Source organism: Carassius carassius, chromosome 12 (genome assembly GCF_963082965.1).
Source record: "Carassius carassius chromosome 12, fCarCar2.1, whole genome shotgun sequence".
NCBI lineage: Eukaryota > Metazoa > Chordata > Actinopteri > Cypriniformes > Cyprinidae > Carassius > Carassius carassius.
The window spans coordinates 20980361-21102256 of NC_081766.1; the positions used below are offsets into that span (position 1 = coordinate 20980361).

General features: G+C 38.8%; 4 protein-coding genes across 9 annotated transcripts; 2 read left to right on the top strand and 2 right to left on the bottom strand.

Annotated features, from left to right (window-relative positions):
• The first annotated feature begins 9846 nt into the window (after positions 1-9846).
• LOC132154239 (crystallin J1C-like) lies at positions 9847-13484 on the top strand. Its single transcript, XM_059562814.1, has 9 exons — positions 9847-9943; positions 10734-10910; positions 11057-11155; positions 11462-11554; positions 11773-11929; positions 12090-12205; positions 12526-12603; positions 12696-12835; positions 12969-13484. Exons 1-9 carry the CDS (start codon positions 9877-9879, stop codon positions 13068-13070), a joined length of 1029 nt encoding a protein of 342 aa, XP_059418797.1. The 5' UTR covers positions 9847-9876; the 3' UTR covers positions 13071-13484.
• Positions 13485-29618: 16134 nt separating this feature from the next.
• On the top strand, positions 29619-36671 carry LOC132155083 (endophilin-B1-like). Of its 2 annotated transcripts, XM_059563863.1 has the most exons (11): positions 29619-29841; positions 30720-30861; positions 31360-31488; positions 32400-32533; positions 32632-32724; positions 33050-33136; positions 34460-34483; positions 34801-34890; positions 35639-35739; positions 35949-36171; positions 36251-36671. In XM_059563863.1, the coding sequence occupies exons 1-11, from the start codon at positions 29779-29781 to the stop codon at positions 36356-36358; spliced, it is 1194 nt and encodes a 397-aa protein (XP_059419846.1). In that variant the 5' UTR covers positions 29619-29778; the 3' UTR covers positions 36359-36671. The 2 variants fall into 2 exon arrangements, with proteins under 2 accessions (XP_059419846.1, XP_059419847.1); XM_059563864.1 differs by lacking the exons at positions 33050-33136; positions 34460-34483.
• Positions 36672-37429: 758 nt separating this feature from the next.
• LOC132155084 (rho guanine nucleotide exchange factor 4-like) lies at positions 37430-82842 on the bottom strand. Of its 5 annotated transcripts, none has more exons than XM_059563866.1 (14): positions 80095-82842; positions 78241-78411; positions 77078-77207; positions 75843-75890; positions 50703-50848; positions 45459-45635; positions 44597-44791; positions 44203-44382; positions 43885-44117; positions 40972-41101; positions 40751-40882; positions 40400-40643; positions 39583-39660; positions 37430-38451 (listed from the first exon to the last, which is right to left on the bottom strand). In XM_059563866.1, exons 1-14 carry the CDS (start codon positions 82288-82290, stop codon positions 38294-38296), a joined length of 4218 nt encoding a protein of 1405 aa, XP_059419849.1. In that variant the 5' UTR covers positions 82291-82842; the 3' UTR covers positions 37430-38293. The 5 variants fall into 5 exon arrangements, with proteins under 5 accessions (XP_059419849.1, XP_059419848.1, XP_059419850.1 ...); XM_059563865.1 differs by having other exon boundaries at positions 78241-78561; XM_059563867.1 differs by lacking the exon at positions 78241-78411.
• Positions 82508-120489, bottom strand: LOC132154348 (uncharacterized). The gene is made up of 4 exons (XM_059562886.1): positions 119901-120489; positions 118536-118565; positions 83175-84840; positions 82508-82518 (listed from the first exon to the last, which is right to left on the bottom strand). Exons 1-4 carry the CDS (start codon positions 120078-120080, stop codon positions 82508-82510), a joined length of 1887 nt encoding a protein of 628 aa, XP_059418869.1. The 5' UTR covers positions 120081-120489.
• Between the last annotated feature and the right edge of the window lie 1407 nt (positions 120490-121896).

Consider the following 121896-nt stretch of genomic DNA (forward strand, 5'->3'; position numbering starts at 1 on the left):
TCTAATAGTAAATGGGCGAGCCCGATATTTTTAGTTCCGAAAACGGACGGCTCAGTCCGATTCTGTGTAGATTACCGCAAGGTGAATGCTGTGTCGAAATTCGACGCGTATCCAATGCCGCGGGATGACGAGTTGCTTGATCGGCTAGGCACGGCTCGCTTTTATTCAACATTGGACTTAACAAAGGGCTATTGGCAGATCCCCTTGTCTCCATTGTCCAGAGAAAAGACAGCTTTCACAACGCCGTTTGGATTACACCAATTTGTTACCCTTCCGTTTGGCTTGTTCGGGGCCCCAGCTACCTTTCAGCGCCTCATGGATAGGATTCTGCGGCCCCATGCTGCGTATGCGGCTGCCTACCTAGATGATATCATTATATTTAGTAATGATTGGCAGCGGCATATGCAGCATCTGAGGGCTGTCCTGAGGTCGCTGAGGGGAGCGGGGCTCACGGCCAACCCAAAGAAGTGTGTGTTTGGGCATGTGGAAGTAAGGTATATGGGCTTCCACTTGGGGCATGGGCAGGTGCGTCCCCAAATTGATAAGACAGCCGCTATTGCGACCTGCCCTCGTCCCAAGACCAAAAAGGAGGTAAGGCAGTTCTTGGGGCTGGCGGGATATTATAGACGGTTTATTCCTAATTATTCGGACCTCACCAGCCCTTTGACTGACCTTACTAAAAAGGAGGTGCCAGATACGGTCCAGTGGACGGAGCCATGTCAGCAGGCCTTTACTCAGGTCAAGGCTGCTCTGTGTGACGGGCCGTTGTTACACTCTCCTGATTTTTCTCTCCCTTTTCTGTTGCAGACAGACGCTTCGGACAGGGGGCTGGGGAAAGTCCTGTCCCAGGAGATAGAGGGGGAGGAATGGCCGGTGCTGTACATTAGCCGGAAGCTCTCGAAGAGAGAGGCTAAGTACAGCACCATCGAGAAAGAGTGCCTTGCCATCAGATGGGCCGTCCTCACCCTCCGCTATTATCTCCTGGGACGGGAGTTCACCCTCTGTTCGGACCACGCTCCGCTGCAGTGGCTCCACCGCATGAAGGATACCAACGCGCGGATCACTCATTGGTAACTAGCTCTTTAGCCTTTTAAGTTCAAGGTGATCCACAGGCCGGGTGTTCAGATGGCGGTGGCCGACTTCCTCTCCAGAAATGGGGGGGGGGGGAGTGGGGGCTGCAGGGGGGGCATGGTTTAGCGAAGTCTGCAGCGGGAGAGAGAATCAGGAGACGAGCGGTAAGTGAGTGGTTTGGGCAAAAATTATCGTCACCTGTTTCTTGTTCTAGTAATTGGCATGGAGAGAGTGTAAAACGCCAGGAGAGTCGGAAGCAAGTGAGAGAGAGACGGACTGCTGACCCAAGCCGGAAATGGAAACCGGAAGGAGTAAAACGAAACTAGTGTTGACGTGTCAGAATAAGAGTCACCGTTTGGGTGTTTGTAATTTTTTAGTTCTTTTTGTTTATAATAAACCGGTCAGCAGTCCAGCCGACCCCTTTGTCCTCTTCCTTCCATCCCACGAACTTTGCTACATATACTTTTTACATTTAACCTTTACTCACCTTCGTTGCTCATCGTGCTCAATGTATTGCAAAAATAATGGATTTTCTATTGCATGTCATAAATACATGTCAGGGTTTGGGTAGAGGGATGAGGCGAGGACTCAATGATGCAGAGAGAAGGGCTCTTTAATAGTAGTAATAATAAAATAAACAAACAAAAACTACCCCGTAGGGGAAAACAGACAAAACTTGACAGGCAAGGTAAGGCACGATAAGCAAAGACAAATATTCGACGACGAACTAGCAACCAGACTGCAAACACAAAGACAATAAATAGGGAGCTAATGATGAGGGTAACGAGGGAACACATGTGGGGAAAATTACATCAATAACCAGGTAACAAGATGGGTGGGGTCAAGACAATTGACGAGAGCACATGGCACATAGGAACTAAGACAAAAGCCATGTGCTCACACAAAACAAAAACACAAGCACATGGCCAGCAAACCAATCGCAAGCCATGTGCTTGAATTAGACAAACACGCAGCTAATGAGCAAGCTCCTAAACCACGTGTTCATACAAGACAGCATGCAGCCAGCAAAAACTAAGCTGCGTGCGACAGCACAAGACAAAATAGAACAAGAAAGCACATAGCCGATAACTCGAGCTGTGTGCAACAATACAAGACAACACTTTGAGACCGCACGTTACCACAATAAAACAGAACATGGAGCGCGAGTGTCCGGTCCCCAACACGAAACCGAAACTCAGCAAAACATGAGTGCCGGGATCCGAACACCACACTCCAACAAGAAACAGGACACGCAGACAAGAGTGAAAACAATGACATGAGCAGAGTATCAGGGCTCTGTCACAAAACCATGAATAACACTAGACTGAAGTGACAGAACCCTGACACTAGCCCCCCTCAAAAGGGACGCCACCTGAACAAAACAGGAACATGACAGCACAGGCATGGCAACACAAGCACGGTACAAAACAGAACACAAGACATGGAAATCAAAAAACAGACAAAATAGGGGAGGGAGGGAGGGAAGGGAGCCCAGTCAACCAGCTGGAAAACCCAAACAGTTATTAAAAGGGACCAGGGAGGGGCGGCAGGGCTGAGCCAAGGAGGCTCAGGCAGTCCAGGAGTCCCAGCAGTGGGCCAGGGTGGAGCCGGAGAGATGAGCCAGCGAGGATCTGGCCTAACAGGAACCCAGGCAGACCACCAGGGCGGAGCCAGAGGAACGAGCCAGCGATGATCTGGCCTAACAGGAACCCGGGCAGACCAGCAGGGCAGAACCAGTGGGAGAAACCAAGAGGACTCCGGCTTAACAGAAACCCTGACAGACCACCAGGGCGGTGCCGGAGGGACAGACCAGCGAGGCTCCGGCCTAACAGGAACCCCGGCAGACCACCAGGGCAGTGCCGGAGGGACAGACCAGTGAGGCTCCGGTCTAACAGGAACCCAGACAGACCACCAGTGCAGAGCCGGAGGGACGAACCAGCGGGGATCTGGCCTAACAGGAACCCCGGCAGACCACCAGGGCGGAGCCGGAGGGACGAACCAGCAAGGATCCAGCCTAACAGGAACCCCGGCAGATATGAAGGGCAAAACCGGCAAGGCACTCATCAAGGGCAGAGCCGGCATCAGAGCAGGGAGCATAGACAGAGCTGGCATCAGGGCAAGGAGCTTGGGCGGCGCCGGCAGGGCAAGGAGCTTGGGCATGACTGGAATGGCCTCCAGGCCAGCAGTGGGCTCCTGAATGGCCTCCGGGCCATGTGGGATGGAGGAAGCCTTTCTCCTCCTCCGTCTCTGAGACTGGGGCAGTGTAATGTCGTCGGCCACTACTGGGGGCGCTGCAGCCTCATCAGGCACCTCTGGGGGCGCTGCAGCCTCATCAGGCACCTCTGGGGGCGCTGCAGCCTCATCAGGCTCCTCTGGCATTGGCGGGGCAGAGCCATTCCTCTTCTTTCCCCTCCTCCGTCTACGAGAGTGAGGTGCTGCAGTCTCTTTGGCCACCTCTAGGGGTTCTGCAGTGTCACAAGTCACCTCTGGGGGTACTGCAGCTCCTTCATCCACCATAGGGGGAACTGCAGCTTTGACGGGCACCACAGGCAGCACTGCAGCCTCCTTAGCTGGGGAACGTGCCACGAACTCCACAAATTCCCCAAACGACAGGTGGTCCAGCCCCCTCATTCTCCACCAGCTGAGAGGCTCATCAAGGGCGTAATTGAAGAGGTCCTTGAGGGCCGCATCATTAAACTCCAATCCCTCTGCAGTACCACTGAACTCCAGGGCAAAATCCCTCACACCAGTCCCTTGTTGATGGAGAGAGATCTAGGTCTTAAACTGGAGCATGCGCTGGTAGTGGGGGCTGGAGAGAGTGGAGGCTGGTGGACGGTGCAAACCCTTCTTCCGCTGAGTCCTCATACTGGCTAGTGCGTACTGTCAGGGTTTGGGTAGAGGGATGAGGCGAGGACTCAATGATGCAGAGAGAAGGGCTCTTTAATAGTAGTAATAATAAAATAAACAAACAAAAACTACCCCGTAGGGGAAAACAGACAAAACTTGACAGACAAGGCATGATAAGCAAAGACAAATATTCGACGACGAACAAGCAACCAGACTGCAAACACAAGGACAATAAATAGGGAGCTATTGATGAGGGTAACGAGGGAACACATGTGGGGAAAATTACATCAATAACCAGGTAACAAGATGGGTGGGGTCAAGACAATTGACGAGAGCACATGGCACATAGGAACTAAGACAAAAGCCATGTGCTCACACAAAACAAAAACACAAGCACATGGCCAGCAAACCAATCGCAAGCCATGTGCTTGAATTAGACAAACACGTATCTAATGAGCAAGCTCATAAACCGCGTGTTCACACAAGACAGCACACAGCCAGCAAAAACTAAGCTGCGTGCGACAGCACAAGACAAAATAGAACAAGAAAGCACATAGCCGATAACTCGAGCTGTGTGCAACAATACAAGACAACACTTTGAGACTGCACGTTACCACAATAAAACAGAACATGGAGCGCGAGTGTCCGATCCCCGACACGAAACCGAAACTCAGCAAAAGTATCAGGTATCAGGGCTCTGTCACAAAACCATGAATAACACTAGACTGAAGTGACAAAACCCTGACACCGCAGCCGATGTCGAACACACCTGAAGTCTGCACTAACCAGGGCAGACACAACGCAATAAGCACTCAAGCATTAGAGTTAAACAGAGTCGATGGCGTTTGCGGTGACAACTGCATAAACCATATAATCCATAACACAGAGTTAGCAGCCATGGTAACTACTGTATAGCTGGTTATAACAGAATGAATAAAACTTAACTCACCAAAAGTACATGTGACGCTACAGAGGGTACATCCAGCTTGTAAAACCTGGCGATTGTGTTCTGGGAAGACCAGCCAGCAGCAAAACATAAATACTAGATAGACATACCTCTAGACCAGGCCCATGAGGAAGCATTTATATTGTCCTCGCAAAATGAGCTCTGATGTTGAGTGGATAATTCTTCCCCTGGCTTTCGATAGCGTCCACGATCCAGTGAGAAAGTCTCTGTTTAACAGAACAGCACGTCCCTTATTACATCCACCAAGCACACGAACAGCTGGTCCGACTGACGAAAGGCGGCCGAGCGATCCATATACATCCGTAAAACTCTAACAGGGTCCCGGCGCTCTGAGCATCAGCGTCACGCGAAACCCGGTTTCGGCTGGAGAGTGACATTACAGTCGCCAGGTCCGAAACCGATGCAATATCGTTCACCAAAAACTCATGAAAGTCTCCGAGGCGAGAGCAAGAAGCAAGCAGACTTCAGGGAAGCTCCTTAACCGCAATCGAAGCTAAGGGCTCGAACGGTAGTAAGAGATAGAGCCCTCAAAACTAGAGCTAAATCCCACGGCGGCACGGAGGGCAGCCATGAAGAACACAATCTCCTTGCTCCCCTGAGAAAACTGATTAACTTACCAGAGCGTGCTTACCGATCGTTTGCCCGTCAACCGGGGAACGAAAAGCGGCAATAGCAGTCACATACACCTTCAGCGTGGATGGCAAACTCCCGCTATCCATACTGTGCTGTAGCAAGCTCAAAACATCTGACACAGAACATGTACCCGGGTCAATATAAATGCCCTCGCACCATTTTGTGAAAACTCCCTACTTCAGCGCGTAGCAGCAACTGTTTGATGGTGCACGCGTCTCTGTAAGTGTGTTCAGCACTCGTGAGTGCAGAGCGTCCCGCTTATTAGGGTCCCCGCAGCGGCCACACATGAAGGTTCCACAGCTCGGGGCTGGGGTGCCATATTGTGCCGTTCGCCTGAGACAGCAGGTCCTGCCTGAGGGGGATTCACCATGGGGGAGCCATCACTAACTCGTTATACTATATGAGTATAACTGACGCTCTCTCCTCCCTGATTTTGCACAACACAGGCAGAATCTTCATCGGAGGGAACATGTAAGCCTGGCTTCCGGCCAACGTGATGTCAGAGCATCTCCCGGCAGGGGGGAGTGAGATAGCGAGAAGAACGTCTTACAGTGCGTGTTCTCGCTTGTGGCAAACAAATCCACTTCCTCTGTCCCAAATCATTAGATCTGATCCTGGGTGAAGCCTCCATCTCCTTGAGGAATCCCGTTCTTCGAAAGCATGCTCACTCCACGGTTCAGAGTACCGGGGATGTGCGACACTCTTATGGAGATTAAGTGTCCGTCCACCCACAACAGGACACTCGCTGCCTGTTTGAATAGAGCTCTGGAGCGCACGCCGCCCCGGCGATTTATGTACGAGACCACAGACGTGTTGTCGGTTTGAATCAGTACATGTTGCCGCTCCAACTTCGACCGAAAGGCTTGCAGGGCTAAGGACACCGCTTCCAATTCCAAACGGTTTATGTGCCACCTTCTCTGTGACTCCGACCACAGGCCTGAGGCAGGTACGCAAAGACGCACTGCTCCCCAGCCTGAAGTAGACGCGTTCGTAGAGAAAAGAACTCCTAGGCTGAACATATCCGGGCTGTTCCACGGTCTCAGGGTGCTGACGCAACTGTGAATGACGGTTATGTGCTTGTGGACCGAAGACCATGCCCTCGGCAGACCTCGAGTTTCAGCCAAAACTGTAGCGGCCGCAATGTAGCAGACCCAGATGGCACACTGAAGAAGCCGCCACCATCAGTCCCAGAAGCCTCTGAAATTCCCTCAGTGAAAACGACCTGCCCGGTCTGAAACAGCGCAGAGTCGATGAAATGCTCTAGAGAGAGATGGGCTCGCATCGCCATCGAGTCCAAACATATTCCCAGATATGTTACAGTCCAACTCGTAAAAACACGCTCTTCTGCATATTTACACGCAGTCCCAGTGTATCCAAACGGCGAAGCATTGTTTCCACGTGACTGATAGCGCATCTCTTGAGTGGGCTAAAATCAGCCAATCGTCCAGATAATTCAACATGCGCATTCCGCTCGATCATAGGGGAAATTTCGCTCTATCGCTCCCTCTCGAGCAGACTGAGAACTTCCTGTCGCAGGACAGGACGTTTTTGGGGAAAAGTCATTGATGGGACCACGCCATTGTAGCGGGGAGGTCTGCGTTTGAATTGGAGAGAATATCCGTCGTGAATTATTCCCAGTATCTACGGTGAAACGCCTGGGACGAGTTAGGTCTACAGCCACTGATGGCTTGTTTTAACCAGGGCCCCACCCCCTCGAGGCAAGAAGCACTGGCAGGAGGGCGGTTCGCATTGGCTATATAATGGTGTGGCACTCTTGCGCCCTCGAGAGGCCATTATAATCATGGGTAGTGGCTCTGCTCTGTTTGAGAAAGGGCGAGTGACAAAGTGTTGGGTGCAAGAATTTGGATGCATGCTTCTATTGTAAAATTTTACTCACACAAACAGCATTTAAACAGATATAGCAATCGTCACCCATAGTGACATGGGGGACATGATGCATGTGTTTTTGTGGTGTTGGCATTCTCGCGCCCTCGCGAGGCCATTATAATCATGGGTTGTGGCTCTGCACTGTTCTGAGACAGGGCGAGTGACACAGTGTTGAGTGTAAGAGGAAGTAAAGCTCTTTTGTTGATTGTATACATGCTTTTATTGTGGAACTCACACAAACAGCATTTAAACAGACATAGCAATCGTCGCCCGTAGTAACATGGGGGACATGATGCATCTGAACAGGGAGAGTGACACCGTGTTTATGTGGTGTTGGCACTCTCGCGCCCTCGCGAGGCCATTATAATCATGGGTTGTGGCTCAGCGCTGCTATGAGACAGGGCGAGTGACACAGTGTTGGGTGTAAGAGAAAGAGAAAGCTCTTTTGTTGATTGTGTACATGCTTCTATTGTGGAACTCACACAAACAGCATTTAGACACACATAGCAATCATCGCCCGAAGGAACATTGGGGACATGATGCATTTGAACATGCGCTTGGGGGCGGGGCCTCCCGCGCACTCACTCTTTCACTTTATGGCGCGCTGGCTCTCTCGCGGCGCGGGGTCCTCAACTGACCCTGACGTTTCCTCCCAGGCTCTTACCACTGCTGGTTTCGGCCGAAACAAGCGTCCGGTTCAGAGCAGGGTGCCATGGCGGGCTGTTTTAGCTGGTCTTACAGCCTGACGAGGTGCAGACGAGCGGAACCTCGCAGATGATGACTGGAGTGAGCCTGAAACACTTTGAGTATTGCCCTGGCATGAAGAGCAGAAGCTGCCTTCCCTCAGAAGGATAGGCTTTGTCCGTCTATGGGCCATGAACCGCACGGCTTGGAAGGCAGGCTGTGGTCCGAACCCAATGCAGAGGGAGACGGACACAGGTGCGAGGTAACAGTCTCCTTGACGGGGGGGAGGGTTTCCGCCCCGTCCACATGCGTGAACATGGCCTGCGTGGCAGAGTGGGTGCGCGCCGATTGGGGTACAGCCCACGACTTCACCACGAGCTCTTGCATGCCTCAATGCCGTCTGGCAGCAGCTTGACTGGAGGAGCCACGAGTCCAGCTACCTTTCACAGGTTCGTCAGGTGCGTTGCAAGCGAGACCCAGCTCCGTGACGGCCTTTCCGAAGACCCTGACGAGCTCCTCCTGGAGGTCTGCAGCGCCCTCTCGGTCGGGGCGGTCCCATTGAGACGCCCAAACCTTTTCCGACGTCGAAAGCGACATGGAGTCGTTTTCCTCGCCAGCTCCGAAGAGGACGAAGTTCGCGGGCAGGGGAGGGCCCACCAGCGGCTCGCTGGCGGCAGTGGGCCTCATTCCCGCTGTTTTCCGGGCTACTCTGGCTCTGAGGGCGCACACTGGCAGCTCGGCACAGTGGGCGCACGTGTGGTCCATGTGAGGCTCCCCGGCAGGTCACACAGAACTGGTGAATGTCCGAATCTAGCAGTAGCAGCCATCGGATGCAGAGAGGAAAAAGTAGGGTAAGTAGTCCTCTATTGCAACTTCCACGATGACTTAGATAAGACTTCTAGCGTGAAGAAAGAGATTCTGATGTAATTTTCGCACCCATGCATTTTATACTGCCCGCTGACCTGTCAGTATTTGCATGCTTCGCGTCAATTGGCCAGCTGTCCCCAGCTGGCGTTAGCCAATAAGATTTCAGCAAAAGTGGAGAAGGGAGGAGTTCCCATATACGTCTTTGCTGACGTAATGTTGAGTTACTGCCTCGAGAGGGAACTACCCACTCAGAATCATTACTATAGAACACTAGGCTGGGCTAGGCTGACTTTAAAAGCATTTGTATTACTCTATAAAAACTGTATTTGTCAGATTTATTTATTTATTTGGAGATTTATTTGTCAATTGTAGGATTAATAGTCTACAACAACGCAATTATAATATAGAATAATAAGTTTAATGCAATGATTTAAAAAAAATGTATAGGTGAAAGAAGCCCTTTCGGCAGGAATAGAGGACATCCCAGATGGCTTAAACACGGTTTTCCAGAGCTGATCATTCAATGAAGAAGGATATATATATATATATATATATATATATATATATATATAATTATTATTATATAAACCATACAACCAGTCGATTTGACAAATGAACAAATAACATTGCACGTGCACTGTGACGTTCTGCTGTCACGTGCTTAATTCCAACCAATCAGCAGCACGGTAATCCAGTTTATAACAAGCGCTTTCACGTGAAATTGTGTTACTTGTGAACTTCAGACTCTGCTTAAAGAATATAAAATTAAAAGGTGAGAAACACTTTCGTTTAAAACTATATTCACCATTAGTATGATGTAATGGCTAATCAGTTGTGCATGTTGCCTACATTCTAGGCTTGGCTTATATATGAACACGATAGTTTCTATCTTACTTGGTTTGTTTATCTTGTTGTTACAGATGGCTCTCGCCCTTGCTGACAGGGCTATCGGAGCAATCATTGGATCAGCTGTTGCCGATGCTGCAGGTTTGCATTACTTGCGAATACTAGTAACAAAATATACCCCCCCAAAAATGTGTGTGTGTGTGTGTGTGTGTGTATATATATATATATATATCTCAAAACATATTTATAGTCCCCAAATGTAATATCACAATTAAATTGGCTTCCCAGACAGCGTTACAGTACATATTATTGTGTATTTACAGAAGCATTGACAACAACATGCGCATGTTTAACCTGACATTATTCTGTGGAGATGCAGTGTAATCGCATACTATTTATCATTCAATTATAGTAGCAGCAATTATAGTATAGTAGCAGGCAAGGCAAGTTTATTAATATAGCGCATTTCGTACACAATGGTAATTCAAAGTGCTTTACATAAAAGAAAGTAAAATAGTAATGAAGAAAAATAATAACAAGAATAAAACAAGCAATTTTAAAACTTTTAAAATTATTTATAAAATTACTTATTTAAATGAATTTAAAACAGTGAAAATATAGTGCAGTCAGTTCGGACATTGCACAGTGCTCATTCAATAAATGCACCGCTAAACAGATGAGTTTTAAGTCTAGATTTAAATGTGACTAGTGTTTTAGCACATCTGATCTCTTCTGGAAGCTGATTCCAGCTGCGGGCGGCATAGTAACTAAAGGCTGACTCCCCTTGTTTTGTGTGAACCCTTGGTATTTCTAACTGACTGAGTGGTCTGTTAGGTTCATATTCAGTGAACCTATCTGCAATATTGTAGGATTACCCTATAATCAGATGTTGACAAATGCAGATTTTTGGTTGATAATGTATGCTCTGCAGCACAACCGCTCCATTGGGTCTATGACCCGCAGAAGCTGAGCATGTTACTCTCTCAAAGTCTTGAGCCTGAGTTCCGGCCTGAGTCTGCAAACCCATTCTACAGGAGGAACACTGGACAGCAGAGCTGCTATGGAGATCAAGCTTTCGTCCACCTGGAGTCCCTGTCTGAGTGTGGAGGTACAAAATATGAGACCTGATGCATTCCAGTATGTAAGAATATGATGGTATAAATATCACAGTATTATTTGACCATGTTGTGACTTTTTGATTTGACATGTTGTGGGATTTTGATTATTCAGATATTTGTTTGTATTTTCAAACAGATCTGAATGTGGAAGATTTGAAGCGGCGTACCTACAAATTCTTTGGACCTGGATCTGAATATGACACACCAGTCAATGATCCTTACAGAGACAAAGGAGGTAAATTCAAACCACTGCAGCAGGAAATTTTCATCTTTGTTTACGTTTTTTTTATTAGTTTTTACAAATATACATACAAGCTTTTATTCCGTTAGTTGACAAAGGAATATTTCGAACTCCCGTTTAGTTATTTATTTTTGTGTGTGTGTAATATGTGTATTTTATTTGTTATATTTATTTACTTTAACAGTATAACCATTTGCATGTGTCTTTCATTTTGACTCCTAGACAGATGGTGAAGTTTGTATTGTTGCAAATATGACTTTTCCTGAATTATTCATGATTTATTTTAATTTATTTATCAAGCTCCCAGGCCTCAACTACCTATTGAAGGACCCTGGAGACACGCAAGCCTTAAGAGCTTTATTAAAAATGTGGATTCAGGCAAAGCAGAGACCGGTACTGTCAGTTCTGTTGCTGAGAATGACTCAGTCAGATAACCATCCTCCTAAATATTGAGTAGCCACATTATTGTAAAAAAAAAAATACTAATTCATTTGATGGTTTTTCAAAGACTTAATTATTATATTTTATGTAATTTGGAAGGAGATAATAAAGCAGTATATTATATTAAAATGTATCATAACAAAATAAATATTTATTGCAACACTTTTCAGGTTGTGAAACTGATAACCAAATAGATGGCGTGGCAAAGTTGGCTCCTGTTGTAGCATGCTATGCTGGAAAGCCAGAGATGTTGGAGAGGGTTGAGGAAGCCACCCGTGTCACGCAAAACAATGACATGTGTGTGGCAGTAACTCTTGCTGCTGCTAGGTTGGTAATATATAATTGAAAACACAAGATGTGAACATACAACTTAGCACAGTATGCCTCAGAAACAGGTCAATTTATTTTTAGAATGGGGACACATCACATATTACAATGTGCATGGAAATGGTGTATGAACTGAATTTTTTTTTTTTTTTTTTTTCAGGTTCTTGGAGCATTTCATCCTGAATGGTCCTGATCCCAAGGCCTTGGATGCAGTGCTGGAACAGCTCAGTGACCCAAACAGGAAAAATCCTCAAGAGTTGGACAAAGCTATAATTGGTACAGTATAAGCAGCTTTAAATTATTATTGTTGAGCTGGATTCTTGTGTATTCGTGTTTACATTTGCCAGCCTTGGTTTGAGTAAAACGAACTTTGACAGTGTGAACGCTAAGTGAGTAAATGTATAATAATCTAAAAGAGAACCAAACTACAAGTTTAAATGCACCCACACAGTCACGGATGAAGCAGGATACTGTATCTAACTTTTGGCTAATACATCATGTTTATCAGGGGTTCATATCAAACTTGCATACTGTATATCACAAAGACAATTAATACCAGAAATCTAACTCATTTTTGTTTTAATTTTCTAATTTAGGACAAATTCATCAAGTAAAGGACAATTTGAGCAAAAAACCCAAAGAGCTCATTCCCACTGTGTTTCCAAATACTTGAGGTTAGCTGATAACCTATTATTCTCTTATATCTATCCTATGAACACAATACAGTTAGTCTCAGGCATTTCAGCAGCTTTCTCACATCCTTCAGGTTTGCCAGGTGCATTCCAGGCAGCGCTGCATGGGGTTCTGACAGCCAGTGGCTATGAGCAGGCTATCCGGGACACCATGAGCTGCGGTGGATGCACCTGTAGCAGGAGCTCCTTTATCGGTGCCTGCATTGGCGCTCAGGTACTGCAATGAACAGTCTTCCTATCTTTCATCAGATGATTATGTCATATATACATGACAAAATGACTGTTCAGTTATTTTTGCAGTTTTGTAATGGTTTTCAATATCTAATACAGTGGCACTTGTTTTTTAGGTTGGACTTGAAGGAATGCCAAGTTCCTGGAAAAGCAAGACTTTGCGATCCAACTCTTTGTTGGATCTCGCAAAGAAAGTTGTTACTCTCCAACAGCTTTAAACCTTTTAGTATGCAAAGTAAATGAGTGGATAATAACTGGATATGGATCTGAAATCACAGATGTTCTTCTGAATTTAGCCTACAGATCAATTTTCATGGCTGTTGTGATTTTTGATGAGACAATTAATGAAAGTTTTAGCTTGAAATGTTATGAAGTTAAAACGTGATGCCTTTTGTTTTATTAAATCACAACTTGGCTTGTAAAAAAAAATATCACTGTGGCATTAAACTTATGTTCACTGGAAAGCACTTTGTATTTGTTTATCACTATTAAAAGGTAAAATAAGATCAACTACTCAAATAAGAGACCGCCTGTTTTGTCTGATATCGCAATCTAGTGGACATTATGAAAACCTCAGCGGTTTATTGTTTTAATTTAACACTCAAAATTAAAATATTCAGCAAGTTCTTGAATTATTGTACATTTTTCCATTTTGCAAGCACCAATAGAAAAGGCTATAACAAATTGTTCTTGGGGCTTTTTATTTTTAAAAGACTTAACAGATTAAAAATAAACTTTTTGAAAATGATCAGAATTAGGTTTTGAGTTACTCCATTTGTGTGTGTGTGTATATATAGGTGCTTCTCAATGAATTAGAATGTCGTGAAAAAGTTCATTTATTTCAGTAACTCCACTCAAATTGTGAAACTCGTGTATTAAATAAATTCAATGAACACAGACTGAAGTAGTTTAAGTCTTTGATTCTTGAAGTTGAGATGATTTTGGCTCACATTTAATCAAAACCCACCAGTTCACTATATCAACAAATTAGAATGCTTCATAAGGCCAATTAATAAAAAAACATGTTTAGTGAATTGTTGGCCTTCTGGAAAGTATGTTCATTTACTATACATGTAATCAATACTTGGTAGGGGCTCCTTTTGCTTTTATTTCTGCCTCAATTCGGTGCGGCACTGCTGAGGTGGTGTGGAAGCCCAGGTTTCTTTGACAGTGGCCTTCAGCTCATCTGCATTTTTTGGTCTCTTGTTTCTCATTTTCCTGTTGACAATACCCCATAAATTATCTATGGGGTTTAGGTCTGGTGAGTTTACTGGCCAGTCAAGCACACCAACACCATGGTCATTAACCAACTTTTGGTGCTTTTGGCAGTGTGGGCAGGTGCCAAATCCTGCTGGAATATTAAATCAGCATCCACAAATGCTGGTCAGCAGAAGAAAGCATGAAATGGTCCAAAATTTTTGGTAAATGGGTGCAGTGACCTTGGTTTCCAAATGAAATTCAAAACTTGCTCTCATCTGAAAAGAGGACTTTGGACCACTGGACAACAGTGCAGTTCTTCTTCTCTTTAGCCCAGGTAAGACGCCCTAGAAGTGGCTTAACAAGAGGAATACGACAACTGTATCCAAATTCCTTGACACGTCTGTGTGTGATGACTCTTGATGCCTTGACCCCAGCCTCAGTCCATTCCTTGTAAAGTTCACTCAAATTCTTGAATCAATTTCGCTTGACAATCCTCATAAGGCTGCGGTTCCCTTGGTTGGTTGTGCATCTTTTTTTTCTCCACACTTTTTTTTCCACTCAACTTTCTGTTAACATGCTTGGATGCAGCACTCTGTGAACAGCCAGCTTCTTTGGCAAGGAATGTTTGTGGCTCCTTGTCAACGATTGTCTTCTGGACAACTGTCAGATCAGCAGTCTTCCCCATGATTGTGTAACCTGGTGAACCAAACTGAGAGACAATTTTGAAGCCTCAGGAAACCTTTGCAGGTGTTTTGAGTGAATTAGTTGATTGGCATGTCACCATATTCAAATTTGTTGAGTGAAATGGTGGGTTTGTGTTAAATGTGAGCCAAATCATCACAATTAAAAGAATCCAAGACTTAGACTACTTCAGTGTGTGTGCACTGAATTTATACCGAGTTTTACAATTTTAGTTAAATATATGAAATATACTTTTTCACGACATTCTAATTTATTGAGAAGCACCTGTATATAATCTTTTTATTTAAACTTGTTTTTTATATGTATACAGTATATGTGTATGTGTGTGTGTGTATGTATATATATATATATATATATATATATATATATATATATATATTTGTGCTTTTTTCAGTTTCTGATAAATATCTAAATGGGTAAAGTCTAATCTCACTGTAATCAGCACAAACTGGGCTATAATAATATGTGAAATGCATGCATGTACATGATTGTATTTTTGAGAAAAAAAATGTTATGCGTGGTTAGTGAAAAACTAAAAATGTTAAATCACTTGAATAAGGCCATAAAACACATAAAGAACAATGGTTCCCGGGATTTTTGAGAACTGGAGCTTGTAGCCTAGAATTTTTCTTTCTAAATTATATGAAAATCATCTTGTTTACTCACTTACAGAAAACAATATATTGTTTTAAATTTTCTAAGACACTTTTTGTTGGTAAAAGTCATATGCGAGTAGGCGTCAACTAACATAGTTAGGCTGACAGAGAGAATTTCCAAATTAGAGACACACATCCAAACTTTAATTGAGGACAGTAAGAATGTTAGGGCTCTAGATACGGCTTTGGATGCGTCTAGCTCTGGGATTCCTGTACATTGTTCGGTTCCGGCAACAGAGCCCATGCAGCAGGGCAACTGGGTGACGGTGAGGCAGCGTAGTCGTGGGTCAAAACACCGCTCTTCTGTTCCAATCAAAACATTAAACAGGTTCTCCCCACTCAGTGATGCACCCACTGAGAAACCTGATGAAAGTGCTCTAGTTATTGGTGATTCTATTGTACGGAACGTGAATATAGAGACACCAGCCACCATAGTCAAATGTTTACCGAGAGCCAGAGCGCCTGACATCTTGGCAAATTTAAAAGTGCTGGCTAATGCTTAACGTAAATACAGTAAGATTGTTATTCATGCCGGCGCTAATGATGTTCGACTTCGCCAGTCGGAGATCACTAAAAATAACATTAAAGAGGTGTGTGAACTTGCAAGCACGATGTCAGACACTTGTAAGGGAAACAGGTCAATTTAGCTCAAAGGGAATCATTTAAGATTTTAAAGGGAACTAGAACAGAATCACTGTTTCACGGCTGATCACTGAGACGCCCTGAGATTCACTGAACGAGCCGTTTAACATCAAATCTGCGCTGGATATTAATATCCAAAGTATAGTGAAAACACTATCAATTAGCACAGTAACAAGATCGGCAGTTTAAGACATTAACTTGTAAGCACAAAACACAAGATACTTCTCTTTTCAATATGAATAAGGCTTTATTAGATAAATCTAAGACATATAAACTAATCTAACACATGAACGCACGCACTCACACATTCACACAAGTTGCAGGAAGATCGAAAGTTAGGGAAAGATGAGTTTAAGAGAATGGAAATGTGGAATCCCAAGTTTACAGCAATACGTTAAATTTCCTAGACATGAACAGCCATCAATCACTTAATTAACCCTCGCATTGAGTTCCTCAATGAGGTAAAAATTATATTAGATACACCAGTACAAATGTCTGAAGGTACATTGCCTGTGTAAAGGTGTCCCTTTGATGTCGTTGAAACGGGGTTTCCGATGTCGCTGATTGGCTGGAAGTTCAGTAGTCGCTGAAGTGACGTCTTGGGAAGCCTGTGGTTGGGCGTTGGCTGAAGATGCAGAGTTGTGTGGCTGGTTGAAGTTGAACTCGACATTTCAAAACTTAACTCAGAACACGAAACTCTCAAACGGAAAAGAAAAGAAGTAAAGTTTGACGAGATTAGGTGGTGTTTCTTCTCATCATGGCTAAGTAGCAGCAGGCGTGCAGGCTGAAGCACGCTGGAACCGCGCTCAAAGAACAGTGATGACAAACAGCATGGCTAAAAGCTAAAGCTAAGAGCAGACATGACTGATAGCAAAAGCAGAGCTAAAACTAAAAGCAAAGATTTTATGGTGTCCTAAGTATTTAAACTGGCCTGTTGGCCACACCTCAAATGTTGTCTTGACCAATCAGATATTGTCTTGGCTCGGGGGTATCATAAATCATATGTTATCTTATCAAGCACATGGTCCGAATTTTCCCACTCTTGCATGGTCTAATTTTGGACATGATTCCTATAACAAGAGGTTCAAAGCCCCCCCCCCCCCCCCTTTAGGAATTTCAGTCTGGTTCTGCTAGGTGGGGGAAGTGTTTAAGGATATTGTGTATAACTCTCATGGGTTTACATGTGATGTCCGACGTTGCATCTCACTTTGTCCCAAATTTGACAATCTCTTTTTCGAAGTGAAATTGTCAATCATTGTTCTAGTGGTGTTAATGTTGAAAGCTGTTCTGTGAAAGTTGGTTGGTTGGTAATCTTGCTTGGGACTTGTGGCACAGAATGCTTTATGACTTCCTGAGGAATTCGGCTCGTGTTTCAACCACAGTCCTGATCGACTCTTTAATTTGTCTGATTCGAGTCAGATCGGCTACAACTGTAATATGCTCTGGTCCCCTCCCTGCTTACCATGGTGACGAGATGCATAGCAGATTGTCATCACTCAATGGCTGGATGTCTAAGTGGTGCCCACAGAATAACATAGGTTTCATAGACAATTGGACGAGCTTTTGGGGCAGACCTGAGCTGTTGAAAAGAGATGGTCTTCATCCCTCCTGGGCTGGCGCCACTCTTCTCTCTAGAAATATGGCAAATAGTCTTAGAGTTTAGACTTGACTAACTGGGGCCCAGGTCAGGAAGCAGACAGACTGGCTAAACCGACCGTCTGCTAGCTGCCTCCCGTCACATAGGTCAGTTAATTCTCAGCACATAGAGACTCTTTCACCTAGATATCACACTATAGAGACTGTGTCTGTTCCCCGAACTAGAAAATACAAAAAATGTCCAAACCAAGTTAAGATTAACAATTTAATTGAGGTTCAACAAATAAAAAACAGATGCAATATGGATAAACAAATGATAAAGCTATATATAAATAATATGATCACTGATCATAATATAGATGTACTCTGTTTGACAGAAACCTGGCTAAAACCTGATGATTACATTATTTTAAATGAGTCCACCCCCCCCCCCCCAAGATTACTGTTATAAACATGAGCCGCGTCTAAAAGGCAAAGGGGGAGGTGTTGCTTCAATTTATAACAACGTTTTCAGGATTTCTCAGAGGGCAGGCTTCAAGTATAACTCGTTTGAAGTAATGGTGCTTCATATAACATTATCCAGAGAAACAAATGTTAATGATAAATCCCCTGTTATGTTTATACTGGCTACTGTATACAGGCCACCAGGGCACCATACAGACTTTATTAAAGAGTTTGGTGATATTACATCCGAGTTAGTTCTGGCTGCAGATAAAGTTTTAATAGTTGGTGATTTTAATATCCATGTTGATAATGAAAAAGATGCATTGGGATCAGCATTTATAGACATTCTGAACTCTATTGGGGTTAGACAACACGTTTCAGGACCTACTCATTGTCGAAATCATACTCTAGATTTAATAACTGTCACATGGAATTGATGTTGATAGTGTTAAAATTATTCAGCCAAGTGATGATATCTCAGATCATTATTTAGTTCTGTGCAAACTTCATATAGCCAAAAATGTAAATTCTACTTCTTGTTACAAGTATGGAAGAACCATCAGTTCTACCACAAAAGACTGCTTTTTAAGTTATCTTCCTGATGTATCCAAATTCCTTAGCATATCCAAAACCTCAGAACAACTTGATGATGTAACAGAAACTATGGACTCTCTCTTTTCTAGCACTTTAAATACAGTTGCTCCTTTATGCTTAAGGAAGGTTAAGGAAAATAGTTTGACACCATGGTATAATGAGCATACTCGCACCCTAAAGAGAGCAGCCCGAAAAATGGAGCGCAGCTGTAGGAAAACAAAACTAGAGGTATTTCGTATTGCTTGGCGGGAAAGTAACCTATCCTACAGAAAAGCATTAAAAACTGCTAGATCCGATTACTTTTCTTCTCTTTTAGAAGAAAACAAACATAACCCCAGGTATTTATTCAATACAGTGGCTAAATTAACGTGTGTTGACCTTTCCCAACACCACAGCAGTAATGACTTTATGAACTACTTTACTTCTAAAATCGATACTATTAGAGATAAAATTGCAACCATTCAGCCATCAGCTACAGTATCACATCAGACAGTGCACTATAGACCCCCTGAAGAACAGTTCCACTCATTCTCTACTATAGGAGAGGAAGAATTGTATAAACTTGTTAAATCATCTAAACCAACAACATGTATGTTAGACCCTATACCATCTAAGCTCCTAAAAGAGGTGCTTCCAGAAGTCATAGATCCTCTTCTGACTATTATTAATTCCTCATTGTCATTAGGATATGTCCCCAAAACCTTCAAACTGGCTGTTATTAAGCCTCTCATCAAAAAACCACAACTTGACCCCAAAGAACTAGTTAATTATAGACCAATCTCGAATCTCCCTTTTCTGTCCAAGATACTAGAAAAGGTGGTATCCTCACAATTATATTCCTTCTTTGAGAAAAATGGTATATGTGAGGATTTCCAGTCAGGATTTAGACCGTATCATAGTACTGAGACTGCTCTCCTTAGAGTTACAAATGATCTGCTCTTATAATCTGATCGTGGGTGTATCTCTCTAGTGAAAAAGTGAAAGTGAAAGTGAAAGTGAAGTGACATTCAGCCAAGTATGGTGACCCATACTCAGAATTTGTGCTCTGCATTTAACCCATCCGAAATGTACACACACAGAGCAGTGAACACACACACACACTGTGAGCACACACCCAGAGCAGTGGGCAGCCATTTATGCTGCGGCGCCCGGGGAGCAGTTGGGGGTTCGATGCCTTGCTCAAGGGCACCTAAGTCGTGGTATTGAAGGTGGAGAGAGAACTGTACATGCACTCCCCCCACCCACAATTCCTGCTGGCCCAGGACTCGAACTCACAACCTTTCGATTGGGAGTCCGACTCTCTAACCATTAGGCCACGACTTCCCTATTAGTTTTATTGGATCTTAGTGCTGCGTTTGACACAATTGGCCACAACATTCTTTTGCATAGACTTGAACACTTTGTTGGCATCAATGGAAGTGCATTGGCATCGTTTAAATCGTACTTATATGACCGCCATCAGTTCGTAGCAGTGAATGAAGATGTATCATATCGATCACAAGTGCAGTATGGAGTACCTCAAGGCTCAGTACTAGGGCCGCTACTCTTCACGCTTTATATGTTACCCTTGGGAGATATCATCAGGAAACATGGTGTTAGCTTTCACTGTTATGCTGATGATACTCAGCTCTATATTTCTTCGCGGCCCGGTGAAACACACCAATTTGCAAAAACTAATGGAATGCATAGTCAATATAAAATACTGGATGACAAATAATTTCTTACTGCTAAATTGTGAAAAAACAGAGGTGTTAATTATAGCACCTAAAAACTCTGCTTGTAATAACCTAGAACACTGTCTAAGACTTGATGGTTGCTCTGTCAATTCTTCATCATCAGTTAGGAACCTAGGTGTGCTATTTGATCGCAATCTTTCCTTAGAAAGCCACGTTTCTAGCATTTGTAAAACTGCATTTTTGCATCTCAAAAATATATCTTAATTACGGCCTATGCTCTCAATGTCAAATGCAGAAATGTTAATCCATGCATTTATGACCTCAAGGTTAGATTATTGTAATGCTTTATTGGGTGGTTGTTCTGCACGCTTAGTAAATAAACTACAGCTAGTCCAAAATGCAGCAGCAAGAGTTCTTACTAGAACCAGGAAGTATGACCATATTAGCCCGGTCCTGTCAACACTGCACTGGCTCCCTATCAAACATCGTATAGATTTTAAAATATTGCTCATTACTTATAAAGCCCTGAATGGTTTTGCACCTCAGTATTTGAATGAGCTCCTTTTACATTATAATCCTCTACGTCCGCTATGTTCTCAAAACTCTTTTTGATAATACCTAGAATATCAAAACCAACTGCGGGCGGCAGATCCTTTTCCTATTTGGCGCCTAAACTCTGGAATAACCTACCTAACATTGTTCGGGAGGCAGACACACTCTTGCAGTTTAAATCTAGATTAAAGACCCATCTCTTTAACCTGGCTTACACATAACATACTAATATTCTTTTAATATCCAAATCCGTTAAAGGATTTTTAGGTTGCATTAATTAGGTAAACCGGAACCGGAAACACTTCCCATAACACCCTATGTACTTGCTACATCATTAGAAGAATGGCATCTACGCTAATATTTGTCTGTTTCTCTCTTATTCCGAGGTCACCGTAGCCACCAGGTCCAGTCTGTATCCAGATCAGAGGGTCACTGCAGTCACCCGGATCCAGTACGTATCCAGACCAGATGGTGGATCAGCACCTAGAAAGGACCTCTACTGCCCTGAAAGACAGCCGAGACCAGGACAACTAGAGCCCCAGATACAGATCCCCTGTAAAGACCTTGTCTCAGAGGACCACCAGGACAAGACCACAGGAGACAGATGATTCTTCTGCACAATCTGACTTTGCTGCAGCCTGGAATTGAACTACTGGTTTCGTCTGGTCAGAGGAGAACTGGCCCCCCAACTGAGCCTGGTTTCTCTCAAGGTTTTTTTCTCCATTCTGTCACAGATGGAGTTTCGGTTCCTTGCCGCTGTCGCCTCTGGCTTGCTTAGTTGGGGTCACTTCATCTACAGCGATATCATTGACTTGATTGCAAATAAATGCACAGAAACTATTTAACCGAAAAAAGATGACATCACTGAATTCAATGATGAACTGCCTTTAACTGTCATTTTGCATTATTGACACACTGTTTTCCTAACAAATGTTGTTCAGTTGCTTTGATGCAATGTATTTTGTTTAAAGCGCTATATAAATAAAGGAGACTTGACTATACAGTGCCGAAGCTATGACGTCACTTTGTAGGCCAAAAATGCGGTAGTGAGTTAGCGTTTTAGCATTTCGGGTTCCCTCGCCCTAAAGTCTATGGGTTTTTTGAATGGGTTTTTGCTAAATCGCCTGAAATAAGGTCTGTGGTTAACAAAGCCTCTAAATATTTTGATCTATGACATAAAACACACCAGTTATAACCTGCATGTGATTTTTTTTTTATTGTATCTTAAAAACGGTGGTTCCTAACAAGTTGCTAAAAGGAACTAAATCCTTTGGCGGGGACTTTAGACATCATCATGACAAACATGAAATCTCTCACTAGCCCGCGTTTCAGCCTCACGATTTTAGAAGTTTACCTTTCAGTTAATATACATAATGTTACATATTTAGTCTTTTCAAATTGTAGTTTTTCCAAATATTATTGTACACAGAATTCTGTGATACTAAGGTAACCAATTACCAGTTCTTTATTTCTGTTTTGTTTTGTTTTGTCCCAAGATGCAACCACAAGTCGTCAAATGAAAGATGCTCGTTTTACCGTTTTCCGTCCGAAGTTACCCAGCGGAGACTCTGGGTTCATGCCATAAGGTAAGGTCACACAACGATGATTTCCATGTGAACACCGTATTTACGGCCTTAATGTGGCCACTAGTGTTGTGCGATATGGTCCTTTTTGCAAATCGTCATATCGTCAGCCCGTGAGATCGACGATACACAATATTATCGAGCATGGGTGGAGCAAGAGAGAGACTCTTTGTTCTTGTCATAGCATAACTATTGGGTGTTTTAAACCGCGCAGGTGCGAGAGAGAGAGCCTATGGAGTCACCAATAATCAAAAAAAAAATTACTTTCAAACATACTGACTGATTTAACTAACGTTAAATATAAAAATACTGTATTTAAAACCGCTAGTTCATACATAGTCGGACGCAACTGTCATATCGCACGTCAGCATCTGCGCAGGCAAGTTATCAGTCTAAATGTTCTGCAAAATCAGTCAACGATGAAAACCAATAGTAGATTTAATTTAAAGTCCAACAGTTTAACACTAATATTGGGCATAAACGAACATTTAAATATAAAGTATTTAAAACAGGTAAGTTGATATATTTGTAGTAAAGTTGAATTGAACTGATGCATCAGTCATACAGCGCTCCGGACCGCGCGCAGTATTGGGAAGGTTACTATGGAAATGTAATAGGTTACAGATTACAAGTTACCCTATTTAAAATGTAATAGTAGTGTAACTTTTTCAATTACTTTATTAAAGTAATGTAACTAATTACTTTTGAGTACTTTTTGATTACTTTTCTAAATTTGTGAAAATTAAAGAATAATAAATAAAAGCATAATGCATCAACTTAAATACAGTTATCTAATAAGCATGTGACGTATTCTGTGTAATAAACTCCTGAAAAATTGGTGTTTTTTTGAAACGGCTGTCTCTGTATATGATGATAGTTTTCTCAAAATAAGTAAAATGCACATGAAGTGACACAGAGCAGTTCTAGAAATTATGTTTATGTGCTCGTGTACTCCTATATTGAGGCAGCAGAGGTTGAAAACACTGCGAACTTCAGTATGCCTATGTGTAATAAATGAAACCATGTCTTTGCCATTAATTTACAGGAGGGGCGGACTGGGGAAAAAATTCAGACTGGAATATTCAAACTCATACAAACAAATTCATGGACAAAACTATTTTTTGTATGGACCTGACATAAAAAAGGTTTAAATCTTTAATTTGGGGACATGCAAAATAATTAAAAGTTCTCTCCTGAACTGCACCTTCACTTCCATTTTTCTATTCAGTCTCTTTATTTTGCCCTGTTATCCATCTCTCTCATGACTTTAATACTCAAGATAAAAGACAGCTACTATACTAAAAGACAAAACTATACTTTACAATACAATACTCTACAATATTACAATTTCTTTATAGAAAAATCCTAATACTGTACATGAGTCATGTTTTTCCCTTACAAAAAATTACCATGCTTTTATAAGCCTATATAAAAGTAAAATAACCTTGTTTTTTTTGCAAATGGATTTGTATTTATTTTTAAATAAATACTATTGTAAAATAATTTTAAATTTTTGGTTATCACAGTTAAACAATAGTAACCATTTCCTCTGGATTTATAGTTAAATATTAAAATGTTAATTTTCGTAAGGGTTGTGTTGTTGTCTGTCGTAGCTCCCCCTAAACCTAATTACTACTGTAACATTACAACAGATAATAATGATGTCCTTTATATAGTATTTTGAGTGATGACTGATGAGCAAGTGCTGCTGCTTGATTAAATAAATAAAAAAACAAAGACAAAAAAGCATCTTTACAGATAAAACTGACCTGAAACCCTGAACAGGAGTTCTGCTTCTCTGCTCCAGCAGTCCACTCTATTCTCTCTCTCTCTCTCTCTCTCTCTCTCTCGCTCTCGCATTGATTACTCTGAGTCTGATCCAAACCGTTTGGTGGAGGCGCAGAGAGCGCGCGAGTCATGACTTATTAGAGATTTAATTATCAAATGGCGGATTCGCAAATGATCGCTTTAGTACCTTCGGCAGGCAATTATACAATAATGATATTAAATAGCGGGCAAAATCGGCTGCCAGGCCACCGGGAATTGTCCCGGTTCTTCCGGTGTCCAGTCCGCGCCTGATTTCCACAGACACGCAGAATATGCAAGTCATATATTGCATTTTTGGGGCTTTATATTCACAGACACTAGTCGATGTCATGTTTTGATTCAAGTGTACTGACCTACTTTTGATTTAGTCATCCAAAATGTGGCATATTCCGTCCGCGTTAGGCATTTCGTTTTTATGACTGGATTCTACGAACCAGACTGTATTTCCGCATCCCGGAAATTATTAGGGCGGTATGTCTCAGAATAGTCATTGCAATTTGGGAAAGAAATCAGTTAAATCTGTATGTGGATGTGTGTAAATATTAAAATGTAATCTCCTTTGTAATCGTAAAAAAATTCATAAGTAACTGTAATTTAATTACTCATTTTTTCTTAGTAACTGTAACTAATTACAGTTACAATAATTTTGTAATTAAATTACGTAACGCCGTTACATGTAACTAGTTACTCCCCAACACTGACCGCGCGCCTCATGAGTCTGACGCACCGCCACAGAAACAAGAATGAGATGCATTCTAACATAACTGTGGCATTAAACTCAGTTAGTGAGGGCTCGTTTAATATATTGCACATACAGTATATAGGCCGTTTAGATTACTTGTTAAAGTGCAATGAAATACCTTATATCTGCAGACGATGTACGTCTGTTCGTGGATGGAGACTTTGTAACGGCCAAAACTATGTATTTTGCATGCATCACATTATAGTGCGGTGTGCATGAAAATAATAACAAGGCGGCAGATTGAACTTATTGTCCATAGTGGTTCTCACGTAGTCTTTCTACGTCATCACCACATAGTGAGTGTTATAAGTTAAGTGATCAGTCTTTAAGAAAAGGACTACGTGAGAACCATGCACTATGGATGACAAATTCGCTCTGCCGCCTTGTTAATTATTTTGTCTTTACTTTATTTGTGACACCAAGAAAGAGTTAATCTCTCATGTATGAGAAGAGCGCGTTGCCGTTTACCAGCCATTAAATGTGTGGGACACCAACTCGTCGTTTTCTATCTCTTTCATTTCATGGATTTAACAAATTATCCGAGTCAAAGCGTTACAACTTCACCGACTACATGCTGTAATCCTCCTGCGCGTGCGAGGTGTGTGTGTGAAATGCGGGCAGTGAAATTAAGTGAAATAGCTGGGCAGTTTAAAAGCCGAATTATAATAAGCAGCCTAATAAAAATAAAAATAATAGTTATTATTACTATAATCGAATACATTAATAGGAAAATGAGCCTAATATCGTCTTGATTATCGACAGAGAATTCTGCTTATGTCGATATCTCTGACGATCGTCGATACATGATACTATCGTCTATCGGCACAACCCTAGTGGCCACAACGAAACTTGGTGCATATTGCTTAACACGCTAATTTTACTTTGACGGTCAAATGGAGTTAAAAAGGCTAGCAAGAATAAACGTTTTTCATAACCAAATCAACAGCTAAAATACCTTTGAATTTCTGTTAAAATATCTAAATGCTTGTTTACTTTGCCACTGTTCAATAGATTAGATCCGCTGCAGTTTTATTAAAGGCTAACGTTACGTTGAGAAATGTGTTTAATTATAAATATTCAAAATAATACCTGGTTTATTGACTTATTGTAACTTGTTTGGATATAATTATAGAAAGGGTTGGTCCTGCACCCTGATATTTGTGAACTTGGCTTTTACCCACTTATAATAATATGATTGTATTTGTAAACAGCATTAGTTAAGGCATTAGGTAACAATTATATTAATCTTTGTTATTTTAGTAGTAAATGTTAACTATATTAAATGTGCTATATAAACGTTGACAGATCAATGAAGAAGATTAATGTAAATGCTGAAAAACTCCATTCTAATATAATACAAATATTTTATTGTAATTTTAATCTGTAAAGGTGTAACTTCAATAAAACTAACATTGTTTATTTTGAATTTATCCTTAGATGAGCTGACCGGAAGCCCAGTGTCCATTCTCCCATCTGCAGCTGTCATCAATGTTCCCACTGGACAAATTATGGAAGATAATTCATACTCCCTGAGACAGGATAGCACTGATGTGCCTAAAAATGTTCAACCACCCATTTTATTTTCAATATTTATTAATTTTTTTAAATGTTTTTATTTCTATGCATATCATATGGCATATATTGATTAAATACAACATTTTCTAAAATACTTATAGTGTTTTTATTATTTTTCAATCAGTTAATATAACCATCTTATATATTAAGGATGTTATAGGACATAATAACGTTATAGAACATAAAAAATAACATCACAGTTACTTTGCTGAGTAACTAATTACTTTTACAATGTGGTAACTGAGTTACTAACTCAATTACATTTTGGGAGAAGTAATTTGTAACTGTAACTAATTACTTTTTTAAAGTAAGATGACCAACACTGTGTGTGTGTATATATATATATATATATATATATATATATATATATATACAGCACAGACCAAAAGTTTGGACACCTTCTCATTCAAAGAGTTTTCTTTATTTTCATGACTATGAAAATTGAAAATTGAAGAAGGAGAGTGATGGGGTGCTGCGCCAGATGACCTGGCCTCCACAGTCACCGGACCTGAACCCAATCGAGATGGTTTAGGGGTGAGCTGGACCGCAGACAGAAGGCAAAAGGGCCAACAAGTGCTAAGCATCTCTCTGGGAACTCCTTCAAGACTGTTGGAAGACCATTTCAGGTGACTACCTCTTGAAGCTCATCAAGAGAATGTCAAGAGTGTGTAAAGCAGTAATCAAAGCAAAAGGTGGCTACTTTGAAGAACCTAGAATATGACATATTTTCAGTTGTTTCACACTTTTTTGTTATGTAATTCCATATATAATTCCACATGTGTTAATTCATAGTTTTGATGCCTTCAGTGTGTCTCTATAATTTTCATAGTCAAGAAAATAAAGAAAACTCTTTGAATGAGAAGGTGTGTCCAAACTTTTGGTCTGTACTGTATATACAGTCGTGGCCAAAAGTTTTGAGAATTACATAAATATTGGAAATTGGAAAAGTTGCTGCTTAAGTTTTTATAATAGCAATTTGCATATACTCCAGAATGTTATGAAGAGTGATCAGATGAATTGCATAGTCCTTCTTTGCCATGAAAATTTATTTAATCTCAAATAAACCTTTCCACTGCATTTCATTGCTGTCATTAAAGGACCCGCTGAGATCATTTCAGTAATCATCGTGTTAACTCAGGTGAGAATGTTGACGAGCACAAGGCTGGAGATCATTATGTCAGGCTGATTGGGTTAGAATGGCAGACTTGACATGTTAAAAGGAGGGTGATGCTTGAAATCATTGTTCTTCCATTGTTAACCATGGTGACCTGCAAAGAAACGCGTGCAGCCATCATTGCGTTGCATAAAAATGGCTTCACAGGCAAGGATATTGTGGCTACTAAGATTGCACCTAAATTAACAATTTATAGGATCATCAAGAACTTCAAGGAAAGAGGTTCAATTCTTGTAAAGAAGGCTTCAGGGCGTCCAAGAAAGTCCAGCAAGCGCCAGGATTGTCTCCTAAAGAGGATTCAGCTGCAGGATCGGAGTGCCACCAGTGCAGAGCTTGCTCAGGAATGGCAACAAGCAGGTGTGAGCGCATCTGCACGCACAGTGAGGCCAAGACTTTTGGAAGATGGCCTGGTGTCAAGAAGGGCAACAAAGAAGCCACTTCTCTCCAAAAAAAAAACATCAGGGACAGATTGATCTTCTGCAGAAAGTATAGTGAATGGACTGCTGAGGACTGGGGCAAAGTCATATTCTCTGATGAAGCCCCTTTCTGATTGTTTGGGGCATCTGGAAAAAGGCTTGTCTGGAGAAGAAAAGGTGAGCCATTCATGTGTGGGGTTGCTTCTCATACAAGGGAGTGGGCTCACTCACAATTCTGCCCAAAAACACAGCCATGAATAAAGAATGGTACCAAAACACCCTCCAACAGCAACTTCTTCCAACAATCCAACAGTTTGGTGGAGAACAATGCATTTTCCAGCACGATGGAGCACCGTGCCATAAGGCAAAAGTGATAACTAAGTGGCTCGAGGACCAAAATGTTGAAATTTTGGGTCCATGGCCTGGAAACTCCCCAGATCTTAATCCCATTGAGAACTTGTGGTCAATCCTCAAGAGGCGGGTGGACAAACAAAAACCCACCAATTCTGACAAACTCCAAGAAGTGATTATGAAAGAATGGGTTGCTATCAGTCAGGATTTGGCCCAGAAGTTGATTGAGAGCATGCCCAGTCGAATTGCAGAGGTCCTGAAAAAGAAGTCCACTGCAAATACTGACTCTTTGTATAAATGTCATGCAATTGTCGATAAAAGCCTTTGAAACGTATGAAGTGCTTGTAATTATATTTCAGTACATCACAGAAACAACAGAAACAAAGATCTAAAAGCAGTTTAGCAGCAAACTTTTTGAAAACTAATATTTATGTAATTCTCAAAACTTTTGGCCACGACTGTATATATATACTTTTGATATGTATTTCATTCACATGTTTCATGAACATAGTCCTTTATGGATTACAATTCGCCATCAAAATGATAAATTGAATTATTCCAGCTGCTGTGAGAAAAACGATCCGCCACCTGCAGGGTCCTCACATGCGATAACCGAGTAGCAGGGACTTGACGTAATGACGCAGCAGCATGCTCAAATTTCCCGCAAAAAGCTACTCATACTACTCAAATTAGAAAACGTTATTATAAGATAACCGCTGTGAATCAGGCTAAAGTAAGGCGATAGTTTTGGACACTGGCTGGTTATGTTCTTGCTCAAATATTGACTTTTTAACCAAAAAAGTTACGGACTACAGCTTTAAATGTAATGGCCAAACTACTGTCTAAGCAGGCAGCACACTGGGGTTTGAGACACATCCGCTGGCTATCCAGGATTAGTCCTTCCTCTTCACACTCCCTCACTCACTCCTAACAGCTGCTGCTTTGAGTTAGCAGCTACACTACTGACAGATACGCCATAATACATACCCCAGACAGCCTTATCACATATTTACGCATTTATTTTATTATCTTAGTCGCTTTTTTAAATGGACCCGGCGTTTATTACGACAAAGCGAGTTAATTTCATTTGTGTTTTTGCCAGGCGGATAGAGGCTATAGAAGGCTAATCTGTGTTTGCTAACAGGCTTCAGTTCATGTTGAAGGTTTGAAATATCAGTATATTCATAAACACGAACATGGAGTTCAACGTTAGACGACTAGCAGCGGACGCGGGAACTTTCCTCAGTCGTGCTGTACAGGTAACGTAATGTCTTGAAATGACTTGAAAGGTGTTTAGTATACTGACTTGCGTTTGTTTTTAACTAGGTTTTATTTTCTTTACTTAACGGGACAGTTCAGACGAATTGATTGCTATGTCATAATTTACTCACCCTCGTCTGTCTGTATGACTGTGGAGCACCAAGATATATTGTTATAAACCGACAGCGCTTTGCATTTTTTCCGTAAAATAAAAGTGAATGGTGACCCAGACTTTAATTCGGTATAAAAAGTCATACTCGTTCAAAATTTTTCGTTTAAAACATGAGAGGGTGGAGACAGCATTTTCATTTTTAAAATGTAGTTCGCTATAAGAAGTAATAAATAATGTTAAGTTATTTGTAGCAATGAAAGTTTGTCCTATGTCCATCCAAATAGTATTTTTAAATCTCATCTTTTCAGAATTTACGTAAGGATAGCTTTTACGTTACTTTGTTGTTGTTTTTTTTATTACCATTATCGTTTATATTTATACATTTCATATTTATTTGTTTTATTTATTCTTTTATTTTACTTATTGTTTACTCTTTTATTTGTTTAGATTGCTTTATTCTTTTCTGCTGTTTTGGTTTTATTATTAATTGCTTTGAGAAACGTTTAAAACGTTCCTCTACAAAATAAAATAAAATATATTATTGTCACTACTATAAATGTAAACTGTGGGGGGGGGGAGTCAAATGTTGCCCAGAAATGCAGTCTAGGACAGTAACTCACTAGGTTCTGGTTTTAACTAAGATCACAGCTGTATGTGTGGACATGAATGGGTCAACTGTAAAATGTCAAATGTTATTAAACTTTAATATATAAACTGATATTGCTGAAATAGCATCAGGTAACAATCTGTTTGCAATCCATGTAGTTCACAGAGGAGAAGTTTGGGCAGGCAGAGAAGACTGAGCTGGATGCCCATCTAGAGACCCTTTTGAGTCGGGTAGAATCCACCAAGCACTGGACGGAGAAGATCATGAAACAGACAGAGGTTTTGCTGCAGCCGAACCCTAGTAAGAAGAAATGCATGATTAAACAAGCCTGTAGATCAGCAATACTGCAAGTCACCCTAAAAATACATGCTCATTGGTATTACCAGCACAGAGGAAGTGAAATCATCTCACTATTGTAGTAAACCTAATTGCAAGAGAAGAAAGTTCAGTTCCGCAAATGTTCCTTGGAATGGGATTAAGACCCGGCCCTAATGATGAGTATATTTAGCTGTTTAGCCAGGAAAACAGTGTGGGTTCTATCTTACATGTATGATCGTAGATTGTCTTACTGTAAGAAAGAAACATATCTCTATCTTGGTTACCACACTATATAAGCATAACGTTGAAGGCTTAAGGTTTTCTTTGACAGTCACACCGATCCACAGTAACCGTCTGTAAGATTTTTTTTTATATGCAGCAGTAATGTGTGCCTACGGTTAAAGAGGCCTTGCTTAAGAGGATGCATGTGGTCTCATCTTACTCTCGCTGGTCTTAATTGAATTTGTCTGATGTTTGTAGATGTCCGGATGGAGGAGTTCTTATACGAGATGCTGGACAAAAAAGTCCCAATGCGTGCCAACAACCACGAGTTACTGGGGGAGTGCATGATCGACTCAGGACACGAGTTTGGACCTGGAACAGCATACGGTAAATTCATTACATAATCTGGTCCCTCTCACACTGGACTCTGACAGTGTCAGCTAGTATTTGGAGCAATAAACATACAGAAATTATTGTGACGTCACAAAAAGCATCCATGCTTCTTCAGACAAGCATCATTTTGTGATGATTTTGAGCAGCACTCCAGTTGTTAAACGTGTACTGTATGTAATGTTTGTTAATGTGATACCTTTTGTTTATAGTAAAGAAATATATTTTGAAATTACACCAAGCATATGCTTACACATACAACTTGAGTTTGGATAAACACTGGCATTAGCAAATACGTTTACATGTCTACATGTTTTTGTTTGTTTGCTTGCTTGTTTGTTTTTGTTAACCTATAAGCTTTATTATTACCTTTTAATATTATTTATTATTATAATTTGTAAAAATGTTTTTGAAAGGTTTCTTGTGCTCACCAGGGATGCATTTATTTGATCGAAATGCAGGGGAAAATATTAATATTGTTCAATATTATTAGTTAAAAAAAAAAAACGTTATGAATATATTTTGAAGTGTAATTTATTCCTGTGCTGGCAAAGCTACATTTTCAGCAGCCATTACTCAAGTCAGATTTTCTGGTGCTTAAGAAATATTTCTTATCAGTGTTGAGAACTGCTTAATATTTTTTGTGAAAACCATGATACATTTTCTTATTAAGAATTCTTTGACATATGGAAAGAGCAGCAGCATTTATTTCAAATAGAAATCTTTTTAACATGTTAAATGTCTTTTTATATAAGCAAGTGTAATTTATATAGTTTGCAAGAGCTGAGAAGTGTGGCTGTTAAACTCTTTGTAAGCTCCATATTCTGTCAATGTCATTTCAAGCTGATAAATGTTCCCAGTGTGTGTGGGTTGAGATGAATGTCCTCTCGTCCTCTGATGTGCTGCAGGTAGTGCTCTCATTAAATGTGGGGAGACTGAGAAGATGTTAGGCAGCGCAGAAAAAGAGTTAATTCAGAGCTCCGCCATGAATTTCCTCACTCCCTTTAGGAACTTCATTGAGGGAGATTTTAAAACCATATTGGTGAGCATCAGCATACCACTGAACACACTCTTTTTGTTATATTATTTTATACATTTCAAACTGTTTCATTTCCCTGTTGTTGTGTTCTGTCTTCACAGAAAGAACGGAAACTGCTTCAGAATAAGCGTCTAGATCTGGATGCAGCCAAAAACAGACTGAAGAAGGCCAGAGTGGCTGATGCTCGCTCTGCAGTTAGTATCTCACACACACACACACAGACATGCAAAATGTAAGAATCAGCCGTTTTATTTTAACCAAACATTCAGTTTTAGAGCTTGTTCAGATGAGATGTGAATTTAGGGAAGAGAAGAGAAGCCTGACGTGTGAAAGCTGTCTTTCATCCTTCCCCAAGCTAGCCGCTGGCTGTCTAATGCTCATGTAACTAACAGAGATGATGCTTGTGTTAAATGCCCTTTTGTGTGTGTGCTGCTGTCTTTGGATCTCTAACCTCTCTTATTTTCCCCAGTTCTCTCTCATTATGTCTCTCTCTGTCTGCTTGCCTGCCTCCGTCTGAAGGAGTTGAACTCAAGCCCTCCGCTGGGAGAGGAGTATGTGGCTCACTTTTCTTACATGCTCAGCTTCTTGCATGTCAGGTGGTTAAAGGTTTGTCTGCTGTCGTAATAAAACATCAGCTCTCTTTTGCCCTTTACAAATCTTAGGAGAGATGTCAAAAATTGTTCTGTGAGTGGAACATTTTATGTTCAAAACCACATTTTGATAAACACATGCTTGTATTTCTGACCAGCTGAACAGAAGTAGAGGTATTAATTCAGCATGTGTTTTTGTCCTCGTTGATATCCTCAGATTTGGTAAATGTGCATCTTAGTTTGAGAGATGAGCTTGGCATGCTATTTATTTAACTTTGAGGGCAACAGAATGCAATTACTGTGTTTGGCGTTATTGTGTTTGTCCTCTGTCTATTGATAATGTATGAATATCTGTGCCTGTGTGGTCTCAACTAACAGGAGGATTTGTATTAAAGATGCACAATATTATTTATATCATCCAATATTAGATTTTTTATTGTATTATGATGTTCAATTCTCCCTATTTTACATTTAGTTTATTACCTTTGACATCATCCAGCCTTCACTTATATAATTTTATAACACTGTAAAAGTCATTTTTAGCAAAAAAATAAAATAATTGTATGTATATGTTCATTATTATGCCTAAATTCACTTGTAGCATTTAAAAGGTTTGATTTTAGTGTTTTGTTCTTTTTTTAAACAAAGTAGTTTAGATTTTATATTAATAATTTTTTTATATTATTATCCTTATTTTATAATGCTATAAATTTGTCATATTGATGAAGTATATCAATGTGCATTAGAATACATTTGGTGAATACATACAAAATGGTGCAATATTCAATACTTTAGCTAAAGACTCATCTTTTTCGCCTGCACTTAACCAACTAACACTAGCACTTTTCCTTTTCTTGTCTTTTAATTTAAAAAAAAAAAAACCCTACCTATGCGTTCTATACTAGACTAACTGAGACTTGTCATGGCACTTGTATACTGTTGTTGTTCTCTTGTTGACCTGACTGCTTCTATTGTTTTCATTTGTAAGTCGCTTTGGATAAAAGTGTCTGCTAAATGATTAAATGTAAATGTACTTTAGTAAACTTTGGTGATGAGGGTGTTTTGAATGTGCTTGGCTCATGTTTCAGTGTGGAATGTGCTCACTCCTGTTGTGACGGTGGATGATTCAAGTCTATTCCTTGTAGACAGTGAACCGCTGTCTGTTTTGGTTCCTCCCAGTGAATGTGTCTGTGCATGAATGGTGACGCCATTCAACTTGCATAACGGCTCTAGACGGTTATGAAAGCTGTTGATTGTGAGCAGTGATTGGTTTGTGTGGTTCAAGTTGAAGTTTTTGCTTGACCTGACCAGTTTGTTACTGTTTCTGAATGCTGGCCAGCTGGGGGCTGAGGAGGTGCAGCAGGTGAGTGTGCTTGAGTCGTTCACTCAAAAACACATCTTTTATCAGGAAAACACCTGCCATGCTATGATAGTGCCGTCTGATATGAACTCGCTCTGCCACGTGAAAGAGGAGCTGCTCTTATATACAACTTCAACACATTCTTGTGTCCAGCAGAGGGAGCTACTAAGTTGTTTATATCCCAGCCTGCCTGTGTATCGCATTAACTTTGCACAGATACCAGCTGTGCAATATGTCCATGATTCTGAGCTTGTTGATGGGGATATATATGCATGTCAACCACTGTGACTTTTGTATGTATATGTTTGTGTTTCCCTTAGGCAGAGACTGAACTGAGGATAGCACAGAGTGAGTTTGACCGGCAGGCCGAGATCACCAGACTTCTGCTGGAGGGTATCAGCAGCACTCATGTATGCTCACACATCCTTTGTGTCCATCAGTGTTTCCTCCTGCAGCACCACAGCAAAACAAATCATGCTTTACCCAATTATTTCATCATTTACTTCCTCATGTTGTTCCAAACCTGTTTGACCTTTTTTGATCACCAAGACAGTTTGTTACCAACAGTTTGTTTGTTTTAAAGATATTCTTTAAAATATCTTCTTTTGTGTTCAGCAGAAAAAAAAGAAAGTCATACAGGTTTAGAATGAAATGAGGGTGAGATAATGATGACAAAACTATTCCCTTAAGCTTTTACAGTTTAAGGTGGGTGTTGCAAAGTAACATCAGAGACTCATCAACAAGCAAATAGCATGCCTAGTATAAACTAATGACTTTTATGAGCCAGTTCTTTTAATGAATCACTCATTTAATGATTTAGTCAAAAGACTGAATGGTTCTTATGAGCCTGTTCTTTTAATAAATTATTCAAAAGGCTTATTTTTTTATCACTCTTGACTTCTAACGGCCTGTCATTTAATGAATCAATCAAAAGTCTCATTCTTTAAATCAGCCTTAAATTATTCTAATGGGCCTGTTACAGTAAATGAATTACTCAATGAATTTGTCAGACTGATTTTAAATACAAACATTTAAAAGCCCTTTAAATAAGTTAGGATTACTATGCATTACTGACTAATTATAGAATCTGGGAAACATTGGTGTATATGTTAATGTATGTAATATGCGCTGATGGCTGTGCTCTCCTCTTTTGTTCAGGCTCATCACTTGCGCTGTCTGAATGATTTTGTGGACGCTCAAGCTGCATATTACGCCCAGTGTTACCAGTACATGGTGAATCTGCAGAAACAGCTGGGAAGGTTGGCTCACTTTTATATCTCTTTGCATTTGTGTGTAACATTTATGCATTTTTACACCAAATCCTCTGTTTTATACTAAATGCATCCATAATGGAATCATCTGTTCTCTCAAACAGTCAAAATGCAATGTAAGCAATGTTTTTATTTATTGATAAATGTATATACATATGTACATTTCTATATTTGAACTTTTTCCATATTTCCTCCAGCTTTCCATCCACATTCTCTAATAACAATCAGCCGTCTGGCAGCTCCTCCGCCAGCATCTCAGTTCCCACGGCACAGCCGGCCGCCTCGCTCCCCGCTCCACCGCCCAGCCAGGCCTCACCCGCACTCAACGAGCTTCGCAGCACCTCAGGCACCCGCAAGGCTCGTGTGCTCTATGACTATGATGCTGCCAGCAGCAGTGAGCTCTCTCTACTCGCTGATGAGGTGGGACTTCGTCACGTCATTTCAGATCATCATAAAATGAATCATTTTGTGTCTTAATGGTCAAATATTTCACTGTCAGGTGATCACCGTGAACAGTGTGCCGGGGATGGACACTGATTGGCTGATGGGGCAAAGGGGGAATCAGAAAGGCAAAGTGCCAATTACCTACTTGGAGCTGCTCAATTAAGGTCAGCGAGAACTGCAAAAAAAAATCACATTATAGATGTGATTTGATGAGAGTAACACTCCAAATGTGATCAGAGAAAGAGATGAGTTTAATGTAGCGCAAAGTAATATAAAAGTCTTTTACACTGCCATGTCCTGTTGTGTAAACGTCATCTCTGCCATTTGAGGGGTGTCATAGTAGCCTTACTGTAACGAAAAGCAGTCCAAGAGTGCCAACTATTCAGATTTATGTGCCAACTGAAATTTTTACTGCTAAACCAATTGATTTTGCTATAATGTGCTATGATGCTCTAATAAATGTCATATAAACCTGACCAGTGCAGTTTATTGGGATCTTTCTTTTTTTTTTTTTTTTAAATAGCACTTTTTTTGATTGTCTAGTTTCAAGTTCACAGACCAAGCTGCACACACTGGATGCGAATTTTTAAAAACACCATCATAACAGTGAACTAATACGCTGGCATGAATCTTGACCACTGGGTGGCAGTATTTTCAAGTTGCGAAGATGAAAATGTAAACTTTAAAAGTAAATGTTGGCTTAGCAGCAACTAACTGACACACACACACACACACACACATATATATATATATATATATATATATATATATAAAATGGATAGTTCACCCTAAAATGAAAATGGTGTCATTTACTCGCCTCAAGTTGTATGATTTTCTTTCAGCTGTTGAACACAAAATAAGTTTTTGTTTAGTTTTTCTTTAAGAATTTTAGTAACCAAAAAGGATGACACTGTTTTCATTTTTGGGTAAACTATACCTTTAAATATAAAACTGAAAGTATAAAATAAAAGCTTATTCAAAATATAAAAAGAATATACTATAATATTATATAAATAATGCTAAAATAGCACTGGTTGGCTTGCTCTTAGTGAAGTGACATAATTAGTGATAATAATTAATAATTAGTGAAGTGACATTCGGCCAAGTATGGTGACCCATACTCAGAATACAACCTGCAGTATTTATAGTTTTCATTGCACATTAAGCTGGAATAGAAAGTATTTCAACAATAAAAATAAACATCAGTTTTATGTTCACCAGATGTCAGATTCAGAACACATACAAATGCTTTTTATTAACAGAATTTGTTTTGTGGTCAAAGATTATTATACATAGTTGACACCTGTCAAACATAGTCTTTAATATAATAGTACCATTATCAGAATCAAAGAATATTGAGAATTTGGTTGAAAATATCGAGTTTCACTGCAAATTCATGCATCCCCCATCACAATGTCTGGTTTATGTTTGGAATGACTTCCAGTGAAGTTTGTTACAGAGGAGTCATTAGGGAGCAGAATCAGTTACATACATGAAACACTCATCGGAAACAGGATGTCATCTAAGATTCATTTTGGAGGCTTCAATGAAGAGAAAGTTGGGAGAAGTTGATAGCTGCATACACCGACAGACATGATATCGACGGACTTCGAGTGCCAGCCCTCAGGAAGTTAATACAGTAATAAATCTCAACATGGTCTAGTTTTATCTTGTGCAGAACCCTTTGAAACTTGAAATGTCATCACGGGTTACACAAAAGTATCAAATTACATACAAAGCTAGTAGTTGGGCACTGTGGATAGCTGGCATACATTGAAAACGTGAAAATAAATTAACCAACATAAAAAGAAGTCCTCTCTTCAAGCAGGGCTCTTTCGATAAAATGTGTCCGTATGATGACTTGCAGCAGTAGTCGTGTTCGCGCCGGAAAGTGGAGCGGTAGAGCAGTAGTAGCTGTCTTTTTCAACGTTACTAGTAACATAGCAGGAATGGCCTCCCACAAGATTCCACAAAGTTTGGGAGTGATGCCATGATTGTAACCAACCCATAAAGTGCTTTCGCAATAGGACAATAAAAATAAACGTTACACTGGGATAAAAACACGAGTTCAGGCACAAGCGCAAATGTACCGAGTCTTTCATTTTTTGAACGGTGTCAAGCGTCCGATATTGTGCCAGAAATTGGAGGTCTTGCGTTTGGGTTCGGCCAGCATGATGACCTGCTGCTGGGGCAGGGAGGTGGGAAGAGTTGGGTGCTTCTGACGCAGCAGGAAGTCATAGTAGGGCTTGGTCACAGCTGCGGGGAGGAGGACATAAACAAACAGTCAGGACCTGAGAGATTTCAGTCATTGGAGAACAGGTACCAAAACAGGTTTTCTGATTTAATTCCATTTTATCATTCATATGAAAGTGATTCTCACCTCCGCTAATCTTGTGCATAACAAAAAATCATGCCATTTAATTTCCAGATACAATAACTGAATCATAAAAAAATGCTCTGTGAACACTTATAATTGCAAACTCACATATTTCAGTTATAAATTCCCATGAAAAGTGGTGAAAGTTCAGTGATTTGTAAAAACGCCCAGCTCATTTGATTATGAAGAATCAGATTATATTGTTCTGAATGTTGATATACTAAAAACAAAAGATTATTTTGTGTGTAAACTGGGCTACACTGGTTGTGCTGTGCATTTTGATTCACTAAAAAGAACTGGAAGAAGAGAGTCATTTATTTGTGAATCAGACTACACTGTTGGCTCTGAATTTTTTTGATTTACTAAAAAGATCCATTTTAAAAGATTCACTTGTTTGTCAAGTAGGCTACACTGGCTGTGCCATTTGTTTCTGATTCACTCAAAAGAACTGATCTTTTGAAAGAGTGAATACTGATATTCTAATGATGATCATGAATAATCAGAAAATCTATATCTTTCCCCAGCCTCAGGTAACTAAGCAGATAGGTCACACTAACACACTGTGGAATTACCCTGGACTACTCGATTGGCTCTCTACTTTGAAGGGACACCCAGGATATTGCCCTGCGCAGGACCCCAGGGGGCACCCTAACCCCCGGCCCCTGCCTACGCTGGGGGCTTCAGGGAGGAGAGGTGAAGTTAAGGTGGCCCTGGGAGCCAGAGGTCCTGAAGGTTCAGGAAAACGTAGGCACTTGGAAGTTTGTGGGTGAAGAAGTGAAGGAGTTCTGAGTGCCAAAAGGTGCTGTAAAGCTAATGCTGCTCCAGGGCAGTATAATAATAATGAAACGACACAAACATGGTCAAACAGGTGCTTGTGAACACATAAACCATGACCACACATAGCACAACTCACTACATGCTCAACTGGAATGAGTCTCCACACTATATCCTGAATATTTCGCATATGATAATCAAAAAGACACATCAACGTGACAAACGCTGAAATTCACCTTTGGGCTTCCCTGTTGGGTGACTTTTAGATGCATTCAGCATGGCCTGCTTCTTCTGGACCTCTGTGATCGTAAAACCTGTTTTGAGGACAAAGCGAGAACATTTATCAACTTTTAGATGATCGATTAATCAACTACAGGGAACTGACTGATACTTATGTCATTAGCAAACATTATATAAAACTAAAATCAGCTAACATGAATAAAATATATATTTCAAATATTTCGTGCCACTGATTGAATGCACATTAGTGATAGTTGTAACAAAGCTGAAGTACTAAATGAACTAACTGGAATTTAGTACTGAAGTGAAATAAAAAAAAAAAATTCTATAATAATAAAAATAAAAACATTAAACCTAAAGAGAAGTATAAAAATAAATAAAAAACGATTTATAAAAAAAGAATAATAATAATAAATCACACAAGATGACTAAAGTCATGACAAGTCAAAAAAGGTAAACTAAAAAAAAAAAATATATATATATATATATATAAATAAACAAATTCAAAACATTAATGAAAACGAAAGCCATTGTAAATAAATAATATATAATACTACATTAAATCTGGTTGCCAGGCCGTTGCTCTGCGGTTACTAGGGTACTGACAGTATTGACACTTTAGAAATGACTGAGGATGTAATTCTAGAAGATTTTTGTGGAAACTGTAAATTCAATCATATGATTTCAAGTTGTTATTTACATCCATTTTTGCTGATGGAGAACAAATGATGCAGGATAAAAATATTACATTTTATTAAAGACCGAAGACAATCAAATCATTGCATTTATTTATGTTTTTAAGAGCCTTTTCACCTGTCTCGAGGTCATGCTGGACCTGTTCCCGTTCATCTGCAAAGGCTCGCAGCCAGCGCTGCTTCTGCTCGGGTTTCTTGGCACACAGAAGGTGGACCTCCTCTCCCCCAGGAGAACATAATTTCAAGGCATTCTTCACACTTACGTTAAAGTCCTTATCCTTCCCATCCTCTACATCCACCACTTGCATCTGATCCATGTCTAACCAACCCTTGTAGTACAGCATGTCCCTCCGAAGCAGATCCTGTGGTGCCAGTCAAGACAGTAAAACATCTTATAAAATAACTACGTTAACACTGCTTGGTTGGAACTCCTTAAAAAGCATCTGCTATCAATAATAGTGAATCTGACCTTTTTACAGAAAACCAGTTGGTGGTCAAAGAGAAAGAACATTCGCTGCTGGCCCTTGGCCTGTGGCTGGGAGATCTTGGTCAGGTCTCCTGAGAAAATCAGATCAGAGCTCCTGCTCAAGATGTCTTCGCCCTAATGAAGGGGAAAAAGAGCCTGTGAGAGCACACAGTTCCAGAGTGAAACAGTGTGTGAACACTATAATAAATGCTTTTGTAATTTACCTCCCAGTCCTCTATGGAGCTCTGCCACTGAGCAATTTTGTCAATATTCTCCAGACGCCTCTTTCTCTCATTGATCAGTCGGGCCACGTTCTTCATTGCGTTTAAGGCAGCTTCCACATCCTTATAATCTCTGAAAAGAAAAATATATGAGGTTAGCAATATGTGAATCAAATTCAGCGATTGGTCATCTCATCTATGAGTGCTGATGAATTATATCGATTTTTCCTTTTAGAAATGTAAGAATCTACTAGGCAACAGTGTGCATTTAGACCAACTATTAGAAATTTCAGCTTCGCCCTCACAGGAATAAATTAAAACATACATGTTTTCTATTTGAATATATTTACGAATGTAATTTGTTCCTGCGATGGCACAGCTGAATGTTTCATTTCTTAATTATTACAGATGTGCATATATGCCATGTTTCGATGCAGTTATTTTGTTGGGAGTGAGAGCACTACAACACAAATCTGCCATAAGTACATACAGTAGATATGGAGAAATCCTTAAGTGTCATCTACACAAATAATTGTATATTTTATTTAACCCTTAAAGACCTAGGACATTTTTGGGGCGCCTGACACACCTGCACTTTTCTTTGTTTTTCAGACCTATTCTAGCAGTCAGCATCAAGTGCCATATATCATTATAAACAGGAGGACTTACAGTTTAAGTTTAAGTAATTCAAAGTCTCAATTTTACTTTCGTTTTCTCAAAGAATGAATGAAATTACTGAATTTTTAGAAAAATGCAAGCAACAGTTGGGTGTTTTTTACTGTGTACTCAAACAGAAACTCCTAAAGTTTGGATATTTTTCTTTAGAAAGTTGTGTCTGGGTGTTTTACACTTCCAAATAAAATTTTGTTTAGATACTGTATACCATTCCCCAAGCAAATTATAGCCATTTATTACAATATTGTTATCTGCGCTCGTTATCTCGTTAACTAACATTAGAGATGTGTCCATAAACATTTTAATATGTAAAGCAAACGGAAAGTGTTATTTGATAATCAAAACAAAACAAAACAAGTTTTTTTCTTCTTCTGAGAAATATATTTTCAATCTGAGTATGAACTATAAACACAAACTATGCAGCATAGGCTATAGTAAAACAATTGCACAAATTGTCTTCAACAATACAGTGCAAAAACAGTTCAAATGATTCACAAACTACACAAAATGAGTGAGAAATATTCAGAGTGCAACAGAACAGAAAAACAGTGCCAACTATCTTTTTGAACTATATATTTTGTATAATTATTTATTTATAATAGACATAATATAAATGAGAGATTTGATGACTGTAATATGTGTCAGAATTGATTTTACCGGGACATCGCCTTGCGACCCAAGACTAGAGTTGTGACGTTCGCGAACGAACCGATTCTTTTGAACGGCTCATGAACATGAACGATGGGAGCCGAGTCGCGGCTGGAGGGGAGCCGTTCTTTCTGTCGTTCTTTTTTCCTATGCGTTTCACACAGATGCACACAAATGAGCTCCCCCGCGAGACAGAACAGTTAGGGGGAGGGGCGCACCCCAGCGCAGGCCAACCCTTTATAGCGTGATGATATTAGTTATTAGTTGTGCACGCATCCTTCACGTGACTACTCCAGTGGAAAAAAACCCTGCATGCCTCTGTCATTGGGTAGGAGCGTTGAAAAAAAGCTGTTTTGGACAGACATTCATTGCAGCCCACTTTGTTATTGTTCTTTGACTTGAAGTGGCTGATGTCCTATTTGCAAAGTTTACAGTAGTAGTAGTATGTAGACATTTCCATTTTATTTATTCTAATTTTATCTACTTTAAATATTTTTTGTTTTCTATCAAAATGTTCTTGTGTGATAACAATGTTCTTGTGTGGAAGTGTTTGTAGTAAAAGCTGTTTTGCACAGAAATTCATTGCAGCTGGCTTTGTTTTTGATGTTTATTCGTGAGTAGGTATTGTATGAATAACATAAGTCAACGTAGCTTTACACACACACACTTTGTACTAAAGGTAAATCCAAAATAGTGATGTCACTGTCTAAGCAGAGGGATTTGTGCAACCCTATGGAATATAGTCCACACATGACAAATGAGGTAATAATCAATATTTCAGAATAATTCAAACTCAGATATTGGTGTGTGATATCTGAGTTTTAATTATTTGACTACAAATCTCACCTCATCATTCTTCCCAGTGATTATTTCCAGGATAAACTGAGATGCCTCCAAGCTGGCTTCTTAAAACTGACTAAATATTTAAAAAGAGCAAAAGAACGGCTCTTTGAAAGGAACGGATCTTCGATCCCCTCAAAGAGCCATAAATCCCATCACTACCCAAGACATAAATTCCAGTGCTTTATCTGATATGTACCACTGTTTCATCCTTGGTTTTGATTTGTTTCAAAGTTCTCTGTTGTGTGTTTTTTTGTGCTTTTTCAGAGAGTTTTTTTTGCAAATGTGTTAGTTTGTGTTTGTATCCATGCACTCGCAACAGACTTCACATTAACTTTGTTTTCGTTCATATTTCAAAAGCAATATGTTAAGTAGTAGTTCAAATGACTACTTATTGGTTGAATATGGTACAGTTTGAACCAATCTGTGCTCGGGGGTGGGACTAACTTACACTAACTGTGATAAAATGTGCTGATGAGCTTAATTTCAAGATATCTATTAATTAAAGTCAACAACAAAGAAATCTACATGTAATTTATATCTTATCTTATAACTCTTATAAATCACATATCAGTGCGGACACACAGTACACTCTCAGAAAAAAAGTTGAAAAGTTATCACTGGAGCAGTACCCTTTCAAAAGGTACACCTTTATATTAGCATCTTTTGAATGGGTACTCAATGACAGCTTGAGAGTGTAGTAAATGTGTAACTTTTATAATGTGCGCTAACCCTAACCCTAGACCTCAGTACCTGTGCTGTGGGTTGGTGTACTTCAGCAGTTCAGCCAGCTGCAGGGGATACTTGCAGATCTTCTGAACAGGAGTAAGCAAGAATCCATCCAAGGAAATGTCGATCATCTTCTGGAGCAGACGACAGGCCTCAAAGAAGAACACGTACTTCTTGATCTTCATCAGTTTGGAGATCTGCACGCAGGCATTGGGGTGGTTGTTGCAATACTCGGAGTAGATCTGGAAGTTTGTTTGCTGGATGGAAAAAGAAACAGAGAACAAAATAAAAATCCAAACCTAACTGCATCCTACCTTAACGCCTACATCGATGTCAGCTTACGTGCTCTAAGAAGCAGGAGCCAATCTCGCTGAGGTGAGGATTGTCTTTGTTAAATTTCTTCTCCAAGGCTTTGAGGAACTTCTTCTGGAAGCGATAGAGCTCATCAATGTTCCCAAAGATAGTGCGCAGTTGCTCCTCTGTAAACATGTCTGTCCTCTTCCGACACTGTTTTATATAGCCCTGAAACCCGAAGTGAGTATGTCAAAGGTTTAATGCTATAACAAAGCTATTTGGATCAGGGAGCAGCTTTACTCATTACTCTGATGTGAATCAGGTCATTCTCTCTCATGTAAACAGAGAGCCCAGTGACTCTACTGGATAAAGACACTACTGCTATGTAACAAGATCTACATGCTGAAGTAGAACCCATCGATCAGAGCTGTGGTAAACTGACCTCACAGATGTCCTTTAGGTGTTTGATGTAATCCCTCTCTGTGCTCATGATCTCATTGATGACGTTGGCTCTCATCTGCTCCTTGCAGGGCAGACCGGGCCCTAAGGGGTCCCCCATGCTGGCCCCACCCCCTTCCGAGGCAACGTCCAGATGGGCTAAGTATTCGTCCATGGGCTCATCTTGGTTCACCCGTAACTACCAATAATACATAGAGAATCATGATGCAATATCTGGCATTTTCTGGTGACTATGGGCCAGATGTACTAACAACTTATGCCAGTGCAAACCCTCTTTTAGCTTCAAAAAGCTACTGTCAGGATTTACTAAAGAGACGCAGTGAAAAATGCGATGACGAATATCTGTGCTGACAAAAAAATGCGCTGACAAATATCTGCGTTTGCATTTAAAGAAGTTTCCATTGCAGATGCAAAATTTACTAAAGTTTGCGGTAGTCAATTTCCACGTATTTGCGCTATTATTTAATGTCCAATAAAAGCCTGTCTTCTGTGTTTGAAATGGCTGTTACAATCGCTGATTCTTTGTAGATTGCATTGATCATTACGGAAATAATCTGGTTGCGTCTGTATTCTTTAATTTGCACATTGTCATTAGACCACTTGCAAAACTTTCCACTCCCATTTTATGGGCTTGTGGCCTCACTCTAACTTCTATTTAGTAAATTTAGTCAATTTTAATAAATTTTGCCCTAAACGTTCACTGTGCAGTGGCTTTTACCAATGTACTTGGCAAAAAGAACACTGTTGCATTGACGGCCCCTCAATGGAGCCTAATGTAATAGTGATGGCGTAATGTTACAGTAATCAAATTTTTTGTTATGTGTGGGAAGCCTGTTCTCCTTTACCCGAACGAAGCTGGCGGGGAACCAGCCCTCGCTGTCCAGCACCCGGCCCCACCACCACTCCTTGTTTGTGGCGTCCACTACTTCGATGACGTCTCCAGCTTTGAAGCCCAGCTCTTGGTCGTCCATGGTGACATGGTCCCATAGAGCCTCGGCACACACACTGCCATCACTGATCAGCTATTGAGACACAAGTTGAAGGCAAAACTGATTGATAACAAATTCCCTGTATAAAGTAACTGATCATATTAGAGCAGTAACTACAGACATCTTCAACATGTGTATGATAGCAAATGTGTATGTAAATAAAAAGTCATAAATAATACATGGAAATCCTTACACTTGTTTGTTCTTGCTTTTTAATACACACAGTACAACAACATGCAGTTTTTATTGTGAGGATTTTACTTTAGGTTTTGTAATATACATTTGTAATAGATTCTCTAATTTAAACTTTAGTAGCAAAAATACCATTAAAGTAGCTATGTTTAGTCAAATTTATGCAGTTAAATATTGCTATTTATTTCTATTATTATTTGCTTTTCTGTCTGCAGTTTGCTTTTTCCCTGAGCGGTCATTTTAAGTTGCCGCTTTTTACTTGCAAGTATTGATTTGGCAAAGAAAACAAAAAAACCTGTGTATATTGCCATACTGTTCAGCATGGCTGCAGAGAAAATGAAGTGAAATTCTGGCAAGCTTAAGAGCCTACATCAAACCATCTTTGCTGCACAGCAATGTGTGATCTAGCAGTGCTGACGTAATAATCACACTCTGTCCATATTTTGTGCTCACAGCACTGATGGACTTGAAGGATGAATATTCACCCCCTGAATCCAGAGCCCAGAATTCTCATCACCACAGATGTGCCTATGTACACTGTTGCCTAGCGACACACCCACATAATTTTCCCACGTGCCTCCTCTTCACGGCCTGTGAGTTGCAGCATCTTGGTTTGTTCAAAGATGCTATCAGAAACAGCCCAGGCACTACTGTACAAACATACAATAAAAACAAATGAGAATCATTGTGCTGATTATGAATAAACAAGGTTTTTCAAAGAGAACTAGTCTGGATATTCTAGTATCAGAATAACATTTTTGATGAGCCAAGCCATGCCAAGTTCAGTGGTTGAATTTCCTATTTGTTTCCTACTGAATATTTATTCCTCACCAAGATGCCATGCTGCCCTACTAAAATACTTTATAACCTCACTATAACTGTGTCAAGCTTACCAGTGTGACCTCTATTTTTTCTGTAGAGTCCTGTTCACCGGCTAAAGGATTATTCAGATCTCTCTGGGATAGTCTGGCATTAAAGAAAGCCTCACATGGGCCAAAAACACCAGTCATCATAATGTTTATTGTGCCAGCTAGTCAGAATCAAGGCATAGAGATCCACAAGTTGACAGTTACACAACAAAACAAGCACCGACATTCACAGGCTTCCACTCGTGAACACCCAAACATACTCACAGAAGCAGACAAAACATCTGAAGATGCCCTCAGATGACTTTAAAGATGAAATCAAAGCCTGACCCCTACAAGTCACTCAAGAGTGGTTACGGTTTGGTAAATAATTAACATGGTGCTGTGGCAGTATATTACTTCAGGCTGAACGCCGCCAACCTCACACATACAGTCCCACCCATTCCGGTTACCTGCACTGTGATGTCTGCATCCTGAAAACCCATCCACGAGTGAACGAGAAGGACCAACTTTCCCTCCTCCTCCTCCTCCTCCTCTTCTTGCTCTCCACCCCTCCCCTCGCTCTTTCTCTTCACTGCAGTTGCGCCTTACTGAAAGGCGAGCAGGAACATCAGCACTACGTTGATGATGACCAGCAACATCATGATGACGAACACCACCACCTTCTGGGTCTCCGGGCTGAGGTTGCACCGCAACAGGAAGTGAGCCAGGCCCTGCCGAGACATCGTTCGATGGCCTCCACGAGCCATGGCAACGGAAGCCCCCTCGCCTAGAGGTCTGTGCAAGAATGCTCGACGGCACACGGTTTGCCAACCGGATCCACTCTGTGTTCTCAGTGAAACATGAGGGGGAGGGGGAAGAGCCTCCACGTCCACAGTTACCTGCTCACTTCTTTTCCGTTCCCTTCTCGTTCTTTCTCTCTTTCTCTCGCTAGCACACTATCTTCCTCCTCCTCGTCCCACACTCCCCTCAGCTGCTGATGTCAGGAGCAGGGGTGTATGTATTCTTCTCCTTCTATGCTTTTTAGTGTCCCTTCCTGTCTGTTTTTTGTCTTTCCGTGCTCACTTTCGCTGCCTCCCCCTTGTTCTCGTTCCTCGCCCTCCTGCTCTGCTCAAACACACTGCCGTGCAAATTCCCTTGGGTCTGATTAACGCACTTGAAATCCCTTCTCTTTTCACCGTCTCTTTTGCAAAACGCAAGGCTGAGGGGCAGAAATGGTTGCTGCATCTGTGCTTAGCGGCTCTAGCCGTCCATCCATCTCCCTGAATTGACTTCTGTTTTTGCTCCTCTTATCCTTCCCAGCCAATCGGCTGGCGGTGCTGTGAAGTGTATCCAGGATACCACAGTAGAGGAGGCCGGCCTTAACGGCAGCAGGAGAGAGACAGCGATGGGGGGTGGGATGCGAGAGAATGCAGCACAATATATCCTTTCTATCCAGGCGCGTCTCTATTGGACGAGCTGGTTTCCCATCAGCCGCACTTCCTGTGTTAAAGCAAGCAAGTCCTGCTCATCTCCTGAGGCAGTCCTACAGTGATGGTAATGCTGCTAGAGATATTCATTAAACGCTATATATGAGGTCCCAAATACTTCTTGAGCTTTCATTTCCTTACCGGTGTCAGTGAGGAAGGATTAAAGCAGTCATCCTCACTCGTTTTGTTCCCGTGCATCAATTTGTGCACAGCTAATGGGATTAGTGAAGGCCTCTGATTCCACTAACCTGCTGTGTTTTATTTTGTACAATTGTTTGACCTTGTAATTTTTTTTTGTATCAAAATGCCATAACTGGATCTTTTCCGTATGGTATATAATACCAGACTTTTCCAGTCATTTAGTCCACTTAAAGTTTTTACAACTGCATGCAAGCTTTCATTCATATCTGCCTCCATCCAGTCAACAAACAATGGAACCAAGTCTCATTTTTTTTACAATAATTAATCTTAAATCACAATACAGAAGAAAAGGCCTGCTGCTACTTCTGATTTATTAACAAAAAATATTGAGGTTTATGCTTAAAACAATGAAATATTAGATATTCTTACATAAAAAAATAATACAAAATATATATATAGATTTTTTGCAGTTTACTAGGCTACTATGGGTGTTTGCTTAGCGGCCCAAATCTCTACTGTTGTTTTACCCGCAAAACTGGTGCCAAATCTGAAGGAAACTATTATTATAACCATAATATAAGAACTGGCTAAACACTGACCCTAAAAGCTTGCTATTCTCGAACAAGGAACTGCTGAGGGGTTATATTCTAGTCACTTAATATGCCTCAGATCCCTTCTATAATGCAAGCTTAGATCTCCAGGTAAAAATTATTATGATCATGATTTGAGGTACTGTATCATTCACGCCCTAGCGATTAAGAAGTTTATTCAAGTGTGCTATAAGTTTACTTCTTTTACACTTAAAATAGGAAAGTATACATTGTCTACTTTTTATGTACTTCTCAGAAATGTGCTTTATGTACTTCACAGAAATTTACTTAAAATGACATTTAAGCACTTAACTTACACTTATAAAAATTCAAAATATATTTGAGCTATACTTGTGCTCTGGGAACCCATGTTTTCAGTGTTATCCGGTAGGGGGCGCTATTACTCATCTTCTGAACAGAATTTCCAAAACACAAGCGAAGAAGAAACCAAAACAACAGTTGCTTCCACAAGTAATCTAACTCAGGCCCTGTCCCAAATGGAACACTTCATGTGCACTTTCAGTCTTGCGGACTTACAATGGCCGCCATGTGCGCGTGTCCGTTAAGTCCACTAGACCATAGGATGTCCCATTCACAGTGCTTGTGAGCACCCCCTTTGTGGCCGTTATGCGCCCTCAATACACACTTCTGCCGTGCCCGCACTGGGGCGAACTCTGCAGCAGACTGCTACACGACAGTCAAAGAGTTTTACGTCATGAAACTGTGGACTCAGAGGAAGACCGCGAGGGATTAGGAGGGTGCCTTTGGGACAGGGCCACAGTCATCAGACATAAAACGGCATCAAAACTGTGCAACATTACGGAATAAAATTTTGACTCATGAAGAGCTCTGGGGTGTTAATCGACTTTTTTTCAGTTCATAGTCACTTTTAGCTTTTTGTTCAAAATGTTTCTTTCTTTTTTTTTATATGAAACTTACCCACATTAAAGTGTTTATAAAAAAGACTGCATGACGTTAGAATATTTTTTTTTGTTTACAAGCAGATACCCAGTTATTTATTTTGATGTTTTTTATGTTTAGATATTCATATAACAAAACATATACAAATTAATACCTAAATAGGGACATAGTATTATACTTAAAGTATGATGTAAAGTTCACTTAAAGAAAACTTATGAGTATACTTGCAGCATAAGACTACTAAACTAGTAGTTACTATACTACTATAGAGACTATACTTCAAGGTGTATTAAAACTGCTTCAAGTATTTAATTAGTATACCTAATTAAATACTATCAGTATACCTATAAGTTCACTTTTAGTATAGTTGCAGTACAAAGTAGAGGCCCGGCTGTTGATTAGATATTCCTGCTGTTTCTGACTAAAATGCTGAATGGAGTTACTGAGCGGCGTTTAAAAATTATACCAAAGAGTCCTAAATCAAACTCAGAAACTCTGCATATTCTCTGAAATGCTTTGTAGATAACAGTTTCTTCCTACAACAAGGATTCATCCTCAGTTATGCAGAAGATGAAGGGAGAAGTCCAGAGGGAGCAGGTCATTCTGTTGGTCTCAAGCCTCAGGAGAGGAACAAGATGGGTAGTAAACTGAATTCCAACATATATAAACACTGAATCAAGAGCACAGCTACATACTCAACTAAAGTGCCATGAAAGCCTGTCAGAAACCAGTTATCTTCATACAAAAACACAATTTGTTTTGTCTCTGTAAGGCCTTGGGTTTCAAACACAGACTACCTGCTCTTAAAGTGTTGAAAGGAAAAAATCAGCTTCTATGAATGTCTTACTATGGAGAGAGAAACAGAAGCACAATCTGTGAACACAAATGAAGACTAACACATAGACAGCCTGTATGTTCTACCTCATTTATGGCCAGCTGCTCGCCTCCTCCTCCTGGGTGTCCGAATCGGTTGGAGGAGCTGCGAAACTCATTGTACAGGTCATCTTCACTCCCTACCTCATCCGCAAGGCCAGACTTATCCTGCGGTCCATCAGTTATCACCAAGGCTGAAAAGTAAAGCACAAAACTGTCACTCCTGCAGCATTTGGGGTCTAGCTCAAAGAAGATTCAGCTTAGTCTTGCAATAATATTGTGTTTGTTAATATGCCAAATTTAAACATGCAAAAAGGTTCTGTCTTGATCGCAATAAATAAATTGTCATTTTGCATTAAAACTCTGAAATAGTATATGACACATTTACCTTGTTTAAAATTACAATAAGTCATTTTTTGTTTTGATGGTCAACATGACTGGTCTTGGACTTAAGCAATGGCCTATAAATGAACAACCAAGTGTTTAAAAAAAAAAAGTTTTGACTGATCATGTGATCTCAAAATGGTGCTTCCTTCTATGTGGGGAAAAAATGGCTTTATCTGGGCCAAGGGATTTTCAGACTGGGATCCACAAGGAGGTGCTGGAGGTGCGTATGTATATATGTATATATATATATATATATATATATATATATATATATATATATATATATATGTGTGTGTGTGTGTGTTTGTGTGTGTGTGTGTGTTTGTGTATTTGTATATGTATATATATATATACACATATGTACAGGTGCTGGTCATATAATTAGAATATCATCAAAAAGTTGATTTGTTTCACTAATTCCATTCAAAAAGTGAAACTTGTATATTATATTCATTCATTACACTCAAACTGATATATTTCAAATGTTGATTTCTTTTAATTTTGATGATTATAACTGACAACTAAGGAAAATCACAAATTCAGTATCTCAGAAAATTAGAATATTACTTAAGGCCAATACAAAGAAAGGATTTTTAGAAATCTTGGCCAACTGAAAAGTATGAACATGAAAAGCATGTACAGCACTCAATACACAGGTCACTTCAAACTCAATCACTTCAAACACAGGTTAATAAAGCCAGGCAAAGACTGTACCATCTGCGACAGCTGAGGAAATTCAGGGTCTCACTAGCAATCCTGAAAACTTTCTATTCAGGGGCTATAGAAAGTGTATTGACTCAGTGTATCTCAGTGTGGTATGGGAACAGCTCCAGTCAAGACTTCAAAGCCCTGCAGAGAGTTGTGCGCTTAGTCAACCTGTTTGCACATTTGCCTCTTGTACATTCCTGTGTATCTTAATATTTAACACTACAGTATACTACATCCCTGTGTATATTAATATTTAAGACTACAGTTTCCTTTCATGCACATTATTTTGCGTTCTATATTTAATTCTACAATGTACAGTACAGACCAAAAGTATTGACACACCTTCTCATTCAAAGAGTTTTCTTTATTTTCATGACTATGAAAATTGTCGAGTCACACTGAAGGCATCAAGGGCTATTTGACCAAGAAGGAGAGTGATGGGGTGCTGCGCCAGATGACCTGGCCTCCACAGTCACCGGACCTGAACCCAATCGAGATGGTTTAGGGGTGAGCTGGACCGCAGACAGAAGGCAAAAGGGCCAACAAGTGCTAAGCATCTCTCGGGGAACTCCTTCAAGACTGTTGGAAGACCATTTCAGGTGACTACCTCTTGAAGCTCATCAAGAGAATGCCAAGAGTGTGTAAAGCAGTAATCAAAGCAAAAGGTGGCTACTTTGAAGAACCTAGAATATGACATATTTTCAGTTGTTTCACACTTTTTTGTTATGTATATAATTCCATATATAATTCCACATGTGTTAATTCATAGTTTTGATGCCTTCAGTGTGAATCTACAATTTTCATAGACATGAAAATAAAGAAAACTCTTTGAATGAGAAGGTGTGTCCAAACTTTTGGTCTGTACTGTACATCTTTTTTATATTTTATTATTTTTGTTTACTTTTATTTCATTCTTACATAGCTATATTTATGTATATTTTCATCTGTGTTGTTTTTCTTTAATAATTGCACTGTCCATAGAGCGGACCTGACTCACATTTCAGTGCTGGTTATATATGCTATATATAATTTTGTATGTGACAAATAAAAATCTTGAATCTTGAATCTTGAATCAATACTTAGTTGCAGCTCCTTTTGCCTGAATTACTGCAGCAATGCAGCGTGGCATGGAGTCGATCAGTCTGTGGCACTGCTCAGGTGTTATGAGAGCACAGGTTGCTCTGATGGTGGCCTTCAGCTCTTCTTCATTGTTTGGTCTGGCATATCGCATCTTCCTCTTCACAATACCCCATAGATTTTCGATGGGGTTAAGGTCAGGCAAGTTTGCTGGCCAATTAAGAACAGGGATACCATGGTCCTTAAACCAGGTACTGGTAGCTTTGGCACTGTGTGCAGGTGTCAAGTCCTGTTGGAAAATTAAATCTGCATCTCCATAAAGTTGGTCAGCAGCAGGAAGCATGAAGTGCTCTAAAACTTCCTGGTTTACGGCTGCATTGACCTTGGACCTCAGAAAACACAGTGGACCAACACCAGCAGATGACATGACCCCCGCAAACCATCACTGACTGTGGAAACTTTACACTGTACCTTAAGCAACGTGGATTGTGTACCTCTCCTCTCTTCCTCCAGACTCTGGGACCCTGATTTCCAAAGGAAATGCAAAATTTACTTTCATCAGAGAACATAACTTTGGACCACTCAGCAGCAGTCCAGTCCTTTTTGTCTTTAGACGCTTCTGACACTGTCTGTTGTTCAAGAGTGGCTTGACACAAGGAATGCGACAGCTGAAACCCATGTCTTGCATACGTCTGTGTGTAGTGGTTCTTGAAGCACTGAATCCAGCTGCAGTGCACTCTTTGTGAATCTCCCCCACATTTTTGAATGGGTTTTGTTTCACAATCCTCTCCAGGGTGCGGTTATCCCTATTGCTTGTACACTTTTTTCTATCACATCTTTTCCTTCCCTTCGCCTCTCTATTAATGTGCTTGGACACAGAGCTCTGTGAACAGCCAGCCTCTTTTGCAATGACCTTTTGTGTCTTGCCCTCCTTGTGCAAGGTGTCAATGGTCGTCTTTTGGACAACTGTCAAGTCAGCAGTCTTCCCCATGATTGTGTAGCCTACAGAACTAGACTGAGAGACCATTTAAAGGCTTTGCAGGTGTTTTGAGTTAATTAGCTGATTAGAGTGTGGCACCAGGTGTCTTCAATATTGAACCTTTTCACAATATTCAAATTTTCTGAGATACTGAATTTGGGATTTTCCTTAGTTGTCAGTTATAATCATCAAAATTAAAAGAAATATACTTTGAAATATATCAGTCTGTGTGCAATGAATGAATATAATATACAAGTTTCACTTTTTGAATGGAATTAGTGAAATCAACTTTTAGATGATATTATAATTATATGACCAGCACCTGTATATACACATATGCACACACACACACCGCACACACCATACACACACACAAACACACACACACACACATATATATATATATATATATATATATATATATATATATATATTCCTGCCCTGCAGCTGATTCTAAGGCCGGCGACACACTGGATGCGTGCCGCAAGCATCTCAGCTGCGTGGGGTGTACGTTTTTAATTCGGCTCCCATGTTAACAGGTTAGAGCTTGCAGACTGCCTGCGTGAGACGCGCATCTTAGGCGCGGCTCGAGCCACGCGGAAAACGCGTGCATGCTAGAAATAGAACCGACGCCTATTTTTCACGCGACGCAAGCGTGTTGGAAGCGTTTCCAGGCAAAATAGAATAGGAAAATATGTTTATATGTCATTTTGTACACAAATACATATTAATTCATGACACTTTGATGTTTGAAAGTCTATAGGTTGACATAAATTCAGATATAAATGTAATTTAAAAAATAAATTAATAATTATCGATTTTCAAATATTGCACCTGTCAAACATAGTCTTTTTTGCCGTCAATACTGTTGACGGTGTCCTATATCAGTAGGCTTTATATTTATGTTCAACATGAAGTATAGATATTGTTGTCATGAAGACAAGAGCCTGGTCTGTCAGCGGTCTCCCTGTCACCTACAGCAGCAGGCACGGCACGGTTCTGTTGAAGCAGGCCTACAAGCTGGGATTGGTAATGCTGCACTGTAATCATAGTTATTTATTTATATTTTATTATATGATATTGGTTTGAGACTGAGAGTATTTTATTTAGTGGAGAACTTTGCAGTAGTATTTTATTTCTTATTCTTTTTTTATTTTATATATATTTTATTAAAAAGTATTTAAAAAAAGTGTATAGTAATAAACAACCTGCAGTTTAATGTTTGCATTTCTTTCTCTCACTGTCCCGAAAATGAACCGAACCGTGACTTTAAAACCGAGGTACGTACCGAACCGTGATTTTTGCATACCGTTACACCCCTAATATATATATATATATATATATATATATATATATATATATATATATATATAATTGTTTTTACCTTCAGCACAATGGCAATATAAAAGGCAATTATTTTATGTAGCAAACAGTGTGTCTTTATAATATTACAAATACTAAAAACTTTTTAGGAAAAGGGTCCCTTCTTAGGCTATTCTTATATTTGGGAGACTTTTGTATGAATAACAATAAAACGCCCTGTTTTAGGACCTTAATATAATAATTTTAACATTTGTCAGATGTACTATTCATTACTTTAAGAGCAAAACTTGAAGTATACGAATGTACGGTACTTTATATTTTGTGTCCAAAAACTGGAATTAGCATGTAACCGATCTCGCACAAGATACAAATGTTTACCACAGGGAGCCTGAGGTTACGCAACCATTTCCCCAGCCAGGAAATTGAATGATCTACACTTGTACAGCCACACTTGAAAAGAGGTTTAATCCACTAATTAGCAGTTGGAATATTTGATCAGGTACATCTTTTTACCAGTTGGCTGATACATATGGAGAGAATGTGGCTCACACACCACGAAGATCAACATAGCATCATATTAAATGACCAAACCTGTGACATTGTTTTTCTATGTAAACATGTGCTAGATTTTTGACAACTGCATTTGCATATCTAACATTCTACAACATTTTGAGCATTATTCAAATCTTTAGACCTTGTATTCTTTTTATTCCACTGTTGAGCATCTCACATTTTGAGATAAAAACACATTCTAAGCGGAAGGCCCCTAAGGTGTTCACATATAAGCACACATAACCATTTGACCTGAATCCTTTGTCCCTTAAAAAATGTTCCGTCCCATCACAGTACATCCAAAAACATGACGTTCAACAAAAGTCAAAGGAAAAACGATGAAATGCAACAGAAAAAGTTGCATGCATCATTTCACTCATTAAATAAAAACAAAGGACTATTCTATGCCAGCATCTGATTCACTTCTACTGTTTTGTTTTGGGGTAGTTTTTTTTTTTTTTTTGTTGCCAAAAATTTCTTGTTTTCGCACTTGTCACCAGAACTGAAAACACATGTAGCATCAAAAAAAGCTTTCTTAACAAATCAGCAGTTTGAAGATTGTTAGCAGACACTCAGGGGAACTATAACAACAAGCTTGCATTTCCCTAACTTTCACTTTTGAGCTAACAATGTGACCAAAATGCTTCAATAAAACTGGTTAGACGCTTATCAACTCCACAGTTGCGCATTAATGTGCCCTTTCATGCATTTGCCGTTAGAACACTGAAAACACTCTCTGTTGTTATAGATGGCTGGCTTCTCCACCGACAGGATTGCTATTATTTATTAGTGTTCAGTAAACCAGTGAGGAAGAGTAGACCTGGCCAAGCATATCTCTTCCTGTCTCATTCATTATAAATAGATGGGAGAGAATTGAGTTAGACTCAGATCTGCACCCCTTGAGAGATCCTTTGTTCTGGCGATGAGAGTACGGTCCGTGAAATCGAGGTAAATGAGAATAATGCTTTACATTGTGAAGATGTAATTGAGAATGTAATCTGTTTGTATTATTGGCTTCGGATTTAAAGCAGGACAGGGTTTGGGTTTCGTTTTCAAGCTTTTGGACCTGAAGGAGGTATTGGACGAAGAATCAGTGAGGAGACTTTTGAGTCTGATGTACTGCTTAAACATGAGACTTTCTCAATACAAAATTATGCCAATATTCAACATTTTTAGAACTCAAAAGCCTTATTTGTATAAATGTATTGCATTTACATTGCTGAATTCAGTTAAAGAAATGTTCTCGTTTCAGTACGAAATCGACAGCATTTGTGGAATAATGTTGATTGCCACAAAAATTTATTTAATCCCTCCTTTTCTTAAAAAATCTGGGATAAAGTGTTGCACTTACAGTGGAAATAAATAAGGCCAATCTATTAAAATACTATTTCAATTAGCAACAACATGTGTTAATAAGATTTTGTGAAAAAATCACTTACAAAATATCCAATTTAAACCTTAAAAGTATTGTAAAAATGATGTAAACAACTTTACAGTTCAAATAATACTTTTTAACACTGTATTTTAATGTATTGGAAGTTATTTTCAAAATTATTAATTGTTCATTTGTAAGTGCTTTTCTGTTGTTAAATCTACCAAAAATGTCCCATTTAATTCCAATGTATCACAGCATGAGCTTAATTTTTGCTTTCTTTAAGAAAACAAGATACGTCTTAATTATTTTTTTATTAATCAAGACAAAGCTATAAATTCTCTCTGTTGAATGTAATTTGTTTTGAACCTGTAATATTCCCATAATAAAACAAAACTGAGTACAGTACATAAAAACTCTAGTATGTAGCCTAGAATCAGTCCCTGAAAAGGACAATAACTGTGACCATCCACACATCTGAGCGTGTTAACTTGTGCATGTTTTTATCCAGTTTACCATATTAAGGCCCCATGCATGAACACTAGTGTTGCACGGTGCACCGATACTTCAAAAGTATCGCGATTCTCGGAAATTAAAAACGTCACGATTTCTAAATTTATTAGTATCGATACTTCAAAGAATGACTGCATTCCAGATTTGTAAGAGACGTATTGGTGACATGTTGGTGTGTGCAACGCACGCCTCCAGTGCCTCCCTATGGACGTCTGTGTTTTTTGCAGCAAAAAAGCACTACAGCGAGATGGCTGCATTAGAGGCTTTACTAAACTGATTTGGCTTTACTAAAATGTGTGCATAATCGCATTAAATAGTTTAAATAAGTTGTTCAGATGAACAAAGCACGAGGTTTTCTTGCATAATTAACATCTTGTTATTTATGTGGCCCAAGACCGGTTTCCCACTGAAGCTAAGCAGGGCTGAGCCTGGTCAGTACCTGGATTGGAGACCTCCTGAGAAAACTAGGTTGCTGCTGGAAGAGTTGCTAGTGAGGCCAGCAGGGGGTGCTCACCCTGTGGTCTGTGTGGGTCCTAGAGCCCCAGTGTAGTGATGGGGACACTATACTGTCAACAAGCACTGTCCTTCGGATGAGACGTTAAACCGAGGTCCTGACTCTCTGTGGTCAGTAAAAATCCCAGGATGTCTTTCGAAAAGAGTAGAGGTGTGACCTCGGCATCCTGGCTTAATTCGCCCATTGGCCTCTGACCATCATGGCCTCCTAACAATCCCCATATCTGCTGATTGGCTTCATCACTCTGTCTCCTCTCCACCAGTAAGCTGGTGTGTGGTGGGCGTTCTGGCACAATATGTCTGCCGTCGCATCATCCAGGTGGATGCTGCACACTGGTGGTGGATGAGGAGATACCCCCAGACTATGTAAAGCGCTTTGAGTGCCTAGAAAAGCGCTATATAAATGTAATGAATTATTATTATTATCTTAATTGTTTCGTCAGACAGTTCATATATAATATTCACTTTAATCGGGGATTAAAGTTGAGTTATGTGCGGTATGCTAAATATGCTGATTGCTGATCGAGATTTACATGCTTAGTCGCGCGCTACTGTGGAGGGAGGAACTTCAGTGAACAAGAAATATGAGTCTAGTAGCAACGTATCTTCCGTGATGTCTTTGATGCGCAGGTCGGGGGGGGGGGGGGGGGGGGGGTAACGAAATTTTACTTTATTTGCGGGCTGGGGCGGGCCAAATAATTTAATAAAAGCGGGACCCTCTTGTTGGAAAAAAACCCGACCCGCACATCACTAGGCTGCGAGCACAAGTGATACTGTGGCCGCCGGTCCACGACTTGTAGAAAAAGATGACGCTCAATAAAGATGAAGCTCACTGGCTGAGTTTTCTCCTCTGAAAGAAAAGGTTGCACAACTGACAGAATAAGTTACAATATCTGAGATATTGCTGCAAAATTTTATTTGCTTTTTTTTTTTTTACTTGAATGGCATTGCTTAAATTGATAATATTTATCTTTTGACATTTAATCTTCTGAGTTCAGAAACATTGTTTAATATAATCGCTGTTCATATTTTTATTCAAAGTTCAGAATCAAGATAAATTTATCACGCTTATGTTTCTTATGATAACTGAGATAATGCTGCTAAATGTATTATTTCTTTACCTTGAATGTCATTGCTCTATTTTATTTTTTATATTTTGATATTTCATATTTTGTTAAAATGTTTAATATATCTGCTGTTCATATGTTCATTTATTACTGTGTTATATGAATAGAATGTTGTCCCGGTTTTAAAATAAAGCAAAGCAATTATATTTGAGAGTGTATTTTCCCTTTTCAGGAAAAGTATCGAAAAAGTATCGAAATCGCAATTCTTGACTAGGTATCGGTATCGAAACAATAATTTTAACAATAATATCGTGACAACACTAATGAACACACACACACATACACTATATATATATATATATATATATATATATATATATATATGTGTGTGTGTGTGTGTATATATATGATTCATGATTTGCTGACAGTAATTTAAGGAGTTGATCAAACAGACAGGACTGTGAATGTGCACTGACCTGCTTCCTTATAAGTCCACATCCTCAGATAAAGTCACCCGACTGCACAAATTCACCTCTGAGCCATGCAGACCAAGACTTCCACTCAGCCTAATCCATGTGCACTTTAAAGATTAAGATCTACTTCTAAAATGACACAAACTTTAATACAAGTCATCAAAACCTAGAAATTACATTATAGTGGCAAGCATTAAAGAACTAATATAAAAGATTGAGAGAAGATATATATATAAGGAAATATATCGGAAAAGTCCTTTCACCTCAGACAGAGGTCATGTCAGCATTTTTTAAATTTCAATGTTTTTTTTTCCCGGCTGTTTTATCTTTTATTCAACATTTTTGAATGGAAGATCCTACTCATTTAAAAGCCTTAGGGCTCTATCATACAACTGGCGGAATGCGGCGCCAGACGCTAGTGTTTTTTGCTAGTTTCACCCGACGCACTAATCATTTTCACATCCTGCCCCACGTTGTTTAAATAGCAAATGCATTTGCGCCCATTTGTACGCTCATGGGTGTGCTGGTCAAAAAAAGAGGTGTGTTCAGGGACATTGTTGGTGCGTTGCTATTTTGAGATACCTGAAATAGACTGCACCATTGACCAAATAAAACCTGTGGCCCTATCATACATCCAGCGCAATGCAGCAAAAGGCACAGCGCAAGTGTTTTTTGCTAGTTTCAGCTTGTCGCAGTAATTATTTTCCTGTCCTGCACCACGTTGTTTAAATAGCAAATGCATTTGCGCCCGTTTGTGGTCTAAAAAAAAAGAGTTGTGTTCAGGCGCATTGTTGGCACATTGCTCTTTTGAGAAACTGAAAATAGACCATATAGGCTACCAACTCAAACCTGGTCTGGTGCAATATTTTTTCTTTGTTATTTAAAGAGCGCGTTAATGATTTGAGCCTATACTGTAGGCGGGCACACTTTGCTTATTACACACATAGGGACACACAGCAGCACACAAACATACATACGAAAATACATTCCGCCATGTAAATAGCAAACCCGCCATGGCACGAACGCAACTTGCTTTTTGAGACTCTTGATTGGTTATTGCACATTACGCCCTAAAATACACCCATTACTGATTAAGAGAATAATAATAAGAATCCATTTAGACCATGCGCCCAGAAGCACTGACCATTTTCCCGTAGTTAAACTAGTTTTAAGTGGATTCAGATACACCTGCAATGTGCGCTTTAGAACATGCACTTAGATCGTTAAAATAGGTCTAAAGTCAATGGTGCAGTAGTTTTTATTTTTTGTTATTTAAAGAGCGCGCTAATAAAGGCGGGCCCACAGCACATGTACACTTTTCTTATTATACACAGAGGGATGCACAGCAGTACACAAGCATGCCAAATATTACAAATGAAAGGATTACAATGTAAAAGATTATTATTGTGTAGGCTTCATAAATATAAGAATGCCTACATGTCATAATGGATAGTCATTGAATGCATCAGAATTAGGCTACCTATTTGCTAGAGCACAAGAAGCTCCGTTTCCTCTCTGGAGATGCGTTCTGTCTTTGCGCTTGCAAATTCCACCGTATAAATAGCGAATCCACCATGGCACAAGCACAGGTGGAATGGGAAATGAGACTCTGATTGGTTTATTGCACATTATGCCCAAAACACACCAATTACTCATTAAGAGAATAGGGACAACCCTTTTAGACCATGCACCGGGTGCACCGATTGTTTTTTCCCATCATTAAACTAAAAACTAAACTAAAAAGTGGATTTGGACACACCCTAAGTGCGCCTGTGCCATGCGCTTTAAACCTTGTGCTTATATTGTTAAAATAGTAAAATCTGTCAAGTCTCAAATCCGTTTTGCTAATAATGTTCAATATACTGCAGATAAGATTTACAAACACTATGGCAGAAAAATTATTTTGATTATTTCTTTATTTGTTTCTTCTATTTCCTTGTCAAAAATCACAATACTTTCATTGTAGTTTATTCATGATCCAGCAAGAGAGGGCCATTAACCTAAAAAAAACAATGAACAATTTATAGGCATTTTTTATTTCTGTAAATGACCTACATTTAGAGGAGATGTTTGCTCTTACAATAAAAGCAACCAATCTGATGGATGATAAATGTATTATGTACATTATGGTCCTGTCCCAAATGGCTTATTTTATGTGGAGTTGTGGTCTTGTTATCTTTGCACATCATGCCCATCCGAGAAGTCCAACAATACCGCAGGGTGTCTCATTAATGACTGTATGGTTCAAATGGTTGCTTGTGAGCGCCCCCTTTGTGGCAACGATGCAAGGTCCACACTGAGACTTCACAAAGTTTAACTACTCAACACTCTATGGCATTACATCATCAAAATGTGGATTCAGAGGGGGACAAAAAAGGGCTGAGGGCACGATTTGTGACAAGGCCAATGTATAATGCACCTATTTAAAGGGTTACTTTACCCAAAATATATATAATTCTGTAATCATTTACTTACCCTCCTGTCATTTATTTTTACCCTCATGATTTTTTTTCTTCTATGGAACACAAAAGAACATATTTTGAAGCTGTTTCAGCTGTTGTCCATTCTACAGTGCAGTACTTAAGTTAAAGTAAGTGTTAAAATTACTAAAACTAAACTGTAATGAAATAAAGCGAAACAGAAAAAGAAAAATACAAAAGCACATTAAACATTTTACTTAATTTTAAATAATATCAATTTAAATAATGATAAATTCTAGTACTAAAATAACAAAGCAACATTGGACTTCAACAACAAAACAATGCTGAGGCATTAACAAAATATAAACTTTCAAGTTGCATAGATGAAAGTCAGTCAACATGAGAGTGATTAATTGAAGACAGAATGATCATTTTTGGGTGAACTGTCCCTTTAAAGTATCCCAGCAGTCCTTGAGTAGCTAATATACAGACCCTGCAAACCTTGACCATAGGCCCAATTTATTTGACATAGCAATAATTAAAGATTTTATTTCACAGTGGTTGCACTCTCTTCCTAACAGAGTTCAGTCAATGCACCAGCGTGTTTTATTTTTTGTTTTTGCATGTGAAAGCGACATTTCACAAAAAGCAGGAGAACTCAATGTAATAGACTCTAAAGAGCTGGTTTAGAAGCTGGCTTTGAGTGACACAAGGATCAATATAGATCTATATGCCCAAAGGGCCCTTCTAGAAAAATCTCATCAGCTCATGTTCACATGACTGACTGTTTTAACACTCCAAAGGGTGTCCTACATTTACTTTATCCAACACATAGCATCAAATCGATTAGATGAGTGCTGTACTTCCATGTTATTACAAATGTCTTTATTTTAAACTTTGATGAGTAAAACAGCGGGACTATGACAGTAGCATATTTAAAACAACTGTTAAGGTACACTAACTTTGATAAACCATATGCATAGTTGTATTGCAGCATCTGAAACAAATGTGTGAGACACGGAGCTCCACCTCTATAACAACAATATGTGTCTGATTCAAATTCAGATCAGAGCTCTGAGCAGGAAAACGTCCCAGAGCTGTCAAAGCCTGCCAGAAGTAATAATGCTGTGTTTAAGTAAACCAAACAAACACATTACCACTGCATTACAATGCGAAAAGGTCACAAACCACTGATCTTACTACCCATATATTGTTGAAATCAGAGCTGCAGGACCCGAGGCAAATCACAGAGTGCATTTGCACATACAGCCTACTTTTGAGAGATGGCTTTAATGAGAGTTTCTCCAAACACTACTGGCTCGTGGCTATTCCTCATATCAAAATGAAGCATACAGGTCAGCTTGACCAAACGACTGTACGGTAGGCAACAACACAGATGGAGCCAAAAATAAAGAAATAAATGTCCGCTAAGCAAGCACTGAATGTGCTTAGTTTTCAAACATATGTGCTGATATTTGCACACAACACAATACAAGGCATGGACATGGAACAACTTGAGGGTGAGTTAATGTTTGACAGAATTTTTATTTTCTGTGCATCTATCCCTTTAAATGAGTAACCAGCTGAAGTCAATAAATCTGCATTCATCACACACAAAACATAAATATCATGATATATGAATATGGAAACCCAGTGATTCAAACAATACAAAATGTAATATCAAAGAATCCTGAAAAAATTTATATGTATATGTTTGGACTGACAGAGTCTATAATTAAAGGGAAAAATGACGTTAACTAATCAGTTAGCCGCAGATAAGAACTCATGATGAAGAGTTATGCAAAGAGTGTCTGACCAAAGAAAGATAGCATGTGAGTCACAGATAAGATCCTCACTGGAAAACATTCAACCCAGTGGAATCTGACATTCCCTGTGTATCAGAGAAGAGGCAGCCGGCCCTGTGAGGAATCTCCACGTCACATCCAGTCAAAGAGTATTACACTCACTCCACACCAGAGGCATCTGACAAATGTGCCTGCTGGGAACCTGGCATTCAAAATAAGAGCCTGGTGCTATAATTGGGTAGTTTATCTTATTAGGTAGTACTATAGGTTATAGTACTACCTAATAAGATCCAATTGAGCACATATCAATTGAATTATAGAATTACTATTATATACACTACCATTCAAAAGTTTGGATTTAAAAATAGTTCTGTTTCAAAAAAATGCTGTTCCTTTGTATTATTCTTATTATTAAGCAGCACAACTGTTTTTAACATTGATAATAATAAGAAATGTTTCTTGAACTGGAATGATTTGTGAAGGATCATGTGACTGAAGACTGGAGTAATGGCTGCTACAATTTGCCATCAAAACTAGTTACAACAGTTGTTTTAAATTGTAATAATATTTCAACAATATTGCTGTTTTTACCATATTTTTTTGAAACAAACAAATACAGCCAAACAAACCTTTAAAGAGTAGTGTACTGCGTGTAAAACATTGTAAACAATGTTCCAAAGAATGTTTCTCTTATTCTGGATCAGGCACAATACACATGCTAATTTGGTTTGTATAACACAACAGTACAAGGTTGTAAATTAGGCTCAAAGTGGCTCAAACTAATTTCCTGAGAGGAAGCAGCCGTTAGGGCCAGTGCTAGGGCTACAGGAGCAGTCTGTGCCTAGCACAGCTCACTCGTGCGGTCCGGCTGGTGCCTGTCTGAGAGCAGACTTGAGTACTCACTACAGGCACAGATCATTACCTGACAAATTAAAGCTGCATGATATTGCTCACTTTAAGTTTCAAAGGTCTGTAGCAAGATTACGGACATGCACTTGAGCTGCCAGGACAGTTTGATGGAGTCCAGGCAGAGCGACGATGGGAAAGGAATTCTGGGTAAAGTGTTGCTCAGACAGTAAACAGTGGATTGAGGTGAAAATTGAGGGCAAAAAGCCTTCATCTGGTTTTGTCATCTCACTGTTTAGTATACAAAGCATCAAGCTTAAGGCTGACTCGCTGATTAACTGCTCCTTTGCACGATTCCTATTCTGTGCCCTCATTATGTGGAATTCTATGGAAACAAGGTACAAGCTCTTTGATGTGTCCAAGTTTCAACAGAAAACATGTTACCCCGAGGAAAGAAAACAAGACTCAGCAACTGATGTATTTATTCAAATTCCACAGAATCTGCATACATCTGGTAACTGTGAAAACAATTACATTTAAATCGGTTAAAAAGTATGAACATGGTTTAAATATGGCTAGATGTATAACAAGCAAAATTCAGTTAAAAATATGAGTTGGTTGACATATAATACATTGAATTTACTAGTGATATAATCCTGTTTACTGTGTATTTAAATAAAAATAACTACAATTTATGTACTATTACATAAATCGTATTCTTGTTTCATATATGTATAACTGACAATATGCATCACATCAAGTTTATTAGCTTATGTTAATACTGTGTAATCCAAATGGTTGGAAATTTTATATGCAGTTATCATAATCATACCTATTAGGACAAAAAAAAATAGATATTAGCAAAGATTACATATAGATATTAGCACATGGATTAAAATTCACAAAAAAATAGGTCAAATTTGACCAGTTACTGAAAACATCAATTGAACCAAATTAATCAAAAAGCAATGTTTAGGAGTAAACTAGCATATATATGAACTCAAAACTAACACACATGGACTAAATTCCACAAAACCACAGTTATTGGAAACTGAAAATATTATCAGTTTAGACAATATAAAATAATAATACACAAACTATTGAGCTTAGACTTGAAACTAGTATATTATCAATGGAACCATAAGGGCCATATGAATTGTTATTCACCACTTAAATGCTCCAATCTTGTTCTTGGATTTTTCTTTTGTATCTTGCTTCCTGTCTTTTCCCACCCTCAGCCAGCAAAACACCAGCCTTTGCCCTCAAATGACTTTCTGCAGTTGCTGGCAGACTGATGTCAATGCCACGCAAGTCTGGAACAGTAATCTGTGTAGACTGCAGATTATTACTAACCCTGAAAACAGGATCAAAAGTTTAATAAATGACCCAAACAGAGGGAGGAGCGTCTGGAATCTCTCCATGAACTCACAGAAAATGAAAATATGCCACAGTGATTTCCCAGCAGTGATGATGTCTCCCTCTATGCAGTGGCTATGAGGGATGGAATTATTGTAAGAACATGACACCCTGACTACTACGTTAAAACAGCTACAGTTTTCAGAACTGATATTGTTATAATAAGGTAGAATATAGTCATGAAGAGTTGCATTTGAGCTGTCTGGTTCAACAAAGTGTGATCTGTTTGAGAGCCAAGTTGAGGCGTTCACACAATGAGGAGAGTTCCTCTGGTCAGTGCTGCAGTATGTTATGGCCGTGTGGGCCTCGGCTCATTGTGGCAGTGGATGTGATGGCATCACACTGCTGTGCCATTTCACTCACAGACTGAGCAAAATACCTCAAAGAGCGAAGCAACTGAGTCACAGTGGATACTGCAAACAAACACTGTGTATACAGTGATGACACAAAACTGGTGTAATGCAGTCTGATGCCAAAGGAAATCTTAGTAACACTTAATTTAAAGCCATTACGTATAATGCATTATAAAGGTAATTGCATTACATCTTTTCATATACTGCATGTAACCAAAGTTATAATGCATTATAATATATGAAGGTTTATTTGTCATGTGTTCTAATGAATTATACATTCTAAAGGTATAACAATGAATAGATGTAAGTATTATAAATGTGGTTTCAGTTACTTATCAGTGTATTATATTGTGCATTACAAGGCATAATTAATGCATTAAAACTACTTTCATAATGCATTAAATATAAAGGCTTTAAGTATAACCAAAATCTATTTTAAATTCCACAATTAACCCCAAAAATAAGGTTTGCAGATATGCATTATGCTACAGAGTTATGAGTGGGTTTTACTGTGTTGCTACTGTATGTGGTTGCTCAGGTTTTGCTATGTGTTCTTAGTGTGTTCATCTGTGTTTCTGTGCAGTAGGGTGTCATGGAGGTTGCTATGCAGTTTTTCTGAGCAGATTTTTCTGTGTTGCCATGTGGTTGTTAGGGTGTTACAGATGGTTGCTATGCAATTGCTAAATGGCTAGCTATGGCTCGGGTTCCTCCTGCAGCAAAAGTATATGGGATTTTCTCATGATTTATTTCCTGCCAAGTAACAATCTTAAGTCTGAATTCTCTGAATTCTTCACCTCTTTTCAACAAGTGACAGGATTTGAAGTATTATGCATGTGAGTTGCACAAATGGCATAAGGCAAAGCGATAAATATGGACAATATTTATTATAATGATTATTATTTTACCATTATACCTTTTCTCCAAAGAACTATATAGCCATCTTTGAACCTGAAATGCTGCAAAGAACCATCAAAGAACCTTACTTTTGTTGTTGTAGTTCTCATTTGAATATCTATTTAGAGACTTAACACTCAGAACAGGTCTTGTCAAACACTATTTATCGCTTCACTTCTTGTCTGTATAGCAGAAACCAGAAAAAGACACTGAAGTATATGGAGAAAGAGCATTTTGTGCCTGAAGCAGGGTGTCATGTGTAGAGCTGTTCGGCTGTGGTTTATGTAAAAAGGTGTGAATGAAACACTGTCTTATTGCCGTCAGTTGTGATAGGGCCTGAGGGGCTGAAGACCCCCGTCCCCTCTACATGTTAACCGGATTAGCAGAGTAATTGTTGGATTATGAAAAGCAAAGGTGTAATTTACAGAGACTAATTCATTTGGTTTAATTAAATGTTGAATGGCATGACATTCAGTTTCTTGAGTAATGATCATTTATCAGGATTAAGCAATAAGTGTCTATTCAGAATTGAACTCCAGACTCCTTCTCTATCATTTGACCCGGCTCACACTGGGCGGTCACAAGATTCCGCAATCATGACAAAATACCCCGGAGGGAAAATACGGACAGCAACACATCTGCTCCTCTCCCAGTGTGGAAACTCAAGACTTTAATGAAAGTGCTTTTGAGAAGAACTGAGACTTTCTATTTCTGGCTCTGAGACAAGTGACCAGTGGTCGTGCATTTCACACAAATAACGAAAGCAGAAGAGGATTTGAAGAAGCACGATATGTTGATGGCTGCTGGTGGTGACACATCCTGTGAGACAATTTCTACTGCTCTTGCCCTTTCTATACTGCATCTACATCTGCAGGCACCCTTGACATGTAAATCCACGAAAAGCCACTCGTGGTGTTAAATGTGTCAGGGTGCATGCATTGACATGATGCATGCAGAAGGTTGTGACACATATGTTATGGTACATTCACTACCATACAAAAAAAGTCTCTGTTGATTTTGCTTTATGAAAAATACAATAAAAACTAATAATCTTCCAAAATATGCTACTCTAAAACAACTACAGTTTTCAGAATTTATGTTTCGGTAATAACTTTTTTCTATTTTAATATATTTTCAAATGCAATTTATTCCTGTGATGGCAAAGCTGTATTTTCAGCAACCATTACTCCAGTCCTCATGATCCTATAGAAATCATTCTAATATGCTGATTTGGTGCTTAAGAAACATTTCTTGTTATTATTGATGTTGAAAACATCTGCTTTTTTATCTTAACCTTTTTACTTTGATTAACAAAAAGTTCAAAAGAACAGCATGTATTTGAAATTATGGCTGGGCAATTTGGCCAAAAATATTATCAAGATAAAAAAAAACTCATACCAGTAGATATTGGTAATTATCACAATTAATGTCAAATCTTTATTTCTTTCAAGTTTAAAGGCAGATTTTTGAAAGTTGTAGAAACCAGATGATTAACTGTGGATTTAAACTACTCTTTAAGGTCAGAACATGACAAAAAACCTTTTGAAATCTTTAAACTTTTCTAGTAATTTTTTTCTTAACAAAATAAATATCTTAACAGGAACAATAATGTATTAATTTCTACATGCTTTAATGAGGGATATAGTTTCAAATCATGATACTGATTTGTGTTGATTTGGATGACTTGTATCTTCAGCAATTTGCAGTACATGCTGCAATAATAATATTATTACATTTTTTCTCTTAGAAATGCACATTTGACGGTAGCTTGAGATGCAGATGTAAATTTATGTTCTGTAAAAATTGTAACAACCTAATTTGTATATGCTGAAATTTTATTATTCTGACTGTTTGGGTTTTATTCAAATTAAGTTTGGTTCCAAGACGTGGTAAACTGCATAAAAAAAAAAATTTTTTAAAAATTGAGTTCCTACTAAATGCGAAATCCGCTGTGTTATTCGGTCATGTTTTCTCCTTATCTTTCCAAATCGTAAAAAATGCCAGTCTCCCTTCTCTGCAGAATGCGATACATCCACTCTACCAATCACAACGCATCATTCCATGCATTGTAAACTGACAAGCTTTGCAATATCGCGTTCATAATTGCAGTTGACTCACCTTCGATAATGAATGCGATATTGCGTAGCATGTCAGTGATCTATGGCTCTGTGTATTAAATGCCGCTCCATCGGAAATCACGTGATGGAGATTTACTACTAATCACAGAACCAGCTTTAATCTTTTCAGTTGTGAGTTTAAAATATTCTAGTGGTCCCTCCAGAGTGAGTTTTTTTAAGACGACCGTTATTTTAGAACGTTCCCCTTACTGTTTCCATGGCTACGCGTCAGGCTTGTCACGTGACACACCGCGTCTACAATAACACTGAATGACAGATGGATCGCTTTTATTTCGTTTTTCCTTTTTTTTATATATTAACAAACTCGCATACCATTTCATGAACAATCTGATATTCCGATTCATAAATGTGTGTAAATTAGAGTGTTTTGTCGTTTAAAAACCTTTCTAAATGATCTTGATCGTGATCTGTTATGTTATATGGGCGCCGCCATGTTTTTTCGCTGTCAGTACTGTCAGTTGGATTTACAGCACGTGAATTCATCAATTTCTCCCAAAATACAAGTAATAAGTGGCCGGTAAGCTGGGTAAAGAATAGAGTGAATTTTATAGTTACTTACACTATGTGTATCTTGATATGAATAAAGCATATCTGCAAATTAAATTTGAATGCATTGTTATTGTTGCTTCCATAGACATATGCGTGTATTTTTCAAACTCTAAATGTATTGTTTTACTAGTATTTATGTGTATTTAAATGTCTGAAACCTAAAATATGCATTATGTGGTTAATAACACTGCATAGTTGTGATAATATGACAAGATCAGTGCACGTCTCTCTCTGGCTCAGCGTCAGACAGCGCGCGAAAACGCAGTTTGAATTTGACAGTTACGTGACGTCACCGAACTTTCTAAATCCCATATGTGGGACCATACTCCCAGGGGCACGGATATAAGAATCCCATATGTGGGACCGTACCGCTCAAAAGATTAATGGCAAGATGCAAATGACAATCACGTGCAATTTATCGTGCAGCTATAAAAAAAAATAATAATAATTTTAACAGCATGATGAACCTGTGATGGTTTCAGTGGTGGGGAAGAAACGTAAGCTATTAATAAGATTGGTATTGAATTCAGAGGCTATCATATGTGGATCAACTGTTTCAATATGAAAAATAACTTAATTTAATTAAACTAAACTTGATACTTAACCTAATTAATGGATTTATTTCATTTGGAGGGACAAAATCAGTTTTTATAACAAATCTTTGAAAATCTATTTAGAATTTTTAATGTTATTATAACCTAAAGATGCTATATGAAAGTTTGAAACAGAAAATAGTTGTTTTCATCACACCACTTTCTTGGTAAAGGAAACACATTATAACTCAAATTAATCAAAATGAATTTATAACATTTTGGAACCAAACTCTTCAAATACATTAAATATAAATGCACAAATGCTATAGTGCAGTGGTTCTCAATTCCAGTCCTCGCGCCCCACTGCTCTGCACATTTTGTACATTTCTCTTATTGCTTCAGACGTTTGGTCTATTCGAACATAAGTGCCCTGCGAAGTGGACATCACAGGAAATTCCGCCATGATTCCAGTTCGAGGTGAACGTATGTTACATTCAAAGTGCATTGAAGTGTGCGAGACGTGAATTTAAATTGTACTGATTTACATAGGTAAATGATGTCACACTTGTCCGTGTGTGCAGACGACGTTGTGCAACGCAAATCCGTGAATGAATGTTCCGAAGTGAAGCAAACTAAACTTCAACAGATTTCCCCTGCTCAGGGAGTAGGGAGCAATGAACACTGTGTAGAGACCATGTCAATGGGAACACAGTTCATGCACAGAGCTCACTTCTAACGAGCTGATTATCTGAATCAGGTGTGTTAACAAGGAGAGACATACAATATGTGCAGAGCAGTGGGAAGTGAGGACTGGAATTTAGAACCGCTGCTTTCGTGCAATCCCAAAAATACTGTAATTATATTCCATTACTCATTTAATACATTTAATGTCTACATTAATAATAATAATAATAAAATTCGGTATGAATATCCCACATTTCTGCCAAAATATTAGTGTTACTACAGTAAATCCATGGTAAATGATGGCGATTTGTAGATTGAAAAGCCTTCTGACTGTCTCGTAGCGCACAGTGTTTCTCCTGTTTGTCAGCACTGTTTCATCTGACTTTAAACTAGTTTACTTTAGACCAGTAAACTAGTGTTCTTTGCTGAATTCAAGTGCTTCACACTGGATCTCACAGTGCTGTTTAGTGCTCGTGCAACAGAGACTCATCAGTGAGTAAACGCATCTGCTCTAGTGACCTCGCTCAGCGCTGCCGTTTGAACTTTGACCCCAGCAGATAAATAGTCCGTGTGGCGAGCTTCAAATGAGTAGCGCTGTTTCATTCTGCTTTTGGAGCAAAAACATTATATTGAACATTTATCCAACTCGTTATCATTTTATCGAGGAAAATTATATAGTGATAATTATCGTTATTGTTTAATCGCCAAGCCCTTATTAAAATATATATCTTTTGTAACATTATTAATGTCTTTACTGTCATTATTGATCAATTTATTGCATATTATATAGGGTTTGAACAAAATAATGCTTTTATAGGGGTTGATATAATGTGTGTAGACTTTAGTGAAAAGACAAATATTGCAATTCTTCATCTATTTATCTTTTTGTTCTAATATTACCTGTTTATCTTTTTGTTGTCTGTCAGTTTGTAAATTAGTGTAGTACGTATATGCAAATTGCTATTATAAAAACTTAAGCAGCAACTTTTCCAATTTCCAATATTTATGTAATTCTCAAAACTTTTGGCCACGACTGTAGACAACATTCAGCTGGAAACTATTCAAAGGTTCTATGAATCTATTCTAAGATGGAAACTGTATTCTGTATTGCTGTACTGAAGGCAGTTGGAGCAAAACATCTTAATAATAAAATCTTGCCTATTTCCCAGGTGTTCATATCATTTTGTCCAACCGTTTTAAAATAAATGGCACTTGGATTGTATTGTATAATGCATTGAGAGTAAATGTCTAAAAATCTTTTGGGGTCACTGTATTAAAACAAAAACCTAAAAATACATTTTAGCGGCATGTTTTAATAACAAATTTTTTAACTTAATATTGTCATATGAACAAACCAAGAGGTCAAGTTTTGGCTGGCTAAGAGCCATATTAGGCCAGCTGATAGACATCTTCACTGAACCATCCTTCTCTACTGACGGGCATATAAAAATTTAATCCTGTCAAATATATGTTTTCCAAGCATTTAATTTGCATATATTTCATTTAATTACAGCAGATAATCGACAGAGTTTTAGATAATTTTCAGAGCACTCTTAAAAGTGAACCAGACATGGGACTGTGACAGTCTTCTTTGGTATCCTGGCCTGTGCCAACTAAGCAAGTGCCATTGAGATGAATGGAAAAGCTAATGGATAGCTTTATCCAGATATTATAGTACACACTGTAGACCTCCCAGTCAGTAATTACACTAAAAACCAGTTATTGATGCCCAACACTAGGGTAGAGTCTCTCAGTTTAGTGAATGGACGGTTTACAACTTTTGAGTTCTGTGGGTACAGTCTGGCTTGAACCCAAACCATCTCTGTCAGTTTAGAGAAGTCAAAGAAGTGCCTTGGGATTTGAGCATAAACAGTTTCTCATTAAACACTTCTAATGTTCAAACTTACAAACGTTCCATTTCAACACATTTCTCACGTGACACCGGTTTTTTGTTCTTCTGACTGTTCTGCGATCAGCTATTGACAGTGTATGAGCGCTGCAATGAGGTCAGCGAACCGTGACGAAGGTGACAGTGCTGTTTGAAATGTCTGTAGCTATTGCCCCCAGCTCACAGTGCACCATTTATTTCCCTCCACCACAGGAAAAGTCACATCCCATCTCTCATAGGACAAAGCAGAAATTGAGAAAAACACCCAAATTGCAGCTGACGTGGGTAGCGGTGGCCATTTGTGACATCAGTGCTACCTTGGCTGATGGTCATTGGCTTGTCTGTCACCATGCCAACCCTGAGAAAAGATAATGAGACCAAAATACTGCTCAAACTGGCATCTCATCTCATTTCACATCACTCATTTTGCAGTCCTACTATACAGCCATGGGTAGTGCCAGCACAGAGAGAGCTGCTCTATTCTTAGAAAGGAAACCTGAAGATTTTGCATTAATCGATATATCGGCTCAGAGGCAAAAAGGGCAGTGTTGGATTCCCCTCAAATATTTTTAACACAGCCTGTGTTTTCACTCGCTTCTTCATGCTGTGTTGAATATTATGCTGCATGTTCAAGTGTTTTTACACAAATGCTGACATGACATGCCACATTGTTTAATATCACATAGGTGTGGAAAAGCTCAGCGCATGCTAATTTTGCACATTAATATCCTGCGAGGGAATATGTGCAGCTGCTGAATGTGTGAAATGCATGGAATGAAGGGAAAGCTGTCACTTCACTCCTAAGCAATCCATCTATACCTACAGTAGAAATTGGCTCACTTGATAGAGCCTTCCACAACATTACCACTTAACCAATCACGAGCATAGAACATAGATCAATAGATGACATCCGTGACAGTAATGCAATAACCTAAGCAGGATGCAGACGGTGCAAGAGAGTGGCAACTTCATTCAGCAGTAAGGCATCTCGTTTCTCACATCCCCACCAATCTAGCTCGATTTCCAATTCATGTTGCTTCTGTACATGTAGCATGCGAGTCAACTGGTCAGAAGGCAAACTCTTGTTGCTTTGACACGCTAATCGCATAAGCAACAGCTATGTGTTTACAGGTGTATAGAGACAGTGGCTCTTTCAGCTACCTAATTTTGCCCAACAAAGGCTCAAGATATTGCCATCACATTGACTGAAAGACTGCAATTCAAAGAACAAGAGCTGTCACAAGAACCTCACAGAGGCAGAACGACACCCGTTGCATGAGTGTCAACTGATGTCAAGCTCAAAACGCAGCTCCACAACCACCAAAACATCTGAGCTCCAGAGGTGAGAGAGTCTTACCGTTGGTGGAGTGAAGGCTCTCCAGACTCCAGTAATGGGACATGACCCCTCGCACTGCTCTAACCCCTCCAGCCAGTCCCAGAGCCGGGCTACAGTCTGAGTCAAAGCCAGGAGACTTCTCTGAGCTGCGACCACTGCAGCCACCTCCTGCCAGCAGGACGCCCACCTCACTGGCACTGTGCTGGGTGCGCATGTGGATGCACAGCGAGAGGAAGAAGGGTGGTGTCGCTTCGGCAGGTGTCAGGTCCAAAGCGTGTTTCCGAGGCTTGAGTGTGCAGTGTAGCTTCAGCTTCCCTCAGTCATTCCTCACTCGCACTCCTGATCTTTTACTTTCACTCTTGGATGCACAGTCTGAAAGAGCTCACGCCTCAACACAGACGCCCAGACACACAATCAGCCCTCTCTCTCTCTCATAAGCACACACGCATACAGTCACAGGCTGGCATCACTGGGGCTCCTTTAAGGGGAGGAGTTCTCATACGTCTCACATGGCTCAATACGAAACGCTTGGTCTGGCGTTGAAACAGACTGCCTTCCCCCTCCCTTCCAGTCCCCCTTGAGCTCCCCTCCTCCACTGTTAGAGCCAAGCTGTTAGTAAACCAAAAAGACAGCGCCTGGAGAGAGCACTAGCCATGTTGAGAGTTGCAAACACCTTCTAGGAATTTAACCCATAATTAGCTGGGTTCACACTTATGACCAAAAAATCCCCCAAATTAACGCAATTTATCACAATGAAAGGCCAAGCATGCTTGCACAGCACGCTGATGTGATACCAACAGACCCGATTTCCACAGAAATGGTCAGAATCTCTGGACTGGATCTTGACTTGTGTGAACCTTTGCAACTGTGACTTCACTTTACATAACATGGGAGCTCAGATAAAACTCAGCAGAACATTCCTCACATTCTTGTATATTACAGGTCAGACCTTATTATTATCATAAGTAAAAAATTATTATTATCATTATTATTCATAGTAGTAGTACAATTGTACTAATATTTTATTTATTTTCACTATTATATGTATTGTTATTATTTATAATAATGTAAAATTTTTATTATACAGAGAGGAATATTGACAAAAAAATATATAGTATTTATAAGAAAAGTAAAAACATCGCTGTATTTATAGAAAGGCTCTCTAACAAAATGATCTTCATATTTGAAGTTTAAGATATGACATCAAAACCCCTAGTTTAAATCATACACACTTAAAAAGCCAGTTGGATTATTAGCTGTCATTGACAGATAACAGGCCAAAGAAACACGTTTGAACACCCCATCAATATTTCACTCTGACATTGTCCAGCTGGTCTTGTGATTCAGAAGAAGTAAACTCACTCAGAGGGGCGACCTGTGCCTCTTGTGCTGGTGTGCTGAGATTCGATTCTGTGGAGAGAAGCATGTGTCGGTGTTAGTTTCTTTCATGAAGTGCTCCTGAACTCAAACTACAGACTAAAACTCGAGTTCTACATTAGCATAACCGCAATAGGAATGCTGCATTGGCTTGTCATGCTGTGTACAAAAAGGTCGTAGAGTTGGCATGATGTCAGCAAGGGGCAAAATCAGGTCATTGTGTCTTTCTCCTCATAGGTATATCCATATTACATAAGGCAAGGGATTTACAAACTATAGAGCATGCCACTGCAACAAGACATCAATAGTGGGAGGAAACTTTGACATAAAACAGAACAACAGTTAAAACAAGATCAAGAAGTCTCAATCCAGATTAGAGAGATTCAAGAGTAAAAAATGCACACTTTCATATATAACTGGCTCAGATTTGGTCAGGGTTTTATGTTGATCACAGAAACATAATGCTCATAACAGCAAGCAAACAAAAAAGCCAACTCAAGGTCAGCCAAATCCCATTTCATAATATCTTACACCCAAAGGCGACACTTCTATTGAGACGCTCCACTCGATTTCCTAAATGTGCGTATGTGAGTGTGTGTAAGGGTGACAGATATAAACCCATGCCAGGTCTACCTCTACGCTCAGAGAGTGAGTGAGAGTGAGCGTGAGCGAGCGAGAGAAGGCCTGGCGCCAGTGAGTGGGTGAGAAATAATCAGCAGGATTGTTTAGCAGAAAGAGAGAGGATCAGCACTGCAGGCCTCTGAGCTCCACGCTCCAAGCATTACCGCACAAAGACAGCCTCTGTGCTCCCGCTACATACACGCACAACTGAATAAAGCTTCTTCTTAAGAAATTGCACACTGTAGGTGAAAATTCATCACTCATCACAGATGTATTGTTTGTTTGCGGCTGCAGCTGGGCAAATACCTCCTCAGGTCTATGTCCAGGTATCTCAACACAAATGGGTTAGTGTTTGATGATGAAAGACTATAAATTTACGTCAAAGACATCTGTGAGTCTCTGGGCTCTGGGCTGTCACAAACAGAACTATAAATAACTGGCAGAGGGTTAACAAAGGTTGCAGAATAAGGAAAACCATTGCCCCCTGGAGGATCCTAAAGTACACCCAGACTTAAAGGAAAGATTTAGGAAGTCAATATACTTTTTACTCTAATCAAAGGTTGTGTTGCAGTGTAGATTTAAATACCAAGGTTCCGTACCTAAAAACGACGCTCGGTGAGGCCAGCCCAAAAAGTCTAGTCCAACAGGTGTGCTCTGGGAAAAGATGTGTTCTTTGAGAGGAACAGAGAGGAACTGCTCTGGAGAAGTGAAGGCCAGTCTAGCACGCACCTATGAATGAGATACAAACATGCTCATTATAATTATTAATAATAATGATTGAATAAATAAAAAAAATTCTATTTATAAATTTTATACTACACTACTAAATGTACTATTTACTATATGTATGTATGTATGTATATCTAATCATGATTAATCACATACAAAATAAAAGTTTTTGTTTGCATAATATATGTGTGTGTTCTGTGTATATTTATTATGTATGTATATATATATATATATATATATATATATATATATATATATATATATATATATAAATACAGATACATGCAGTATATATTTAGACAATTTTACATATATTTATATTAATATCATTTATTTAATATAAACATGTTTTTCTGAAATGATTTACATGCATGTATTTATATATACACATAATAAATATACACAGCACACATACACATATTATGCAAACAAAAACTTATCTTGGATGCAATTAATCTTTTGAGAGCATTAATATATATAAATAAATAAATATATATATATATATATATATATATAGACACACACACACACACACAAATATATATATATATATATATATATATATATATATAAATGAAAAGTACCAACAAAACATTTAGAAACAATGTATAATATCATATTATTATTGTTAATGATAAATACAAATTTAATAATTAATTTAAGAAAATAATTATTTGTATATCCATATTTATTTATAATGAAAAGCACTAAGAAACAGCATAAGAAAATTGCAAATATAATATTAAACATATGTACTGAGGAAAAACTGTGTAAAATAATCATTTTAAATAATTTAGATTCATATGCTCATTTGAGATTTCTTATAGACATCGCAACAGTGAAAGTGTACAGACAGATTTTTGTGCATTCAGGCAAATTACAAGAAACAGAAGAGAAATTGGAAATCCTAAGGGCACTACAAGGGTATGACTCCAGGAGTACAAAACAGGAAGAAAGCATGACAGGAGAAGAAAAGGTGCAGTGAGAGATGCTGATGGTCGTGTTGTTCTCCCTTTTTTGATGAGTTCCTTACTTTCTCGTGTTTTTCAGATGTTGGTGTGCTAAGCTGATGCAAACTTTGCGTGTTAAACTTCTTTTCACAGGTGTTCTCCACATCAGTCAGCGTTTCATATGAGCATGAGCGCCGACGTGTTTGGGGCAAATTGTTCTTCCTCTCCAGGTCAAGCGCCGCCTCTCGGATGCCCTGAAGAGACACGGTCCAACTGTAGAGGTCTGAGATGGGTCTGGGTGCAACTTTACCCTGCTCTCTGGACTTCACCCGAAGCACACATGAACTTCCTTGCTGTCTTCTCTCTTCTGACTGGATGGCTGGCTCAGTACTGTGCTGTACATGCTTTGAGTGCAAATTTATGTGGTTACTGTACAGTACATGTCTTTAGATGGATGTCATGTGTTAACTTTTGGTAACCAGTAGCGAGATATTTACACCGCACTGTATTTTTTAATTCTTTTACAGTTAACACATCATTAAACTGTTAGAAAAATGTCTCTAATGTATGTGCATTTTGTATACACTGGCAGATGAATGTATTACTGTTCAAATATTTGGGGGTTCAGAATATTTAGTAAAGAAATTTGTTATTGCATTCAGCAAAGATGCATTAAATTAATCATTAAATTACATTTAATATATATATATATATATATATATATATATATATATATATATATATATATATATATATATATATATATATATTACTATTTCTATTTCAAATAAATGGTGGGTTTCTTCACCTCTTTTTTTCTCCCAGAAAAAAAAAATTATATATATATATATATAATTAAATATAATAAAAAGTGAAGTGAAGTGACATTCAGCCAAGTATGGTGACCCATACTCAGAATTTGTGCTCTGCATTTAACCCATCCGAAATGCACACACACAGAGCAGTGAACACACACACACACTGTGAGCACACACCCGGAGCAGTGGGCAGCCATTTATGCTGCGGCGCCCGGGGAGCAGTTGGGGGTTCGATGCCTTGCTCAAGGGCACCTAAGTCGTGGTATTGAAGGTGGAGAGAGAACTGTACATGCACTCCCCCCACCCACAATTCCTGCCGGCCCGGGGCTCGAACTCACAACCTTTCGATTGGGAGTCCGACTCTCTAACCATTAGGCCACGACTTCCCTAATAATATAAATAATATAAAGGATCATGTGACACTGAAGGTGGAGCTTTGCCATCACAGTAATAAATGACATTTTAAAATACCTTAAAATACAAAAGTTTTAAATTGTAATTTTAAACTGTAATGATATTTACTTATTATGATATTTACTTATTATACTTACGCGATTTTACTGCATTTACTACATTTTAATCGAAATAAACACTTTGTAAACCAAGATATTTCTTTAAAAAAAAAAAATGTTATCTTACTGACCCCCCAAAAATTTCAATCCACAATACTCTTACATTCAATAAACAATCTATGAAAACAAACTTTAGAATATTTTACAGTGTAGCTTCAAGTGGAAAAAAGTCTCTGCCATAGATTTATAGACAATGTGATCGTAAATGTTCCTTGTTAGCCACTAGATGGAACTATTTTCGAAAAGTGCACACATTTCTCTGAAAGCTCTTTAGTGTTTTGACTTAAGCATGTAACAATCCTTTTAAATTCCTGACTGAGTCCAAAAAGCAGGAATGTATATCGAAAAAAAAAAAACCCATAATTATCCACTTCTGCTTTCATATATGAAGAGTCTTGGGAAAAACTTTAAAATTAAGTAGAATTACTCAACAGCAAAGCTAAATATAAAAAAGTGAGCAAATCACATAGCAGTCCTGTTCAAAATGTTCAAAGGACACATCTAAGCTCTCCTAACATTATAAACTTCATAACTGCCTTTGACTCACCTCTGGTTTGTTGATCAGGGATGCTGAATTCAGGCTATTTTGAGACTGGCTGTCTGAACTGCTGTCCTCTAGTAAGCACTCAGAATCAAAAGAGTGGGCTGTAGTGAGTTGTGCTGCCCTTGGCTTCAGAGACTTCGGTCTCAGAGGTGGATCGGAGAGACCATCAGTGCTCACTCCCTGACCGAGCAAACAGAGAGAAGATGAAACTGATCTCGAGGGGTAACGGAAGCTCCTCCGGTGTGTCCAGCCCAGACCAGGACTGTTAGGTTTGGGGCTCATGGGCCTTGTCGGAGTATCAGTGGTCTCAAAACAGCTTAGTGATCTGGTCCAGGTAGGTGACATCTGGTTTGAGAGAGTAAAAACAGTGGGGTGTACAGGTGATTGCGACCTATCCTCAACACTGTCCTCAAAGCCATCTACCGAGACCTCAGAATCTGAGAAAGGGGCACAAGGCAGCTCGCAACCTTCCAGACACTTACTATCTTCAGACTGAGGTCCAGATTTCAAACTCTGTGAATCTGAATGGCATGTGTTCCTCAAACTCTTTTGAGAAGCTGGTGAGGTGTTAAGTCTGGACCTGTTCTGTGGAGCACCAAAGGCACAGTCGATATGGCTCTGAGGCATGGACTTGTCACAGGTCGTCCCAGGAACAGATTGAGTTCTTTTGTAAAGTTCTGCTTCCTTAGAGCATTTTATCTTCCTCCAGGACTGCTTGGTTTTTACCTCTTCATTTTCTGACTGTGAAATCTGCTCCTGGTTGTCCCTCTCGGGATATCTGGACTCAAACAGGCTAGACAGAGACTTGTGAGCTATTGCGAGCTTCATGCGTAAGTTTAAGTTGTCTGTACTTTTGCTTCTTTTTTGTTGCAGTCCCTCTGTCGTTAGGGAAGTTTTCAATTTCATCTCATCTCCATCTTTGTGCTCTTGCTGCTGATACAAATTTTTACAGTGTACATATTTTCCTCTATTGTGCAAGTTTAAAGAAAAAGCTTTTTCAAAAATATCATCGTTGGTGTGGTCAGCAAATTTTGTAATGTCTGTAAGATGATCTGTACTATGAGAAATAGGGGTCTTGTACAGTGAAGGGTTGGATTTGTTATGGGTGGGCGACTTAATGTACTTCACCTCATTCCGTTCATCTCCATCCTCGTTAGAGTCCTTCATTTCTGGATCAACTTTGTTATTGACTTTGTGTTCCCATTTGATCTTGCGGAATGAGGGGAGTCGAGAAAAAACGGAAAACACAGAGCCCTTCCCTGACTGGGTTGTCTTATTTCTTGCAGAACCACGAAGACTAGATGACGACTGAGTGCCGTCCTCCATCTCTTCGCTGTTGGTATTGGAGTCAAGGTCTTGTGACACAAAACTGGAAACACTATAACCATCACTGCTATCAAAGCCATTTGATAAAGTGCTCATTGTTTCTCCAGAGTCTAGTTTATTCATGACAGTGGTTACATTGGCTTTTGTACACATGGCAGAAACGTCCGCATGTGGGTGGGTTGTTACATCATCACAAGAGCTCCATTGCTCTCTGAATCTAACTTCTGATAATGGACTTCCTCTCTGTTGCTCCTCCAGTCCATTTTCAGTCACAAATGAGCTTTCTGATGAACGGTCCAACTCCAAAATGGCCTCTAAATTAGTGATGGGTAAAATACGGCAACATGTAACAAATGCGTCCTCGAACTCTGAGTTGTGCAGTTCCCAAGATTGCTTACAAAGATCAGAAGTTTCACATACTGAATCAGTGCTTTCAGAAGACTTTGTCTTGAAAGTCTCAAGCTTTCTCTTCATATTTTCTAATGCATAAGTATCATCGACCTTAAGAGAGCCACCAACCAGTGGTAATATGCTTTTTTCTTGGACGAGCTCCGGATGTTTGTGTACAAGCAAATGGCCAATATGTGAAAATTCACAGTTTGTAGAGTCTGCATTAACCTCTCCATGTGTGCTGTACTGGTCATCTGTGTGTGAGGGACTCAAGGATTGGAACACTGCTGTTCTGCTTTGACTGATGCCGCCTGTGCCCTTGAGCTGAAATCCTCCTGCTGTCTGCTCTCCCTCCAGTGCAGACAAGTGCAGCTGACAATCCTTTCCACCGAGCTGCTGTAATATAACATTTCTATGGCAACTACATTCGTTGAATTCAGAAGGTTTAGCAACATTATCTTCGCCATTCATTGCAGTCCTCATTTCAGGTGCTTTAAAGAGAGTGGCCTGACTAACAGGGGCGCTACAAGAGTCACTATCTTTGCAATCACCACCTTTTAAGACTAAAGATCCAGCATTGCTGGTAATCCTGCTGTATTTTTGCAAAGAATTGGGCAAAGAGATCTGTTCACCTGAGTCACACTCTTCTAAAGTAATGTCTTTATTATTATTATTTGTGTCTGAGCTGTATTCAATGTTTCTACTGTTCAGCTGGGAATAGTCAAAAGGAGATTGAGCATTTGTGAAAAGATCAGTACATGCACTAGTCCAAATATCAACATCCGGCTCAGTTGTTTTAACTGACTCATTTTGCCTTGCTTTTTTGTCGGACAGGGTGTCGGGTCGTTGAAAGTGTTTTGAGGTCTCTGTATATTCTATAACGCAGTGTGCGTCATCAGAGTAAATTACAGACTGCTCTATTGAGGGAACTATCGTACATTCTTTCTGGTACCCTTTAATAATGTGATATGTCTTGCTATCCTTCTGTATTCCTTTTAAAACGTCACCATCATTGGTATAAAAAGTTTTAGTGTTAACATAAAATTGTGCTTCAGTGAATTCACCCTGTGTGTTACAATGAAGGCACTGATGGGTTTCATAAAAATCTCCCTCAGGATCATGGTCCCTTGAATAAGTTTGCCCATTGTCCTCTAAACAACGACTGTCCATGTGATAACTACTAACTGAGTAATCCTTTTTTTCCCCGTGCATTTGACATGCTGGGTAACCGTATTGAGGTCTGGCCTGCAGATCTGACTGTTCTGAGGTCCATTCATTGATCACACGCTGGTGCAGTGAATCTGACACTCCAGCAGAAGTTGCATTAGGCACATTTGAGAAAGCTCTCTCAGCTGCAAAACACTCACCTTCAGAAACAAAAGGTGGGGTGCCATTTAAGACCTGTTTTTTAAATTTTAGACTATTATTCTTGTTGAAGTTCAAATCAAGTTCTTTGTCAGTATCCTTTGATGAAAGCCCTCCAGAAGTTTTCAAGGATTGACTGACTTCACAATCCATGTAAACGTCCGCACAGTCCTGTTTTAATTGTCTCTTTTCATTAAAAGCTGACTTGGTCACTGTCCACTGGGTGTTCGTTGAATTTGCCGTAATTAAATTAACTTGTGATTGTGTGTCTTCTACTGAAGTCTGTGATTGGCTGTGTTTCATTGAAGTTTGTGATTGGCTGTGCTCTATGGACTTCTGTGATTGGTTTTGTTCAGCTAAATCCTGTGATTTCCTGTGATGTACGGAAACCTGTGATTGGCTACATTCTACTGAATTCTGTAATTGCCTGTGTTCTGTTGAAATATGTGGTTGACTGGGTTCTAAGGAGTGCTGTGATTGTCTGAGTTCCACTGAATCTTGTGATTGGCTCCATTCTACATAATTATTTGATTGGCTATGTTCTACTGTGTCCTGTGATTGGCTGTGTTCTACTGAATTCTGTGATTGGCTACATTCTGCAGAACCTTGTGACTGACTATGTTCTGCTGAGTCTTGTAATTTGCTGTGTTCTGCTAAATTCTGTGATTGGTTATGTTCTGCTGAGCCCTTTGATTTAAGGTGCTCTACTGAGGGCTGTGAATGGCTGTGTTTTGTTGGCTTCTCAGCTGATACAGACTCATTTACAAAAAGATGACGGGATATAGATAAATTGATCTTATTTTCATCAACACCCAGCACATCACATTTGGCCTCTTTACTAGATGCATTCGAAATCAACTGTATTTCAGTGTTACTACTGTCAATATAATTTTGCTGTAACTGTTTCTCACTTGAGTTTATGAACTGTATTTGCGGTTCATTGTGTCCTGACTGAGTGTTTGTAATATTTTTATTAATTTGATCACATTTCGATTTTCCCTCAAATGTGTTAGCAAACTGAAACTTGGCTCCATCACTGTCTGTTAAGGTCAATAATGAGTCATTAGCACATGGCTCAGTGATTGTTTGTGGTTCCACAGAGTTCTCTAATGCCAGTAGAGGTGTTACTACATAGGATTGACCATTCCTTGAAGAAGAATCAACTTCAGGTTCCGCTGGAAAACTGCTGAAAATCTCCTTACATCCCAGAGCACCCTTAGCTTGAGACATTCCAGTGCCATCAACTCCCATGTCCATCATCCCCATATTTCCAGTGTGTATTTGCAATTGCTCTCTATCCTCTGTTCTACAGAGACAGTCAGCATGATTGACAGAATGATGCTGTTTCGATGAAGATGGATCTCTCCCTCTAACCAAAGGTGATGGTATGATAAATGGAGAGTGTGAGTCCAGATGACCCACAGAGCAAGATCCAACCTCATAGCTGAGCGGTGTCCTGCAGCAGTCCTTAGTTTCATGACTCGATTCAGAGAAAGTGTCACTGGGCCACGACTGTGTGTCAAAATATTCCTCTTTTGTGTCCTGTACTTCTTCAGGAACCGGCTCACACCATTCCTGATGGTCCTGTTGTTCTCCATGCTCCTCCTGCGGAGACTCCCCATCATCCAGACAGGCTGCCTCACTACCAGACTCCTCTAAAGCTGGGGCCTAGGAGGACAAAGACAATGTTGTGGGTTATTTTGCTGTTCTTAACAAAGGGGACTTTATTATCTCAAAGTAAACAGTTTAGAAGTGACATTAGCGAGGCAAATCAAAATAAGAATTGAACAATTTGTTGAGTCTTTTTTTGTTTTTTTGTCTGCAATCAATTTAAGAGGAACATATGTTTGTGAAGTTACCCACAGATGTATGATAATCCATCAATTACTCTTAAATTCTTTCCCCTCACAACTGGAACTATTGTGTCACTCAACCAGTCCTGATTTATGGAGCTGAATCAAAGCTCTTTAGGAAGCATCTGCTTATATGAAGCATCTGATCCATTAGCTCATTTGTACATTCGAATCGTTTCCCATAAACAAAACTGTACATGATGATGAACAGACGCAGATGTAATGAACACAAAACAGCATAACAGATTGTATGAGTCATTAACATCATATTAGCACAAACAACAGGGGAACAAAAAATAACAACTGATGAAAAAAGTAGCTAATAAAAGTAACTGACAGCAATACAACAGATTGCATATACTATAAGTAACACCACATATCACAGTCAATGGAGAAAAATGCATTTGTAGCCAGATAATGAGGTTACAAAAATCTACCTGTATGGACTAACAGGGCCATACTTAACAGGAAAAAAAACTGATCCTATGAGCTCCACTCATAGTCAGTAGGCTGTGGAAAGGGATGGGAACTTGCACCAGAGCAGACATTTGCGCTGTCATCCAGCTTAGGGCAAACATACAAACAATCCCCTAAGTAGACCACCAGCCAACCTGCTGTTTTTTTCCAGCACATTCCACAATCCCTTCTTATTGGCCTCATAATCCACTGGTCTGTTTACCAGTAACTAACCATGTCTCCAATCTACTGAACTCAAAAGATTGTAAAATCAAAGTCAGTCTGCTAACGAAAAAGATGAAAGCCCCTTATCAAACCATGCTTGCACTTAATGATCGAGGGGTCATCGGGCACAGCGCATCTCCAGGTAATCCTGACAGGTCAAGCTACTCCAAACCCTTCAGGTCAAATTAGGGAGGACATTAAGAAGAACGGATTTAAGTACAACAGGTAATGAAGAGGGCCAAATACTTCTGTCTTTGTCAATGTAAACAATGCATGAATCTTATGCTTGACAGAATACAACAAATTTTATAGATTTATAAATATATACACACACATATTTCTTTCATGCGTGATGCTGTTTTCTCATTTTAGAGATGTAAACAGACTCCCTAATGTTCTTTCAGTATTCTATTAACTAAACATATGTTTTACTTGTTTAACAGTGTTTATCAGTTTATCAGTGTGAAAACTATGACAGAGCACATGGTACAGCATAAGCCAAGAGTAAAACCTGTCCGCATTGGCCTCAGCCAACAACACGTCATCTGACCCCATTCAGGAACCAGAGCTTGTTTTGCCAAATTGATTACAGTTGAGTTCCCTAAATGGCTTAACATCTTAACACTATATCATAGGCTGGGCAGGAGAATGAGAGGATTGGGTTTGTGTTAAAGTGTTAATATACAACATATATGGTAAGTGTATAAGATAAAAAATGGATAGACAGAGACAAAAAAAAAGTGCACACAGGACTGCTACATGATGACACTCCTGATACATATTCATATATTTATTCACAGGATATTTACAGTCCTTTAGCTTGGTTCAAATTTTATTGTCACTGAAAAAGTTGGTCACTCATTAACAACAAGCCATCTTTAATAAACAGGGTTAATACAGGATCTCTGGGACATTTTTTTCCAAATCATCTATATATAATAAATTCATGTCATAAAAGTTGTCGACCCCATGTACATTCAAGAAAACTACAGGATAATTTTACATGAAAGTTTAGATGTTTAGCCTTCTTTCTATGTCATTTCCATTATAGGTACATCAGATATAATCCTTCATCAAACAACAGTGGAAACAACACTAAAAAGAGATTATAAATAACTAATAAAAATAATAAAAAATGCAATCAAAGTTTCAGTATTCTGCTGCTAACCTGTCATAACAATAATGAGGTATACACTCACAAGTCATTTAATAATATCGATATCATTTCTTCTGTGGCAGAACAGAACATCCCCACAATGTAGTATCTTAAAGTCACTGGAACAGCATTATGAAAGAGAGAGAGAGAGAGAGAGAGAGAGAGAGAGAGAGAGAGAGCGCCTGCTAATGAGATACACAGAGAGTACACTGTGAGCTCAGCGTGCTTTTGCTTACATTATTCCTCATGGGTGCAGGATCACTGCAAAGTCTAGACTGAGCGTCTGCTATCTCAAACCCTGAAGACATGCAAATGTAACACTGTATGCTTCTGCACATGCAGTGTTTTGAGGTCATGTGACTTTATATACTGTTGTTTATTGCCTGATGTTGTAACAAGATTTAATAATTAGATTCAGGCGGGGAAATCGGCCGTGCATTTTGACAAAGTTTTGGAGGCAACATTCTCTGTCTTCCACATTAAATTGTTTTATTTATGCATCTATTTATGTATGCATTGTGGATTAGAATACAACAATAAGAACAACAGCCAAGTCATTAAGATGGACTGCTCTCCAGGCATTATAAACCTCCTTAGTTTAGATTTATGAGGATTCATGATTCAGGAGTAATGGTTTGGTTTTAGGGGAGGGTGGTTTTAAAGTCAGGAGGAGGTACAGGGGTGCATCAGATTGCTCTGGCACAGAATCCCGCTGCTGTCCCAACATGAGCATGAGCTCATCCCATCAGGGAGGCCAACCACAGAGAGGGAAACACACACAAACAGATCTGCATACATGCAAGGATGACGTGTCAGGAGATTGTGGGTAAGTTGCACCGCATGATGGCTGCTCTTATTTCTAAATATAGTGATGAGGAGCACAGAAAGCTGATTTAACACAGTGAAGGTCATATACCATCAAATCCAAGATCATTTCTCATCAGATGAGAATTTGACCTGTGGATTTGAAGCAATAGTAAAATAGTAAGATGTTTTTGCAGAAATGTTTGCTTTAGATATAATTTCAACTGAAAACCCAGTGGATATATTTAAGAGCTTATGCTTTCCAAGTATGGTGGAGTCTTCATGTGCACTGCTGTGCATAGTAAGTGGATGTGGTGATTTAGAGCTGGTACACACACAACTGCAATCCTCTCTGTGCCAACTAAATCAGCTGACTTCAGATCAGCCGAACAGCATTAACAAAGTATTTGCATTGGTTAAAATATTAAACCTACAATTAAACAATCAAATTAAGAGCAATAAACTATAATGTATCAAAATCTTCCCACCATTGCCTTGATGAAATACAGGTGCATCCAATAAATTAGAATGCCGTGGAAAAGTTCATTTATTTCAGTAATTCAACTCAAATTGTGAAACTTGTGTATTAAATTCTAAAGTAGTTTAAGTCTGTGGTTCTTTTAATTGTGATGATTTTGGCTCACATTTAACAGAACACCACCAATTCACTGCAGGATCTGCGGGTATAAGGTTTATTTTTCATGCAAAGTATTATAAACATAACCGGTACTCAATATTTATTTCATTTTTATTTTTTTAATTGCACTAGGAATCTAGATCAGTTATTCACTGTAGAGTATCTGAGTCTTTTCAACTGTACCTTCTTGTTCGTAATGAGGAGGTGATGAGCAGCTTATGCAATGCTCCCCTGCTGAGAGACAGAACTTAACACCTTGCTCTGATAACTCTCTAAAAAAAGAGACACAGAAGAAAAATGCATAGGGAAAAGACATTTGCCCCATAAACTCATACAACGGCTCCCTGATCCCTCTTGTCCCTTCTAATCGTCAGAAGCTTGTTTTCCAAACAGAATGATACTGTATATACTTTATCAGTGGTTACATAATCTAAACAGACACAATCGCCAAAACACAAGGGAGCTGTTTTTCCCAATACAGGTTTACAGGGCAGGGACATATCACACATCCACTGAACCATAGCTAAATACTAAATGCTATATGTAAAAATAATTTATTTCTTCATCCCTACATGTATTACCTTAATGGTACATATTAGTACTTTAAAAATGCACATTAGTACAGAATGTGTACACTTAAGCCCTGGTGACAGTTTATAACTTTTTTCTGAAAGTGTATCTATGATCTATGACCTCAAGAACCACTGAAAAGATTCCCCACAACACTTGTTTTAACTAGCATCCAATTACTACGGCATGTGGTCAACTCTGACAAAGATCTATAGAGATAATCTTTAAAACGATTACAGAGCTCCTATGGCCAAAAGTTATAATATATGAGGACAATCTGAAAAGCATAGGCTGGGGTCTAGGTGTGTGTAGGGGGCTACAACACCTCTACTTCACACTGGGTAGCTTGTAGCCTCTTGGAGTTGGTTTACATTCCTGTCCTGCTATTGCTCGTTCCCTGTGTCTAAATGGTCTGCTCTTGTCTCTACTCTGGGGAAATAGCATCTGCCCATATCTATTATAAACTGTTTTGGTTTTGGGGGGTTTTTCTGAGTTAGACTTCAGGAAGACACTGAAAATGACTCATTGTGAGACATTTTAACAGTATTAGGGCTTTACATAAGAAAAATTTTTTTAGCTGAGAGACCTTCACGTTCACTATCAGTTCTTGCTGCCATGTTATGCTGCTCTAAATGAGAAGCTGCTGAAAAAAACAAACAAACTTTAAATCATTTGGGATTTCGCACGCTTGCATTTACAGACATCTTGTACTAACTACTTCTAAGCTTCCTCGTGTGTCACATTCCACTGGACTTCAATTTCACTAAATGTTTTGCTTAATGAAGCATAAAAATCTCTCACTGCTCTCATAGTTTTTTTATTCTTCTTCAATTAATTGGCCCGTCTATTTTCCTGTCTGGCCAAGTGTAATAGAAGCCAATGTATTGAGTAACTGAGTGTGGTATGTAATCGGCATTCTCAAACATGTATGTCACAGGGATTGGGGACCTAAAGCATCAACACACACACACACACCTATCAGTCCCAAACAACACATGCAACCACACCCAAACTTTTACTCACGTCTAGCTCTGACATGCCGATGCACTGTTATCTAAAGAGAAACCGGATAATCAAACTGCCCCAGGACAACACAGATGGGAAAAATGTGCAATCTGATCGCTGATATTCCTATCAGGAGAGCAGATTGGGACGGATCCTCTGTAACATTGCTCTTCGCTTGAGAACGGTATTGTTTGGGAAAAGTGCTGTTTCAAGGCTTACATTTCAGCTGGGGATACAGAGATGTAAAAGGCCAAATGTCAAGGCAGTTTATGTTCATAGTAGGCAGTTTTACAACTGATTGGATAAACTGTTGACTGCTTATGTCAACAAAATTATGGCTGAAATGATTAGGAAGCGGTTCTGCTGACTGAGCTCATGCGTAACCTGCCTACATTCCCATGCCAAAAAGGCAGAATATGAATTCAAAAGAAACTCTTTCAGAGAGAGCCGGGCTGTGAGGATGCATTTATTCACAACCATAATCTGACGTATACTGTGCATGACATATTCCAATTCGACAATGCCCCTCACAGAGGAGGCTGCTGGAAGAACTGGGTAAAACACAAGGCACTGAGCTGCAATTTTATGGGATGCCTCTGTAGTCAACATCCCATAAAAACAGCTTAGTTTGCTTTCCTACCAGTTTAAGAAATAGGGGACATGATGGACAGTGGCTCCGAGAACTATTTAAACGCTTCAAGGGATAGTTCACCCAAAAATGAAATGATGATTCTGTCATCTTTTCTTCACCGTCATTTCACTGTATGATATTTTTTCTTCTGCAAAACACGAACAAAGATATTTTGAAATTTGACTTCTATTGTATGAAGAAAAACATGCTCAAAATATCTATTTTGTTTAGCAGAAGAAAGAAGACAAACAGGTTTGGAATGACATGAAGGTGATTAAATGATGACTTTTTTATGCATTCTTAATTTAAATCACAATTAAGTGAAATGGGATTGACGATGTGAAAAAAAAAGAAAAAAAGTAAATATCACTTCCGAACAGAATATTGCCAATATTGTCATTTATTTATTCTTTTGATTGTTTGTCTGTTATTATTCATTTATTGAGCCATGAACATGTTTTGTATGCTGGGATAAAACATGTCACCATTGTTGTGTTTCATTCGCCAAATGTTGATGTCTGTGAGTGTAAAAATAACCTCAAACATGTTTTAAACAAAAAGTTAACAAAGACAATATTTATACACTCTTAAACATCAGTGTATGAACCACAACAGTGCTTCAAATTATTTATTTTTATATCAGTTGGGTCACTTAAACCATTTTAGTGCAGTCAGTTGGTTGTTGTTAAAACAGACATGTTGATCTGCTTTACATATGCTGAAATGTTTTCTGAAAACAACTGCAACTGCTGTAGAAAAAGTAATACAGCAAAAGTTGAGGGTCAAGAGCACAACTGAAGCAAACCCTGATCTCTATGATGGTGATCACAAAAAAACATTTTAAATAAGACATCAACATCTTAACCTCTGTGAATTCTCAATAAGAACTTTTGTAGATGCATGACAGAAATAAAATTATTCTGGTTAGTATTACTATAAGTGAAGCTGGTGATGCTGTTTGTGGAGTTTTTTATTCAGATCTTGAGAGATTTAAAGTCTTGTATCTTCAGTTCACCTAAGGCTGTGGCTGAAGAAAGTTGTAGTTTGTGTTCTTATTTCTCTTTCTTTCAGTGCTTGTTCACAGCAGGTGTTTGAATGACTGGGAGAATGTTACAGGAACATTTTACTAACCTTAAAATAACATTATACTAATATGGAAACTGGACCTCTTTATGTTCTTGGAATGTTACAAATCAACGTTCCTAGAATGTTGAATTTAAATCAAAATTAAGTTGAAAGAATGTTTGAGGAACATCATACCTTTTAAAATTTTTGACTTTTTTATGTTAAAAAGAATAAGAAAGTACCAGTTTTAATGCTATCCCACAATGCTTTGTGGTGGCTGTAAAATAGTGCTTCTACATTGTAGTTACAATGATATTACAGGATTGTCCGTCAATTTCCCATCATGCATTTGCATTTACAATAAAAACATGAATACAGTGCATTGTTGTAAAATGTATTGTAAAATTACATCAGTTGCTAACAGTGTAGGATACTGTGTGCAACACAATGCAAAAAAGAAAACATAATTAATTAATTAATTAATTACAATACATATTTTTTAAGAGATTTGTTGATAAGTCCTTTTTTTATTAATTAAAGCTTAAAAACCATCTACAGTATTTGTGAAATATTTTGCTTGACAAGTATATTTCAATAATTAAAGAAAGTCCAGGCACTGATCTATCCTTCATTTAATCAAGGACATATGTGATCTCAAGAAACAAGCCCAAGCTGCCATTATATGAAGATTACCAGAGATTTGACACAAAAAACACACTTTGTTTGATACTAAAACCATCAAAAAAAAAAAACTTAATAATTATTAATAAGAGCAAATGAAATAAAACCAAATGTATCAGATCCTGACATTCTAGTATTATCTGCTATGACATTTTTCATTTAAAACTTTAACATATCTTTCACCAGAGCAAATATTTCAAGAATTTACCTTTGGACTCAACCCTGTCCTCAAGATAACCTATTAAGAACAGCTTCAAAGGAAAATGAACTGAATGCCGTAACTAACCACAATGACAGCGTGATGTTAATCTGTTCCAACAATCCGTAACCAATACAAAGCTAGGAAAACAAGCACTCTGAAGCACTCTTACCTTAAAGAAGCTTCGTAGGAAGTATATAACACTCAACATTGTGTGTGTGTTGAGAGGGGACGGCTTCAGTCCTCTTTCACTCCCCCTCTAACCCTCTCTCTCTCTCAAACCTCATGTCCTGTTGAGAGTTACTCCAGCCCGTTCTGGCCACATGCTTACTTGTTGCTATTTAGTAGCACTGTAAGACTCATGGTGCAGCCAGAGAGAGAGAGAAAGAGAGAGAGAGAGAGAGAGAATGCGAGCGAGAGACACACAGAGAGAGAGACAGAATGAACCTGTCATGCCATGCCAGTGGTTAAAGTTTCCTAACAATGAGCAGTCCTCTGTTCAGCTCAGCTATGTAAAAACAACCGTCTTAGCCAGAGAATCATTAAACATATTCTCTTCTGATCCTACAAACGTCTTTAAAGGTTTAATTACGCTGTCTGAGGCCAGTTGAGGTACAGCATGCGAGTCGGGCTGTGGTGGATTTAAAAGAGTGTTGTGGATGGGAAAGCATTAGGTCATTTTATTTTATTTTTTTTAATATTGTTGGGTGAGTGTCTATGAAACGCCCAGAGTCTGTGCTAATGCTTTAATCTTAAACCTCCCGACCAGCACCTGTATCTGTGGTGCCTTGGTTTATATAAACACTATGAATGTGAAGTAAAACTAAACATGGCTTGGCCGTCGCTGCAGTGAGGTCAAGTGGGCAAACACTCTCCAAAGGCCTGAGTTATCATGTGTTTATGATGCTCTGAAATATATTGTGGTAAAGTTTAACCCATGAGACGAGGACCTGCAGTGGAAAGTGTTTTTTGTCTTATAGCAGAGATATACTTCAACCTGAAGTGTGTAACTTCTGTGCAACTAGTGTCACCAAAAACAACAAATGATTGTTTCAATGTTTCTCCACTATATGTTTCTGCCATTGGTTGAGCAAACAGGTAGTCCTGCCCCAAACGGATGCCATTGGTTGTGGCAGTTTGGTAAAAAATGTCTAAATACTGAATAGCTCTGGTGAAACAATGCACTTGTTTTCTCGCTGTAACTGGAAGAAAAAGGCTTTTATAGCATTGAAATCTGACTACGATTTTCCCAGAGCCATATAGAGAGAGAGTTGCGACAACTCCATTGACTCCAATGGAACGCTTTTTTTACAGCAATGGCGGCTCGTGGAGCCACTCAATAGTTCCCGGAAGTAGCAGCAAACTGATGCCGCGCCGTAGAGATGCAGCAGGACAAACCGTTTGCGACGCACTTTTAAAAGGTAAGACGTTTAAATAATAAGATTGTATATTATCAATACATCTTAATAACAATAAATTGCAAATTAAAACCTTCTAGTAGATTATCACTCATTAAATGAGTAGATTTAAGGGATGTTATCAGATAACTAACAGATTAGGCTGGGATTGAATAAAGTTAGTAACGAACACCCTATTAATTGTAAAATCTGTTCTCTTAATTCAGTTTCATCCATCGTGTTTGGAATTAGAAAAAAGTAGTCTAAACATATTTTTTTGCAGGTTGGGGAAAGTTAGATAACGTTACATAGGCTATTACGTTAGTTCAGTATAACGTTTGATCACGTGTGACAGCAGTGAGTGGAAGTGGTAAAAATGAGGTTATAACGTTTGTTCCTTATTACACGTATTAAATTCTTTAATAATAAAATGCACCCTATTGATATAAATTTAGAGTGAGTTGAGTTTGCAAAAACATGGGTGGAGTGTTTTTAGTCATTGTGATTCATTGACTATTACCTGTCTATATTATATAACCTATCTATATTATAATACTACTGTATTATATACTTAAACTTGTTAGTGTATAAAAGTAACATGCTGTAACATTCTGTGGGTGCTGGTAGGTGGAGGATTAGTGCTGCCACTGGACTGTTCTGTGCAGGTCAGAAGTGTGCTGAGGGGACCTTTTTTTTTTTTTTTTTGAAAGCTGCATTTTCATTCTTTATTTTTCTTAGTGCTGCCTTTGCATTGTTTGATATTTTTTTTCTTGTCTCTTTAATTTTTTTAATAGACCCAGGTAACTGGCTGATGGTTCACTGGAATGCTGACTGACTTGGCAGTGTCACCTGTCCCTGTCTCTCCTCTCTAGCCATGTCATCTATTTCTTCACTGTCACTTTCCCTTGAACTTTTTTTTTCTACCCACATACGGTACATATCACATGTGGTTAAATGCACAGTTATAGGTAACACTGTTGACTCCCTGCAATGTCTCACCATGAGTCTCAGCTCCATGGGTTTTGCAAGGCTTTGCTTGTTCCTTATTTCTAGTAAATCATTTCCAATGTAAAAAAGTGCAAATAAATTTAAGTATAATTACCTAACAATTTTTTGTTGTTGTAATTTTTATTTATATTTAGATTGCTCCTGCTGACTTGAGCCAACCATTATTTTCTCCTCTCCATGTCAGCTGGGAAGCCATACATTCGCACACCTTTCTCTGAACGAATGGAGCATCCCCATGCAGCACAGCAAACCATGGTGGAGACTATGCAAGGACAACATGAAAGAAAGGACACATACAAAATGCTTGGCATGCTATTAAATTTATTAGAAATGTATTCATGAATTGCTGTAAATAGTTAATTGCATTTATTTGATTAAAAATACAAAGAAAAAGTAATCTCGTAATATATAATTACAATTTAATTATATGTTAAACTCGTGATGCCAAGCTGAGTTTTCAGCATCATTACTTTTGAATGGCAGTGTACATGTTTATATACGAGTATGCTTAATTTGTTTTAAACCTAAATATATTGTGTACATGAATAAATATTGTAAGAATTATACTAGATATAATAGATATATTATTTATAATACATAATTATATTACTATATGTAATTGTAAGAATTATAAACAGTAAGCTTCATTTTACATTTCTTTAACATGGTAATTACTGCTGCTAACAGTTAATTGACCCTGAAAATCACCTGACACCAGCCGGTCTCTACTACCCGTGTTTATACAACTTAACGTTAGACTGAAATAAGTTTTTAAAATAACGGTAATTGAACACTAATCCTCAAAAATTACCTGATTTTATATTTTAAAAACAACATTGCTGTAACTACATACTCATGCTACTTACATATGTCAGTGTGTTGTATAAATATATAAAATAAATGCATTTATTGACTCCTTGTTACCAGAAATCGCAGTTCTGTCACTCTACTCTATCAGTTTGAATGGCCGCCAACGCACTTCCTGGAACTATTTGAAGTCGACACGAATCACGTGACAACCAAACATTTCGAACTTCCGTTGTCGCAACTCTCTCTCGATATGGCTCTGGATTTTCCTCAAGATTCAGTATTGCTTTATTATTTTCTTTATTTACATACACTACCATTCAAAAATGTGGGGTCAGTGTGGGTAAGTCTCTTATGCTCACTAAGACTGCATTTATTTGATCAAAAAAAAAAAAAAAGGTAATATACAGTGCAAATAGTAATACTGTGCAATATTATTAATTTTTTTCTTTCTAGCCAAAGATACATTAGGTAAGGTATTTAATGACTCCTATGAATGCATTTTTATGAATAATTAATCAAAGTGTGTTAATAGAACTTGCTCAAATCAAATGATTATATCAAATTGAATAATTTCCACAAATGGCCATGCACGATTAACTGAAAAGGGGACTTTGTGTTGTGAATGTTAAAGCATCTCTTTGCTACAAAGTAAATTGAGTGGATGAGGAAAGACACATTTTGAGTAATATATGGGAAGGACAGTGATTCCAAAGCACCATATTACTGCTACAAAAGATTTCACCTCCAAAAGGGCCAGTTAAAATCATGTCAGTGTAAAGCTAATTTGAAATGACAATAACATAATGTTGGCAGGAAGGGGAATAAAACTACAGTATCAGGATTCTCATTTCACATTATTAATCAAGTTCTTGACAGAGGGCGCTCTCTGCTGTACAAATGCGGAAATAAAACCGAGACTATTAATTACCAAAAGCAAACCAAAAAAAGCACTATTTTATCTAAAATCTTAGAAGTTATAAGCCTGCCAGCTAAAAAACAGGATGGCAATATATCCAAACAAAGAAAAGAGTGACAAGTGTTAAAACAAATGTTTTTTGTTCTATGGTTAAATTATTTGACACAAAAAAAGCATCAGCTATTGTAACCTAACAAAGAGCGTCTTGTATTCTCTGTTTTGTCTACACCGTTTTGGCTTCGTTCACAGTCTGCTGTGACCACAAATCACTGTCTGCTGCCCACAACAACGGACAATTCAGTCAAACTCCTCAAGCCCGCCGTCCTCTGTGTCTCTGCCTGTAGACTCCACCGTTCCCTGGGTGACAACAGCCTCCCTCTCGGGGCTATTCAGTGTGTCAGCTCTCTCTGGGAGGTAGACGGTCGGGGCAGTTGGTGACAGACCAGTAGCTCTAGTCTAATCTCTCTCCCTCACACTTCTCTCTCTCTAATTTAGTTTGACACTGTTTAGTCGGAGGCCTTTCCTGAACGAGGCCATTGTGAACAAAGTGACTGAACGACAGTGAACGTTCCTCCATTTCTCGCACTTTAGAAGATGAAGAATTCCACAGCATGATTGAGACGGCACAACTCTGTCAGGAAGCTTTGTGTGGGCCTAGGAGAAGCTTATGATATTCTTATAATGGATATGAACTGTCACGAGGCTTTCGAGACGCATTATAATTACAAAAGCAGCTGGGGAGCACTCAGCTACCCTGTAGATCGCTCACAGCGGCCTTCCACCACGATTCTGACAACTCAGCACAGCTATAGATACAAAGGCACTCAAGAAAACACACCCACACTGAAATATACACAGCGGCCCGTGAACGTGGTCCCAGACGGAAGCTGTAGCGAAAGGTCAACATTTATATAAGCAATACAGGCACTGCATTTAGCTTCTTCAGGAAATTAGTAGGCTAATGTTTCATTCTTGCAAATTAAACATATACGGTCATTTCCGCATGTCCCACTGCATTTATTAAATCATCAGAGGTACAAATCCAGTGTTGTTAACCTTATTTTCAATATTCAATAAACAATTATCTCAAATAAAATGAATACGTAATATATACAGTAAAGTACATATATACAAAAAATAAAAAACTATATATATATACTATTTTGCATCTATTATTTTTTTAACCAATATTAAAGGCATAGTTCATCCCCAAATTTTTGTCCTCATTTACTCACCCTCATGTTGTCCCAAACCTGTTTTGAATTTGTACATTTTTGGGTGAACAAACCATTTAATTATTCTGGAGCATTAGCCTTTTTCTTTTGTACTCTTGTTATTTAATGTTTATTGCTATAAACATACCCCCCCCCCCCCCCCCCCCCAAAAAAAAGTTTAAAGCTTGAGGTCTAATGTTACCGACTTATTTTCACTGTTAAAGAGTTTCTAATGCTAAACGTTTGGATTTGGACATATTCTGTGCCAAATACACTCCTTTAAGGTACATATAAGTTTCATAATGTTTTTTTTGTTTTTTTTTGAGTATGGCCCTGCATGATGTCATAAAGTGCGGAATTCCTTGTGTGGGCACTTCTTTTGGAAGAGCGAGCACACACAGCAACATGCTTCATTTGTTTATTCGTTAGCAATAGTTAATTTAAGTCAATAAAGTTGTTTTCCCTGTTTTATTTATGTCGATGTCTCAGCTAGCAGGCAATCGCTATTCAAAAGCTGCTCATGCTCTTGACTCTTTAGCTCCGCCCACGGCATCCCTCAAGGAGCACGACTTTTTTCGGAGAGAAGCGGTACAGCTGTGTCCATATTTAATAAACCTGATTAAACGAAAGATTCTTGAAGGGATATGAAGAGATATGAAGGATGCACTATTCCTCTATAGGTACTCAAGATTAACATAAGATTGGCTGTGTGTGTTACAGTATGTCCCCTTTAAGAGTTTGAGGCCGTATGTGGACCCTATTGTGGAAAAAGCCTATTTTCACAGGATCATGTTTTAGAACCGATCATTTCTGTAAGCTTCATGGACATAGGTTTCATAGAGTGTCCTAGTAGTCACTTGTGAGACAAATTTAAAAAGCATGTGGGATGAACACCCTGGCCTGAGGAGTCCAAAACCTTGACATGACACATGTTTAACATGACCCTCAAACCTTGTGTGCGTCAATTACCTGACGTGCTAATTCGTCTGATAGGATCATGTGTTCTCAGTTTGGACGTGCTGTGTTTGTGTTTTTATTTGTTTTAAACAAGCCAGGACCTTAAAAAAAAACATCAAAACTACCTGTTAAGGAGTTCCTGTATGCAGGACATTCAGTTATTTCATCATCTAAACTCCACCAAAACAAAATGTTTAGTCTATGTCATTTCTTTTATCAGCAGCGAATGTTTTCAAATGTTAACATGAAATTATATCATTGTTTTCCGATCAAATACTTTCCGATAAAACACTGTTGTTTTGTGGGTGCTGTTTTTGAGCATCCCAAACAACCCAACATATCAATCAATGGATCAATCAATGGCATGAATTAAAGATGGGACTTTTTTGAATGACCAATGGCCAAATGGTGAAGTCCTTGTGATAACAATTAGAAAAGTTCCTTGAGCAGTAAATCAGCGTATCAGACTGATTTCTGAAGGATCATGTGACACTGTAGACTGGAGTAATGATGCTGAAAATTCTGCTTTGACAACACAGGAATAAATCACATTTGAAAAGATATTCAAGGCAAATAAAAATATATATATATTTTAAATTGTAATTATATTACAATTTATATTATACATCAAATAAATCCAATCTTGGTGAGCATTCTGTTGAATCTTCTTTGAAGAACATAAATCCTACAGACCTCAAAGGTAGTTTATATGTACAAAATATACATATATAATATTGTTAAAATATAAAAATAAACATTTATTTTGTATTTTACTTTATTTTAGACTTGTTTTGTGATTAACAGCAGATGTTACATTAACCTACTTTTTAAATGGCCAAATCAATAAATAAATATTCATGAGGTACTGATTTAAGTTTAATATTCTTGAAAGACACCATTCAAGAGACATGAATCTAGCACATGTAGGAAGTCAATCAATTATACAGTTTAACAGTCATAGTACAACAATCAACCAATCAGAGTAAAGTGTTCCAGGGAGTCATGTAATATGCAATGATACATGTGAGGTGACCTCAGACATTATTAATCCAAACGGAGCTGTCTAGGTGGAGAAAGATCTTACTGATAGCTCTTGAGCTCTGGATTTGTAGAGTCCATGTTCCTGAGGTGAGGGACGTCATTCAGATCGGACAGACTATAACCCAAGCCATGACAACAGAACCTCCCTGGACACGAAGCGTGAGAAAGAAGAAGGAACAATGCAACATGCTGCCCATAGCAACTTAAGCATACACACAATTAAGCTGTTGGTGCATTATTACACAGTGCTGTCCAGGCAACAGCGGCTCATTGAGACTGTGAGGGTCAAATCAAAGGGCTGCTATGGAGTGTTCTTCTCAGAAGAACTTCCTTTCCCACCTTTAGAGCACAAACTTTCTTCAATTTAACTGCTTTCACTTATTACTACCAACTATTTGGAAAAGAAAAGGCTCCAGTGCCTGTCAATCAGAGAGCTTGTGAAATCGCTGCATTTTTGAAACAGTGAGGAAAATGGCACAGATGCTGAAGATGAATCATACACCATGAAAAACAGGAAGATCAACACTGATCTCATCAGATATATTACACGTGCAGATCTGCCTGGCATGAACATGTCATTAAACTTACTTCTAGATAATGATCTGAATATATCTGGATCAAAAACAAAAATATCAGGTTGAGTAAAGGATTTGAGATTCTGATATACACAATTTTAATCAATATATACAAAGGATGCACAATATATCAGTACCATATTAGGTATAAGTTGATATTACCTTTTTTTATATTGGTCCATACTGCATACAGGTCATTTGATTATATTGTACATTCTCATTTACTCTATTTTTAAATATGGACACATTTATACATACATACATACATATACAATATATATAAATGTAAAAAACTACATGTAATCTTCAACAAATTTCTAATTGAAGATCATGTTTGATATTGCGATGCCTAAATTCACTTGTAGTATTTTTTTAAACTGAATTACTAAAACCAAGTTTTTATTTATTATTCTAGACAATTGTTTTTAGACATTTTAGTATATAATAATATAGATAATAATATAGAATAATATAGAATATATTAATAATAATGTGTGTTTTAATTTTATTTTTAGACAATTGATTTTGGACATTATAGTTTATTTATAATTTTTATAACAACATTTAATATCTAATAATAACAATAATAATAATAATAATTCTAATAATAATATTTGTATCATTATATCATATCATATTTTCTTAGCCTTGAGATATAGAGTAGAAAATAAATCAGCATCTTGGAGCTTCTGAAAACCAATCAAGAATCAACAAAGCACTGGTATAATTTCATTTCTGCTGCTGTTGAATCATTAACTTAAAAAATAAATTCTCTCCTAAGCTACACATACTTGCTCGCCTGACAAAGTTATTCAGGAAGAGTATCGATTATGCATCATTTATAAGCCACTTTGTGTCCAATTCTAGAGAATAAACATGAATCAAATTAAAAACAAAGACTCAAAGTGGACACAAATTATCCAACAACAGTTCCAAAACAACACTTAGCGCTACATACTTCACTTATGAGCACTGCTGCTAATTGTCATTTGAGATGCTTAATGCAACATTCATACACCAACCTGTATGCAACAAGACCTGAGCATAAGACCGGTCTATGTTTATCCATGTTTATATGACTCAGTGCTGGTCATTTGCGCAGAGCCTAAACATAGCTCAACATTCCTACTTGAGTCTTCCTGGACGTGCATGTTAGTCTTGTATTTGTTTTGTTGTATTCCACCAGTTGATGTGATGTAACAGTTTGTAAGCCCATAATGACACGTGGCTCTGAGAGTGTGGAAACATAGCAAACAAGTGGAGATTTAGAGGCACAAGTGTTTTCAATCCCTCCTCCTAAGAGAATTGTGCTGCATGCTATATAACCCCTCGATCAGAGCAAAATACATACTACACATACTATGGATTTTGAATGCATCTATGTGACAATGAAAATCCAATGCATCAATTACGTAATTTAACAACTGATTCTAATTAGCTCTATCAATGTCTGTAACATTCTAAGAAAGTCATCTGTTAGCATTTCCATTTATCTCAAGACCCCACCAAAGACTGAATATACCAAGACACTCGTATTACTATGAACGAGAGAAACAGCAATATGCAATATGATGCGATATGTGCCATTTTTCAAATAAAATATCAATTGTAAATTGGCAAAGTCATCACTGCAAATGCCATTAGAAGCTCCAGTTCCTTTAAAACAGAGATGCATGCTTGGGACCACACCTGCACATTGGCTTTACCAACTTGAAATATAAGCTTTTTAAAAGATATTTGAAGATTAGAAAGAACGTTTATGGGTCAGTCCATGTCAGATTATATTGCTGACTTGAAATGTCTTTTAAACGTGAATTTGGCAAGCAGCTTTCCCCGTGTTTCCCCATTCAAGAAGATAGGAGTTAGCATTGCATGGCCAAAATATGGCAGCCGAGTGAATTGACTTCCCTTGCCTTTGTGCACACTTAGTTCAGTACACTGTTTTTGAGCAAATCCCTAAATTTCATGTGAAATTACTTTGGAACCATGAGAAAATTACATTATGACAACACAAATGGCTGACTAGCACCACAAATGTTAGCAATACATGCTATTTGCAAAGAATATTATTTCATGGGATTATAATATAAAATTTTGAGACTGCCATCTGTGGAAAAAAAAATACATATATATTGTTCTGTCCCATAATTCCATTTTGTGTCTTGTTTTGGACTTCTTTGTTGTATTCAAAGTTCTATGGTTTCCTATTTCCCGTCCAAGTCTTGTAGTCTGTTTTTAGCTTCTTTGTTGATTAATTCAGTAATTCTTGTTTTCTTATTGTCCCCTGTATACTGTGAATAGTTTTTGTGTTTCTTTATACTTTGTTAGGTTGTCTTCCATAAAGATTAGTTTGTGTTCTCAGTTCAGGTTCATGTTTGCTTTGTGTTTTTGCTTTGATTTAGTACTCTTATCATTTTGTGTTTTTCTTTTATTTACCACAACTCAAACATTTATCTGCATTTGGATCCAGTCTCCCTGTCTTTGAGTTCACCTTCATCACATGTTCCTTTCAATATTCCTCTAAACGTTTGTGTCTTCAACATATTTTTGAATACAATTGGTAAGTGCACATAACAAGTACATCAACTTTATGACTGTATTCAACATTAATATTTTAGATTATTATTATTGTAAGCTGGAAAGTGTTTTAGGTGCTTGTTGTAACTGAATCTTCCATTGTCGTTATTTATACCCCTTACAGACCAGATGGTTCATCCAAAATATGCCTTTCGATCATATGAATCCTACTAGTCATAACCACAGCAAAACTCAAAGGCAGAATGGTATGAAAGGACATGATCACATTGATGGACTGACTAGCAGGTGCAGGAAATGGAATCTAGCCTCTATGGAGCACACTTGAGTCCTTTGAGACTCCCACATGGGCAGAGGCCATACATGTGAGTTTGATCACTCATTACTCTATTTGCCTGTACAGGAATACTTCTGCCAAACAAAATCTGCCAAAAAAAAACAAAAACAAATGTGGCTCATGCAAAACATTCCTTGTGTTTCTTGGAAGAAAGAAAATCAATGATAGTGAGTAAATAGTGACATAATTTTCATTTTTTGCTAAACTAACTTTTTAACCATGCTAATGTGTTTGCCTTCATTTTAGAAAAGCCAAATCTAAAAATAAGGCTTTTAGATTTTTAGCACATTAAAGAAATCAAATTTGGAAAAAAATGTCCAATACTATCCAGCACTTGACAGAACAAAAACAATCCAAAAACACACAGTCCAAGTTCAGCCAGAACTGAGCGACCTCAAACAGAACAAAGAAGGTGAGAGTGAAACCAGATCCTTTATCAACGTGTTCCCATGCGGAGGGCAAGCTCTGGCTCAAGATCAGTTTGCATTGCTGGCATTATCCCACTGCTCCATTTAAATAAATCTGCTTTGCTGTGAAAGAAACAAAGAGAAGGCAGAAAATGGGGTATCTGTTTCACTAACCCACAAGCCAACAACACCTGCACCAACAGCCCTGAATAACAAGTGCAATTCATCTAGACAAACGGAGTTCCTGATGAGCTGGAGGGGGAATTTGAAGTTGATGCAGACTTGTTCATGCATGTTTTTGCTTCTTACAGTAATTGTCAATCTGAATGTGAGGTAAACTGTTGCATCACAGAAAGCCAAATGTTCGGTGAGTTGTTAGAAGGGCACAGCTACTTGGAGTCTTGGCATGTTTCTGGCGTATCCATTGTTGCTATGGCAGGAGTGTTAGCAAAGAGCTTTGGAAAGATGGCGTGTGTTATTCTTGTGAAATACGTAAGTCTGGCAGACACATCATTGTTAGAGTATGGCCTCTAGGCTTTCTAGAAAACTTGCATGTCATTTACTGTAAGAGCAAGAAATTAAAAATAAATAAAACTTTTTAAAATTTCAAAATAAAAACGTAAAGGGGTACTACAAGAAACAGGATGTGATAATAAAATGGAAAAAAATAATTGGCTAGTTAGACCAGAAAGTTTTATTAATAACAAAATTACATCATTATAACAAAATAATATCATTATATATGATTGATGGCATGACACGTCACTAGCAACTATCATAAGCTCTGGTGTCTAGGCATCAGAATAGTCCTTGCTTTTAAAGTTGGCTTTAAATGGAAATTCCAATCACCTTTTTGCCCTAATTTGAACTTTTGTAATTGAAATGGCCTCTCAAACAAGAAAAAATGTGGGGAGTGACTTATAAATACTACATAAATATGCATAACGCAGAGGCAGTATGAAAAAAAAAATTGCATCTCAACTGGTCTAAGGACAATCAATTACAGATTGTTACATATTTTTATTGATTTTGCTTGCAAAAAAAAAAAGATATTTGTTAGAACGCACAACTTATGAATGGCCATCAATAGAGAAAGACTACTGTATGCAAGGAGTGTATGTTACTGCTGAAATTTCTCCAAAGAGTTTTGTGGTTGGACTATGATATCTGTCGTGTAGGTACTGAGTGTACTTCTGTGCACGTCTAAGGTCAGCTCACAGGGAGGGAAAAAGAGGAGAAAGAAACAGCGAAGAAAAGATCTCAAACCATTGGACTGTTGAACAAAAGTGCTGAACAAAAAATTTGAGGTCTGAAAAATGACTGCTCTCACACTTACATATGCTGCAGGATTGCAAATATGAACATGGGGTCGAGGGACCTATGAAAAGCTTGCATAACTCCAGACAGGAGGCTGATATACTACATAAGGAAAGCTCAGGAAATTACTTGAATTCTTGACATTAAACCACACTAGCACCACTATTTACTTTCTAAGGCCATTAGGGTGTAGTGCAGTGGTTCTCAACCAGTTTTACTTCAGGACCTTTCATTTCACATATAAGCAGCAACAAAAATTCACAAAAGCAACAAAAATTTTCTGAAAATTAAACATTGTAATATCACCATGAAATAGCCTATAAGGCTAGACTTTAGGCAAAATTACATTACATAGGATGAATAGGAAATGTTTATGTGTTGTTGATCTCTGCGGTCAAAAGCTCACTGCACAAAACACATTATGGTCATCATCGTATATTGTTATTGTTCTCATCAATAATGTAATAAAAAATAATTAAATTAAAATAATAAATTAAATTAAAAAAAAATTAAAACTGCTAATGGAAACATGAAAAAACAGTCCAAGATATTAACAATGCACCAATAATGTTTTTTAAAGATATAAGATCCATAAAGAATATGGTTGATATTATCCAATTTAAAGTTTTTGACTGCCTCACTGCAACCGTTTTGATATCAGAAAACTACCTAGTTAAAATTCACGGTATATATATATATATATATATATATATATATATATATATATATATATATATTCTCTGTCTGCAAATATCTGCTCAAAAATACATGTTTATAATGTGTTTAATAATAATATAGTTTCTCAGATACTATACTGTACTATATAATAATAGGCTACATACAAATCATGTGTGTGTCTATGACTACAAAATCATGTTCCCCAAGCTTGTGGTCCAGATTTGCAAGGAAAGGCAAGCTTAAGGCAACCAATCATCCTGTCCGGCTTTCTGTAGCCACAATGAGTTACTAGATTCTGGCAATGCTGTATTCCAGTTACTCTATGTGTATAAGTCGAAAAAAACAGCTTGGACCAGAGAAACGAAAATACTTCAGTCTCAGATCCTGGACGGGAAAGTATCCACCCTATAATTTTAAAACAGGGAGAATGCTTGGGCCGGACTCTGGACACTAGGGATGGGACGGTTCGCTGAAAAAAATTGAACCGTTCAGTTCTCCACACACGGTTCGACACGCGCTGGGACCACGGTTCAACTTAAATCTGACAAAGCATCTGTAATATGGTTTGCTTTAAATAACACATAAAACAAGCAGGGTTCAGCTAATTTATGTTTCTGTTGATGGATGGGCATTCTTGCTTCCCAGATATTACAACCCGAATTCCGGAAAAGTTGGGACGTTTTTTAAATTTTTATAAAATGAAAACTAAAAGACTTTCAAATCACATGAGCCAATATTTTATTCACAATAGAACATAGATAACATAGCAAATGTTTAAACTGAGAAAGTTTACAATTTTATGCACAAAATGAGCTCATTTCAATTTTGATTTCTGTTACAGGTCTCAAAATAGTTGGGACGGGGCATGTTTACCATGGTGTAGCATCTCCTTTTCTTTTCAAAACAGTTTGAAGACGTCTGGGCATTGAGGCTATGAGTTGCTGGAGTTTTGCTGTTGGAATTTGATCCCATTCTTGCCTTATATAGATTTCCAGCTGCTGAAGAGTTCGTGGTCGTCTTTGACGTATTTTTCGTTTAATGATGCACCAAATGTTCTCTATAGGTGAAAGATCTGGACTGCAGGCAGGTCAGGTTAGCACCCGGACTCTTCTACGACGAAGCCATGCTGTTGTTATAGCTGCAGTATGTGGTTTTGCATTGTCCTGCTGAAATAAACAAGGCCTTCCCTGAAATAGACGTTGTTTGGAGGGAAGCATATGTTGCTCTAAAACTTTTATATACCTTTCAGCATTCACAGAGCCTTCCAAAACATGCAAGCTGCCCATACCGTATGCACTTATGCACCCCCATACCATCAGAGATGCTGGCTTTTGAACTGAACGCTGATAACATGCTGGAAGGTCTCCCTCCTCTTTAGCCCGGAGGACACGGCGTCCGTGATTTCCAACAAGAATGTCAAATTTGGACTCGTCTGACCATAAAACACTATTCCACTTTGAAATAGTCCATTTTAAATGAGCCTTGGCCCACAGGCTTCCTGATGAAAAAAAAAAGTTTATACAGTCTGTGGTCATCACCCGGGAGCTGATAGCGTGCACCATAGACTGTATAAAGATATGGACGTAGTGTCCGTGACGTCACCCGTAGACTACTGAAGAGAGTTTTTGAAGCCTAAAGTGTGTAGAGCGGGCCGTCGCCATCTTGGCAGCGCGTCACCGCATGACTCTCCCGGACAATCAAAAATGGGCAAAAAGGCGGGAGCTAGTTGCTGTAGCCACGCCCACCTAGCGCGACGGCAATGTCAGCAGCGGCAATCTCCCTGTCACTCAAGTGGCCACGCCCTTAATTATGCAGAACTTTAAGTCTTAATATAATTTAAACGGATGAGTTATAAAAAAATTCACCCCCCTCACAGTTGTCATGAAGGGCAAAATGAGCTATTTAGACCAAAATCATTTTTTGAACCAGGCTATAAACATGTTTTTTCCTGCTGTAAAGTTGGGCATTTTAACATGGGGAGTCTATGGGACTGACTCCCTTTTGCAGCCAGCCTCAAGCGGCCAGTCGATGAATTGCAGTTTTAGTCACTTACTTATTGGCCTCACGAGAGAGAGCGGGAGGTTGGCGCTCGGCGTGCACGCACAGGTGAGACCTGAACAGCACACGCTGAAATCTGTGCTTAAACTAAACTCATTTAAGCTTTAACAGTTTAAACATTTTAAATGGCTGAACGCAGGCCTACTGTATCAGTGCACTGGATCAGTGCATTCTCTTTTCTCAAGGGGAAGTCAAGGCCTAATGGTTAGAGAGTTTGACTCCTAACCCTAGGGTTGATGGTTTGAGTCTCGGGCCAGCAATACCATGACTGAGGTGCCCTTGAGCAAGGCACTGAACCCCCAACTGCTCCCGGGCACCGCAGCATAAATGTCTGACCACTGCTCCGGGTGTGTGTTTAACAGAGGTGGGTAGAGTACCCATAAACTGTACTCAAGTAAAAGTAAAAGTACTTCTAGAAATATTTACTCAAGTAAAAGTAAAATTACTAGTCTTGAATAGTTACTTGAGTAAGAGTAAAAGAGTATCGGATAAAAAATCTACTCAAGTAGTTAGTTACTTGTTATTTTGGGTCATATATACTGAGCCTATTTTTATTTAGATATATAGATAAAATGTATGTAATGTATGTGTGTGTGTATAAATGTATATATTTCATCAGCCTTTACTCTAATTTATGTAATTTATTATAAAAGCTTGTCTGTTTACTTAAGTAACAGATATAGGTGTCATGCCATAACATATTTTTAATATGACTGACTTTATATTAAATGTGAATTTAACATTGAAAGTTAATGTGATATAAATATTGCTACTAATCTTTCATTGTTCAGAAAGAGAGCAAATAACATTTACATTATTAAAGATCATTTTCACTGACAGTCTAGATTTCAATCACTCTCAGAAACTCCCATTAAAATCACTGAAACTGTTAACACTGTGAAATCAATAACTTAATTAAAGATTCGTACACACATCTGCACTTTGTTGTTTCTGACGAGAGAATTCGCCAGAAAGAGGTATTCAGTCAGGAGCGAGTGAAGGAAGCACCGGCATTTTAGCGATGACTCATCGGAACACCTCTGATTGGCCAATGCTTTAATAAGCTCAAAAGAATCATGTGTGATTGGTTATAATGCGCAGCGCTGTATAAACGCATCTATCTCTGGCTCAGCGCCAGCAAGCGAACACAGATCTGAATTTAGCAGCTGATGATATGACTCGCTGAACGTACTCGCACCGGTATGATTGTATTAAAATTAATAAAATCTTAATTGGCTGTTTTTTGGCTTTTAGAAGCTGCATTCAACTTGACTCCCCTCTGTTATAAGCCACACACGTACAACAAACTAATTTCACAGTGGTATCGTGTACTGTAATCGAATATAGCCCAAGTTATTACCTGTTAAACAGTAGACAGCACATGCGGTGTTCATCTAATAAGGATCTCCATCGCTAGCAAATAATAGCCTTTGCAGATCTGCTTTCAATTCAGTGCAGTTCCATAGCCACGTTTTCAATGCTGCTGATGTTAAACGTTACAACTTCGTGTGAACCACTTCAGACGCTCAGCGCGCGCGGCAGGGAACTGAACGACTCATTCAAACTGATTCATGAACCAATTCACTCGTTTGCCAATTGGTTTGATCAAGCCTTTGAACAGAATTGACTAAAAAGAATGAATCATTCGCGAATGGGCATCGCTCATTGCTCAGAGAAAAGTAGACAGTGCGTTTGGAATAAAGCAGTTATAACATTTATTGCATTAAGATAAAGTAACGAGAGGAGCGTCGCCCACAGTAACGAAGTAAAAGTACAGATTTAGTAAGAGTATAAAGTACCCATCTTTAAATATACTCCGAAAAGTATTAGTTACCCCAAAAAATTACTCAAGTAAATGTAACGAAGTAAATGTAACTCGTTACTACCCACCTCTGGTGTTCAACGGTGTGTGTGCACTTTGGATGGGTTAAATGCAGAGCACAAATTATTTCACCATACTTGGCTGTATGTCACTTCACTTCACTTAAAGTGACAGTCTTTATTAATCAAACAACAAAGAAATCACTCACTGCTCTTGATTGAAAAGTTTTTGTAACTTTAATAAAGAATAATTATAATAATCAAGACTCCATAATCATCGGGAAGAAGGAGGCGGGAACCGGCGGACAATCGAAATGAAACTTTAATAATCAAAATAAACACAAAACACAAATTAAAACCAAAACATAAAATAAAGCCCAGGCCTGGTCCTCTCTCGTCCTTCACTGTCGTCGCACCTGTTTTATATCCTTCCATCTCCTCCGTGGGACTCGAGACCGGTGGGTCGAACAGGTGTCGTTCATCTCCAATCACTCCACCGGCCTCGCTCTGTTCCCACGTCTCTCGGCCCCGCCCCACTCGTCACATACCCCCATCGCCCCTCGCAGGCCGGGGGGTACCCACGAGACTGCACTCTACTCCCCCCCCTCCCTTCGGGGGGGACCGCTCACGGGGACCGCTCACGGGGACTTGCAGGAACCTGGGGGTAGGACAGACGAGGCGAGAGAAAAGGAGATGGAAGGAGGAGCGACAGAGACGAGAGAGGGGAGAGAGAAAAAAAAAACAAAAAAAAAATCTGGTTCCCAGACGCACTGCTGCTCGGCCCTCCACCAGCTGGGTGATCTCCTCCGCGGTGCCTGGCGGTGGCACTGGACAGCCCTCGGCGGACGGCACGACACCCCTCCGCCACCCGGTGGACGGCGACGGCTCCTCCGGTTTTGGGCAGCCAGCAGGAGCCCCCCCGTTCCCTGCTCCTCCGGATTCCTTCACGGAGGCAGCAGGCTCCGGCCCCCTGGCGAACGGCGCCGACTCCTCCGCTCCCTTACGGACGGCAGCCGCCCCTCCACATCACGGGCGGCCGGCAGAGAGCTCGCCCGTCCCCGGCAACTCACTCCAGCCCACCGCCTCGAGCGTCCATGGCGGCACACTCCATGGCGGGATCTTCAGCAGCGCGTCCCTTCTTCTCCCGGGCTTCGGCACCACTGTAATAATCAAGACTCCATAATCATCGGGAAGAAGGAGGCGGGAACCGGCGGACAATCGAAATGAAACTTTAATAATCAAAATAAACACAAAACAGCGCATCAGCCCCTCGCGGACGACTGATGCGCACAAATAAAAACCAAAACATAAAATAAAGCCCAGGCTTGGTCCTCTCTTGTCCTTCACTGTCGTCGCTCCTGTTTTATAACCTTCCATCTCCTCCGTGGGACTCGAGACCGGTGGGTCGAACAGGTGTAGTTCATCTCCAATCACTCCACCGGCCTCGCTCTGTTCCCACGTCTCTCGGCCCCGCCCCACTCGTCACAATAATCTTTAATTTATTCAGTCCAATAAGCAATGCTGTGTTACATTTGATTACTTTATTAAATTTCTTTATCTAAAACTGACGCATAATAATAACAAAAACCTGAAAATTACAGTTAATTTTATTTTTTATTTATTTTTTATCTTTACTCTATAGTATTTATTTGTGCTGTTGCTTGTAGTTAGAATAATCTTCTTCTTTTTTTCAAGTATAGTTTTTCCATAAACATAGCACATACTGAACCGTACCGAAACCGTGACTCTAAAACTGTGAAACCAACCAAACCGTGAAAAAGTTAAACCATTCAACCCCTAGTGGACATTATGCACACTATTTAGTATTCAGCACCATTCATCTCCAGTGTCCAGAGAAGCTGTTTTCCCCTGGGAAAAGCACAGTTGACAGTTGGCAACTAGAGGACAGAGGCTTTTGTGAGCAAACTTATGCAAAACCTGACGTACTGTTACTGTAAATCAGACCCACTCTGGGATGTTTCTCTGGCTCTGAAGGAGTCAGGACTAAACGGGGGCTGGAGGGCTGGCAGGCAGTACAGGGCGAGACTGGAACGTTCCACATTTCTTTTCCTCTTGGGACAGATGAAACACAATTCATGACCCCCACACAACACTGAAACAACACCACGCCTTGTTTATTATGCTGAACCGGGGTCCTAAAGCACTTTTATTATTGGCTTTGTGCAAAAAAAGGGGAAAAAAGAAATGATATCTATGATAAAAACAACAGCTGTTTCGTGACAGACACAAGCAGCTGCAAAATGCTACTGTACCTGACACAGCAACAATTCCATCGGCATGAGCACAACAGATATTTTCCAGAGCTGTTCATGTATCTCACTATCCAGCTACATCCCAAAGGACAGGAGAAGGCACAAATGTTGAAACTAGTTCTGTATAAGACACTATAAACATTTATGGCTAAAAGCTGTTCTACTCTCTTCTGTCTATCTTTTGTGTATGATTCTGACAAGTGCCAGTCATTAGTATCCAGTTTTACTATCAAGCTATCTTACAATGTCATTCAACACTTGTAGTTGGACCTGCTGTGATACTAAATCAGAGCTATAAAAATGTCTCTGCTGCTTTGTTTGTCTGAGCTTTAACTCTGAACTCAGCAATTAGGGAGCTCATCAGGACATCTCAGCATTTACATTACATTTATCCGATGCGACTTACAATTGCTATATATGTCAGAGGTCAAGTGTCTTGCTCAGGGACACATTGGTGCCTCACAGTGGATTCGAACCCAGGTCTCTCACACCAAAGGCATGTGTCTTATCCACTGCGCCAACACCACTCAGCAAGACTAATAAAGAATTCCTCCACAGAACTACATGAGCGCTGTATTATACAAACATGATCTCAAAACTCAAATTTACACAATTCACATATTATATACAACAAGAGTTCCCAAGGGCCAATGCTGTGTGATGAACCGAGTCATGGAATCCAAACAAAAGAGTTTTATTGACTAAACTGTCCAAGTGTGAAATAGCCTATATACACCAAACACAATTATTGGCTTAACAATACAAAAATAAAACGCACAACTGCCATAACGGTTCTATCCATGACATATTACATCATAACATCTAAAGAAAATGCCTAAACAATTGCCAACCTATCAGTGTAAAACAAAACACACTGGTGGCTACATTACAACGTGGTGCAAAATAACATGGCTGAACAAAGCACAGTGTGTCTGACCCCTATACAGGTGTCTGCGCCGCAAAGTGTACATCAATGAGACTATTACAGTAAGGCCAAGAAACACTGCAATATGGTCATCTAATGTCCAAAAAGAAAATGGATTGCTAAACTGACCAGAACAAGATCTGCATCAAGTAGTTTCTCAGACATACCTGTGCCATGTCTCTGTGGGCACAGCCTCTGTTTGGCATCCTAACAGTCACTGTCCTCAGAAAGTCCTGAGTTCAGCCAGACTGGTTCCCAGAGTCCATTCATCGCCCTGACTGCTCCTCAAGCACTGAGACTTACAGAGCCCTCACTCCACAGCCTGTGGCTCAAACTGTGACACGAAAACAAAGGAGGAGGAAGCCCATCCCAGAACACGGAGTGAAAAAGGGGGGGGGGGGGGCGAAACAAGAGAAAATGGCCAGTCAGAAAAGCCTGATGCCGCTAAGAAATTGAGGTTTTCTGAATAAAGAGAGGGAGAGAAAGAACCAATCACAGGGTTCTTTTCGCCCAGAGGATGCTAATCATTTCTCAGTGCAGTCTGACAGGTAAAGTCGGTGCGCTCCTTTTATTTTCATAGCAGTGTGTTTTCATGGCAGCGTATCCTTGTGAGATTTCTGCAAACAAGTGTTTTAAAGAGATAAAACTTGCAGAACAGGTGGACAATAGTGGAAGGAATATAAAACGCATTCTTTCAGGTAAAGTGTTTTGAAAAATAAACTGTTGTATTGATGTTTTAGTCTTATTAGGTTACCTGACAGCCCATTAATGTACAAGTATCCTTTCACTGACACCAGACCTTTGGTATTATCATTAATATTACTAAACATTACTGGCCATTTTTACAATGATTTACTTTTAAACTAAAATCAAACTAGTCGAGGCTCCCTTTACTTCTCCCTTTAAAGTATGCGTTAACCAGAAATTGCACCTAGAAGTTGTGTATTTCTGAGTGAAACTAAATTAAATGAGAAAAAACAGAGGATGGGGCATGATTTTTGTGCACATCTACACCAACTCTTGTTCGCAGCAGACTCAGAGTTTAATATTTTAAGGATGTTCTGCTCAAACTGACATCATCAGAAATCACCATTCCATAGAGAAAGCAGATTTTGACTAAAGATTACAAAGACAAATCATTTTTCCCCCTGAGGATTAACTTGCAAAGTCAATTCAAAACAGAATTGACCGTTGAGTGTTTCGAAACAAAACACAGCAGTGACTTTCCTGAATAAATGTGTTTTTGAACAAACTGGTTGAGTGAATAATTCAATGACTCACTCATAATGACATGTAAGTAATTTTTCCTGAACTAATTTGTTTTTTAAATGATCAGTTATTCAATGACTCACTCATAAAAACATTTACGTTTTATTAATCAGCATTTTTAAATGAATCTTTTGAGTAAATGATTCATTAATAATATAATCTGCAGAAAGATTCCCAACACTGAAAAATTCCCACCACTAATTCACAGACTGACAGTAATCCAGTAATCCTGTATTGCAATGTCTGATTTCTAGGTTTAACAAAATTTAAATCGTTCCAAGTACCCCCCAGGCTGATAATCACTGAACAATTGTAAGCGGAAGGAAGCATCAACTCCCATTTAAAAGTCCAATCATATTCATTTGATAAGGACTCAACAAAGTCATGATCCACAGGTCAACATTCATAAATGAAGTCTATATAGTCCACCTGAGCAGGTTTTAGTGCTTTGAGGCAAGACGAAATAAAGAAACAGCTTGCCCGTACAAATCTGGCACACCTCCTGCAGCTCTTTGCCTGCGGCAAACACCTCTAAAGAAGAAGAGCGTGCGTGAGAAGTTGCTTTATTCTAAGAGGAGAGGGAATGAAAAGAAAAGCAAGCTCTTCCAGATCTCTTTGTTTAGGCCATAACGAATACCCCCTGAATCAGTCGCTCTCTCTCTTTCTCCCTCTCCCTCTGTCTCACCTAGTATGAAGCACAAATCATGCACTAAATACTATACATATTATAGATATAATGAATGCAACCACCAAATGAAAGGCCATTGTTCCCGCCAGACATGTGACTTTTATTACTGTGAGTGATCAAAATCAGTTATTCAGTGATGGGCGGGTTGAGGGGGAGCGAGCACAGAGGGAAGTTGTCAGTCAGGAGTTGAAAGAGGTCACAATGCAAGCGGGGTGGTACATGATAATGAGGAGCTCTTACCGATGCTTGACTGATTAACGGACCACGTAAAAATGAGTTGCACTTCAAAAGCACAGACAATACTCTGTCATTCCAGCTAATCCACAGAGGAAAGATCCGAAGCACAGAAACAATACAAGTACTGCCAACTCTCTTTAGCTCCTCTTTTCACATCTCTGTGGTTCCCAGACATTTTTAGTGAGCGCAGTAGTGTTTAATCCATTGTCTAAAGTCGTCTAAGGAGAGTAATAATGGAGCATGTATCCAGAGAACTTTACCCAGGGTGAAGTTTACCCTGGCAGTTCGGTACTATCATCCGCTCACCACATGAGAGTTCGCCGCAGCCAATGTAGCAGTCTAAAGCCAAGCCTGAGGTTCAGCACTGGGTCATGAACATTGTGAAAGGTTCTTCCTCCAGTCCACAAACAAGAAGGGCAATGCTTGCTTGGATTTCAGAAGATTATGTGTTATTATTAGAAATAATGTAGCCGTTTATGACTGATGCTGCATTATTAGCATGTTTGTGGCATTATAACTCATGCCTGTAGCTTGCATCGCCTGTAAGGGCACAACCCTTCAAAGCATACTTTACAGGAGCATGTGACCAGAAATCCAAGAATATAACTTCAGGCTAACTGAATATAATGGTGCACCATTTAAAGCATGCAAATACTTTGTAATGCATACATTATATATAACCCTGATTTTCATAAGTCCCAACTGAGAGCAAACGGTGCAGATGGAATCATTGGACTGATATACAAATATACAGACATGCATTTGTACCAAGTTAAAGGTATAGTGTCTACATCTTATACACTCCTTTATTGTGGGAGACACCTGTAATACTCAAAAGGCTAAACGCTAAACACCCAGAAGAGGATTTAAGTGACACAGCTGACTTTATTTCTGTAAAATAGGTACAAGCTGAGACATGAAGAGCTGAGCTGGAAAAGCATGAAATTCTACCAGTATTTCATATTCTGCAAAAAAAACTTTCATTAAAGGCAACTGTTATTAACTTCACTAGGTTGCATAATTAGTTCTATTTAGTATAAAACACTTTTTTGTTGTATTTAAATGACAGTTTAAAATACATAAATATATAAATATATATATAATATTATAATTAGAATGTGATTCTTATACTTTACTGAATTTAAAACGTACTTTTGATATTTGTATTTGTATGCACTGCAAATATATATATATATATATATATATATATATATATATATATATTGTTTGTAAATATGCCAAACAATTCTGTTATATTCTTTATATTCACCAAAGAATCCTGGGGGAAAAAAATCATGGTTTCAACAAAGACATTTAACAGCAACAGTATTTTATCATTTATAATAATAATAAATAAAAGTGTTTGAGCACCCAAACAGCATATTAGTGAATAATAATGATTTCTGAAAAATCTTGTGTCGTGAGTAATGGATGCAAAAAAATCAGCTTTGCCATCACTAGAATAAAATACATTTTAAAATACTTTTTAAACTGTAATAATATTTCCTAATAATACGGTTTTACTGCATTTTTTGTCAAATAAATGCAACCTTGCTGAGCATAATAGACTTCTTTCATAAACATAAAAAAAATCACACCGATCCCAAACTTGTGAACAGCAGTGTTTCAGCAATCTTGTAGAAGTGCTTTTCTTCACAAAGCTTTATTGGTGTTTAGATGAAACCTCATTCCAAAGAAAATTCTGAGGTACAGCCAAAGCAAGTCCAGATGTTCCAAAAGGCACTATTGGCTCAATGATCAACAACTGAAAGCTACATAAATCACCCCGACAGTGACTGAAAGGTTGTGCCTCACACTCTCAGTGTCAATAAGCAGATCTGTAAGAGAAGCACAGTGAGGCCAAGATCTCTTTGTGGGATCTAAAGTTCAGTATGGAGAATGTAGTAAAGGTGAAGCAGTCAACCATATCAAGAGCTCTGCCAATAAATGAGGGTGGCACAATAGATGCCATCACTCAAACAAGTCAAATAGACTATAGAACCACATACTACAACAGAGCACTCAATCAAAGATTTTATGGTTAAATGGCACAAAAATTAAATCTATATGTGTTGCACAAATCTAACACAAATCTGCACTTCACACAGCAACAAGAAGTGTGGCAAATCCTACACCACTAAACCAACCAGAAGAACAGCAAATCTGCTGGGATAAATGGGTCAAATTCTTATCCCAACATACTTAACCCTATAATGCCTACTGTATCACATTTGATATACAAATTTATAATGCATTTCCATTATAAACATGATCAAACTTTGCTGTACCTGTTGTACATTACATATTGTATTTTTCCCCCAGCAGTAAAAACTACCCAGCTGATAATAAAACTAAGCATTTAAATATGAACTTATAACAACAAATAATTAGGAGATATAGCATGACAACTAATATTTATATGTACACAATTATGATGTAAAAGAATCCCATCTTACATTTTGCCATATAAAAACATCATCTGCACCAAATTGCATATTTTGTCCAATTTGGGTCTCTGAATAACATTGAGGTGTTTATATATATATTTACAAATATTTAGTCAATTTAAAGAATAACTCTGGAGAGGATGAAGGGTTCTAATAATTTTCATGACTCTAAACAAGGTTTCCTTATGCTATGGTGCAAGATGCCTGTAATCCAGTCTGAATTCACCCAAAGCTATCCAAATGGGTGGAATTTACAGGCTATGATTATACGCATCAAGTTCCGTCTTATTTTGCAGAACATAACTTGAACAAAACATATTTATGCCAATTATAATAACACTTCTGCAGGATGGTTTAACCTGACCCCTAACCTCAACATAATCACAAAAAATACATAATTAGTCACTACAAAATCATGTCAAGGCAAAAACTAACAAGCCCCTGCAAACAAGCATTCAGAATGACTGTATGAACCTCCTATTAATATGTATTTCCCAATGAATGAAAAATATTATGCAATTATATTAGGTAACATTTCAATAAAACAAGTAAGGAAGTGAACAAATTGTTCTACAGGAATCAACAACTACTGCTGGTAAACTATCAGGACTAATCATTGCATTAAATAAGAGACAACACTGCCTAAAACCACAATGAATAAACCAACATCATTTTCTGGCCTGTTCATACCTGATCAGCACAATACAACACATTGCAAATATTGTTCATGGTATCAGGCGAGTGCACCAATCATCTGCAGACACTAGACTTCAATGCATTGCACAAGTCCTTAGCAACGTCCGACAAGTTAAGGCACAGCCTCTACAGGGGTTAAGGCAGATAAGCTGCTGGCAGCAAGTGAGGAGAAGCACAGTATGTCCTGATGGTGCATGCTTGCTCCTCAATGATGATTACATCAAACCCTTTGGCTGAAAGACGCTTAGTGGGATTAAATTCAGATGAATGGATCCTTATATTAAATGGAAAATGACAGATCTAAGAGTTTTAGATAATACGCTCTCATTGCATCAGTGGTTAAACAATCTAGATGAACTGAATGGGAATTATGGCAACAATTTACTCCATATGGTTTGGCTACAGTGTGAATTATGTGTGTTTTTCTGTAGAGTTCAATCATGCTCATCAAACTCAAAAGAAAGACTAAGCTTACCTGGGGAAGAACAGGCGACGGTCTTAATCTCTGGAGACAAACAAAAAGGAAACATATACAAGAACGATTCAATGTGTGTGTTATAATACAGTACCAACATTTCTGTACAAACCAGGGAACTGGTACAACATTATTGCAACAATCATAAAATATGTTTAATTAAACAAACAAGATTTTCTTCAATACACACCTTTAATATTATGACTTCTTTTGAGGAAAAACAGGTATATTGTAATGAAATTAGTACTAAAGCCTTCTATATTTAAAAGTAATGTTACCAAATAAACATGAAAGAGAAAAATGTAAACAATGGTGCTTGTTAAAAGCTACTGGTTCTTGTGCATTTTTTTTTTTATCATGAACGTCTTTATAAATAAATGCCTTTGTTTGATCTACTAGCCATCCATATGGTGCTCTACCAAGTTAAAAAGCTCCTGCTGAGCTTCAATGTCAGTGTTCATTCTTTAACCAATCAAAACCAGTTCAAGGTTGTGCTGTGACCTCCGACCTGAGACTCGTTTCATTACAAAGCTGCGTACACCTTTTATATCATCTTTTATTAAACCAGATTAAGTTGTCAGATTTCAGCCATTTTTAACCATTAACACATCAGGAAGACTCACATGAATACTGAAGGTCTTTGAAATGATAATGTCTACCAAAAAATACTAATTATACAAACTACAGTCTTTTATTCCCTAAATAGTTCAAGAAACCACTTTGTTGCTGATGTTTGGGCATGCAGAGGCTAGCTACACCTTGATTACAATAAAAGATGCTAAACCCCAGATAAACCCCTTAAAGGTCATAAACCTTGAGAAGTTGTTGTGATTTACAGCTGCTACACTCATGGAAAGCTTCAAATGGCAGCAGTTCAAAAAAGGATAGCACATGGATGCAGCCAGCAAGCCATTAAAGATGTTTCAGTGATGGAGATTTCACACCTTTCAACTGCATCATACTATAATATGACTGGGGTATAAAAGGGGTGTGATTGAGGGGAAGGGTTGGGTAGTTAAATACTGATGAGCTTAACTGACCGCCCCCCCCCCCCAAAAAAAAAACAATTTAATTAATGAAACTGTCAATGATATAAGAAAAATAAACTTGATTCAAACAGAAATATATATATATATATATATATATATATATATATATATATATATATATATATATATATATATAAAGAAGTCACTTAATTTAATCTTATTTATTATTATTATTTTTGGAAAACAAGACAAAACAAGTAACAAATGTATTTTTGCAGTGAACATTTATGTTGAATATATATATTCTTTATTATGAAGCGTTTAAATGTTGTTTATTTCTTAATTGTATTGTATTTTCAAATGCAACATGCCTTACCTGACACAACTTTACTACCGTCCAACAAAATATGTAGGCAGAGAGAGAGAACTTGGCTCTCATGTACCGCTCCGGTAAGCAGGCGAGATGCATCTGCACCTCATCCAGTCCTCCGTCTTCAGAGCGCTCCAGCTCCGAGCCCAGCGTCCCAGGACCGTTCCCAGCGCCTGCCTCTTCCATGTTAACAAGGATTTTCAAGTTTTAAAGTCCTTTAGAACAGTCAAAGCGTTCTGGCTGTGCCTGTCTGCTTCATGTTGGCTGTTATTAAGTCAGCTGAATGTCACAGAAGGCAAAGGCTCTTGAACATTAGTGAGTGCTCAACCGCGGGTGAGAGTGCAATGTTTACTTCACCGCTGTCAGTAGTTTGCACAAATTTTCTAGCTCCGCGAAACAAGAGATTTACTTGTGACGCGGCGATGCATAAAAACAGTGCAGAAGCGTCTGTGGTGTGGTATACCGGTAATTAATTCAAGCGTCCCACGTTGTTTGTCGGTGACAGTCAGGGGGAAATGAGTGAGAGTTTCAGATAAAATTTCCACTCCATTGACATTTGCATTATACGGTAAACGAGAGACGCGACAAACAAGAAAGCGCCCACCAAGCAGCCCCAATACACTGCAAGCGCTCGAGCGTCTATCAAGAGTAACGTTAGTGGATAGAATTCTGACGTAAACGCCCATTGGACCAATCAAAGGCTTTGTTTTCGCATGCAGCGCCACGCGCCAAACTGGAAGGCTCATATTAAAATCAATGAAACCATCTATGCGCGTTCATGTGCACTGTAAACAACTTAAGTATAGATGCATTTGTAAATTGAAGTCAACTGCATATTATAAGCTTTTTTTTTTCAATAATAGATCATTTATTACTGTCAAGAAATGCAGTATTCAGCTTTACATACCCAAGGACTCTCATACAGACACAGACCACCAATCAAAGATTATAAAACAATATTAGTATAACATTATTAAATTAAGAACAAAACAAAAAAGCATTATCTTAAAGGAATAGTTAACTTGAATATGAAAATTTGCTGAACATGTATTCACCATCAAGCTATTCAACATGTAGCTACATGAGTTTCTTCATCTGAATAGATTTGGAGAAATTTATCATTACATCACTTGCTCACAAATGAATCCCTTACAGTGAATAGGTGCCACCAGATTGATTGAGAGCCAAAGCAGCTGCTAATAACATCACAGTAACCCTTATGTACAAGACTGCAGTTAATAAATCAGCAGCTTGTAGAGCACAAAGCTGAGTTTGCAAAAAAAAAGTAAATCCATCAAGGAGTTTTAACTTGTAACAAAATGTTTTTTTGGTGAACTATTTCTTAATCTCACATGTCATATGTACCACCTAAAGTATCTTCACAGACCCCTGGTTGAAATCCCTGGGCATAAAAAAAAAAAAAAAAGTACACTCTTTATTGTACTATATTAAGATTATTGTAATGCATTTAGAGAAAAAGTGGCAAGTCATTTTCTACCCAGATGTATTGACAGACTTATTGATGTGATTTTGTCTTAAAGCACAGCCGGCGCCAAGCCTGATACAGGGCTCTGTTCAGTCACTCTGTTGTTTGCTTAGCTTTTGTTCAGTCAATTAAGCAATGTCTGAGCTATAGTCAATACATACAGTGCTGACACCTCAGCTTTGAATCAGCCCACATCCGAGTGTGAAATCAACCATTGGTACACCATAAATACAAAAACAATGTCATTTAAATGCATATGGATTTATAAATAGGTTTTTATTAATACTCAGTGACAAAAGCAAGAACATCAATATATTGCACAGAACTACGATAATTGTCAGCTGCCCTGTCTTGAAAAGAATATAATGGCACTAAGAGGTGACTTAAAGTAACCTTCCTAATACACCACTCCAACAAAATCTGCACTTTACAAAGTTTATATAGCCTACAAATTCATGCAACACATTCGTTTAGCAATATAGTCATTCATATTATTAGGATATTGTCAGTGGTTCA

Bases quoted from the DNA above. Each gene is read 5' to 3' on its own strand.
- LOC132155083 (XM_059563863.1), top strand. From the start codon at position 29,779: ATGGAGTTCAACGTTAGACGACTAGCAGCGGACGCGGGAACTTTCCTC. The intron at 30,862-31,359 runs GTAAGAAGAAAT...TGATGTTTGTAG, and splicing joins TTTGCTGCAGCCGAACCCTA to ATGTCCGGATGGAGGAGTTC. The intron at 33,137-34,459 runs GTTTGTCTGCTG...AATGCTGGCCAG, and splicing joins TGCATGTCAGGTGGTTAAAG to CTGGGGGCTGAGGAGGTGCA.
- LOC132155084 (XM_059563865.1), bottom strand. From the start codon at position 82,290: ATGAGGACTGCAATGAATGGCGAAGATAATGTTGCTAAACCTTCTGAA. The intron at 40,644-40,750 runs GTCAGATTCACT...CTGGCACCACAG, and splicing joins AACTGGTTTTCTGTAAAAAG to GATCTGCTTCGGAGGGACAT. The intron at 38,452-39,582 runs GTGAATTTCAGC...TCCTCCCCGCAG, and splicing joins CCCAACAGGGAAGCCCAAAG to CTGTGACCAAGCCCTACTAT.
- LOC132154348 (XM_059562886.1), bottom strand. From the start codon at position 120,080: ATGGAAGAGGCAGGCGCTGGGAACGGTCCTGGGACGCTGGGCTCGGAG. The intron at 118,566-119,900 runs GTAAGGCATGTT...GTTTGTCTCCAG, and splicing joins CGGTAGTAAAGTTGTGTCAG to AGATTAAGACCGTCGCCTGT. The intron at 84,841-118,535 runs GTAAGCTTAGTC...TTGTCCTCCTAG, and splicing joins CGTCGCCTGTTCTTCCCCAG to GCCCCAGCTTTAGAGGAGTC.